The 139,286-nt window shown below is 41.8% G+C and overlaps 16 protein-coding genes, 1 long non-coding RNA gene and 1 pseudogene across 18 annotated transcripts; 8 read left to right on the top strand and 10 right to left on the bottom strand.

The window, feature by feature from the left end:
* The first annotated feature begins 10,403 nt into the window (after positions 1 to 10,403).
* On the top strand, positions 10,404 to 15,566 carry LOC4346658 (E3 ubiquitin-protein ligase WAV3). The gene is made up of 3 exons (XM_015755321.3): positions 10,404 to 10,822; positions 12,561 to 12,653; positions 13,873 to 15,566. The coding sequence occupies exons 1-3, from the start codon at positions 10,676 to 10,678 to the stop codon at positions 15,229 to 15,231; spliced, it is 1,599 nt and encodes a 532-aa protein (XP_015610807.1). The 5' UTR covers positions 10,404 to 10,675; the 3' UTR covers positions 15,232 to 15,566.
* A 323-nt stretch (positions 15,567 to 15,889) lies between these two features.
* On the bottom strand, positions 15,890 to 21,539 carry LOC4346657 (THO complex subunit 3). Its single transcript, XM_015755206.3, has 11 exons — positions 21,252 to 21,539; positions 20,503 to 20,598; positions 19,853 to 19,982; positions 19,399 to 19,487; positions 18,792 to 18,860; positions 18,338 to 18,395; positions 18,139 to 18,250; positions 17,059 to 17,145; positions 16,749 to 16,827; positions 16,524 to 16,656; positions 15,890 to 16,270 (listed from the first exon to the last, which is right to left on the bottom strand). Exons 1-11 carry the CDS (start codon positions 21,360 to 21,362, stop codon positions 16,236 to 16,238), a joined length of 999 nt encoding a protein of 332 aa, XP_015610692.1. The 5' UTR covers positions 21,363 to 21,539; the 3' UTR covers positions 15,890 to 16,235.
* A 7,600-nt stretch (positions 21,540 to 29,139) lies between these two features.
* On the bottom strand, positions 29,140 to 30,148 carry LOC112936375 (ethylene-responsive transcription factor 3-like; annotated as a pseudogene).
* A 12,940-nt stretch (positions 30,149 to 43,088) lies between these two features.
* Positions 43,089 to 47,406, top strand: LOC4346656 (glucose-1-phosphate adenylyltransferase small subunit 1, chloroplastic/amyloplastic-like). The gene is made up of 10 exons (XM_015756738.2): positions 43,089 to 43,341; positions 43,964 to 44,260; positions 44,744 to 45,013; positions 45,104 to 45,283; positions 45,463 to 45,566; positions 45,667 to 45,778; positions 45,958 to 46,056; positions 46,130 to 46,249; positions 46,745 to 46,888; positions 47,097 to 47,406. The coding sequence occupies exons 1-9, from the start codon at positions 43,138 to 43,140 to the stop codon at positions 46,859 to 46,861; spliced, it is 1,503 nt and encodes a 500-aa protein (XP_015612224.1). The 5' UTR covers positions 43,089 to 43,137; the 3' UTR covers positions 46,862 to 46,888; positions 47,097 to 47,406.
* Positions 47,407 to 47,903: 497 nt separating this feature from the next.
* Positions 47,904 to 52,515, bottom strand: LOC9271821 (pyrophosphate--fructose 6-phosphate 1-phosphotransferase subunit alpha). Its single transcript, XM_015756737.3, has 19 exons — positions 52,381 to 52,515; positions 52,052 to 52,218; positions 51,746 to 51,858; positions 51,491 to 51,565; positions 51,296 to 51,409; positions 51,012 to 51,079; positions 50,851 to 50,934; positions 50,605 to 50,658; positions 50,440 to 50,520; positions 50,252 to 50,345; positions 50,050 to 50,123; positions 49,858 to 49,968; positions 49,732 to 49,776; positions 49,592 to 49,648; positions 49,401 to 49,505; positions 49,136 to 49,252; positions 48,937 to 49,040; positions 48,438 to 48,603; positions 47,904 to 48,345 (listed from the first exon to the last, which is right to left on the bottom strand). Exons 1-19 carry the CDS (start codon positions 52,474 to 52,476, stop codon positions 48,208 to 48,210), a joined length of 1,863 nt encoding a protein of 620 aa, XP_015612223.1. The 5' UTR covers positions 52,477 to 52,515; the 3' UTR covers positions 47,904 to 48,207.
* LOC107278954 (uncharacterized) lies at positions 48,239 to 52,975 on the top strand. The gene is made up of 5 exons (XR_010734988.1): positions 48,239 to 48,378; positions 48,957 to 49,043; positions 51,025 to 51,143; positions 51,268 to 51,419; positions 52,345 to 52,975. It is a non-coding gene; the product is annotated as an uncharacterized lncRNA (long non-coding RNA).
* Positions 52,976 to 58,547: 5,572 nt separating this feature from the next.
* LOC4346655 (uncharacterized) lies at positions 58,548 to 59,412 on the top strand. Its single transcript, XM_015755960.3, has one exon. The coding sequence runs from the start codon at positions 58,603 to 58,605 to the stop codon at positions 59,290 to 59,292; it is 690 nt and encodes a 229-aa protein (XP_015611446.2). The 5' UTR covers positions 58,548 to 58,602; the 3' UTR covers positions 59,293 to 59,412.
* Positions 59,413 to 60,043: 631 nt separating this feature from the next.
* Positions 60,044 to 61,036, top strand: LOC4346654 (GPI-anchored protein LLG1). The gene is made up of 2 exons (XM_015756006.3): positions 60,044 to 60,406; positions 60,480 to 61,036. Exons 1-2 carry the CDS (start codon positions 60,325 to 60,327, stop codon positions 60,920 to 60,922), a joined length of 525 nt encoding a protein of 174 aa, XP_015611492.1. The 5' UTR covers positions 60,044 to 60,324; the 3' UTR covers positions 60,923 to 61,036.
* A 6,126-nt stretch (positions 61,037 to 67,162) lies between these two features.
* LOC4346653 (phosphoenolpyruvate/phosphate translocator 1, chloroplastic-like) lies at positions 67,163 to 70,632 on the top strand. Its single transcript, NM_001422722.1, has 9 exons — positions 67,163 to 67,658; positions 68,502 to 68,624; positions 68,718 to 68,870; positions 68,982 to 69,067; positions 69,192 to 69,276; positions 69,566 to 69,685; positions 69,771 to 69,839; positions 70,011 to 70,140; positions 70,224 to 70,632. Exons 1-9 carry the CDS (start codon positions 67,275 to 67,277, stop codon positions 70,298 to 70,300), a joined length of 1,227 nt encoding a protein of 408 aa, NP_001409651.1. The 5' UTR covers positions 67,163 to 67,274; the 3' UTR covers positions 70,301 to 70,632.
* Positions 70,633 to 72,087: 1,455 nt separating this feature from the next.
* On the bottom strand, positions 72,088 to 73,974 carry LOC107276138 (sugar transport protein MST6-like). Its single transcript, XM_015755914.3, has one exon. It carries the CDS (start codon positions 73,874 to 73,876, stop codon positions 72,305 to 72,307), a length of 1,572 nt encoding a protein of 523 aa, XP_015611400.1. The 5' UTR covers positions 73,877 to 73,974; the 3' UTR covers positions 72,088 to 72,304.
* A 5,091-nt stretch (positions 73,975 to 79,065) lies between these two features.
* Positions 79,066 to 83,659, top strand: LOC107278826 (uncharacterized). Its single transcript, XM_066303944.1, has 8 exons — positions 79,066 to 81,298; positions 81,330 to 81,600; positions 81,695 to 82,092; positions 82,169 to 82,360; positions 82,453 to 82,658; positions 82,753 to 83,047; positions 83,129 to 83,228; positions 83,337 to 83,659. The coding sequence occupies exons 1-8, from the start codon at positions 79,679 to 79,681 to the stop codon at positions 83,657 to 83,659; spliced, it is 3,405 nt and encodes a 1,134-aa protein (XP_066160041.1). The 5' UTR covers positions 79,066 to 79,678.
* A 1,020-nt stretch (positions 83,660 to 84,679) lies between these two features.
* LOC4346652 (ubiquitin-conjugating enzyme E2 variant 1C) lies at positions 84,680 to 87,666 on the top strand. Its single transcript, XM_015756494.3, has 4 exons — positions 84,680 to 84,772; positions 86,426 to 86,565; positions 86,976 to 87,101; positions 87,196 to 87,666. Exons 1-4 carry the CDS (start codon positions 84,733 to 84,735, stop codon positions 87,334 to 87,336), a joined length of 447 nt encoding a protein of 148 aa, XP_015611980.1. The 5' UTR covers positions 84,680 to 84,732; the 3' UTR covers positions 87,337 to 87,666.
* Positions 87,667 to 88,070: 404 nt separating this feature from the next.
* Positions 88,071 to 94,186, bottom strand: LOC4346651 (ferrochelatase-1, chloroplastic-like). The gene is made up of 10 exons (NM_001422720.1): positions 94,015 to 94,186; positions 93,808 to 93,902; positions 91,809 to 92,127; positions 91,324 to 91,467; positions 91,069 to 91,170; positions 90,662 to 90,765; positions 90,386 to 90,512; positions 89,542 to 89,694; positions 89,207 to 89,307; positions 88,071 to 88,721 (listed from the first exon to the last, which is right to left on the bottom strand). Exons 2-10 carry the CDS (start codon positions 93,888 to 93,890, stop codon positions 88,406 to 88,408), a joined length of 1,449 nt encoding a protein of 482 aa, NP_001409649.1. The 5' UTR covers positions 93,891 to 93,902; positions 94,015 to 94,186; the 3' UTR covers positions 88,071 to 88,405.
* A 1,931-nt stretch (positions 94,187 to 96,117) lies between these two features.
* LOC4346650 (uncharacterized) lies at positions 96,118 to 103,280 on the bottom strand. The gene is made up of 15 exons (NM_001422718.1): positions 103,033 to 103,280; positions 101,501 to 101,630; positions 101,258 to 101,407; positions 101,022 to 101,138; positions 100,866 to 100,950; positions 100,475 to 100,583; positions 100,314 to 100,381; positions 100,095 to 100,220; positions 98,896 to 99,983; positions 98,401 to 98,607; positions 98,237 to 98,297; positions 97,857 to 97,970; positions 97,327 to 97,440; positions 97,193 to 97,253; positions 96,118 to 96,654 (listed from the first exon to the last, which is right to left on the bottom strand). Exons 2-14 carry the CDS (start codon positions 101,614 to 101,616, stop codon positions 97,209 to 97,211), a joined length of 2,400 nt encoding a protein of 799 aa, NP_001409647.1. The 5' UTR covers positions 101,617 to 101,630; positions 103,033 to 103,280; the 3' UTR covers positions 96,118 to 96,654; positions 97,193 to 97,208.
* A 1,393-nt stretch (positions 103,281 to 104,673) lies between these two features.
* Positions 104,674 to 107,606, bottom strand: LOC4346649 (chlorophyll a-b binding protein 7, chloroplastic). Its single transcript, XM_015795658.3, has 5 exons — positions 107,307 to 107,606; positions 107,073 to 107,219; positions 105,922 to 106,054; positions 105,426 to 105,518; positions 104,674 to 105,212 (listed from the first exon to the last, which is right to left on the bottom strand). The coding sequence occupies exons 1-5, from the start codon at positions 107,600 to 107,602 to the stop codon at positions 104,916 to 104,918; spliced, it is 966 nt and encodes a 321-aa protein (XP_015651144.1). The 5' UTR covers positions 107,603 to 107,606; the 3' UTR covers positions 104,674 to 104,915.
* A 3,448-nt stretch (positions 107,607 to 111,054) lies between these two features.
* LOC4346648 (uncharacterized) lies at positions 111,055 to 112,884 on the bottom strand. Its single transcript, XM_015795657.3, has one exon. The coding sequence runs from the start codon at positions 112,876 to 112,878 to the stop codon at positions 111,235 to 111,237; it is 1,644 nt and encodes a 547-aa protein (XP_015651143.2). The 5' UTR covers positions 112,879 to 112,884; the 3' UTR covers positions 111,055 to 111,234.
* Positions 112,885 to 119,217: 6,333 nt separating this feature from the next.
* LOC4346647 (uncharacterized) lies at positions 119,218 to 120,328 on the bottom strand. The gene has a single exon (XM_015756012.3). It carries the CDS (start codon positions 120,249 to 120,251, stop codon positions 119,661 to 119,663), a length of 591 nt encoding a protein of 196 aa, XP_015611498.1. The 5' UTR covers positions 120,252 to 120,328; the 3' UTR covers positions 119,218 to 119,660.
* Positions 120,329 to 121,403: 1,075 nt separating this feature from the next.
* Positions 121,404 to 126,230, bottom strand: LOC4346646 (uncharacterized). 2 transcript variants are annotated; one of them, XM_015755128.2, is made up of 12 exons: positions 125,376 to 126,230; positions 125,132 to 125,292; positions 124,037 to 124,097; positions 123,890 to 123,955; positions 123,673 to 123,758; positions 123,164 to 123,221; positions 122,777 to 122,989; positions 122,496 to 122,561; positions 122,343 to 122,422; positions 122,136 to 122,252; positions 121,938 to 122,025; positions 121,404 to 121,836 (listed from the first exon to the last, which is right to left on the bottom strand). In XM_015755128.2, exons 1-10 carry the CDS (start codon positions 126,162 to 126,164, stop codon positions 122,138 to 122,140), a joined length of 1,695 nt encoding a protein of 564 aa, XP_015610614.1. In that variant the 5' UTR covers positions 126,165 to 126,230; the 3' UTR covers positions 121,404 to 121,836; positions 121,938 to 122,025; positions 122,136 to 122,137. The 2 variants fall into 2 exon arrangements, with proteins under 2 accessions (XP_015610614.1, XP_015610615.1); XM_015755129.2 differs by having other exon boundaries at positions 121,404 to 121,829.
* Between the last annotated feature and the right edge of the window lie 13,056 nt (positions 126,231 to 139,286).

Raw genomic sequence — 139,286 nt, 5'->3', positions numbered from 1 at the left:
GGGCAGTTATTATGAACTAGACTGTGAACAGAGCATCCCAAAAGATGTCCTCCGCAGGTAAGATTGAAGTGCAAGAAGAGGGAAATGCATATGCCATTCTACTGTCTACTGTACTGAAACAAGCTTACTGCTATGGAATTTGGAGTACTCCCTGGGATGCCTATCCTTCAGATTTTATTAAGGGGTTTCCCATGATGCAGGGGTGGGAGCTTTATTAACCTTTGTGTGCTGTAAATTCTTTCACTACTTTCAGTGCACACCAGCTTTATCTCTCTGCCATGTATGGTCTGTCTGCTAAAGTGCATAGCCTATATATTTGCTGTTACTGCAAACTTTAGCTTGTTAAAAGTGTTCATCTGTAGTATCAGAGTTCAGAGTTCCATGGAACAGCATTGCAGCAGCCAATCTTTCTCACTTTCCTTTTTTTTATGTACTATTGTTTTAAGTACTCTTGGTCTCAACCCAATGATGGCCCTATGTGTGGCTTCAGTGCTTTGAGATTTATTTAATTCTGCTTTGTTTGCTGAAAGCAAGGCAAATTCGTACGGGTGATTCAGGCGATTGTTGCCTGGTCCTTTTTTTTATGAGAGGATTTTTATTTATTTATTTCTTGGGTATGAGAGGAAACCTAGCAGCAAGCCAGAAGTTATGGATATAAGATTCTTGCAGAAATATAAAATTATGGAGGACATTTTTCGTCCTTCATATACTGTACAAAACCCTTAAAAAAAAACAAGGAGAACGAGTAGACGACACATCAACGAGAAGCTTTCTTGTACAAATTGTGCTGATAATGTTAGGCCGTTTGAAACCTAGGAATTTCATACGATGATAATGCAAGGAAATATAAGGAGTAGCTTTCTATCTTTACACCAACTATAAATACATACAGCCATTTAATTTTGCATATCATGATTTGAGCCAGTTATACACTTGCATAACTCAACGACGGAAATGGATTCTAATCCTCGAGGGATGTTCCATTGTCTTCCAAATAATTATGAAAAAAAATTAAAAAAATAAGATAGATTAATGTGTCGAGGGATGTTCACTGTTCTTGCATTGTCTTCCAAATATTGCATTGTCTTCCAAATAGTTATGAAAAAAATTAAAAAAAATATAAGATAGATTAATGTGTGATATATTACTTTACAAATATGCATTCAAATTCAATATTCACAAGTTGTAACAAAAATAATAAATTAAGCTCTAATTAGTATACGTGTGCTCACTATCATATTTGTTTTGCAGAAGTCAAATTTAGACGTGTACGTTGGCAGAGTGATATACCATATATTAATCTATTTATCAATTTTTTCTACTTTTATATAAATATTTGCATGGAGCATCAATTGGAATATCCATGCCACCCTTTCGAAACTACTACGATTTCTTCGTAAGATTATTTCTTAATCTACATTGGTTAGGTAACTTTTCCCAAGCTATTTGTTACTCTATCCATCCCATAATATAAGGGACCAGATTCATTTCACTATAATGCGTCACATCCACCCAAAATACCTTATATTATGGAACAGAGGAAGTGGCTTTGTAATATATAATTTTAATTTTAATTAATTTCTATAAGCAACTGTCCATATTTTCGATCTTAAAAACTGCATTGTAAGCTGAATTTCGCCCATCAATTTAAATTATATATTTGTCTATGATTTGCCTTTTTCAACTTTATATCTCACATTTTAGTGACATGTAATAAGTCGAAGATCCCAATCCAATTAGGCCATTAACAGCACACACATGTGGCATTCAGCCCAACCCATAACACGTAGGAGATTCACGTAGCCAAACGAGGTCCATGTAGCCAAAGCTGGGCGTGCATTCTTTTGATGAAAAGCTATCATGCATCGCGGGGGAGAACGATGCGGCCACGCTGTGGAAGTCGTCGCCTTGCACTTCGTGGCATGGTGCGACGCCCCCACCCCACACCCCGTGCGAGATGGTGGGGGTCGTTGTTGGCGAGGCCACCACCCTGAGCTCGATGGGACAACGTCGACGCCAGAGAGAGCTGTTGCTGTGCTGGAGAGGGAGCTCAGGGTGGTTGGATCCATGACGGAGATGGTTAGATCCATGCCGGAGAGTGAGCCTTGTTGTCGCCGTTGAGCTCTTTCTCACCATCGCCGACCTGCTGCCCGTCGCCCCGTCAGATCCGTTGGGGAGAGAGAGAGAGAGGAGAGAGGTGCGTGCAGCGGGGTGAGCGGCGTCGATAATGGGGAAAAGGAGAGTGGCACTGGTTGTGGGGGATAGGGGGGACGGCGCCGCCTCCTGCCACCGAGCTCCCGCTGTCCCCTGCTACCGAGCCACCGACCTCGCCGTCCCCCGCTACCGCGCCAGGCCCCGCCGCTGGTCAGAGGAGGAGAGGTGGATCCCCGATGGTGTTGTCGCTGCTCGGTCCACCGGTCGGAGGAGGAGGAGAGGTGGAGCCTAGCTGGCGCTGTTGTCGCTTGGGCCGCGTCGCTGCCATTCTGCTCAGCTCCGTCGCTAGGGAGATGCTTGGCGTTGCCGCCTTGCTTCCTCTCCACCAAGGAAAAGACGTTGAGAAAGGGGAGGAAAAGTGAAGGAGTGATAGTGGTGGGACCCACCACAAGTGATATGCATTGTGGAGCATGTAGCAAATACAGTTCTTAGGTGGTGTTCTTTTCTCCTGAAGATGAAGATGAAGATTAAGATTAAGTTTTTAACGCAAAACGAGGTGGTATTAGCGTATGATTGATTGAGTTTTAATTATTACAATCTTGAAAATAGATTAATATGATATTTTAGAGCAACTTTCATATAGAAAATTTTCACACAAAACGCACCGTTTAACAGTCTGAAAAGCGTACCATGAAAATCTTAATTTTTATCTAACTCTTATTGAAGAGAAGAACGGGACCTTAGTCTACGTGGTGTGCAAGGATCGGTAAAAATCTGTGGCAGACTGCTGTTGCTGAGAGAGGCCCCGCCGAGAGGAGGGCGTGGCCGCTTGTTGCCCTCCATATGCAGGTGGGCTGTCAATGTAGAGCTCCACGCGCGGGGAACATCACGCCATGTCACCACCCATGCGTGTGCATGCGGAAACCGGCGATGGAACGGCAGCATCTCATGCGGCGTGAACGCATGATGATGCCTCCTGTACTCCTGTGGCCCTGTGGGGGTGGCGATCCCAAACACTGTAACGTCTCCTGGTTGCCTACCAAGTGCCAACTACTATGTCCCCCCTTTGGCAGCTTTGTTTTGCCTTCTTTTTTTTAGAAGGGAAAAAAATACTCTTCACCTCCATGGTGGGCCCCACATGGATTTGCCATGAATATGATGAATTTTACAAAATACTCAAAAATCCCACATGAAGTAGTTCGATTTTCATGTGAATTCGCAAAAAATGTCATGCATGATATATGCTTGCTACTCCGTAGAACTCGCTCGCAAAAGTGTTATTGTTGAGGTTTCGTGCTGAATGGTTCGATGGCCGAATGATTTCTGATAATTATTTGAAGGTATTAATGAATAAATTAAATATTAGGAAAAATAAATTTAAAAAAATTCTCTAAAAACTTGAAAAAGCCGTATCATTTAGGAGCTAGAGAATTCATCTATCATTCTATTCCTTAAAAAAAACATGGCATAAGATTTATGCTTGTCGCAAACTAAACCCAGTTCTTCCAACATCAAATATTTTTGACATGAGGAAGAGATGCAACGTTAAATATTTACAGCACCAACGACCCTAGGGCACCGTTCATATTCATGGGTTATTGGGTTATGACATTGTTTAGCAACTAGGTGGCATTATCTTATACTCTCTCCGTTTTCTATTTCAAGTTGTTTGACTTTTTTCTAATCAAACTTATTTTAGTATAACTAAATTTGTAGAAAAATATAGTATTATTCTCAACACAAAACAAACATATTATCAAACTATACTCAATGTTAGATTTAATGAAACTAATTTCATATTTAAATGTTATTTTTTTCGATAAATTTGGTCAAACTTAATAAAGTTTGATTAGAAAAAAAAAGTCAAACAACTTATAATATGAAATGGAGGGATTACAATATTCGGTTATTATGGCTGCACATCTGCAGTGCAGCAGCAGTCCTGATAGAAAGTTTGTTGGGTCCTATAGCAGAAATACTCTTCCGAACACAACCATAAATTGTTTTGTTCTAGAAAAATCCGATATAACTCTTATTCTAGCTACTTCCCTTCAAGTCTGGAACATATTTTTGTTTGCCTAGAAATTTAAAATGCCCCAAAAAAGGAAATATAAACCGGGAATCCTTGGCGTCGGGCGCTCGACGCCAGCAGGAAAAATCGGGCATCTCGGTCGCGTCTCCTCCAGCTTACGCGTTGCCCCCACCACGCACCCTAGCACATACTCCATTGCAACAAATCATCCACATATTTTGGAAATCCTCTTTTAAGGAAATTTGTTTCATTTTTTGTTCCAAAAAAAATATTTCACCTAGTGTACTCACAATGTTTCACTATGTATAGATCTAATGTTGCAGTGAATTGAAATATTCTTTTGCAACAAATTACCCACATATTTTGAAAACCCTCTATTAATGGAATTTGTTTCATGTTTTGTTCCACAAAAAATGTTTCACCTAGTATACTTATAATGTTTCACTATGTATAGATCAAATGTTGCAGTGAACTGAAACATTCTTTCGCTATTTGTTGAAACATTGTTTTTATATAAGGTGAAACAACGCCCAATTTAAATGACCGAAAGATTTTCGATCTAACAATTCCGATATACTTGGTGGAACAGCGCGCAGCATATAAAAATAATTCAATAATAAGCTAAAAAAAATTTCGTCGGAATATATCCATGTGTGATCTTGTTTTAAAGATTTAATTGCAACGAATTTAATGGTGCAATCATATCATGATTTGGATAAATAATTTAAGAAAAAAAATAGTTTAATGTGGTTTTGCACGTATGCGTTATGCTGACATCAGCACCCGATTTTTCTCTCTCCTCATCGGGCGCCCGATCCTGAGTTGCCTCAAAAATAAACTCATGAAGTTATCTAAAGGGCTGTTTGGGAAACAGGGACTTATTCCAAATACCTGTCACATCGGATGTTTGGACACTAATTTGAAGTATTAAATATAGACTAATTATAAAACACATTCCATAACATTAGACTAATTCGCGCGACGAATTTTTTGAGCCTAAATACGCCATGATTTAATAATATGATACTACAATAAACTTTTGATAATTATGGATTAATTAGGTTTGAAAAATTCGTCTCGCAGATTAGCTTTTATTTATAAAATTAGTTTTTTATTAATCTATGCTTATTACTCTAAATTACGTCCAAATATCCGATGTAACATGTACTTAACAAGTTTTAGCCCCGTATAAACACTCTCGAAGGGTAGAGCATCGATTAACTTTCTTTCCTGTACTCCATCCAGCACCATTACAAACTAAAGTTGATCGAGTACTACTAGTCACTATAGTACACTACTTTGTTGATCCATTAGTGATTGATGTAATATTCAAGCAAATCATTAATTAGTACTGATGCATCTTATGTGTGTGCGTGAGAAATTAAATCTCTCAACGAATGTTTGTATATGCAGGCGCATGCTGAGCTACCTAGTACTGGAATCTGAACATGCTGCTCCTTTTCTTTCTTTGATTCTAGAATACTGCTCATCTAGTTGTAACAGAAAAGTTTGCAATAACTGAAATACAGTAAAAGTTGGTAGATATCATCGATAGTCAGCTGATCAATGAAGGGGATACTAAAATTTCCCAGATTTTTTTTTGAATTAATGGGTTTCTTTTGTGTGTGTGGTTAATTTCCCAGAGTACTGCTGGCTTAGTAGTACCAAATTTAATTTACTGACTACTCCAGAAAGATCAACACTTAACATACTCTAGATCAATTAGCTAGGTAGACATCAAACCATATTAACCATATAATAATACCACTACTTTAACAAAACTGGCATAAATACATTTTTTGTAAGGCAAACCAGACGTGCCTCAAATCACTTTTGCATGATACTAGGTGACAACCACAAAAAAAAATTCAGTGTTTGCTTGTGAAAACATTTTCACCTGTATAACAGGTATACACCTATATGGCACAGTGTATGTGTATGAACTGTTGTGTTTTTTTCTTCAAAAAGGAAAAAAGAACTGTTGTGCTTTGCTTTTCCATTTCATAAAAAAATCTAAAAAGAAAATACTCGTAGATAACCGTATTTAGGTATTCTTATATCGGTAACAACTACTCCCTCTGTTTTAGGCTATAAGACGTTTTGACTTTGGTAAAAGTCAAACGGTTTTAAGTTTGACCAAGTTTATAGAAAAAAGTAGTAACATTTTTAACCCAAGACAAATTTATTATGAAAATACATTCAATTATTGATTTGATGAAACTAATTTAGTATTATAAATATTATTATATTTATCTATAAACTTAGTTAATCTTGAAACAGTTTGATTTTGACCAAAGTCAAAACATCTTATAACCTGAAACGGAGGAAGTCGACAACATATTTTGCATTCAATATATATTACTCCATCCGTTCCAAACATAAGTAATTTTTGCATAGTGTCAAGTTAAATATTTTTAACTTTAAGTATTAATGACAAAAAAATAAAAAAGATCAATCATGTAAAATTGATATTACTAGATCTATCATTAAACAAACTATCATGTAACTCTTTTTATTTAAAACATTTTATTTTATAGACATTGTTGGTTAAAGTAGTATGTCCAAGTTAAAAATTACTTATATTTTGAGATGGAGTATTTTGAGATGGAGGGAGGAGGTCACTTCTATTTTCTTGTAGGCCTCAACATTCCAACGTCGCAAAGCATGCACGATGGGCAATCATCAAGGACAGGGACCTTGGATCCACCATGCAATGTGCCATGCACCTTTTGACCTTTAATTTGCATGCATGATTGCCAAGCAAATCCCCATATAGAGTTTCATCCGAAATAGTTTAACCAGTGGGTGAAATCATATACCTACGACTAATTAACATAAATAAAAAATAATTTAACATAGCTTGTAAAGTCATGTACCGATAATCCAATAGCTCTGACACCACGTCCAAGGTGATTATCCTCGGTTCCTCACAATAAGTGATTTTTGCAGAACTTTATAAGATTCAATTTAGTTTCTCTGGGAAATTGGAAAAAAAATATAAGAGAGTGTGTGTTTAGAGACATGCCTAATCTAGAAGAAAAAACAACAATGGCGTTATATGGGGCCTAATTGTTTTCCCAATTTGTGATCTCGGACTTGCTTCCACGCAAGCAGGGTATGGTTAGGTGGGTTTTTCCGTTTTCACGAAATTCTTCCAAAATTAAACTATGTAAGTTGGTTAGTAGTATACTAGATTATGTGAACTAAAGTCATTTTTATGGGAGACGCAGATCAGGGCCCTACTGATAAACTATTCTTGGAATATGTGTCCCCCCTGATTAATTATAAGAGCAAGTGAGATTATTTTAGTAGCAGGTGCAGCTAAGATTTAGCCAAATCTGCTTGAAAAAACCGTGCTTTCAGCAACCTTTCTGGTTCAACACATGATTAAAATAGAGAATGCATACTAATTTAACTTTTCTAGTAGGAAGATTTCTAAACATGACTTATTCTGTCATTAATGGAACGGATTAAATTGCTTCTTTTTCATGATGCTTACAAAGCAAAAGGTCAGGTAAAGACATTTATTGGTGCGTCACAAAATACAGAGTTAACTTACCAGTTACCAGCAAATTGCCATAAAGAACATTGAACACTGAATTGACCAGTTTTTTTACAGGTGAACATTTACTTAAAGCATGCCAAAAAGTGTACTACTTGTTTAACATAACACCTAACATAAACATGCAGCCCCATCGTTTAGCTTATTCGAGAAATAAGCGAAACAACATATTTGCAAACCAAAAATAATTTATTAATAAAATTTTTATATATGTGTTCTTAATGATCTAAAATTAAGGTTGAAAAATAAACTTCGATGAAAAAAAAATCCCAAAATCAACTCCAAATTTAAGTTTAAAAATTCAAATTTTGATTAAGCGAAAAGATAAGTCCGATTGTGACATTGTTTTCACTGAGGGTTATCAGCTCCAACAACTCTTATCTAAACTCCTCAGCAAAATCGGGGAAAGGCTGAAAGAACCACTTAAACTCAGACAGATTAACACATTTCTATCATCGTATTTCCAAACTAAAATCCAACTACTGCTCATAAGTTCCTATCACCTTTATTATTAGTGGTGGAGTTTGAGCTAACTTTTTAAAGGGACCAACAGTTAAAAGGAGAATGAAATACATAATATTTATGGGACCATTTTACAGTGTCTCCATAATCCTTTGTCCCGATTCAACTTGGCCTTTATACATTTTAATTTTTTTTCACAATGCACAATTGTTTCATATACTTGTAAAATGGTTGCAACTAATCCAACAACTTCACTTCAATGCCTGCACCATATCTTCTGCAACTTTTAAGCCACTTCTGCTGCCATTTGTCTCCTTCCCTGTGACTGAAGTTCTTGAACTGAAATAAAGAAAAAGAAAGTGTTAAAGATACAAACAAAAATACTCCTACTCCTAGGCTACTCCTCCAAGTTGTAGTAACAGTAAAAGTAGAAAAATAAAAAAAGAGAGGAAGAAGTTAAAGCTTGAGCTGAACATTTGGGGCATTGTGCCAACTCTGACTGCCTGCCTGAGACTGACTGACTGGTTAATTGCTCTCTGTGATGGTATGGGCGGCTGTGATTTTGCCAGGGTCGTTGATCAATCACCGTCCGATTGTATGGTGTGTGTGATTAGTCCAAGGTAGTCAAGCTGGGCAGGAGTGAGTTGAGGCTTGTAAAAAAAAAAAAAGGTTTTTAAATTGTTCCTCCCTTGTCCAAAGTGAAAAGGGGAGGGGGAGGGACCACTTTGAAAGAAAAAAAAGAGCAGCTCAGCAAGCAATGGCATTTTGCATAAAGGCCCCTGGAGGAATAATTGGGGATACACCCCCAAGTGTGTATTTATTTGGAAAGGACTCTACTTTGGATGAAATGTGCATAGGTTTAGCATACATTACATCTGTTTTTTTAATATATGACGCCGTTGAGTATTTATAAACGTTTGTCTTATTCAATTTTTTTTGTGCAAATATAAAAAACTTAAATCATGCTTAAAGAACATTTGATGACAAATCAAGTCACAATAAAATAAATACTTCCTCCGTTTCATATTATAAGATTTTCTAGCATTACCCACATTATTTTTTGTGTGCCTAGATTCATTAATATCTATATGAATGTGGACAATGCTAGAAAGTCTTATAACCTGAAACGGAGGAAGTAATACTTATATTATTTTTTGAATAAGATGAATTTTCAAACGTATCTTAAAAATCAACGACACCATATATTAAAAAGGGTGGGAGTATTGGTTATGCTCAACAGAACATGCGGAAATAACTTATAATTTATCCATTCTATTTGGGAATTTAAACTTTTGTTTCTATGAGAACCATATAAAATTATTGCAAGCTAAACAATGCTAAATTGCTCAGTTGATCAGGAGTTACCCATGGGCCATGAGTAAGTTATAATCCATATTTCATATCATGCAATGATCTAAGTTAATTAATAATATAACATAAATTGGGAGCTCGGTTGGAACACATGATTTCCAAAACATAAGGATTAAAAAAACATAAAATTTGCTTGACACCTCAAATTCTATGGATGAAAAATAGAGAAAAACCATGAATCAAAAGAGAGATAAATATTTTTTTCTAAGAGATTGGACCTCATGTTTAAAAAAATCCTCCAAAATCCCTATGCTTGAGGCAATCTTAAGGAATTTCATAGGATTTTGGAACAAGTATTCCATTGTTTCACATAAACATGTACGTAAAAAAATTCATAGAATTTGAACCCTATATAATTCATCCAAAATTGCTTTGCTCCAAATTAGCCCTAAAAGAAAAAAACACTAGCACATAACTACAGATAATGTTAGATAAAAGATTATGTTGGCGAGAAAAGTCACATTTACAGCTACTAGCAATATATTTGTACATCACAATGGACCATACAGCCGAGGATAAAGCCAATGCCCAGGAGTGTGAATCGAGCAAAAGGTTCCAATCCAACCGTTTGTTTTAACCAACTATTTCTATTTAGTTTTCTATCACTCAATAATTTTCATGGTTTTCTTCCGTGGAGACGTGTTACACACCTAAGGGAAGGAAGACGACTACGCTTTTTCAGCACGAGAGAAATGACCCTTGTGCTATCATAATTCCTTCCACTTGGATGGACCAGAAAATCCAAATGAGGAAAATGACAAGGGCTATACTGCAAATCTGCTCACCTCCTACCTAGAGAGACAGAGAGAGAGAGAGTCCCTCAGCTTTGCTGCGTTGTTCTTACTTCCTCCCATGGAGTACAAAAGGCAACAAGCAGAAAACGTTGCGTTCACACCACCACCACCAAGGAGGCCAGGACAGCAAGACCAGGCCTGGGCTGTAGCTAGCTAGCTAGCTTGTAGAGAAAGAGAGAGAAACACTGGAGCTTTAGAGAGAGAGAGAGAGAGCAAGAAGAGCTGAAGAGGAGGAGGAAGAGCTAGCTATCCTATGGTGCTAGCTGTAGCTAGCTCCGACGACTGAGGTGAGGAGACGCAATGGCGGGGAGATGCGCCGGCGGCGGCGACGGCGGCGGCGAGGGCATGCTGGCGCGGCTGCGGAGGGCGGCAGCCAGGCGGATCGGGCTCTCCTGCGCCTCCTTCTTCTCCCACGCCGCCACCTCCCCTTCCCCGCCTCCCAAGACCGTATGCATTCTCTCTCTACATTTCATAGATTTTCTTTTCTTTTCTAACGGTTCAGATATAATTTAGCAGCAATTTGTTCTTAAGAAAGAGTCCAGCTACCCAAAATGCCTCATTTTTTTTCTGCATTTTGGGGTGTTTCTTCCCAGTTGGTAGATGTTCAAGATACACTAAGAAGGGAAAAAAATGAGGCTGTTTTTTTTTCTTTTCTGTGGTTAATTAAGTTTTGGGATTTTGTTTTCACCATCAATGTATCGGTTTCTGGTTGTTCTTGGCTTTCAGTTTCTTGCTATGTTTTGGGACTGGGCATTTTTTGTCTCTCTACTACCATCTGCAGGTGATTTTCAAGTTCCTTTCCTTCTAGCAGTAAAACTCAATGAGCTGTCACTGCCTGTCCTTTTCACCTCCCACATTGCAACCCTGCTTGATTCTCTCCTTCCATTTCAGATGTTGTTTCATCAAAAGCAAAAAAGAAAAAAAAAGGTCTCCCATTGCCACATCTCCTTGCATTTTTTTCCAAAAGAGAAAAATCTCCTCCCCTAGTGGCCTGCTGCATTGCTGTTTTGCATTTTCCAACAGAAAGATATGTCCTGGTTTGTTTTGGTGATCTTGGCCTACAAAATTTTGTGGTTAAAGTTACATACGTTTGAACATTTAAACTTTGCTTCTCGTTTTTTATACTTTTCTTTTGGGCATTCTAGAAATGAGTATCTTGCATGCCCTTCTATTTTATCTGTATTCTGTACTGAAGTTCCAACCAGAATGAGGTGTGTACTCCTTTTGCATTTCCCCCCTTTTCTTGAGTTTGCGTTGTGAACAGTGTGCTAACAGTGGCTGTGTGTGGCCTACCTGGTTTATTTGATACTGATCATTCATTTATTGGAATTATTGTTCTAGGAGTAGCTCTCATCCATCCCATCTTGTACTAGTATCCTGAGAAAAAAGAATTGCAATAGGGGGGGGGGGGGGTACCATTCTTGTGGTTCGGTCCATGTTTATGGTCCCTTCATTTTTCTCCCAGAGATCTACTTTGGATCTACAATTCTAGACATATATAGTAGTAGTAGTAGTAGTTTGATGTTAAAAGCTGTGAACAAGTTGTATTTTGGGTTTATTTATACTTGAGATATTTTTTTTTTGTTGTTGTTTCAGTTGTTGGTGAAAGTTGTGCATTCTCTCTGGTCTTCGTACATTTTCCACGTAGACCGTCTGTTGATGGTTGTTGCGAATTGGGCACATATTTCCACGGAGCTTTTATGTCTTCCCTTTTCCTCAATTTTTTTTTTAAAAATGGGCATTTATATTTCTTTATCCTCCCGAAGTTGTGTTTTCTTGGAATTGGTTATCATCTTTACATATTGTCCACTTATCGGTGCATTGTACTACCTTGCTAACAAACTCTAGATTAATATCTTTCTTCAGTAACTTAACTGTTATTAGTGTTAATGTGTAGGCACTAGGCAGTACTGTTACTGTATGAGATCAGTGTGTGGGGACTGAATTGTGTGTCTAGATTTTCTCGCTTAACAGTTACCAAACATTGTCGATGCCCATGTGCATTTTATCATATCATTGATAGGTAAATAGGAGGGGAAAGTACCAAAATACACTGGAGGAGACAATCTTGTTTTTCATTTACTTTTTCTGATGTAGAAGCAGATTATTCTACTAGTCAAGAACAGTAGGTATTTTGCCTATTAGCTGTATTGCAATGTAGTAACAGATTGTGGTGTGTATGCAGATCTCATGCTCAGCACTGAATGCGCCTGCAGACAGCACTGATGAAGACCAGGAAAAGCTGGAGGAGCCCACTAGCACAAGAATGGCTGACAAGGTGCCATCCCTATGTCCATTTTCCTCCTTTTCATGTTCTGGACCACAACTGCATGGATCCACTATGGAGTTTTCTATATGTAAATGTGTTTCTCTAACCAAGTAGTATAATTATGTTTATATTTAACCTCCTATTAACTTGAGAATAAATCAGAGTTATGCTTGACTGCCATCAGGAATTAACAACTGAGCAAGAAGACAGGCTAAAAAGAAGAATTGGGTTAAGCGGTTGATTGCAATAGGAAATATTATTGTTTATATAGATTCCTCAGCGTTGAAGGTTGTTGATGCTCTAGATGATTACCTCTGAAATAACCTATTCTGGTTAGCCAAAGTGTATTGTCAAATGTTGAATCATGATGATCTAGCCAATGTGGTTAGCGTTTTGCCATTTCCACGACTACATGTTTTGTTTTGAAGAAAAAACAGTGACGCTATTGTAAGCATTTTCTTAAAAAAGTATGTACCAATTTATTTAGTGAAAATGATGGGTTGCATGGCCATCCACTAGCATCTACCATTGGGCCATATAAGCGTTATGTTTTTTTGTTAGTTTCAATAAGTTGGGAGCTTTAGTACTTTTTGGTGGCAATTGGTGAACAATTATGTGGTCTCCCAGATAACATGATAATTGTTTCCCTAGTGCCACATAAAGGTACAAACAATAACAGGTAAATACCTTACGACACATTGCAACCAACATGTCAATGCATCAGTATTACAGAAATCTTGAGGAAGACATGTTCTTTTTTTATTTGTCTAACAGAGAATTTGGAATGTCGGGGCTATTGGCCATGCATATTATGCATGATGCCTTCTGCATGAATTAATTCATATGTAAGTCATGATGCATATAAATATAATCAGCTTGTTTGTTTCAGTAGTACAAGAATAGTTCTGCAAAGATTGAAATGTAGTTTGTGAAGATTAGCTTCGATTGGATGCATGTTTTTGGAATTTTTTTTGTTTGCTAACAGACCATGAAAAATTCATACAATGAATAATTAAAAAACAAAATATGTCCGCGTCGTAATAATCGATGAATAGTTCTCTGTCCAGGAATTCGCTCTATAATGAGTAGTTTCCATTGTTTTATAATAAGTGTAGTGATTCTTTTATGGTAAGTTATTTGATATGCGATTTTACTTTATACTCTCATCTGATGTGTATTCTGATAAATAATACCATTAATTGTAATATTTTATTCAATTCATTTGCAGAATCTCTGTGCAATATGTCTGGAGCCCCTCAGCACCGGCAGCGTTGATATTGACAATGGTGACAGGCCAGCAATCTTCACATCACAATGCTCCCACTCCTTCCACTTCCTATGCATCGCCTCCAACATTCGGCACGGCAATGTTACATGTCCCATCTGCCGTGCACAGTGGTCTCAGCTGCCGCGTGACTTGAAGGTGCCACCATTGCTGCAGAACAACCAGTCTGACCCAATCCTCCGCATCCTTGATGACAACATCGCGACATCTCGTTTCAACAGAAGGTCATCCATCCGTGCTGCCCGGTACAACGACGATGATCCGGTTGAGCCTTACACCTTGACCGAGCATGTGGATCCATGCCTTCGCTTCGCTCTGATCCCATCCCCAGTGGCGGCTCACCATCATGCTCTCGGACATTACCCTTGTGGCCGTGTGATGCCACTGCAGCAGCATTGCCAGTACAGCAGCTCCTCCATGCTCTCACCGCCACAGATTGCTTCACCAAGTGGGCAGAGGCGCGCTTACCTCTCCGTCAGTCTCGCGCCACAGCCAGCCATGGACCTAGTTCTGGTTGCCAGCCCTAATGGGCCACATCTCAGGCTCCTGAAGCAGGCAATGGCGCTGGCTGTCTTCTCCATGCGCGCAATTGACCGGTTAGCCATTGTCACAAATGCCACCACTGCAACCCGCGCCTTCCCCTTGCGCCGAATGTCATCCCATGGAAAGCGAATGGCATTGCAGGTCATTGAACACCTCTGCTGTGTTGGTGGTACTGATCCTGTAGGGGCATTGCAGAAGGGCCTGAAGATACTAGAGGACCGGGCGCACCAGAACCCAAGCAGTTGCATTCTTCACCTGTCAGACCATCCAATCCGAAGCTGTTTCGGGGTCGACATGAACCGTTTCAACATCCCGGTTCACCAGTTCCATGTCGGCCTCGGTTTCGGGGTGCAGAATGGCTTTGTGATGCACGAGTTTGAGGAGCTCTTAGCGCGGTTGCTTGGCGGTGTCATAAGCGACACCCAGCTCAGGATTGGCGAGCACGGTGGAGTGGTGAGGCTAGGTGAGCTGAGGGGTGGCGAAGAGAGGAGGATCCCGCTTGACCTGGTGTCGGACTGCGGCTTCATACTTGTTGGCTATAGCTATCTGGAAGGTGGAAGGGAGGATCAGTTCAGGACAGGCGAAGTCGCTGTCGGTTTCGAAGAGAAAGGCGATAACCGGTACTGCGGGGTCAGGGATGCCGGTGGTCTGAGTATCGGCGGTGAGAGGAGGAGCAGCTGCTGCGCCGAGAGATGGGACTACCTTGATCCGTTCATGGCGCGGCGATGGGCGAAGCATTTCAATGTGTATAGGGCCTGAGTTAAAAAGAGGGGGAGCTTGGGGCTTTGAAGTGATCAGCTCAGCAAGTCTGGTTTACCAGTTTGACAGCATATGATTCTTGTTGGCTCTTTATTTTTTTTTTCCTCTCTTAACATTCCTGCAAGCATCTCATGATCATCAGAGGAAATGTTTGCTTTTTTGGCTTTTGTTGTGGATCAGGGATCCATTTGTAAGATGTCTGGTTTTGCATCAGATGTGTGCAATGTGCACAAGGCTTTCTGTTCTCAATCTGTATGTGTGAATCGGACTGTGAACAAAACTCAGCACAAAGAATGAAATATGGCTGCATTGGAGTGAGTTATTTTAAAAAGAAAGTGACATGCTGTTTTTCAAAGAAATTTAACAAATATGATGCGTTATACTAGCAATTTGCAGGTTTACTGGTCTCTGATATTTCATTGTAATTATTGAGCTGTCATTTCTTAAATTTGATTCATATTTTTTTAAGAGGTTTGGTTTCATATTTTCATGCTCCCTTGTACTCTTACAAAACATTGATGGGTTAATCAATCATCTTAATCGAGTTGCCCGGGCGATGGACGATCGACTCCTTTGGATTCCGGATTAGAAGGCAGTTATCATAATTTGAGGAATCAATTACTCAAAATTACATAGAGAATTGTGGCATGGAAAAAGGTTAAAAAAAAGAGGTGCCACGTTATATTATTTTGGATTTAAAAGAACGTATGGTCATAAAACTTTGCGCCCATAGCACCTGAGGCTCAGTGCCACATGATGCAAACATGCAGTTGTTTTTTCCCTACGTAGACAACAAAACATATAGGATTTCTGAAATTTACTCTAACAAAAATATGGGTCTCGACTCTCGAGTCACAAAGTACAATACAATTCAGTTCAAGCGGCCAGGACATTAATAAAATTGAAGTTACAATCAGGACCCAAACTGCTGTCAGAAATGCAGATCAGAACTCGGAAATCAATCTACAATGAATAGTTGGTGACGGTAATCTGCTAACCATCAGTTATGTGCTTTCAAAGCCAAATATTCGGAAAACACCTGCAAAAAAACAATAACCGGTAAGAGGGTTAATTGAAGCTATTTTTATAATTAATACCACTTCCATTTTGGTTTAACTTTCTCTCTTGTTGTGTACTGAGCAGTTGCAGAATTATATACTATAAATGAAACGCAAGTCTGAAACAAGTGTATCTGAAGAAAATGAATTCACTATCTTGTAGCAAGTCAAATGCCAAGCTAGACATTTCTTTCATTTGGCCGAACTAAAATGAGTGAGCAGCAGCAATTGTACCTTCATCAGCCTGGTACTTGTTCTTGTCGTCTCCTGCGTAAGCCAGGAGGTTGTACTTGGGGTTCCATTCAACACTATTCATAGCTGCCTTGCATGGAATCTGATGAATCGATCGTCCAGTTTGAACATTGGCCTGATCGAAGGATAGAAATGTAAAAGAATTATTATTTTTGGTAACAGCTAGCTTAGGATCATATTAGAATTACAGTATGTTGAACTACTCACAATGTCAATGAAGGGATCTTCGCTAGCATATGCAAGAAACTCTCCAGTATGATTGAAGCTAACTGTTCTTACAGGCCACCTGGAAAAAGAACAAAAAGAAAAGATGAAGAAAGTACATGTTTCTAAGCATCTTGCAACTGAAGGTATACTCTAATTAATCTTTGTTTCTTTGAATGACTATTTCCAATATGAGGTGTGGAGAAAATAGCAAAATTAGCTAAACATAACTTTTTGTCCAAATATTCATGGCAATATTTTAGATACATTGGAGAGAAAAAAAAAGGTATGGTTTAAAAGCAGCGAAACATACTCGAGTTTGGTAAAGGTTTTAATGCAAAGGAGCTCTTTGACATCCCAAAGACTGACAAGTGAATCTGCACTTCCAACAGCAAAATACCTGGCATCAACACATTCTGTAAGTATCCTTGTCAAAATCATTTTAAGCTCCATTTAGGGCTCAAAGAAACAAAATATTCACCAGATAATTGAGAACAAATGTACAATACTTTGGCATAGCTACACTAATGCATGAAACATGTTTGTATACCACTATATCCATGCGAACAAGAACATGATACTTTTCCACAATAAATTTTGTTGAGGTTCATGTAGCAGCTCAAATCTCCAAACATTAACATGAAGACTTGCAATGGTGTATAGCAAATAATCCATTCTTTTACATGGAGTAGAAGGCAACAAGTGGCAAACTATTTTGCACCCTTTCTTTTACATGCTAGTAAAGGTGCCTGTTAGTTGCAACGGGAGATGGGGGAAGGACGTGCTATTCAGTTTTTCTATCCCAGTTTTTTACCAGTGGGGCGTTTTTATATGTGGGTCCACTTCTTTTGGAGGGCTGTTTTTTTTTTTCTGCGGGTAAACAAAACTTCACTCCTGATAGGAAGCATGCACAGACGAACGAAACTTGCCTTTCAGAGTAGTAGAGAAACACTGAATTCAGTGTCCCATTTATATTTAGGCATGGGTCATCATAGAATCACTTATGGCTAGGTGCTATCACAGGTGAGATTCACTTAAAGGTAGCTTGGACAGAAAGTTCTTTTTTTTACATATACCAGTATCACTATCAACTGTCAAAAGACCGAGATAGAATACAACATTAGTAATACCCAAAATATAGTATGTCAAATAACTTCACTCATGCCTATGCTTTATATTACCTTGAAATAAAAAAAATCGTTAACTACATAAAACAACTAGCATCAGTATAAGGCATTAAGAGAATTAGAGTTCAAAGCGAAGTCAAACAGCATATAGAGAACCTAATGATTATAGCATAAAGTTCAAAAGATAATGTAGTTACAATGAAATGTCATTGGCTGAGATGTGAGTTGATGTTGAACAAATGAGCGAAGACAGAAAAAATCATCACCTATCAAGGGGATCCATTCCAATGCAATAACAACCCGCTGTATGAGCATTCAATTTGCCAACCACATGAAGGGTGTCATCAAGGGAAGGATCACCAAATACCTCAACATTTCCTACATAAACAGCAAACAATGTAATTACACTGATACCAACTGGTGTGATATTGAAACTTAAAACAACATATGGGTTTTGTATCTTACCAAGTCCAGTAGTGATGAAGAATAAATCTCCAGTTTTGTTCCATGCAATCTCATTTATCTGAGGAACAACAAATCAATAATTTACTTCAGAAAAGTTAACTGATCTGAGGAGCTATATGATTCATTTTTATCAGTAGCAGGTGTACGGGCATTTAGCTAGTTGAAATAGAAAATTTACAAAACTGCAACATAAGTAATGCAGCAAATGAAATTAAAGTACATCGAATAGTTAGGTAATTCACACTCAGTAGTCAGTACTAATTCAAATACCAGCAGGCAATTTTCCTGTTCCAGACAAAGATGCACATGCTGCCGACTTATGCCCACTCTACTTTTTCTCAAAAGGTATATGACTATATGTGCATGTTCATTCAGAGCAGCGAAAGATTCCAAAAGGAAGAAGAAAATTGCTAGAAGAATGTTTCAACAATTCAAACCTTCAAGTGGAAAGTACCTCATAATTAAACTTAAATTTGTGAAGGGCTTTTAGCTTCCGAACATCCACTATTGTCAACTCATCCTCCTGCAAATCATAGTGACAGCTGTTACTACACTTGTACAATTTTATAAAACTAGAACTCACAAAGTAAACACATTGGTGTACGCGGGACCTTGCGAACTAACTTGTAAACTTTATAAAAATAGGTTTACTACAATTATTATAAAATTTACACACCACTCCCCAGTCCCCATGCTCAATAACACTTTACTAACTTTGCATAGCAAAAAAAGTAAATAATTCCATCTAATTTAGGATCAATATGTATATATTCAAGTGTGTCCATACTGAGCTATGTTGTATTGATACTTATACAGAGAGCATGTCAAACACAAGAATGAACATTGCAATTTAGATGCTAATTTGCCAAATAACTCATCACTCAATCTAATATAAATCAGATTATAGTTACACATTTCTCTTTGGAAAGAATTTTATAAATTCCTTTCAAAATATTGTAACCCTCTTCTGGCATGATATATGCAAATCAAAACCAGTTCCTTAGTCATAAATGACTACCGTTCTTGAAGTTAACAGGGATAACAGCCTAGGCAATACATACCTTGTTTCCAACAGCTATTTGAGTACCACCATGTTTATAAGTGATATTGATGTTTTCTCCACTAAGTTCGACGACTTGACATTTTCCACCTGGAAAAGAACACGTCAAACAGTTTGAGAAATAGCGGGTCAAATAAATAATATAATTTTAAAAGGCAAACTGCAGGCCCAAATCTTGTAGAGTTATAAATAGAGAATCAAAAGTATGATGTACAATCCTATGAAAAAAATCGAAGTACAACTAAAAAAATTCTGAAACTAACTTTCAGGTAGAGTCACTACACAAAAGAATAAGACATCTTGTCTGGTAACAACAAGTTCATTGTAAATGGAACATAGGGATTGAACAAAGTGACAAAAAGGGATTCATCAATTTCAGAGAGAAGCTGAGAATGCTGAACACAACTGTGGATATCTTAGTTCTTTAACCTTCAAAGATGAAGGGAACCACTTACTCCGTGCATCCCAGAGGCGAATTGACTTGTCAGCAGCTGCTGTAGCAACTGTATCAGGATGCTTCGGATCCCAGCAGAGCTGATCTACACAATCTGTGTGGCCTTTCAATTCAATGTCTTTAACCTTGGACTGTGCAATATAAAAACCCTAATCAGCACAGTACTGACTTGGTACTTCCAGGGAAATAGAAACCATCTGGGGTTTTTTCCCCTCCTACGTTCCAACCAAAAATGTCTTAGTGTTCTCAAAACAATATAATTTAGCTTAGAATTTATTTTCCTCAAAACCGCAGGAGGGCTGCGCTTCCTTTCATTAAGAAGAAGAAATAAGTACAACTGAGGGATCCAAAAGAACCCCTAGCTAAGAAATCATTCACAATTTCACATTAAATAGCTCAAACATATGTCTCAGAGACACAGGCTATGGTATGCTTAAGTGTGATTACTGTCTGAGTTTCTATAATTTTAAATTATACAGCGGGAGATATTTCCAATTAATCATCATGCTTATCTTTCAAATTTATAGAAATGTTCATAAAAAAAGGGTGACAGTTATTCATAGTGAATGACAATAAATGCGTTTATCTAATAATTCCATAATAACAATGAAGGTTATTTTGTTTGCAATCAGGAAAGGAGAGAATGTTTACATGGCCATGGGGATCGATACTCCATACACGTGCAGTATGATCAATAGAGCCTGAAGCAAGCTTCATGCCTAGGCAGTTCCATGCTACAGAGTGCACCTAACAGTAAAACAAAAGATCAGAATTATACAAAATTTAAGGCTGATTATGTATGTAAGATAGATAAAAAAGAAGGCAAAAAGCGACAGAACCAGTTAAATGCTGCACCTCCATGTGTGGAAGGATTATTTAGAAAAACAAGAAACAGAATTCAAGAAAGAAACAGAGAAATATCGTTGTACTATGATTCTTTCTGCAAGTAAGATTTTTTTTTCCCTTTGAATTCTTCCCCTCAGAGGAGTAGCAACTTTACAAAGTCAGACAAGAAGTCCCTTTTCGTGAAACCAAATTCCTTCAAAAATTAGGAGTAATTATGACCAGGAATCATATTTGACAATGCGCTCATTCACCAGCTCCCAGAAGGAAAGCAACCAACCAAAGCTTCATTCAATCTCAACATGGCTTAGCCCTAGAGCAAAAGAATCAGCATATATACGGCATGAACGCGAGGAATCAATCACTATATCCTGCTCTAGAATTAGAAACAAAACCGTACGTGTGAACCAAAGATGGATGCATTTTCGTCCTAATTTTTGCTTGTAACATCCGGATTTTAGGGCTTCCCCCTCGCAGGACTTTTGAGGGTTTAGGACCTCATGAGAAAAAAACTTATCCCCGCGTAGGATTGGTGAGGGGGGAATCGAAAAGGTTACCTTCTTCTTGTGGCCGAAATACTCCCTCGACACCAGGTTCTTCAGGTTCATCCCCGGCGTCGAGCTTCCGCCACCGCCGCCCCGCCGTCTGTCGTCTTCTTTCCCCTCCATTGTCCCCGCGGACTGGGGCACGGGTCTGGTTTTGCTATTCCCCACTCACCGCGTCACGAGGCGCAAGGCGGCGGCGGCGGTGGCGGTGGCGGCGGCGGCGGGCGCGAGACGGAGGAGGGAGAGCCGGGGACGGCGTCGGCGGGGAAGAGGAGAGGGTTTTCGCAGAAACGTCCTTCTACTTTTTTGTTTATTCATGCCACAAGTTCATGCGTTATCCTTACCATGGAGCCATGGACACATCCTTTGGTTTTTGTTTAATTGAATCCATGCCATTGTAAATATACCGATAAATGTTATTACAATTCGTCTTTTTTAATTGTGACATTGAAATTTTATAAAATTAGAACCATGCCACTATAGTAATATTTTCCATCCATCTTCGTCTTCTTAGATTCATCTTTCCCCTCTTTTTTTTTCTCATCTCTCTCCACCACCTCTTTGGAGGGGACAGCCGCTGCGGCTGTTGGCAACTTTTTGTGACAAGTCGACAATTACGATCGCAGCACCTAAACGCCTTGCGGTGATATGGAGTCGCCAACCACCTCGATCTAGCCAAACGGCCAAATCAAGATGGGTTTTGTAGAAAAACAGCTAAACCGGCTAGCGGAGCCGATTTAGAGATCAAAAATCAGCCTCTAAGCCGATTTAGATCGATATGAGGATAACTAACCTGTCTCATAGGCAATACGGAAGGTTTTCAGGACAAATCTACAAAGAGGTGTCGCACTCTCGCAGCGGCGGCGGACGGTTTACGGCGCAAACCGACAAAGATGGATTAAAACTAGGGTAAAATAGAAAACATGGTAAAAGAACGATTCAAGTAAATTGTATTCGGGGGTTTTACAATGAACCGGCCTTGTCCCTTAAATAGGGGTTGGTCTTACCCTCTACAGGCCCTTCTCCATATCCAACTCGGGATAGAAACCAAAGGAAACACGAAACCTACCTTCCCAGGCAAGGAAACCCGAGACCCGACGAAAACAAACTCGGACTCGGACCCTGACGGTTTGACCGCCCACATACCTGCGGTCAGACCGGCCCTACTAGACGGTCAGACCGCCCACACACCTGTGGTCTAACCGGCCCTGTGAAGGAAACCCGTCACTTTCCAAACTTTGGCAATTTTCCTCTATTTCGTCCATAGGTGCCAAATTTGGGTGTAAACACATGCCCCCCTGCCTTTTTTGTAAACATACGTGAACCTAAAAGCATAGAACATGTTATGTCAGGGTGATAATCCAATTACCGCCCATAGGACTTCCTAAGCATCTTGCCAAATGCTCGGGAAATATTTCTTCAAGTATTTCCCATTAATTGCTCTCTGAAAACACCGTCTTGAAGTGTCTTCATCTCCTTCAAAGTCTTTAAACGCTTGTCGATGACGTCTTTAAAATTGTTTCCCATCAAGGTCTTGTAATCTTCAACCGACAAGTCGTCTTGCTTGAAATACCGAAGAGAGCCAAGATTTACCCCAACTGGCAAAACGACAATTTCAACAATGTTTTATTACTCAACTCGGCTTATCCATTAGCCTGAGCGTAGTAAAGAGAAGAACTCATCAACTTAATAGCATAAGATTCGGCAAAACTTCTCACTCCGTACAAGTAATATTCTCGAGCGGCACGGCTTCGGCCCACTTAGTGAAGTAATCCATTGCAACTAGCACGAACCAACGCCCTTTTGATGACGAAGGATAAATTTGACCAATGAAATCCAAAGCTCAACCTCAGAACGGCCATACTTTAATGATAGGATTCAACACAGCGGTAGGCGCTAATTGAACATTGCCGATCCGTTAACAAGCTTCACTCCCTCTATAACATTTGAAACAATCATCAATTATTTTCGGCCAATGAAACCACACTCTCCTAAGCAACCAATTTATCTTACGGGCCGATTGATGAATTTCACAAATCCCTTCATGTACTACTCTCCTAGCAACTTTAAACTGATCATTATCTAAGTAATACTCCATCTATTTTTCGGCGATATAATATTTGAGCGCTTGCCGCCGAATCTTCTGATCAACCTTAAGTGTAGGATCTTCAAATATCTAATCGAAGGAATTCTCCAAGCTATTTCTAACTCATGGGCACAAATGTCCGAATTCACAATTAATTCGGCCTTTTAATCAATTGTAACGTGCCCCCCAGCTCTCGGCCCGCTATCGGTCAGACCGGCCACGCAATGCCGGTCAGACCACCCTGTCTGTCCGGTCAGACCGGCCATGTAGAGCCGGTCAGACCGGCCGTGCAATGCCGGTTAGACCATCCTAGGTCTATGACTTTGCCAATTTCGTCCAAACTTTTGAAATCAAGCATCGGCCTTTAGTATATAATTTTTCTTCACATAATAGCCAAATGCTTGGTGTATCAAATTATTGGACCAAAATTCCTTCTCTCTAGATATATGAAAAATTATAACATTCAACTAATATGTCTAGATGAATACTAATTCAATTGGCTTTTGAAACAATAATCATCATGGCATCACAACACTTAGCCAATTGAAGTATGATCAATAATGAATCACCAAAGTCATATGTGCCACATGCATAGATTCCAATAAACTAAAAATGTAAGTAATCGGCTTGAGCATGTATGCAAAATATTAATAATGCCAATGTTCCTAAATACAATAACTCTAGAACAAATCATGACACTGACCATTGACATTAGCCGAATTACTAATAGGCAAAACTTTCATGGTGCAATAAATATGAAATCTATATCTTATATGGTGATCCATAAAAAGACATATGATTTGGCTTTAAATAAATATCAAAGAGTCATGAGCCAAGTCATACTTCAAACAAATTATATGCCAACCTACCAATTCTACTACCTAGAACTGGCATTCGCAACATGTATGTATAATATCAATTTGATAAGCAAAAACACACATGTGCTAGATAGCAAGCAATGTTCTAACATGGCATAGGCGTATAATATAACATTGAACACAATAAACCCATACCTTGCCTTAGCATCTAACAAACGGCGGCTCAAAGATGTGATGTTGTATCCATCGCCGTTCATCTTCTCTTGGTTCCCTCATAAACATAATAATGTCTTGCCCCCTAAGCAAAATCGGCTTTCTCGACTGCACGATTTCGAAGGCAAGACGAACACCGCACCAACATCCACAGCATCATGTGAAGGAGACTTATCTCTAATGACCGATGATTCTTCTCTCATGAAATTGGATTTATCACTACTATGGGAAATCACCGGTCTCTTAACTTTTACTTCTTTAGGTCTCCACACTCGCTTAGGTGTCGTTCGAGGATCTAAATTGTTATATGTTTTGTTCTCCACATCTTCGGCCTCCTTTTCCTTTTGACCTATGGCCTGGAGACGCTGTAGCCTCCTCTTTTGAGAGCGAGATAGGCCAGAAGGTATCCACTTCGGCTGTGGTTGTTTTCCAGGAGCTAAGCAATGATTCTTCATATTTTTGGTCGAAGTGGAAGATCCTATGTTGTTCTCAATTTTCCCACTCTTCTCCAATGCTCCCCGGTCAGACCGGCCACAAGCCGTCAGTCAGACCGGCCAGTAAGGTCGGTCAGACCGGCCGTAGACTGGCGGTTAGACCGGCCAGCTGTCTCGGTTAGACCACCAATGTTGATAGTCACGGCGTCGGCTTCGATCTCCTTTGCTTGCGTGGTTTCCACCGTATCTCCAGTAAGTACATGAACATCTTGAGACTCCTCTTTGACAGCAATGACCCCCGGAGCTTTGGCTTCTTTCCTCACCCACACCTTCTTCACCTTTTTCACCTTTGATCCACCGAACCGATTCTTTTGTGGGAAATAGTCTTGTCTTGAATTAGATGAATGATTTGGCACTGTCCTAGGTGATTCCTTCCATCCTTGACAATACGGCATAGGTGGTTGATGCATCCATGGCATATAATACAAAAAAGGATAACCATATAGTGACATTGGATATGGATACCATGGCATCACAACCGGAGGTTTATATGGAGTTGGTATGGTTGATGGCTCCGATTGCTTTGATGTTTGACCAAATCTCTTCCTATGAGATGATCTTGGTCTTTTCGAATCACTAGTTTAGTTATCAAATCGTTGACCAGCTAATCCTTTCTTGTATTTAGCCATAAGCATCTCAAAAGTGAGCTTCGGCTTTTTAGTCTTTTGGGAACTAGATGACTCATCTTTTGTAACCTTACGATCTTCAGCCTTTGCATTATTGATCCTATTCTTGGGCCGAGGATCCCCAATAGCAACACTTTTCCCTTTCTTTTTGTCAACACCAATAGGACTAGTAGGGAGAGAACTATTAACAATTCCGGTCTTAGGCATAGGTGTAACCGAAATAGTTTCACAAGTGACCGATGAAGTATCATTCGGTCTTTACTCCATCAAGCTTGCATCTCTGAAATAATCATGAAACTCATACTCCATTTGTGACCATGTAGAAATTGAACTAGGAGCAAGCAAACTATACCATGTAGATGCAAAGTTTGACAAAGAAAGGGGAAACAACTTCAACTTAAGCAAATCATCACTACCGGCCTTACCACATTGATCAATAAAGCGACCGATATGCTCCATTGTAGTCATAGCATTCTCATCTGTGAATTTCGTGAAGTTGGGCACCTCAAATCCTTGCAGGTATGGGACCGAATCTACGTGTTTAGGATACAGTCTTTGATATGTATGCATAGCTACTTTGGATTCTATTTCACCACTATCCCGCAAGACATTGTCATCATCTTTTCCAACATCCACATGACCGATTTGTGACTCGGTCTTAGGTGATAATGCTATTTCACTTTCGCTTGTGATATAACCTGAACCGTCACTTAGTTCGGCTATATTTTCAATGATGCTATTTTCTAAGCTAGCAACACAATCCGAACCATTACTTGGTTCGGCTATTCCATCGTTGTCTAAACTAGTAACACAATCCGAGCCAACACTTGGTTTGGCTATAATGGTTGTTGCATTATCATCCAAGCTAGTAAGACAATTCGGACCAACATTTGATTCGGCTATACTTGTCACGACATCATTGCACAAATTATTAACACAACCCGAACCATCGCTTGGTTCGGCTATACATGATATTACACTTTCATCTAAACTAGCTTGTAAGCTATTGTCATCCACTCGGCTTTCCTGAGCCAAAGCTTCATGCAACACATGATCAACATCAAGAAATATTTGGCCATTCAATCTCTTTTTAATAGAATCAAGCAATCCATCATATGCAATGTTGGCCAAATCTTTGTCAATTATTTTCAAACTAAAACATCGGCTTTTAATATCTCTGAACCTTTCAATATAATCAGCGATAGATTCATTGTATTTTTACCTAACCGATGTTAAATCAGACAACCTAAGCTCAGTGTTACCAGTGCAAAAATGATCATGAAATTTTTGTTCTAATTGAGCCCAAGTATAAATAGAATTTGCCGGTAAAGAAGTAAACCATGTAAAAGCAGTACCGGACAAAGATAAAGAAAACAAGCGCAATTTAAAAGTATCACTATTAGCCTCACCACATTGCGCTAAAAATTGACCTACATGCTCCCATATGGTCCAACTATCCTCAGCACTAAATTTGGTAAATTCGGGAACTCTATAACCACGAGGATATGGCACATTATCATAATAATTAGGATACGACTTTTGGTAAATCTTAGCATGATTCCTAATTTCAATCCCGAATTTCTCCCTAATAATCTCACTAATTATTTCCTCCATATTATCAGGCCTATATTGATTTGGTGGTGGATTTGGTGGCCTAATAGGTTGTGTTTGTGGCGCAATATGATTATATTGGTCTTGCCTAGTATCGGGAGGATATCCCCTATTAGTATCATTGTAGACATTAGGGATATGTGGAGTAGCATGGGTAACAGTATTAACAGGTGATGAATAATAATTAAAATCAATACTGCTAGTCGTGGTATGAAAACCTGGAGAAATTCCCAGGGAACCGGTCTGACCGGCTATAGATAGCCTGGTCTGACCGGCCAATCACCCGGTCTGACCGACCCATGGCCCGGTCTGATCGGTGGTCAATGGTGCGGTCAGACCGGCTACAGGAGGCCCGATCTGGCCAAAATAGGGCACGGTTTGACTGGCTATAGTAGATACGGTCTGACCGGCATAAGGTGCGGTTAGACCGGTGTCACGACCGGTCATACCATTAGCTAGGTTTTCCATATAGCCGATTCCTATTTAATCGGCTGTATAATCACCCATTGACCCCCATAGCATTATAAGCATATTGTATAGGAGCAAAACTAAAAGTAGCATATGCATCTACACAATGATTATTAACCTTTTGAATAGCAAAGTATGGGTTGGGTGAATCGGAGGTTACCTTTGGTGAAGCTACAACTTGAGGTAGCGGGACGTTTCCTTTCACGACGCCTTGATCGGTTCTAATGTATTGTGTAGTAATATTATTGAACCCGTTCCCTCTCGTTATAGTTGATGAAGAAATTCCTTGATTAAATCCGGCCATATAGCTCATAGCCAAAAATCGTTGACAGAATATATTAATATACAGTCTTAGTTTTCCTTGTAATGCTACTGTACTTAGCAAAAGATTGGAGAAATTGAACCTTCACAGAAATAACCGATACAGTAGGAATCGGCTTTGTTGTTGTTGTTTTTTTTTTTGTTGTTTTTATGTGAACAGAAGTAGATCGGCTTAGATAGCCTGATCTTTTTTTAGCACGTGCACAGTACCAGCTTTGATCAATCAAATCTTTCTGTTGCCGTGTGAAGCAAAAAGGAAACAATGTTGCTAATCCGGCCGCTGCTCCCTGTGTGAACACAGTTTAACGTCTAGCCGTGACCGAACAGAACAATTAAGCTTGAAGACAAAACCAATGTCGGCGACAATAATAATTACAGTGTAAGTTAATTCCGGCTGTTTAGCCGAAACTAATTCGATGATTCGACGAAAGAGTAATTATTAGATTAAACGAAATTCGGCCCTAGTATGGCCGATTAGATCGTTCCCCAGCGGAGTCGCCAAAAATTGTGTTGATAACTTTTTGTGACAAGTCGACAATTACGATCGCAGCACCTAAACGCCTTGCGGTGATATGGAGTCGCCAACCACCTCGATCTAGCCAAATGGCCAAATCAAGATAGGTTTTGTAGAAAAACAGCTAAACCGGTTAGCGGAGCCGATTTAGAGATCAAAAATCAGCCTCTAAGCCGATTTAGATCGATATGAGGATAACTAACCTGTCTCATAGGCAAAACGGAAGGTTTTCAGGACAAATCTACAAAGAGGTGTCGCACTCTCGCAGCGGCGGCGGACGGTTTACGGCGCAAACCGACAAAGATGGATTAAAACTAGGGTAAAATAAAAAACATAGTAAAAGAACGATTCAAGTGAATTGTATTTGGGGGTTTTACAATGAACCGGCCTTGTCCCTTAAATAGAGGTTGGTCTTGCCCTCTACAGGCCCTTCTCCACGTCCAACTCGGGATAGAAACCAAAGGAAACACAAAACCTACCTTCCCGGGCAAAGAAACCCGAGACCCGATGAAAACAAACTCGGACTCAGACCTTGACGGTCTGACCGCCCACATACTTGCGGTCAGACCGGCCCTACTAGCCGGTCAGACCGCCCACACACCTGTGGTCTGACCGGCCCTGTGAAGGAAACCCGTCAGTTTTCAAACTTTGATAATTTTCCTCTATTTCGTCCATAGGTGCTAAATTTGGGTGTAAACAGCGGCCATCTCCTCCTCCCCCCACAGCCACAGGGAGCTGCTGCGAGAAGCAACAATCATCATCTATCACCAGCAACAAGTTGGCAGATACGTAGATCAGGGCACATTAATCGTCACCAGATCAGGTAAACAAAAACAACAGAGAGGAGGGGTGAGGGATCATGTCGGCTACAAGAGAAGGGAAGAACCAAATATTTTTCTCCTTTTCCTCTTTCACCAACGACGGGATATGTTCTAGCCTTAGCTCGTCGTTGTCGTAGACACAACCAACGTCGCCGACGCCGACGCCGATAGGCGGCAGGTTGAGGTCAAACTGAAACGTGAGCTGACACGACAGTGAGGCGGTGGCGTCCGTGCAGTCCTCATCAACCATCGACGCCGACAACCCGCAATCATTGTGGCAGTCACCATCAAGGATCTACGATGGCGAAAGCCGTGGAAGGAGCACCGGTCGCGGCCTGGTGCCGAATGACTCAATGGTGGAGCTAAGGCTGGTGGTGGCTGGCCTAGCTAGCGATGGCAGCGGAGTAGGGTGGGTAGGTGAGGTGGTGGTGGTGGTGCTGATGGTGGTGGAGCTGGGGCTGGGCGTGAGGGAGGGAGAGAGTGAAGTTGGTCTTGGCCTTGGGACCCGGAGCGCCCGCGCTGCCACATCGTAGGCCCGCGCAGCGTCGTAGGCCTATGTGTCTTCCTCGGCGGAGTCATAGGTTTCCAGCCACACCCGCGCCTTCTTCACCGGGTCACAGATCACCGCCATGTACCGCCCCCATGGCCGCTTCTGCACCCCGCGAAACCGCGTGCACCTCCCGCCGGTGGTGGAGAGAGATGAGGAAAGAAAAAAAAAAGATGATGGAGAAAGAAGATGAATCTGATGAGTGGGTCCCATTTGCAGATGAGGAAGAAGCTGGAGGTGGATGGAAAATATGATGATAGTGGCACGGTTCTAATTTTGTAAAATTTTAATGACACAGCTACGAATAGATAAATTATAGTGGTATTTATTTAAATTTGTATATTTACAATGGCATGGATCATATTAACCCTTTGTTTTTTCAAAGCAAGAACCAAACATGAGAAATATCTGAAAATGGTTGGACCAAGAATTGTCATAGTCCACCTTAATTAGTACAGGTGGGGACTTTAAGTATTAGGCAAAAATAAAAGCCACAAACTATATACAACTCCATGATGTAGATACATGTACAAAACACTACAAGCACTGGACACTAGTACCTAAAAAACATGTTAATGCATTTTTTGAAATATTTTAACTAAGTTAAAGTTGTTTGGAGGTGTAGCCTTAATATGTTTCTTGGTGACATGCTGATACCTGGCATGCGTCATTACGATGTCTTTGCAAAGTCATCAAATCATCTTGACCATGACCTCATGTTCTACCAAACCACTATCAGGGACCTTCCAAAACTGAACTGCAAGTCCACAATAAGAGCTAGCTACGCCTCCCACAACTTTAACCATTTACTGAAAAAAAGAGATGGCATAGTAGAAACAGAAGCTAGGCTATGTTGGAACCTGTGGGTTCCTAACCCACCTCTCTTGCACGAAAAATGAGGTAGTTCATTAGTACATGATTAATTAAATACTAGTGATTTTTTTAAAAAAATAGATTAATATTTTTTTAAAAAAATCTTTCATATATAACATTGTTAAAAAGCACACCGTTTAGCGGTTCAGGAAACCGTGGAAAACGAAAAAGTAGAAGTTGGGAAATGGGATGTTCGAACACGGCCTAATCCAAGTTTGAGTTGCTCATGGTAAGGGCAATAGTAGTGCGCCATAGTTTTTTTTTTTTGCTGGTCCTCACATACCACGTAGACTAAGAACCATATTTGCTACATGCTCTACAGTGCAGGTCACTTGTGGTGGGTCTCAGCACTATCTCTCCTTCACTTTTCATCCCCTCTCCTTCACTTTTCATCACTTTGCATGTTTGCCTTTTCCAGTTTTCCCTAGCATAGAGGAAGCAAGGTGGTAGCGTCGGATTGTCTCTGGGGACAAAGCCAAGCAGAGCGGTGGCGGCATGGCCGAAGCAGCGACGGTGGCTCCACCTCTCCTCCTCCTCCGACCGGTGGCCCAAGCGGGGGACGGCGCGGCAGGAGCTCGCTGGCGCGAGGGGGGGATGGTGCAGCGGGAGCTCAGCGGGGTTAATCTGGCGGCACGGTCGAAGCTGTGATAGCGCCGGTGGGGCTCCACCTCTCCTCTTCCTCCTCCGACCGGCAGCCCAAGCAGGGGAGGGCGCGGCAGGAGCTCGCCGGCGCGTGAGGGGGGGACGGCGCGGTCCTCTCCGTCGAGCTGCCGTTGCTGTGGTACTCAGTGGCACGGAACGGCGACGACAACGAGGTTAGGTCATCAGATCCACCACCTCTTCTTCCTCCTCCGCCGCCGCCCCGACAAGCTCGCCAGATCTAGCCTCGGGTTCGCTGGATCTAGCGAGCGACACCACTTTGTGGGCAATGCACCTGCTCGGGGTGGTAGCCTCATCGGCAACCGGCGCCGCCTCGAATGAGATGTGGGGGCGCACATTAGGACACAGCATCTCTCAATGCGCCACGCCACCCGTGCCTGCAACTTCTGACGAAGAATGAGTGACTTGTTTTGACCCCGTAGTCTTGACTTGACAACGCCACGCACGTAGCTGGGGAGGAATCTCCTACGTGGACGGTTGGGGCAGAACGACACATCAGTACACTGTGAACGCCCTTACAGCTCAACCACCCCCCCCAAATAGGAAACTACTGCTTCCCCCTCTTATAGTTTTTTCTAATTAAGAAAATTTTTTTCTCGATTCCCGTTAGTACGCTTTTTAAACTGTTAAACGGTGTATTTTGTGTGAAAACTTTCTATATAGAAGTTGCTTTAAAAATATCAAACAAACTCATTTTTCAAATTTATAATAATTAAAAATAAATTAATCACACTTTAATGGTTTTCTCGTTTTGCATGTCCTAACTTAATATTCATCTTCATTAGATTCAAACAGGACTTGTCCTCTTTGCAACAGCTCGGATTTAGATTTTTCTTTAGGGCTGGGTATTTCTGTTTTTATATATCTATGGATTTAGATCTACCATCTACCATCACATTGATAATATTTGAATAAATTATTTTGTACCCATTTTATGTGTAATTTAAAATTTTATATTACTATAATCTAACCTATAAAATTCAAATTTACCGTGGATCCAAGATCTAGAGTTGTATCAAATAGGACCTTAAAGAAATAAAATGTAGGAATTTTAGGTATGGGAAATAAATCCTATGAAAGTCCTTTTGAAACAAATGGGTTGATCCCTACCCAAATCCTTAAAAATTTCTATGTAATTATATACTCTAGAGGAATGTTGAAGAAAAATAAATGTGGTTTTACCTCTTGTTTTCTTCTTATTGTGGCTAGAGTTCATGCATTTTTATGGAGAGAATCCCTTATACACCGCTCTAAATTGGCCAGTTCCTTTATATGCTACTCAAAATTGGCTTCTTACTTTTATGCCACTGGTTCAAGTTTTTCATCCTTTTATGTCACTCCCAGCACGGTAGCATTTGTTGACGGTAAGTTAGATGTTAGTTTTTTTCGTAAATGACCAATATGCCCTCTCAACTAAATAATATGTAAACTTCAAAAATTCATAACTAATTTATTTTAAATCCTTTTTGAGTGAACAAAATTTTGTCAGAACTAGTGAAAAATTTGCTTTGTATTAAAAATATTGTTGGAAAGCTGCATGTTTTATGCTTATATTGAAAATTCATTTGTGATGGTGATGACTAAAATTGTACTTGATAATAAAAAAATCAATTTTCATATGTTGTATCTAGTAGCTATCTTGGTACTAAAATGCTATACATATATCAACCAATTTCTCTATCAAATGAAAAATACCTATCATTGGTTGTATACCAATTCTCAAGGGCAAATGCATCTTTTTACTATGAAGTTAACGGTCAACTAGCGGTGGAGTGACAACAATGGTATAAAAGAGAGGACAAACTTGAAACGGTGGCATAGAAGGGAGGAGCCAATTTGAAGTGGCATATAAGTGATTCTCTCGTTTTTATGTGTCAATCAAATTACAATTATGAAAAATTATTTTGCTATGAAATTCCATGGAAATGCAACGGTCATGACATTTTATCCTCCATTCTTTTCTATCTATATGTTTCAATAATATTATGTTTCAAAGGAACCCCCCTAATCATTGCCTTTATGATGTGAGAAACTATAGGGTGTTATGAGAAATCTTTTGTTCTAATTTGAAGTTTTGAACGGGCACCAGAGTTTGCAACATTCAAATATTTATGAAGTAGAGTTTATTTTGTCACATAACTAAATTTTTAATTAAGTGTAGATAGGCCAACGACATCTAAATCAACATGATGCCTATTGTTTTTTTCTAATCCTTCGATAAAACTATCTTTATTTATATAAATATGCTATAGGACTATATAAAGTAGGCTCTTAGCTAAATTTAACTCTTATTGCGTAACCATCACCATTGACATGTCCGGGATCGATGATAGGGTTATTGGCATACTAAGAGTAGGATCAATGTTACCATCCATTGTATAACGCTCCGCTTTTCGTGAGACGTTAAAAACTAGTTTGAGAAAAATCCTATATGCGAAAATTCCGTTCACTGTGTGAGAGTCTAAGTCGTGCCGTGGATCTCAATTCAAATCCGTCCTTGTTCCCTGTCACCGCCATCAAAAATCATCCACCTCAAGATTTCAACTTCCGAAATCAAACATCGGAATTCAATCCCGTCCTTGAACTCCTTGCCAATATTTCTCCCGATTCCGAGAATGTCAAATCCGTCCTTGAAATCCTCCCTGTCCATCGATTGATCTATCCACTTATCTAACCTATCTATCCATCTATCCATCTACTTATCTGTCTACCTATCGATCTACCTACCCAGCTGTCTATCTATCTATTGATCTATCTAACTACCTTTGAATCCTTGCCAAATATTCGCCCTGACTCCAAAAATAACCAAATTCCCATTTTGAATTCATTCTCCAAATCCAAATCTCTCTAAATCAATCTTTCAGAAAAAGTCTATTTTGCCTCCCTCTGGTTTGTGGACCGTTTTCCTCCTCGGCCCATCCCCTCTCGGCTGCTCCTTCTCCTCCTCCCCTCGCTCGTGCGTTGCACACAGCCGAGCCGAGAGAGAGCGCCGCGCTCGCTCTCTTCACTTAGCTCGTCCTCTCTCTCTCCGTTTCTCTCTCCCGTCGAAGCTCCCCCACCGGCGCCGGTTCCCGCCGCCGCCTTTTCGAATTTCGCTGTGCCCTTGCATAGCGCGCGCGCTCGCTCGTGCATGGCCGACCGCCCGGTCGCCGCCGCGTCAGCCCTGGCCGCCTGCGCCGCGCAGCAGCCCATGCCGCCCTGCCACTCGCTCCACCTGTGCGCGCATGCGTCCAAGACATGGAGGCAGAGCCTCGGCTCCCCTCTCTCACGCGCTCTCCCTCCTCCCTCTGCTCGCCCAAATCGGTGGCTCCTTTCCCCTCCCCTTTTGCTTTTTCCCTCTCAGCCCGGCCGCCCGTGACCACCTCCTGCCGCTCCTTGACCGCAAGCGCCGCGCCAGCCGAGCTCCCTTGACCACCTAAGTCGGTTTCCTCCCCCAAAACCGACTTCCCGTGCCTATAAAACCGCAGCCGAGCTCCTCCTCTCAACCCCTCTCGCTTCACTCTCCACGCTGCCGCGCCATTGTCGCCCCTGCCTTGCAGTTGCCCTCGCCGTCCGTCGCCGAAGCACCAGGGAGACCGGTGCGTGCGAAGGACGCGAGAAGAGGACTCCGAGCGCCGTCATCTTCCCCTTCCCCGGCCCAAGGCCGGAGAGCTCGCTCCCGCACCGTCGGTCACCCATCACAGCGCCCATCTCGACTCGGTAGTGCCTCTCTCCGTTCTACTTTCTCGCTCGCCCTCTCCCTCTTTTGGCTCGCACGGTAGCTTGGTAGCCCTCCCGAACGCGCGTAGACAAAGCCCCAATTCCCGCCGCCGCCCGGAATGGCCTCGCCGCTATTGCCGCCCGTTCCGGGGAGCCGCCGCTCATCGCCGGCCTCCCTCGGGGCCCCTCCGTCCCATCCGGCACCGGAAATGAATTCCTTGCACCCCGGAGATACTCTCGCCACCTTGAATCGACCTCTCATCGCCCCGCCACGATTTCCCCTTTTGCTCGCCGCCGGCCGCCGCCGTCGCTATCCGCCGCCCTTGACCTCTCCCGGCGAAATCCGAGCCGTTGGCTCGCCTCCTCTCGCGTCTATCTTCGCTCCGGTGGTCTCCCCTCCTTCCGCCGTGCCTCGCGCCGCTCCGCCGACGCGCGCCGCCGCCCGCCGTCCATCCGGCCGGCCTTCGTCTTCCTCCTCTCGCCATTCGACGCAGCCGCCACGTAGGCACCACGTCGGCTAGGCCGAGTCAACCCGTCGGCCTCCCTCCCCCATCCCGGTGCGCGCGGTCCACGGTGCGCCAGCCGCCGACGCGTGGGCCCGCCTCTTCCCGGTCCATCCGGCGCATGCGGCATGAGCCGAGCCTACTAACCCTAGCACCGCACCCCACGTGCACTCCTCCCCCACCGTGAACCAGGTCGCCGCCAAGTGGCCCCCGTCCTAGGACCCCCACGCGGTGGATCCGGTCCACCAGACCGCCTCCCTCTCCCCACCCAAGCCCTAATGGGCCAATCTCCTTTGGGCCGTGCCTCACGCTCGGCCTAAAAAGTCTATATTTCCTCCCTCCACCAAATCAATTCTCATACACAAAAGTCCATCTTTCCCCCTTGTTGGCCCCACATATCAATGAGTAATTAAAGAATATTCTTGGGAATACTCTTTTCCATAAATTCAATAGATCATTTATTTATTCCAAAAATTCCATAAACCATTTCTCCTATTCCAGAAATTCCAATTAAGCTTCCGAAATTCATATCTTCTCAACCGTTCATTCGATTGACTCCGTTCCACTTCCCATAATTCCGTAAAATTGAGATCTATTTAATGGCACTATTATTTAGTCTAAATAGGGTCTTTTTCTTGGTCTTTTGTCTAGGTTTTTGATTGTTTGCGTATAGTTACGGTTACCGGATTTTCGTCGATCGTGGATTTCTCGAAGATTCGTGAAGATCAGTGAAGACCTTCAGCAAGGCAAGTCACCCTTTGATCAATTGCTCCTATAATTGAAAAATAATTATTATTTTGTTTGCAACTTGCATTATTAGAATCACACACTTAACTTGCTTGGCCTCGGTTTGCATGCTAAACCGACGGACCTACCAAGTAGTCGCACTACTTCCTGTAGGCTGACATACCTTGATCCCTTGTCGCTCCACCATTGTGGTACTTTGGTATCCGTGCTCTCTGAGCGCGTATACCAATTATCCCACATACACCGTTGTTTGTCAAAAATTTGGGAAATGGGTTTGAGAAGCCTTGAAAACCCGACATGTGGTGTCGGTGTGTTTGAAAATAAAATGAATTGTGAAAACTCGTGATGCGGGGGTTGTGCCTATGTGGCACTGTCCTGTATTCGCATATAAGGACCGATTCCTGTGGGAAACTCATCGAACATAATCAAAGTGCAACCACAAGGTGGAATGGGACACCCTGGCTAAGTAACTAGTCGGTTCAGGGAAACCTCGCATGCCAATAGTTGGGAACGCCAGGGCGGGGTCGGACAAACTGGGTTCCTGGTAAGGCAAGGACGAGAAGCTTGCTCACTTACCGATCAAGGTGGTTGGAGTTGATTTGTGAATGCCTAAAATGTCCTATATTTATGTGAGGATTTGATCCTTCTATGTGGCATGAGGTAACCCTGGGTCGGCTTGGGAAAGGCTTTGTCGCGAACTTCTGACACCGGCTAGTGTCTGGGGTAAGTTCGTGTCTTGTGGGTAAAGTGTACCCCTCTGCAGAGGTTAACTAACTGTTCGAACAGCCATGCCTACGGTCATGGGCAGATGTGAGGTGGTTCCCGTTGCGTAGATTTGATTACCTGTGCTTTGTGAAAAGTTTTTGTGGTGTGGGAATCGTTACCAGAATTAGCCTATGTGGCAGATGGATGACCTGAGTGGTTGGAAACGAATCTGTGTGATTCGGGATGTCTGCGGGCATCATAGACTAGGCTTCCTGAGTAGAAGCGGATTGTTGTGCTGCTGGGCAGCTGGACTCTGGGAGTCCGAGAAAATGAAAAAGGCTCTGGGAGCCGATTAATCAAGTGAAATGGCTTTGGGAGCCGATAAGTAATGATCTGACCCGGGAGGTCGGTACATTACCATTTGAATTGTTGATAAGTATCTCTTAAGTCAAATCGAGACGCAAGTCTCTTTTCGATCCAAACTCAAAAAGAAATAAATCACTTAGTGACTTCAAAAATGATTTCAAACAAAGGATTTGCAAAACAACCTTGCCTCTCTTCCAAGCTTGCATTAAACACCTAAATTCCCATGACTTGCTGAGTACGAAAGTACTCACCCTTGCTCTATATAAATATATATATAGTTCCTCTGTCTTGAAGTGAAGATGAAGTGAAGTGAAGATTAGGGTATCGTCCTGGTCCCCAGCCGTCGCCTGTGGTGTTGGGTGTTAGACCATTGGTTCCGCTGCTGCTGCTGTTGTTGGTGTTTCCTCGTCCGCGTCGTCGGTTGCATTCTCAGGCTGTTCTGAGTTGCAACCTAAGTTAAGGTAAATAAGTCCTCTATTTATTTTAAGGATTGCAATGATTCATATTTGTCACCGTGGGTACCAGCGCTGTGTCCTGGGACTGGTACTGAGATCGCGGTTTCGTAGGAAGCGGTTTGCGCCGTTTTCCCTATGACATGCTCCTGTCAGGTGCCGTTGTACGGCGGTACCAGATTGGGGTGTGACACATTGATGGCTGAAAAATTTGTCATATCATCTAGTGGGCTATGGTATGTAGTTGTAGCTTTTTGCTCCTTGGGCAGGCCAAAATTTGCATGCACAGACAGCTTGTTGTCCTCTCTGTTGGAAATTTGTTCATAATTCGGTATATTTTAATCCAAAATATTAAGACAATAAACATGACATTTATAATTTGAGTAGATCTAGTGACAGTGCTAGATGTGTACAACATGAGCGTACTTAATATAAAATAAGCACCAACATAGATAAGGCAACGCCCAATAACATTGCGACTGACAGTAGTAGAAAATTAAGAACGAACGGTAATAGTAAATTATTATACCCCGAGAATGGCCCTCCGCTGGAGTTTGAGGTAGTATTGCCTCCGTTGGTGTTGATGGGTGCCTCCTTCTCCTTGTCTCCAGTGTTATTGTTGTCGCTGATATTCGACATATTGGCGAAGACGATGCAGAGGAAGACGAACAAAAGCAGTCACGCATAGCGCTCCCTAAAAACTTGATCGCCCACCTACCCGTGCAGGTTCTCAAGCAGACGGAGTTCCGGAGGCACCTGCTTGTTCCGATCACCCGTGCGTGCGGGATGAACAGAACCGGGGAAATGGAGAGACAACGCAGGAACATAAGGAGAGTATCGCCTAGGAACAGCAGCAGGAGGAAGACTCGATCTTTGAGAGCCTCTGCCTTGCATTATATATAGAGAGAGATCTCCATTACCACACAAATAAATCTCATTTGTTGTGAAGATTACCACAAAATAAATCTCATTTGTTGCGAAGATTACCACACAATGAATCTCTCATTTGTTGTGGAGGTTACAACAAATAAATCTCTCATTTGTTGTGGATGTTACAACACAATGAATCTCTCATTTGTTGTGGAGGTTACAACAAATAAATCTCTCATTTGCTTTGGAGGTTACAACACAATGAATTTGATTTGTTAATAGTGACTTTATTCTCGTCTGTTACAAAATGAAAGAGCAACAAGCAGGCTCGGCTCGGCCGGCCGTCTCGCCTCGCCACGCCCACAGCCGAGGCCAACTTGGCACGCGCGCGTGTGTGGAAGTCCAACCATCACCTCAACCGGTCAATAGGGAATCTCCAATATCACCCTATTTAAGTTGAGGTTCTTCCACCTAAATTTTCAAGGCAGTATTATTGTCTCTAACATTACTTGTGGGCTCTTGAGATTTTAATTGAATTAAATTGGGCCTACCCCATTTATTCCAAGACTCTCACCATTCATCTTGAACATCTAGAACCCTAATCGTTGTGCGCAAGCAAGAGTCTAGCACAATTGCAACAACTTCATCTAGTCTTGGAGGTTGGGAAACAAATCCTCTATTGTAGAGCTAATACTGCACAGGTGCTGTAGCGATCAAATCAAGCCATCCGATTAGATTAAGCGGCTCTGATTCTGTCCTTAAACACCGAAAATATTTTTGATAATTTGGAAACTAACAAACTGATTTTAAGGAGGAAAAGTCAAGATAACCTTGATGGAGGGAAAATCACGAATCCTCCAGAGTACTTGGCGCCAAAATAATACAGGTTCTCCTTTTGCTTTCTTCCTCCTTGGGACTTGGTGCCAAAAGGAGATACAGAGGTTTCACTTTGCCTTGTTCTGTCCAGAAACTTTGATGATCAAATAAAGTAAGCCATCAGTCTCCAACGAACAGGTATGTATGCCATGTCTTGTACCCTTTTTGTGATCATGTCCTCACAAAAAAAACCAAAAGCATTGTTGTGGGATTCTTATGATTGGAGTGGATACACTCTACACTCGTGTAGTGCTAAACAGAGTATACATACAAATCTGAGGCCTTATGGCGAACGACTCAAACTCCAACCATCATAATTCAAATAGGTAAGATCAATTTCATTCAGGGGTCAACATAGTTTTATCATCTACATTTTTCTTTTCTCTGACTATGTTGTTGATCTCATTACTGAATAGGATCTTAATAATGACCACATAGCAATCCATATTTAACACTGTATTTCTTTGTTGTAAAAAAAAAGAGTTGATCCCTGTTTCTTTTTACAGCACAAATATGATTCCTAGTTGGATTCCTCAATTTGGCGTGAAATTTAAATCTACAAAAGAGGCATGGGAATTTTGGACTTATTATGGAGGTCATACTGGTTTTGATGTTAGGATAAATTATGAAAATAAGAGTAAAGTTGATGGAGTAATTACTTCTGCAAGATATGTTTGTTCCAATGAGGGATACCGGGCAATAGACAAAAGAGATCACAACACCAAGCGTCCTCGTGCTGAAACAAGAACAGGTTGCAAAGCTCGGATCGGAATCACAGTAGATAGAGAAGTGGGCGATTATTCAGTATATGATTTAGTTCTTGAACATAACCATGAACTTTAATTGCCTTCAACATGCCATTTGATGCCATCACAAAGAAAGATATCGTCATTGCAAGCATTTGAAATTGAAACAATGGATGATTCGGGCATTGGACCAAAAGCTGCACATGAGCTTGCTAGTCGGCAAGTTGGTGGTTCAGTAAACCTTGGTTATACACGTCGTGGTCTCAAGAACCATTTACAAACCAAGCGTCAAAGGGAGTTGATGTATGGCGAAGCCGGAAGTATGTTGAAGTACTTTCAGGACAAAGTTGCAGAGAACACTTCATTTCATTATGCCCTTCAGTTGGATTGTGAAGAACAAATAACAAATATTTTTTGGGCTGATGCTAAGATGATAATCGACTATGCTCAGTTTGGAGATGTTGTTACTTTTGACACAACATTTGGGACAAACAAAGAATACAGGTCCTTTGGTGTCTTTGTTGGATTCAACCATTTTAGAGAGAGTCATTTTTGGAGCCGCTCTTTTGTATGATGAAACATAGGGTGATGGCATGGAGCATAACATATTTGATACTACCTGGAATTTTGGGTTCAATGCAAATTTGGATGGGAGATAGCTAGATGCCTAGGTATCAAATTGAGATTAACAAATCAGGCCATTGAACATTTACTTTTGAGAACATCCATTCTTTTTTTTTTTTTGCAATGCCACAGAAAATTTATGCTATGCATTCTTCTGTCAGTTTCTGTCAGTGTTTAGTACTGAACTATTTGCACACATGAAGTTACCTTTGTACATGTTTCCATTAGAGCATTGTGTTTAATCTTCCTGAAACCTTTTCATCATAGCACTATTTTGTAGAAGGTGTAAATGAACGATGCAACATTTTTAGTGTTACACTTTGGAATAAGTGTAGGCTTCACAGTGAGGCGATGCTCTGCTTATGATATTTGTAGAAGATGTGAAATGGCAGGCATATCGTTTGATGAACAACACATGACATATGTATAAACAGAGTCCGAAGCTTTCATGGCCTTAGCCATGTAACTGTCAAGTAAGTGGTGGGCAGATTGAGCAGAATCAGAGCCATCCAATGTAATCTGATAGCTTGATTTGATCGCTACAGCACCTGTGCAGTATTAACTGTACAGTAGACGATCCGTTTCCTGGAGGTTGCGTACAACCGGGATTAGTATAGTCGCCCGCTCAAGATATCTCTCCTTAAGCTCTTTGTTTCAATATGGTACTTGCTCTAAGAGGCGTAATAATTTTAAGGATACCTAAATAGTTGCAATATCTATACTTAGTGAAATTAGTAACTTTCAATATATAATAATAATATAGATATAATCATTTTTATGCATTAATTCATGGCACATTAAGTTCTAACACCTAAAAAACAAGGAGGAATATATACTCCTATGTAATAAAATAATATAGTTATCATAGTCGAGTGTATCCATAGCATAGCGAAAATCCACCGTATTGCGGTTTTGGTGCTAGTGTCAACAGTGTACTCAGGACTATTATATTCTTGTAACTTTAAGTGATCTATAGACATGTCAGCATGATGGTGATAATAAGATAATCGATACATGCAACACGTTTAAAGATTACATATGGCTATGTCACTTATCTTATTTGGTTGATTTTGTAAAATAAGCTACAAAGAACATAAAATTTATATGGATGTTATATCTTGGAAAGGCTCTATCTAAGAATGGGTTTTCCGAGAAAGCATGTGACAATAGTTATAGTTAATTATCATTCATAACACGAGTTGGTAATGGTAAAGGATGTCGACTAAAGTTATATACTTAAATTTTAAACTTTTGGTTAGTTACCGACGAGTCTATTTCACAACTATGGAATCCAACAAACATGTTTGATTATGTTCAATCATTGCAAATCATGTCATCTGTCACACATTAGCTAATAACAAAAACAAATTGCACCTAACTCACAGCACAAAAATTCGCTAGCCGTGCAAGATCATTTCTACTTTTCCTTACTTTTATTTCTCGTTCAGGGCGACCGGCCGAAACGTGAAATTTGCATATCAATCATTTGTCATTGTCTATATATAGATCCAATTCTGATGACATTGTGTGGTCCACTCAAGCACGTTTCCATCTCCCTTGATGCAATTCACTAAACACAAAATTCTTTTCCTACTTGTGCTGGTAACAAACAAAGTTTACTAGTAACAAATAGCCAAACCAACGGTGAGGAGAGCACACCATCTCTCACTGCATAGACACCTGTCATCCATACATCCATCTAGCTAATTAACAGCTTAATCACTTGATAAACAACTCACTCTGTTTCAACATCTAGTGCTTCACGTGATATCAATGTGACATTACACCTGTCTATTCTCAGCCCTCCAACCTAATAAACCCCGAAATACCCCTACATGATTGATCCTTGATCCATAATCACTCGCTTAATATTCTAATAAACAGCTGGTCTAGATTCTAAAATTACAACATCTCAAGATCTAGATTGTTTAAAAGGGTTTTTAGCAACCGAAGATTCTAAGAGAAGTTGCAGCTGCGAAAAGCACCTCTAAACACACCCAAAGTTTTCCAAGAAAATTCTTAAGGGCATTATGGTCATTCGACACACACATAGTACCATCTCTGTGGAAGCCCAGAAAGTGCTCTATAAATTCAGACAAAAATCGTCCTCTGCACCTGCACACATCATCACTGGGACAACCAAAGAAAAAGAAAAAAAAAGAGAAAAAAAGAGGGAACTTTTCACGGCCGCTGAAGCCTCTGACACTCCACTGTAGTGTGTCAGTACTCCGGCCACCTCTCTCGGCCGTTGCTCTCCCATGGCGATGATGGCGATGGGCGCGGCGTCCTGGGCCCCGATCCCGGCGCCGGCGAGGGCGGCGGCCGCATTCTATCCCGGCCGCGATCTTGCGGCGGCGAGGCGGCGGCGTGGGGCGGCGGCGAGGAGGCCGTTCGTGTTCACGCCGCGTGCCGTGTCGGACTCCCGGAGCTCGCAGACGTGCCTCGATCCGGACGCCAGCACGGTACGCCGCGATCTCGCCGCCGGTGCCCAAAAAAATTCTACTCTTCCAGCGCTCGCTTTTTTCTTTGCGTTCACGAGGGAGAAAAGTTCGGATCCTTTTGGGTTGGGAAAATCGAAGGGTCGTTCTTGGGATTCGATGTGTTGCGGTTATTTTACTCGACACATTTGGATGAGCGAAATGTGTTTGATATGTTTCTTGTGGGGATTCCTGCGAGTGCGAAGTGTTTGTTTTTTTAGAGTGTTTTGGTGTCGATTTCTCGGTGATTCTATCAGCTGTTGCGTTCAGTACTCTCTGTGATTCAAGAAACGGTGGAAAGATGATGGTGACAGTATCTCTAGTTTAGTTGTTGGATGAAATATTGACATATCTTTAACGGTGGAAAGGTGATTGTTAGTGAGAACCCCATAATAATTAATTAGTGGAGGATCTATCGTGGTCCATGGCTTGAATTTAATAATTGGCTCCAGATCTGTTGTAGTACTTTTGAGTTTATAATTTATTAGATTCTGTGGTAGAACTAGAAGTACAGAACTTGGAACTCAAGAGCATTTCATCTGTTATCTATATATAGTCTGATGATGATTTGTATTATTATTTTTACATCCAATTTTTAATCCTGCAGAGTGTTCTTGGGATCATCCTTGGAGGTGGTGCTGGGACAAGGCTGTATCCGCTGACAAAGAAGAGGGCGAAGCCGGCGGTGCCGTTGGGTGCTAATTACAGGCTCATAGATATCCCGGTCAGCAACTGTCTGAACAGCAATGTGTCGAAGATCTATGTCCTGACACAGTTCAACTCCGCGTCGCTCAATCGTCACCTCTCGAGGGCCTATGGAAACAACATTGGTGGTTACAAGAACGAGGGGTTTGTTGAAGTTCTTGCTGCGCAGCAGAGCCCAGAGAATCCTAACTGGTTTCAGGTATCTTGGTTAATCTGTATTAACTTGCCAAATTTTTTATAGTAGTACTGTATTAGTTTGAATTGACTCGGTAAGTGGTAATTTTTGTACTATGCAGGTACTGGATGTTTCTGCTTCTGTGTATTATTGAATGGTCTCGTTTAGCTGCAAAGATGCATGAATGCCAGTTAAAGTTTATACTTTATAGGGTACAAAGAAAAGAAGGGGATACATAATTAATATGAACATACACCCTGTTTTACGGAACAAAAGAAATATTAGGGTTAATGTACTCCTGTTGATTCACTCTTCCATATTTTCTCACATTTATAGTTAAGTGAAACTGTTCACTAGTTTAGATGTTCCAATGATTTCTTTGGAATTGCAAACTAGAGTTAACATTGATAGATGAGCTCTTAGGTTACCAACTTTCATGTTATATGGTTTCTGTATGACAATACCTTAAGGACGCTGCCTAATTTATTTTGTTTCTTTCTGTCTCAGGGTACTGCAGATGCTGTGCGACAATACTTATGGCTATTTGAGGAACACAATGTTATGGAGTTTCTCATTTTGGCTGGAGATCACCTGTACCGTATGGACTACCAAAAGTTCATTCAGGCCCACAGAGAAACAAATGCTGATATAACCGTTGCTGCGCTGCCCATGGATGAAGAACGTGCTACAGCATTTGGCCTTATGAAGATTGATGATGAAGGGAGGATCATTGAATTTGCAGAAAAGCCAAAAGGAGAGAAGTTGAAATCAATGATGGTAATTGATGAGTCATCCGTTGAGACCATATGCAACCTGATCTGTTGAAGCATACATTTCAGTGATTGTCTGCATGTTTTGATCTTGCAGGTTGACACTACCATACTTGGCCTTGATACTGAGAGGGCAAAGGAATTGCCTTACATTGCTAGTATGGGAATCTATGTTTTTAGCAAAGATGTGATGCTTAAGCTTCTCCGTCAAAATTTCCCTGCTGCAAATGACTTTGGAAGCGAGGTTATTCCTGGAGCAACAGAAATTGGAATGAGGGTACGCTATGCTCTTGAAACTTGTAGCATGTAGGGAATTTTTATCCTTCTCTCAGTTCATGCTGTAGGTTTTGTGAAGTTTGGTATGTAAACTGCAGTTACATCATTTATTGTGAAATGTTACTTCTTTACTTAATTTTTACTTTGCATGTTTGCTTATGCTGCTAATGTATTTGATAGGTGCAAGCTTACTTATATGATGGTTACTGGGAAGATATTGGTACTATAGAGGCATTCTACAATGCCAACTTGGGGATAACCAAGAAACCTGTGCCAGATTTTAGGTAAGGTTTACATTTTGCATGGTGAAAACAAGTTACTTTTAAAAGGGTGCATTTCTGCTGAATTTTCTTCCTATTTTTGAGCAAACATTATTGTGTGCAGCTTCTATGACCGTTCTGCCGCAATTTATACGCAACCTCGATACTTGCCTCCATCAAAAGTTCTTGATGCTGATGTGACAGACAGTGTTATTGGTGAAGGTTGTGTTATTAGAGTAAGTATCCTTTTCAGATGAATTATCATAGCGCTTCCTTCTATGATCTGTGGATAGTATTAGATCATAACATATTAGGACCTTGAGTTATTACTTGTTAGTCGAACATTTCTTTTTCATTGCTTCAAAACAGAGACCCTAAATTTGTTGACATGCCTTTCCCCCTTTATTTTGGCTAGCATTGCACAATCAACCATTCTGTGGTTGGACTCCGGTCCTGTATATCTGAAGGCGCAGTGATAGAGGACTCTCTGCTAATGGGTGCAGACTATTATGAGGTAAAATAAAACAAAACTATACTATATTATGGTGTATTGGTGTTGTGGGAACTTAATTGTGCTTTTTGTTCAGACGGAGACGGACAAGAAAGCCCTTTCTGAGACTGGTGGCATTCCCATTGGTATTGGAAAGAATGCACACATCAGAAAAGCAATAATTGACAAGAATGCTCGTATTGGAGAAAATGTTAAGGTATTTCATATATATTTATACTTTTGGTTGTCAATCTGATGAAGTGTGCCTTCTGTATTAACTGATCAACTATTCATTACTTGAAAGAAAAGAGAGGGACAAGCATATTTGTTTGAATACAAACTTGGTACTTTCTCATGCTTTTTGTTAAAGGTGGCCTTTTGCAAATGTGCATCTTGCATCACTGGTTTGAAAGCCCTTTATCATTAAAAAATACTACTATGTCATCATACTTTTTCCCCCTAAATTATCTTTCTTTTCAAATGCTATATGTCTTTTCTTGCCATGGGTTTTTGCCTTGTTGAGTATGGATCTTTAATTATTTACTTACTAAGCACAAACTGAAAAAATCCAGGCAACCCATATGGATCGATTTACATATTGTTTCTCTCACTTTTCCAGAGATGACCAGTTGATACTGAACTGAACAAAATGATGTGCAATGTTTATTGCATTAATTAATGATCAATCTTATATGATCTGTTGCTTGTACAGATAATCAATGTCGACAATATCCAAGAAGCTTCAAGGGAGACTGATGGATACTTCATCAAAAGTGGCATTGTCACTGTGATCAAGGACGCCTTAATCCCTAGCGGAACAGTCATATAAAGGCAACCAATCACCACTGTACATAAGGTTCTCTCAAATTCTCATATTTATTCTATTTAGAGCGTTTGGACATCACCAATTCACCATGAAATGGGAAGCGTCTTTTATTTTCCCTCTTACAAACAATTTCTACCAAAATTGGATCGACTGCCTTGCTTAATGCTAGAATTTGCTTAGTAGCTGGTAAGCCTCATATTTATGCTTAAATAAGTGATTCTTTTGTTCTGTAATGCAGGTTGGGCCTTGCAGCATATGGTGATCTGATCTCCAGTGCACATCAAGCAATCAACTTTTAACGCTGTGGTTTATTCCATGCTGCCAGTTCACCAAGCTCTGCATCAACTTGCAAGGATATCATAAAAAAAATAAAAAATAAAAACAGGTGCCACTTAAAGGCACCATTTTACTGTTACTAGTATGAGCAACCGCTCTAGAGCTTAGAGGTGTTGTAAGTCCGAAAACCGTGTCTGAAATGTGGGTATTTTGATGTGTATAATCTTTGTCCTTTTGCATGATCAGATTTAAATATCCTGTGTTTATTTCTACCTCTTCTGCTTAGATGCCATTTCTTTTTAATGCTTGAATGTTCCATGCATTGCTGATGAAAGAGGAGCTAATTTGTGTCATGGATTTTGTCCTTGATATTCACATATATCAAACCAAAATGCTACATAAGCAACCTAGATCTAAGGGATCGCCTGAATATGATGGTGTGATTTAGAGGTTTAAGTGTGGCCTGCAGTCTCAGATTTTGGTATCTTGGTGCATGATGCTGTTGACCATTAGCATGCACTTCAGAAATCAGAATTTATATTTTCCAGTGTGTGATTTGATCTGGCAGGAACTATTCATGCCCATATTGAAAATAGAAACATCAAGATGGATATGCAAAATAACACAATACTGATTTTCTACAGTTGAGCTATCAGTCAAATGAACATTTGATTGTAAATCATTTTATAGTTTGTTTCGCTAAGCCCTCTCTTTGTTGGATCAAATTTACAGATGTTGAAAGCAGCTAACATGTAGGAATGACATGTCATGATTATTGGCTAGGAAGCCACTGCAATTTGTACTTATTCATATCCACTAGCTGGTCATATGCACGGCTGTGCAGTGTTTACTGACATGAATGGTAGGGTTCTTCCCCTCAAAACAAAATAAAAATGAATAGCTGGGTTCTGTTCATATCACAAACAGAACAGAACAGCAAACAAAACAGCCTACCTAAGATCAGTAACCACTACTCACTCATGATTCTGATCCAATTCTACTAGATGGACTGATGTCATATGATGAACCCAATGACTAACTGACAAAAATTTCTTGTCTGATGAAGGTAACTTTCAGTTCAGATTGAACAGAGGGAGCTCTGCATAGAAGGGAGCCGACATAACCTTCAGCACATCCTTCACTGATGACATCGAGCTTATCGCCGCCTTCAGGATCTCCCTCGAGCATCCGGGCTTCACAATGTTCCTCACCTGGGATATCAGTTTGACAAGCTTCAACTACAGGTACTGAATTTTTTTTTTAGCTCTTATGAAGTTAACAGGTTCAGATTTTGTTGACAAACCTTCTCCAAGTAGTCTTGCAGTAGCTCAATGTCACCCAGGTAGTCTTGGTCTTCGACAGTCAGTGTGATTGGCTTAACATTTGTTCCAGATCCATCAAATTGAATGCCCCCTGGAGTTCTGTAGAAATCATCTAATAGGAAGCTCGAGGCTTTCTCTCTCAGGAGCCTAGAGTAATGAGAGAAACAAGAATTAGTTTATAGTTTTCCTCTGCCTTATAATCTGAAGAGTCACTGTAAAAGATCAATGATATTAACACAAAAAATGATGCATTTATGTGTCTACATATTATGCAGAGTTAATCTAAACTAATTCTATATCATCTTACTGTTGCCTCATTAACTAAAAACTTTTGTGGCAATATTATTAACATTTTACCGGAGGAATCAACACATGATTTTTTTATGACAAGCCACTGAATGAGATTCATGGATGTCAGTGTTCAGTCTTTTGCCTGAAGCAGCAAATTAATAGTTTTAAGGCTGTTAACTATGGACTTACGCATAAGCCTTCCCTTGCAGGTCAACTGGAGAAGGATGGATAACTGGCTTTCCAGTAGGAACAGCTCCAGGACTGCGTGAGTGCCTCTTCACACTCATCATTGCCTGGTAAGATTTAGAAACAGTGTATCACGTCACAAACTCGAACATTTTAAATGAGCATAATTAATGAAAACAATACAGTCAACTAAAAAGCATACTGTTAGAGGAACGGCAGCGCATCGCCATTTGTTTGTTGGTTCCTTCAGATTTGTTGCAAAAGCCATGTAACCATTCAGCCCAGCTGCTAGTATGTGCATGCAGATATGACCAAGAACCTGCATTCTTCAAGGTTTAGAGCCTATAGCATGTGTGTGTGTGTGTGTGTGTGTGTGTGTGTATATATATATATATATATATATATATATATATATATATATATATATCTTTTATTTGTGACGAACATAGTTCAGGTTTACTACTTACATAGGCGTAATCACAATCGAAGTTTGATGGTAAGGATCCTCGCGCTTGATACCCGAAAAAGTGGCAAACGGAGCTGAATTTCCTTCCAATGTATTTCCCCTCTTTCTGAGAATCAAGCACAATCAAATTAAAAAAAAAAAGAACTGAATACTGAACTGGGCACATAAAGCTCAAGTTTTAACTGAACTTACCATTCGCTTGTTCATTTCTGCTTCTACTAAATGAGCTAAGAGTTGCTCAGTATCAATCTGAAAATTTCAATAAAAAGTTTGACATCAAAAATTGCATTTCCATGAATAACTGACTGCTGAGCATTCCAGAAAACACAAACCTGGGACAATTGTGCTGAGTTATCGGAGTCTTGATGTAGCAGCAACTATAACAGAAAGTTCCAAATCTTCAGACCACAATTTTTATTAATAAAATAAATTATGTTAGTAATTTAATACACCAATACCTCTCTTCTTATGAAAGGAGGCAAGTAATTATACAAGGCAGTAGCCCATGGAGAAAGTTGAGATGGAATGTTGTTCTCAGGAACTTTATTGCTGTGGAGAATATTAATTTCCTACAATACGCATAAAGGAAACCAATAAGATTTCATAGAAATGAGATGTCACTGCATTTTATTGTAGTAACAAGTATAAACCTGAATAAGTGCAAACATTTCTGGAATGCTTTCGATTAGTCCCTCCGAAATAAGTAATACACCATGGTACTTCTCTGAAAAATTATATCCAATATATTAGATTGTCACAAAGTTACCTCATGTTTCTATTTAATTGATATATGCACAATTCAGTCTTTAGTGAGAATTCATCAACTTAAGACAGCCAATGAATTGTAGAGACCTTGTGCTGCCCTTGCTTGCACTCCATCACATATCTTGCTTATAATTTCCTTCAAAGTGAGCTTGGAAAATGCCACTTCTTCCCCTAAAATAACCTGCATGTGAAAATGTACAATTATAAAAATAATTCTACAACTGTTCACTTATGCTAGATTTTACGATGCATTTGATCAAGGCGACAAGGCAGACCATATTTGGTTGTGATTGAAGTGCACACTCCAAGGCAACATGAGATGCTTTCCAACCCATCACACGGACAAAATGGTAGTACTGCAGGGAAATTATATAAATTAGATAAATAATAAGTGATCCTAATAAGTCCAATTTATTATGATAGACTATAATAGAGTGTACCTTCCCAGCTGAGATTGCATCGAGGCAAACATTACTTATAAGCTGGGAATTCACCTGAAAAGACATTTTCATAGAAGACATTTACATTAAAAAAACATGTCATGATGTAACACTTTGTATCCTTTATTTAATTTTTTTGGGGGAATCGTACACTTGTATCCTTCATTTAATTTTTTTTGGGGAACTGTAGATACTGTCTTAGCTTTAAATTGGAATTTTATTTGCTGCATAGCCTGCAAGACTCACCTTGCACACTGTATCAAACCCAACAGTTGTCTCAACAAACTGATTCTTGAGATCACCATTTAATGAAACAGGCACGCCTACAACCTGTCAAACAGGATAAAGATCTGAAAATGGGAGTTATATTCCAATGTGAGGATGTGGAATTAACAATGTGTATATACCTTTGTCTTGCAGTTGTGATTGGCAAATGTTTCTGCAAGCTGAGCAGCATCTGAATTGGAGGTCACCCCTGAAGACAAGATAACATCAAGAATTACACAAGTCCTTAAGGCAGAGAATGTTTTTGAAATAAGGTTGATTGCTTGGTCCTTATTTTCATGTAACCCCAATTTTTTCACAGCTCTTTATTCACTCTAGATTGAAATGGCATGGAAGTGCTCATGTAAAATCCATTGTGATGTTTTTTTTTTTCATCAGCAAATTTGCTGGTATAACCTATTAGTACCTCCAATGATGACGAGGCCATCCAAGTCAAGATCACAGCATGTTGACATTGCAGCATTCACTTGCTCAGTTGTGTGGATTTGATCAACAGTTCTGCCGAGAAAATCAAAACCACCTTCAAGAAGGTAAAGACTTTCTTGTTATATAGGCCATAATATATTTAGAAAGCTAGCAATCAAGATCAATAAATTTAAACCTTGGTTTCTATATGCTGAAAGAACATCATCTGTGATCTCCAATGTCTGATTTGCAAATAGGCCTTCTGTGCCACCTATTTAGAAATACAAAGTTCTTCATGAGACTTATTTTTATCATATCTTTTTGCAGGAAATCAATATATATATACTAAGCCAATAAATGTCACAACAAGCAATCCAATAATGTAAATATCACACTGCTTCTTGTTAGTCCATTTAAAATCTAGAAATTGAAAGTATGCTCAATTACTCACCAATAAATCCAAGCAAAACACTTTGTAGATTTTGAGTTTTCATAGCATCATAGATGCCCCATATCACATTGTGCCCCCCTGGCGATTGCCTCCCAGAGAACACCACACCAACCCTAGATTCAAGTAAATATCAAGCCTGAGAATTGTGTGTTGATAGATCAAATATCAAGTTTTCAATGATAAAGAATTGACACTAGTTGCTATCACACTAATTCGGTGTTCAAGCCAAACTTGATTTGTTCTGATTTTTTTTCTCAACTGAAAAATGGATGGGGTTTAGCACCATTCTGAAAAAGGAAAACGAACCTGATTGGTGGATGTTCATCGTTGGCTTGCGCATCCATCTTGTTCGGCTTCAGGAAATGTACCAGAGGCTGACCAAAGGTGTTGGGAAATTCCTGCACAACCATATTTGCGCATGTCGGGTCGATGGTCGTCGTCGAATCGCCAAACTCCACTCTGATGGCCTTTCCCTGAACATGTTGGTTGAAAAACTTTGAGAGAATACAAATACAAGGACCTAAATACAAAGTGAACATACTGTGTTCAAAACTTGCAACTTTTCATAATTAGTGATGAAAAAAAGTAGCTTGATGCAGCTTGCAAGTGGTGAGGATGAAGGAGAGCTTGCAAACCTCAAGGCATGGAGGCAGCTCCGGCTGATACAGAGCCCTCCTCTGCTGCAACCCGGTGAGCTCCCTCGGCTTGCCGAGGTCCGCGTTCATGGACATCTCCCTTCTTGCTCTTCTTGCTGCAAAGAAAGTACAAAGTACAAACTTACTTTGCAATTTGTTCTTGGTGCAGTTTTTTTTTTTTCTCCTTGTGTTCTTGCAGCCCTTTTTGTAGGGAGACAATGGAAGAAGAAGAAGAAAGTGAGACTTTTTGGTGCTCCTGCAGTTTCTTGGCCCTCTGATGACACCAACAGAAATTTGACCCCAGATTCCATTGTTGCATTTGTCTGTGTGTTTGATGTTCAAGGGTGCAACTGTGTGAATTGTGATTGGTCAAGTGGAGTGGCCTTCTAGGTTGCCAGGATGCAGGTGACCTTTTTATTTTTATTTTTTTTAAGAAAAATAAAATCAACCTGCCTACACAAAAAAATATTTGATACATCTGACCATAATAAGTATCACAACAGAAGTACAGAACCCTCTCTTGGGCTTTGTTTGTGAACATTTATCGAAATTCCACACAATTTTAGAGGAATTGGTCTATGTGTTGGACTGTTGATGCTCAAGAGTTTTGTGTAGAGCTGTGATTGGTCAGGTGGAGTGACCATCTAGAACCAGGTGGTGAGTGACATGTGCAGTCTGTGGGCCATCCTTGGAGAAATGTTCGGAGGAAAAAAAACAAAAGATTAAATCACAAACAAAATTAATCCCAGCAACATAAGTCCAAACATGCTATGTGCCATCAACCTTTTTTTAAAAAAATCAAATCCTAGGATCGATTTCACGCGTCAATTAAAGAACTGATTAAAGTGGGTGATCGATGCTAAATTCTTGTCTCCTTTTGCAAAAGCCAAATAATTGGGGCCATGGAGCCATCATCAAAGGCTAAAATTCTGTTCTCCCATTTAATTAAAATTTAAACAACCATTAATTCGATTCGTCGGCGCATTGCGTTGGTCAGCATCCACCTGTTGGAACCCTTTCACGTCGCCGGCCTCCTGGAAAGAAAGCAACAAAACCAAACCTTGTTTTTGCTCTCTCGCCGTTTCGTGCGTTCTCTGTGGGTGGTTTTTCACTCGTTTCGCCGGCGTATGTGAAGTCTTCTAACTCGGACTTTCGAAGGGACGGTTGATACAATAGTGATTCTTCTTTCTTCTTTTTTTTTCAATACACAGTACAGACACATGCGCTGATATAAATGCGTGAACACTCACTTTTATAAACGCGCACAAACACATTTTACCCCTATGATAACCTCCGAAGACTAGGCTGGCGCATCTTGATATCGACGAAGTTATCATGAATATCTTGCTGTTGAAGGGTATGTCTCTTACCACTTAAAACACAGCTAGCTGTAAACGAGAGTATCCATGTTAAGTTTATATCTTGGACCGAGATATATAAACACGTTGCATTACAAAAGACCTAACTACTCCCTCCGTTTCAGGTTATAAGATGTTTTAACTTTGGTCAAAGTCGACTAAGTTTAGATAAATATAGTACTCCACCCGTCCCAAAATATAACAACTTTTAGCCATCAAGATTTGTCCCAAAATATAACAGCTTCTCCACCAATATTCTCTTTCTAACCTATCACAACTCTCCACCATTTACTTTCCTCACCTACTTTCACTACTCAACCAATCACAACCCACCACCATTCACTTCTACCTACTTTCTTAATAACCGTGTCCAACTCTAAAAATACTTATATTCTGGGACGGATGGAGTAATATTTACATTACCAAATTAGTTTTATTAAATTAATAATTAAACATATTTATATAATAAATTTAACTTTGATACTAAAACAGTTTAACTGATCAAAGTCAAAACATCTTATAACCTGAAACAGAGGGAGTAGTTGATAGCTATGCTCACTTTGCTGATGATTTTTTTTTCTTCACGCTGAAGAATCTGTGTTGCCTGCATATGGTTAGATTTGAACAGGAAAGATGATCGCGCAGAATCTCTGAAAGCCTCCCATTCCGCCATTCGATTGATGAATCCAGGACATTCGTAGCTAGGATCCCACGGGTTTGGACGATCGAGGTTGATACGATCGATCGTCGTTGTCGCGGGAACATTTCGCATAGCTAGGCGCCGTCAGAATTGTCAGGCTACACGCCTACACATAGCCCACATAGGCTCAGCTCCACATTCCATCTGCAGACAGGCACAGAGGCTTGCTCAAAACTTGGCAGGCTGGAAACAATTTGCATTGCAAACAGTATTATGTTCCTCCTGAATCCTGATTAGTTACTGTGTTGCTTATTTTTCATGTAATGCAAAATTTGATGTGATGTCTGTTTTTTCATTTTGTTAGTATGTGAAAGCAATAGCCAACCCAGAAAAAAATCATCAGAAGTCACATACATATCATAACATATGGAGTATATTACTATAATTTTGAACTAATAATATGGTAATAGGCTAAAACAACTAAAAATTAAAATTCTACTCGGGATTCGGAGATCCAGGTAGAATAACGTAAGAACGCCCCTGCCTGAAAGTTCTTTCAACAATAAATACATTGGATTACATCTCTCGGCAAGACATTCCTTGGCCATCTTTCTTTTTCTCTTTTTTCTTTGTCACAACAAAGCAAATTGGCTTTGCCATCTCATTCTAATGTTCCTTTTCGTTTTCTGCAAATTAACTATCTGAGTTTCAGATTATGGCGTGTATCACGAGCTGGAAAATAATTTATGGCTAATGAATTTATATATATTAATTAGGAGTGCAGGAATGCTGGGTGTGTTTGGTTGCAAGCCACACTATGCCACAGTTTGCCACGCCTAAGGTTAGGCAAATTTAACAGGTATTTGGTTGTAGCCACAGTTGTGGCAAGATTCCCCTCCAACAAATTGGGTCCCACGTGTCAATGGCTCAAAAAAGTGTGGCAAGATTCCCTTAGGCTTAGTAAGTTGTGGCTAACAATTTGATCACCCCACCTTAGGCAAAGTGTGGCAACTTTTGTTGGCAAGTAATGGTAAAGTGTGGCTGGGAACCAAACAGCCCCAGGATTGAACAAGACCAAACAAAGCTACCGGGGGAGGGGGTGTTAATGGTAGGTAAACCAAAAACCCAAAATCTTTTGCGGAATAAAAGATTTTCCTCGAACATAGTAGATGACGAACCCCTGTTGCCATCGGTCGATCCGCTCCCAAGCCGCCGATCAGACTGCCGTAGCCTCGCCACTCAGACTGCGCGCACACCTGCAGTTAGATTAAAACCTTGGGGAGACTAAAATCAAGGAAAAGCAAAAGAAAACTGAAAAGAAAAACTCAGCCAGCTCACCCACAAGCCAACCACATGCCGACGGTACCACCACACATCACTAGGGAGAAAACCTTGCACCAAGCTAGCTACTGCTATGCGAGACCAGTCGCTGCTAGGCCTACAACATCGCGACACCGCTCAAAGCTGATAGAGCCAAACAACTGAAGGACACAAGCGCTCGCAAATGACATCCTGATATTAGATTGCATAGGGAGAGGGTGAGAGAGTAGAAAGATCTTCCCATCCCCCTATAGACCCACCCGTCAACATAGAGCCAAGAGCACCGCAAACCGCCCAACCAGCATAAGCCTTGCTAGGCAGCTAATCACCAAAAGTGAGGACTCCCGAACATCATCACAATTTAGAGCTTTGGAGGAAAAATGTGAGAGAGAAGAAAGATGCGCTCTTCCCCCACACAGACTCGCCACCATCATGACAACCAAGCACCGTTGCAGTTGAGGACCAACAATTCAAAGCGAAAAAGGCATAGGTATCTCCACGGACGACGCCTCCAAGGAGGTTGCGACACGGGAGCATCACCATCACCCGCCCAAGGACTCTTGAGCGAGGTTTTTCCTCGGGGAAACTCGTCAGAGAAGGAAAGAGGGCATACCTCAACACCGCCTCCAAGGAGGACTATGCATGGATGCATCTCTCCAAATATATTTTTAAAACAATTTTCTCTTCTAAATTATTTATCTGATATATGATCTGCTAACGAGTTCATTGTAATTAAATATTTACAATAAGATCTCATGTAATTATATTCCGATTGATAAATATATATGTTTTAACAAATAAAATTTGATGTTTCATACATCTATTGCACATTTTAAGTTTTGATTTTGTAATATTTTTGGATGAGTGTGGTTGGCGCTCAACATTTCATACAATGGTTTGTTGGTGTTGCAACCAATATTTATTAAATGTTGCATCCTTTAAAACAATTGATGAACTGAGCTGAAACATTTAATCCAGGGATGAAACAATTTTCTCCAACTTACGAAACAACGACTAACGCCTAGCTCTATCCAAAATTGTGCCAAAATATTTCTTTTCTATGAGTAATTTTATTTTATTTTTCCTTATTTTTGAAGTTTGAAATGTTGGTTATTACATAGGTAGGTCCGAATTTTTTTAACAAAGAAGTATGAGTGATTCTATATTCGTCAAAGGGTGTATTTGACACTCTCCTTTCTCATCTTCTACACTCTTATTTTCTACACACGTGTTTCCCCAACTGCTAAATGGTGTGGCATTTGTAAAAAAGAAATCGATAGAAAAATGTTTTAAAAATTTTATCAATTCATTTTTCAATTTTTTTAGCTAACTTAATTAATCATACGCTAATGGGCTACCTTGTTTTCCATGCGGGGAATGAGTTGCGAACCAATAGGTTCGAACCAAGCCTAAGAGTATCTCCAATAGCCTCTCCATCTCACTCTCCAAGTCAAAATTTAGCAACTTTATTTTGAAAGAAAATCGTACTCCAACAGCCTCTCCATTCCACTCTCTAAGCCATTCGGATGGCCAAACTCCTTCCCTCACTTGCCAAACTTGGCCAACCTATCCCACTTGCCATCCATGGGTCCCACAACCTTCTATTCACTTTTTCTCCGTTCGGGAGCAGAGTGGCCAAAAGGGAGAGGTAGTGGCTGACGGCGGAAGCTTGAGGATGGCGAGATCTCCGATGACCATACGGAGGCACGGGACCTGGTCCCCTCGGAGTGGCAAGCCAATGGCAAGATCTCCGTAGGCGGCGGCACCCTGCAGGAGAATCCGAAGAAGAAGCAACGCCCTACAGGACCACCGCCTTTGTTTGTTGGCCCAGTGCCGCTACCGCCCTTGCCGGTGCGAGCAAGAGGTCCTGCACCACCCATTTGGCTGAATCCACGTCGTCGCCGTTTGCCCAAATCTGCGTCACCGCTTCGTCATCATCACGCCCATGCACAACCTCACCGCTTATGCCCGAGACGACGAGGATGGTGGTGGCGACAGTGACCATTGCCACCGCCTACGGTCCCGCGGGGATTTGGCCAGTGGCACGACAGAGAAGAGGAGAGGGGGGAGAGAGAGAGGAGAGAGAGGGTGAAGAAGCGGTGAAATAGTAGAGAGGCTAATAGGTGAGACCCACATTTAGATTCGATAGTGTAATAGAGAGTCTGTTGAAGTGAAATGCAAATTAGACTTTCCATTTGGTTTGGCAAGTTGGACAAATAGTCATTTGAAGAGTGAGATTTGGAGTTTCTGTTGAAGATGCTCTAAGAGCTATGCTCTAAAACAGGCAACATTTATAATTAAAACTGTCAAATTCGTATGAAAGTTCAATATTTTTTCCCCAAAAGTTGATTCAAAATTTTGAAAATGGATCGAGATTGTGTTCCTCGGTTTCTAATATGCGAAAAAAATATTACTAGCACCCCGTACGGAATGCAAGAATTTCAGATAATCTTCGGTCAGAGTTAGAGGCAAAAACAGACCAACAGTTTAATATCAAATACTCCCTCATCTCAGGTTATAAGACGTTTTAACTTTGGTTAAAGTCAAACTGCTTTAAGTTTAACCAAGTATGTTGAAAAATAGTAACGTTGTCAACCCAGGACAAATTTATTATGAAAATATATTTAATTATTGATTTGATGTAACCAATTTAGTATTATAAATATTAATATATTTGTCTATAAAATTAGTCAAACTTAAAACAGATTGACTTTAACCAAACTCAAAACGTAAAATAACCTAAAACGAAGGTAGTAGCAAAAAAAAAAAAGAAAAAGTTCACATGTTTTCGATTGATGCCTAAACTAAACAGAGAGGGGTGAGTATCCTCTTCCATGCGGTTTCTTCCGTTGCAACGCACAGCACGTGCGAGCTAAGTTTGCATCTTAAAAAACGCGCGGAGGCATGGCCCACGCAACGCGCCAAGCCACCACATCACGTTCGCGCCCAAGCGAGGGCGGCGACCGATCGTCGACCATGGCGCGCCGCCGCCTCGCCGCGGCGACGACGACCGTGCCGGCGATCGGCGTCCTCATCCTCCTCCTCGCATTGGCGCCGTCGCCGGCGACGGCCACGGTGCCCGCCCGCCGCAGCGCCGTGTCCTACTACGCCTCGGTGGAGAACCGCCTCCCTGCCGCGGCCGGCATGGAGCTCGTCTGCCGCGCGCTCGGCCCGGGATTCGACGTCTACCCGGAGCTCAGCGTGGTGCCGCGCGGCCGCGTTCCCCGCGGCGGCGCGCGCGTCGCCGAGGTCCTCATCGAGCCGGGGCCCGAGCGGGTCGCTTGGGTGCTCTGCAGCTGGGGCTACGAGGGGAACTACCTCGCCAACCTGAAGCTGTTCGACACCGAGTGGCCGGAGGCGGCGGCGTGCCAGGACCCGGCGGCGAGCGGCGGCGAGCTGTGCCGCCTCGTGTTCGAGGACGACGCGGTGTCCGTCGTGGCGCCCGGCGGCGAGCGGCGCGTCGTCGGCGACCTGCCGGTGAAGCGCTGCCGGCGACACTGGCTGCTGTTCAGCACCGGGTGCACGTACCCCGACCACCCAAACCCGTACGCCGGCCGGCTCCTCCGCAACGCCTTGGAGTTCTTCGCCGTCTGAAGAATCTGACGGACTGATCAGATTTTTTTTTGTAATAAATTTCTGATTAGTTTTGTTAGGATTTAGATCAGAAGCATCCCAAGGTGTCGATGTTTGCGAGATAAATCAACCAATTTCGTATGGATTTTGGTGCCTTTTTTTTGCTGGCAAATCTGGCATTCTCCATGAATCTTGCAATCATGCGCGCACGCCGAAATCTTGCTACTTCCTCCGTTTCACAATGTAAGTCATTCTAATATTTCCCACATTCATACTAATGCTAATGAATCTAAATAAGTATATATGCGTAGATTCATTAGCATCAATATGAATGTGGGAAATGCTATAATGACTTACATTATGAAACGGAGGGAGTACCAATGAAACAAGAAACGAACAACCCGTTGAATTAATCCAATTGCCAATTCAAATTTGCTCAAAATTTTACTACACCGTCACAAAATTTCAAGCGAATAAAAATTCTATCAGAAATATTTTTACGATTCTCGCAAAAACCAGTTCAATTCTTCGAAGAACAACAAAAAAAATTCTCTACATTTCATAGGAAACCTGAACTGCAGTTCTTCATAAATCGGCCAAGATGGAGCAATAGAAACATAGGAGATCGAGGACACTCATGTTCAAAAATTCAAAATTCAAACACTCGACATGTCTCAAATTTCAAACTCTGAAACTGATGAAACTCATAATAACTCTATCATTAGATTACTGTGAGGTGTGGTCCTCGTGACCGTCCAAAAACCGTTGGCTATTTTGAGCGCTCTTCCCGCCAAATTTGGCTCGGCCGCGCGCGCCCGCCGCCGCCGCTTCCGCTCTCCTCTCCATCTCTCCCGCCACCGCCACCGCCTCCTCCCATTTCCCGCACGAGCCACCACCACCTCCACCTCCGCCGCCACCGCCGCCGCCGCCGAGCGATTAACTCCTCTCCTCCTCCTGCACGTCGTCGTCGTCGTCGTCTCTCTGCACGCGAGAAAACGGGAGAGGCGGCCGGCGCGGCGCGCGGCCACTAGTCATCCCGCCAGGGCGCGCGCCATGTCTCTGCACGCTCGCGTCGCGCTCTTCGCCGCCGCGCTCGCCGCCGTCCTCGCCGCCTCCACCGCCGGCTTCATCTCAAGTCCGTCCTCCTCACCGTCGTCAAACGCAACATCTGGAGATCTGACGAACACTATATGCATGTATGTGTGCAGATGAGGCGGTGGGCGCGTCGTCGGCGGCGAGCGGCGGCGCGGGGCGGAGCTTGCTGCAGGCGAAGAAGGATTGCCCGGTGAACTTCGAGGAGGCGAACTACACGGTGATCACGAGCAGGTGCAAGGGGCCGATGTACCCGCCGGCGCTGTGCTGCCAGGCGCTCAAGGACCTGGCGTGCCCCTTCACCGCCTACATCAACGACGCCCAGACCACCTGCGCCGCCTCCATGTTCAGCTACATCAACCTCTACGGCAAGTACCCGCCGGGCCTCTTCGCCAACACCTGCAAGGAGGGCGCCAATGGCCTCGAGTGCCCCGAGGACACCCCCCAGATGAAGCCCGGAGAGGACAAGGCCGCCTCCTCCGCCGCCGCCATTGTCGCCGCCGTCGCGCGGCCCGTGCTCGCCGCCGTGTCCGCGTTCTTGATGCTTATCGTGTCCTGAATGATCGACCCCATCGATCATATGTATATCTGAAATTAATTAATTTCTGCACTGCACAGGGTGGTACGACGTAATTAATCTAATTAATTAATTAATTAACCTGTTATTTCCGCTCTTGCAGTTGCTTGTGGATGTGGTAGTCAAATTCGGAGCTCCTGTAATCCGAATGCATGTGTTTATCATTATATGCTAGAGATCCCAGAAGATTGCCACCATTAACATGCATGTTTTAAAAATTCATTTCCAATTTCAATCCATATAAGAAACCATATCTATGTACCTATCTCTATCTCTATTCTCTCTATCTCTATTCTCTATCCTCTTAAAAAAATAAAAGATGCTTCCATCGTCCGTAAAAAAACCGGATGAAAAAAAACCAAATATGTCCGATAAAAAAACCGGGCGAAAAAACCGGAAAAAGAAAAGAAAAAAAAATCTGTCCGATCTAAAAAGGACAAAAAAAAAAGAAAAAGAAAAACGAATCCGACTCCGTCAACACGGTAAAAAAGGGCGAAAAAAATAAAATTAAAAAAAAAACAAATTGTCCGATCAAAAACCGGGCGAAAAACAAACCGTGCGAAAAAAACTGTGGAAAAAAATGCCGGCTGTAAAAGAAACTAAAAAGACGGAAAAAAAGTCTGATCTGATGCAACCGAAAAGAAAACAAACACCCTAAAAAAAGTCAAAATAAACGGAAAAAAACAGAAAAACGCTAAAGTCCGTTCAGGATGCAAAAAAGAAAAGAAAAAGAAACACCGTCCAAAAAAAGTCAAAAGAAAAGGAAAAAATACCATCTGATCTCTATTACCTATCTCTACTGTTATAAATTAAGGATGTTTTTACCGGAAGTTTGGTACGTCATCCGTATTTGAATCGGTTTCAATTTTATGTTTTGGTTTTAATCTATATATATATATATATATATATATATATATATATATATATATATATATATATATATATATATATATATATATATATATATATATATATATATCTATATATTTATATCTATATCTCTTCTCTATCTCTATCTCTATCTCTACTCTCTACTACTTAAAAAAATAAAAGATGATTCCTTCGTCTGTCAAAAAAAAATCGGGCGGAAAAAACCGAGCGAAAAATACCGGGTGAAACAAAAGTCCGATAAAAAAAAGGGAGCGAAAAAAACGGGAGAAAAAAGTCCGATCCAAAAAACCGAGCGAAAAAACAAATCAGTCCGATCAAAAAAAATACGGGGCAAAAAAAAGGAAAAAAACGAAACGAATCGGTAAAAAAAGGGCGAAAAAAATTTTAAAAAACTGTCCGATTCCAAAGAAAAAGAAATTATATATGACATGGTAAAAAAATCGACTGGACGAAAAAAACCGAACGAAAAAACCAAGCGAAAAAATAAAAAAAATCCGATAAAAAGAGGGGTGAAAAAAAAACAAATCTGTCCGATAAAAAAAAGGAAAAATAGAAACTAATCCGACTCCGTCGCCGCGGTAAAAAAAAGGGCGAAAAAATAAAAAATATCTGATTCCAAAGAAAAAGGAATTATATGTGACTCGATAAAAAAATCGAATCCTATGAAAGGTCCGACACTAATAAAGTGGCCAAAAAACCATTCGTAAAAAAAATACAAGAGAAAAAAAATAAAAAGGACGGAAAAAAGAGCGGCGGAAAAAAGTCTAATTTCTATTCGTCGTTTTAGTAGTTCTTTTATATATCTTCTTTATCTCTAATCTAATCTAATCTAAATATTTAAAAAGAGAAGTTTCTACCGTATATTAAAAAAGAAAAAAAATTGCGCGAGAAAATAAAAACGGTTTAAAAAACGCATGAGGAAAAAAATGCCAGAAAAAAGCGCAAAAGAAAACGCGCTAGAAAAAAAAGTTCCGTAGTCAGTAAAAAAACACGCGAGAAAAAAATATTTCCATCGTCTGTAAAAATAAAAAAAGCATATGAGGAAAAAACTGCTAGAATAAAAGACTAAATTGATGGATACTTGGTCGGATAGGCTCCATCGATTTTTTTTCCATCTCCTACACGACTTTTGTTTCGTCATCTATTCTCCCGTAGGGGTGGACAAAAAGCTCAGGCTCGCGAGCTCGGCTCGGGCTTGGCTTGAGCTCGCGAAGCTCGGCTCGGCTCGAAGACTAAACGAGCCAAGCCCGAGCTCCCTCCACAGCTCGTTTCCAAACCGAGCCGAGCCCGAGCTAGCTCGCAAGCTGCTCGGTAGGCTTGTCAAGCCTATGGAAAACTGAGTTCCCTAAGCGAGCCCAAGCCCATTAACAATTGTCTGGCCCATGAAAGAGAGAAACCCTAAGTCCTGAGCTGAGCCGAGCGCGAGCCGTGGCCCGTGAGCGCCTGACGCCCCAGATCCGATCCCTCCCCTAATCCCCTTCCTCCGTTCCTCAGCCACTGGCGCTGGCGGCGACTGGCAAGAGGAGTTGCCGGCCGCCGCATCCATCCCCTCCCCAGCGCCAGACCGCCAGCGGCAGGCCGGCAGCGCCGTTCGAACTTCGAAGCCCCCTCTATGCCGCCGCCGCCGGCCCGCCACCTCCCTTCCTGCCGCCTCGCTCCTTGCGCCGCCTACCTCCCCTACTGTGGGTCTGTGGCTGCGTCGGCTCCGTCCTCCCTCCCCGGCGACGCCCCCTGTGCCGTCGGCCCGCCGCGGCGCCGCCTCCCTTCCCTAGTTCCCTGCACCACCTCCGGCCTCCGTCCACCGTCCCCAGTGCCGCTCGAGCCGAGCTCGACGCCCCCTGCGTCGCCGGCGTCCCTGACTCGACGCCGTCCATCATGACCTCGCCGAGACGCCATGTCGCCAACCGATCGACGACAATTCATGCATCACGCCGCAACGACGAGCCTAGGATGAAGAGGTTCGTGATGTATTTTCTCATTTTTGTGATGCATGTACATGTAGGCATGTAGCTGTAGATTGTTGTGGTCAGTGGAGTAGCGTGTGTGTGTGTGTCAGTGTCAAACTGTCAATGATTCAATTACAGAAAGAATGAGGCAAATAAATCAAAAATGTTGTACCAATACTATAGTTTGAGGCTTTGAGCCATGTGTTTTGTGTAGTATATTATTCAATTACATGATGATTTATCATTTATGTAGGCAAATGGATGGCTCATGGCTGGAACATGTTGCTGTGGAGTGTGGAGAAAGTCTAGGAGTTGGAGATTTGGAGAGTTCCTTTTAATATTTTGCGAAATAATAATTAGATGTTCTATAATTATTTTGTGAATTTGAGAATGGAGACTTTGGACTTTTGGAATGTGGTCTACTCTAAGTTATGTACTCTCTATAAGACTATAACTATATTACTCTATGCTTCTATTATGGTGTGGTCATGACTATTAAGATTATGTGTGTCATGTTGGGGCATGTCCTGTGAGTGTGAGGCTGTGAATGAATGATGGAGATTGTGGAATTGTGGTCTTGTGAAGTTGTGATCTTGTCAGCTTGTGAAATGTATAATATGTTGTTGCTGTCTTGTTGATCGTACATGTTGATTTGGCTTGCTAATTGATTGCTCTATTGTTGAAGTATTTACTTGCTGCTGTACATCACAAGCTGGCTCGAGCCGGCTCGAGCTTTGAAACGAGCCGAGCCGAGCTGCACTTTTTGCTCGTTCAACTAATCAAGCCGAGCCAAGCCGAGCCTGTAGTTGAGCAAGCTTTCACGAGCTGAGCCGAGCCAACTCGGCTCGGCTCGTTTCCACCCCTATTCTCCCGTATTGGAGACCCTGCACATCTTTATAGGCAATTATCATACTATTTTGTGAAGTATAGCTATTATTCTTGATAACATATTATATGGAAATAATCTTAGAAAATAAACATATTTTAATTGTTATTTAGAGAAGAGTGCACAGTGATTAGGATTTGATTGGTTGCAATAATGAGATTAAAAGAATATTTTAGATTATATGCATGTTGTCACATGAATAATCTAATTATTTTAGGTAAAACAAACATCGTAAGGTTGCCATCATCGAGGTTGGGATATTACATTTAAGATGTTCCAATTTTCTGATTTTCTGATTGTCATATATGGTTATGCATGAAAAACATATATTATCATTATATTTTTTTCACCCGTTGCAACGCACGGGCATATTTGCTAGTATAATAAAAAAATACTACATAATAAGGATTCTGGTAGAGGATTTTCGTCCGTCTTAGTCCATCATCCACATCGCATACACCTCTTCAAATCCCAAACCATCACAAATCAAACTCAAAAACTAAATCCCAATCCAATCGAAATCATCACAAAATCATCCGGATAGATCACAGGATATGAGAATTCAATTGAAAATCACAAAATAAGTCACACAGAAGATGAGAGTAGAAGCAGAAATGACAAAATAAATCACAAAAGAGATGATAGGAGAGGGAGGGGTGAGTGGGAGGCCGTCGTTGCTCCTCGCTGCCTCACCGGCATGGAGGTCTCGAGATCAGGGCCAGATCCTAACTCGCCATTGTGTCAGGAAGCCACCGACTCGCTGCTGCGCCGGGGAGATGCCGAGAGGGAGAGGGAAGAGCTAGATCCCGAGCCACCGTGCGGCCACTGCACCAGGGAGATGTTGAGAGGGAAAGGGATGAGGAAGGCAATGACGACAAGGCCGAGGAGGCTGGCGGAGGTAGGTGGGGGGGTGGGGGGGAGGCGGATGCGGCAGGTGGTGGGGGTGGTGGTGAGGAAGTGGGCGTGCAACTGGGATCTGGTTCATGTGCAGTAGCTAGTGTGACTGCAAGTTAAGCAGTCACACAAGCACTACTGGGCTTGAAATGGATGACTGTAGCAAGTATTGTAGCGCTTTACTATAAAAAATATATATATTTCTGAATTCACTATAGCAAGCGATTTGGAACATTGGATCAAGAAATAGAGGGCTAATTATATGTAGTTGCTATTGTGCAGTCACAATAGCAACTGCACTGGACCTCAATCTGTGCAGTGGTGGTGGGGTGGGTGAGAGTGGGGCAGTGGGAGCAACTATGGAGGAGGAGGAGATGGTGGTGGAGGAGGTGTGGGGAATCGGAGATAAGGTTGATTGGCTTCGATCGGTTTTTTCATAGGCATTAGTTTTTAAAAAACCAGCACCTATAGTATAAATATAAGTGTTGGTTCTTAAAAAAATTGGGATCTTAATTATCGGTGTCAGTTCTTCTGAAAAGACCGACACTAATATTATAGGTGTCGGTTTTTATTTAGACACTAATATTATAGGTGTCACTAGTCCACGTAGCCAGCTCATTCGACGGGCGGGCTCACTTACACATACCATCACATTTACACTTTTTGTCATCGTTTCGTGTTAAAGGGTTAACTCAGGAATAATATGGTTGGAGGGAAGATGCCCTATAAGTTGGCTCCACTATTGCTAAACAATAAGGTGGTACTAAACATACACACAGCTCTCATGGACCACACATGCTATATCTTAATTAGGCCAGAATGTCACATAATGGGTTAGGTCGAGCGGAAGGAGGTAGGAAGCAACGGATTAGGCTAGGGGCCGGGGGTTGAAAAGGAATGAAGGAATGCTTTCGACCCAAAACCAATGAATGATTTTAGTTAATTTTTTCCAATTAAAGTGTATAGTGATACCAATGTTTTAATTCGTTGCTTAGCTCTTAATAGCTGTTATAGCATTGGAAAAAGTCTTGCTCATTTCAACGCACAGACATTTTTAGTTAAACTACAAAATTAGTGCATAGTACAACTTTAGAGCAGTGTAGCACATGAACTCAATAAAATTACAAAAGGGGATTAGTTTGGCTTATATACTAACAGGATTTCCAAATGAATAATTACTCAACCTTCATTTAAGATCTGTTATAGCATCGGCGTCAAGAATATTCTGCCCGAATCTGCATTCCACGATGAGCTAGCTGGTCATCGCCGTCGCCGCACCTATGCCAAACTTGGGCCCCACCTCACAGTCTCACCCTCGTACTCGTCGCTGAGCTTGCTCCACCACCCATCTGACAACCACACTGTCACCGACAAGTGGGCCCCGCAGCCATTACCTACAACTGCCCCTCGCTGGACCACCGTGCTCCCGGTCCACCCAGCAGCTGGCAAGCGCGGGCCCAGCCAACGTCACAGCCACCAACACACTGACATGTTGGTCCACAAAATCAGCGGGGCCCACGTGTCATTGAGCATGCAGACTCGGCCGGTGCCAGCTCAGCTCGGCCGCGTCGCTGCTTAAAACCTCTCTCCCACTCTCACGCTCTCGCCATCCTCGAGCACTCCGCCGCCGCCGCCGCCGCCGCCTCGACGCATCCGCTTCCCCCCACGCGAGCCGAAGCTTCTAGAACCTTCGAGGCCGCGGCTCCCACGGGCGGCAATGCAGAGCGCGGCGGCCGTCGGGCTCCTCCGGCCATGCGGCGCCACCACCGCCGCCGCCCCGCTCCAGCTCCGCAACCCTAGCCCCCGGGGCTTCGGCGTCGGAGTCGGGCAGCCGCTGCTCCCGCCGAGGGGGCTCCGCCTCTCCGCCGTGGCCCCGCGCGCGGGCATCTCCGCCCGGCGCATCGGGCTCGTGCCGGCCTCCCCGGAGCAGGAGGATGAGCGGCGGCGGGGCGCACGCGACGTGGCCGTGGCGGCGACAGCGGCGGCGGCGGGTGAGGCAGGGGCGGAGGAGGGTGGAGGGCTCGCGAAGACGCTGCAGCTCGGCGCGCTCTTCGGGCTGTGGTACCTCTTCAACATCTACTTCAACATCTACAACAAGCAGGTGAGGCGGCTTTAACTTTGATCCATTGCCGTCGCCAATTTGGCGGAGATTTGGGGGAGACTAGGATGTTTCATTTGGGATTTATTACATGTGATTCTGTTAGTGGTGAATGGTTCGCTGATGGCAATCTGATCTTGGATCGGGCATTCGCCTTTTAGATTCAGCAAAGATCTACTCGCTCCGTTGAGATTGTTGAGCAAAAGAGGGAACTATTTTGAAATTGATTTTATTTGTCTTGTGAATCACTTCTAATTATAACCTTTTTTGCCTCCATATGCTGGTATATGTCGTTTTCTGTAAATGTTTCTAACCCACTTACTGAATGGGTGCAAGAATTTGCTCAAGCTCGTCTAGATCTTGGATTAGTACAAACTCAAAATGTATATTGTGGAAAGAAGAGCGATTTAGTTTATTTCGTTGGGCTTTTAGAGATGTTCCCCCACGTTACACCTTTTCTATCAAACTTTTGTCACAACTTTCTAAAAGGTACATTTGTGGATAGTTTATGTTTGTATCTGGTATAAGATGTCGAACGGGTAATATTGCTAAAATCATGTCTTCTAGTGAGTGCAGTAGACAATTTCCCATGTCTTCTGGTAGAAATATAGAATATAGAAGGAAAAAGAACAAACATTTCTTCAAAGTTGTCCAGACTCATATGTATCCATGTCTTATAGTGAGTATATCCAATGTTCTACCAAAACAAATTGTGCTAGGGATGGAAGTTTGTTTTCGTTCATTATATATGGTGTCACTTATGGTTAATCTGTTGAAATTTCTTGATCTCCTCATTGGCTTCGTGTAGATAAAACAACTTTCCTTTATTGTTCCTATGTGTGACAGGTTTTGAAGGTTTTTCCATACCCCATAAACATCACAAATGTCCAGTTTGCTGTCGGCACTGTCATTGCTCTGTTCATGTGGATTACCGGTATCCTTAAAAGACCAAAGATCTCCGGTGCGCAGGTAATTATATTTCTCTATAAGATACATCGTGACAACATTCGATACACATGTATTGCACTATGAAGCCAACTATTGTAACTGTCCTTATTTCAGCTTGCTGCTATCCTTCCTCTCGCTATGGTCCACACCATGGGCAATCTTTTCACGAACATGAGCCTTGGAAAGGTTGCAGTGTCATTTACACATACTATCAAGGCTATGGAGCCTTTCTTTTCAGTTCTGCTTTCAGCACTTTTCCTCGGAGAGGTAATTTTTTAATGTTCTGCACTGGTGCCCAGTGATAACTATGCAACCGCATATAATCTTAGAAAAACCATCTGTTTCTTGGTTTGGTTCTCATACATAATCACTTTGCAGATGCCTACTCCTTTTGTTGTATTGTCTCTTGTTCCAATTGTTGGTGGTGTGGCATTGGCATCTCTTACTGAAGCTTCATTTAACTGGTAAGGGATATAGCTAGCTATTTTTGTCTTCGCTGTGGAAACTGCAAATATAACATAAGCCTGCTGATAGCAGAGCTAACAAAGTGCTATATGCTTGATTCGTCTGTAATTTATATGATATCAGGGCTGGATTTTGGAGTGCAATGGCCTCAAATGTCACCTTCCAGTCAAGGAATGTGTTGAGCAAGAAGCTTATGGTGAAGAAGGAGGTAACTGAATAATTAGAGTGCGGTCATCATAGATATTGGCAACTGAATTGCAGAATTAGTACAAGTGTGTGTTTCTCTTGAATAGTCTGCTTTAGTAATATTCATCAGTTATTTTAGGATGTGTCACTTCATAATGTTCTGTTTCAAGATAAAATTTGTATTTTAACAGAGCTTTTTATTTATGTCCACACTTGCCTATCTGTGGCTTTTTCCTTGAACCTCTATTGTTTGTCACCATGGCTCTTACATAACTTAATTCTAATGATCTTCTTTCCCAATTTCTGATCAGGAATCTCTGGACAACATTACCCTCTTCTCAATCATTACAGTGATGTCATTCTTCCTCTTGGCCCCAGTAACCTTGCTAACAGAGGGTGTCAAAGTCACTCCGACAGTTCTGCAGTCTGCTGTGAGCACCTTGATATTTAATTATAGACAAATTGCTCCTTACATATTGTTTGGTGCAATTTTTGACTATTTTCTTTCTTATGTAGGGTCTGAACTTAAAACAGATATACACAAGGTCACTGATTGCTGCGTTCTGTTTCCATGCATACCAACAGGTCAGCCATCTAATTGATTTTCTAAAAATAGCTTGGCCTTTTGAAATCTCTGGATGCGCTTGTTCATTTCAGATAGATTCTATGTGCTGAATACATTACAGTTGTTACATTGATGAATCATCATACATGTGCAAAGCCCATGTCTTGCTGATCTCACATAATTTCTTGAAGGTGTCGTACATGATCCTGGCAAGAGTGTCCCCTGTTACTCACTCGGTGGGTAACTGTGTCAAGCGAGTGGTGGTCATTGTGACATCCGTTCTGTTCTTCCGCACCCCTGTTTCGCCTATCAACTCTCTGGGTAAGAATCATTTTCTGTTCACTTCTGTATCAAATTGACTGCATCGCACCTCCTTTACATATCCAAATATTTGCGCCCTGCAGGAACCGGAGTCGCTCTTGCCGGAGTTTTCCTGTACTCACAATTGAAGCGGCTTAAACCCAAGCCCAAGACTGCCTGATTGTGTCTTGGTATCTATCGTGAAGAACCGTAGAAGCATTGCCACACGCCATCGGAATGAGTGCCTTAGCTTAGAATGATCCTTGGAGAAGCTCCATCCAGTGAACTGATGCTGCTGTGTGTATCGTTTGTAGTTGAGTTACTAGCGTGCTAATCGTGGCAAGGTTTTTGTGTCTTCTTTACCACCTTATGCTTGAACAGTCAATTATTTTGTTGTATCAATAAATTTCGTGCAATATAACGTTATATTATCTCTGTTTCTTTATGGAAGTATTACTATCCTTGTATTATAAATTAAAAAGTAAATTTCATAAAACTATAGATATCTTGATCAAACTATCATTTAAGATGTATGCAAACCCAAAACTACAGATTTAGTAATTTATCATAAAACCGCAGATAGATTTTATATTGAAATTATAGTCCCTAGTACTACCATTGTGTTGGAGCTATAAGTGTTGTGGTTTTGTGATTAAATTGGTGCTAAATTTGTAGCTTTGTGATAATTTTGTGACTGAACATGTAGATTTATGGTACTTCGTCTTATCTTAAATCTGTAGGATCATAATAAATTCAATGCTAAATCTATAGTTTTGTAAAATTTACTCTAAATTAAATTATTAGAGTTGGACCATTGTTGATGATGCGTTGGAAATGGGAAAAATCTTTTAGGTACACTGTTAGAGCCCTTTGTAATTGTTTGTGTAAGATCACTTAACAATTTGTCCATTGCAAAGTTTGGAGAAGGCAAAAATCACTTTTAAAGCAAAGTCTTTATGTGACTTATTTTTGAACCAGGGTGGGGACTGGGGAGGGTGTTTAAGTATAATTTTTTGAAAAATAGATGGAATGCAGACTTAGTGTATCGCTTCTGTCAACAACATGAGGGTGTTTTATTTGAATACGTGCCTTCCGTTTTTGTTTGTGTAGTTGGAATTCGGAACTGCTATTGGAGTAGGTTGCTGCCCGATTAATTTTGGTCAATATTTTGGTTGGATATGCATTTATCGGCCTAACTATAAGAAGGTTTATATAGTCGGCTCGATTGCAGTTTATTAGGCCATTTAGAACGTAAGAAAACTTGCTTTGAGTTAAAATTACCAATACTCTTACTGAAATTGTGTGTTTGTATTTGTTTGTTGTTCGATATTGGCCAGGGTTGCAGAGGCAGATTTGGAGAATGCAGTTAGGAAATACTATGCCAGCAACAGAGGTGCAATGAAGATGGAAGCATAAGTCAGCTCATAAACCGAGAATGAGATTTGAAGCCGAGAGATATCTCTCCAAATATTCTTTTAAAAAGAAATTATGAGCATGTTGGGGAAGCACCAGCGGTGTAGTGATGGAGTCGTGGGTGCATGAATTCACTCACTAGGATTTAAATCCTGGTGCCCACAAATACTACGCATATGCAAGTGGATTTTTAATAGGACTTTAGTGAGATTAGGAATGTGCTGTTAGTTTCCGTCTCTTAGAGCATGTGTTGGGATATGCATTTGTAGGGGTATGAGTGTGGTGTTACGTATGTAGTGGTGTGTGTGCGTATGCGTCTGCCGTGTAATTAAAAAAGGAAAATTATGAGCGTGTTGGAGATTTAACACGAGATATTGGAGTTGAAATCATACACTTCTTATCATTGCACGCATCTCGAGATCAAGTTAAAATGTTGGTGTATGTTAATGACAAACAAGAGAAGGAAAAAGAGTGTCGTAAAGGTTCTATTTCGGTGGTGGTTTCTTTCGGTCTTATTGTTTTCAAAAACTTAAATCAAAATTATTCCAAGAGATATTAATGGTTAAAGTTTAAACGTGTTAACTCGTTTATGATCCCATAACTTCATATGTACTTGGCATACTCAACTCAACACAAATATGTAATCCTTGTTACAACATCTTCACTCATTGAAATTTAGTAGTAATTAAAGAAAATCCGCATCTAATAATAGCTGAATAACAACAAAAGAAAAACATGAAGTGTAGTACGGTGCAGTGAGTAAATTCTACTACTACTTGTGTCCCATCTCAATGTCTCCCCGGCGTCGTGCGCCGTCGCCGTCGCCGTCGACGAAGCGCTTCCAGTACCAGTGGTCGCTCCAGACGGCGGCCATGTCCTCGATGGGGACGCCCTTGGTCTCCGGCACGAAGAGCGCGACGAAGGCGGTCATGGCGGCGACCCACCCGGCGAAGAAGAAGAAGAGCACGAACCTGAGGCGGCAGAGCAGCGGCAGGAAGGCCTGCGCGACGGCGAACGTCATGGCCATGTTCACCGCCACCGTGATGCTCTGCCCCGCCGGCCTCACCTCCAGCGGCATCACCTCGCTCGGCACCAGCCACGCCAATGGCCCCCATGACCACGCGAACGCCGCCACGTACACGCACATGGCCGCCACCACAGCCGCCGCGTACCCCGCCGGGATCGCCGCCGTCCCCGACCACCCCAGCCTCGCCCCGATCAGCGCCCCCACCGCCGCCTGGCTCGCTACCATCTGCGCGCCGCCCTCCAGGAACAGCGCCCGCCGCCCCACCCGGTCCACGGCGAGCACGGACACCAGCGTCGCCGCCATGTTCACGCCGCCGGTGATCACCGCCGACATCAGCGACGCGCCGCCGCCGAACCCCAGCGTCCTGAACAGCACCGGCGCGTAGAACATGATCACGTTGATGCCGGTCAGCTGCTGGAACAGCGGGATCGCCACCGCCATCACCAGCGGCGGCCGGTTGCGGCGGCGCAGGATGTCGCGCCACGGGCTCGCCACGGCGTGGGACGCCTCGCCGGCGGCGACCAGGTCGTTGTACTCGTCCTCCATGTCCACGCCCTCGCCGCGCACGCGCTGGAGCATCCGCCTGGCCTCGCCGCGCCTCCCGCGCTCCAGGAGGGAGTTGGGCGTCTCCGGGAGGAACAGCGCGCCGGCGGTCATGACGGCGGCCGGGACCGCCGCGAGCGCCAGGCTGAGGCGCCACCCCCACCCGCCGGCGATCCTCGCGGTGCCGTAGTTGATGAGGTTGGCGGCGAGCACGCCGGTGGTGATCATCATCTGGAACCCGTTGTTGAGCATCCCGCGCATCCTCGCCGGCGCCATCTCCGACAGGTACACCGGCACGCTCTGGTTGGCGAACCCGATGCCGACGCCGAGCAGGACGCGGCCGACGATGAGCATCGCCACGTTCGCCGCCGCGCCGTTGAGCGCGCACCCGGCGAGGAACACTAGCCCGCCGGCGAACATGGACCACTTGCGACCCGCCACGCGCGTCACCGTGGCGGCGCCGAGCGACGAGGCGAGCGCGGCGAGGTAGAGCGACGAGGTGAACATGGTCAGCAGCTGGCTGTCGAACCTGCAGTACTGGTTCCCGCCGGCCGCCGCAGCCGCCGCCGACTGCGCGCGGTACACCGACGGGAAGAACCTGCTGAGGAACGGGTCCATGGAGGTGACGCCGCCGGAGACGCCGATGTCGTAGCCGAAGATGAGGCCGCCGGTGGCCGCCACGAGGCACGCCATGGACACGAACATGGTGAGCCCGCCCGGGTACTCAGGCCGGCCGGCGCCGCTCGCCGCCACCATCGCGCCGCCGCCCGGCATGGCGAGCTACAAGCTAGCTAGCGAGGTTTTCTTGGTGTGAAGCGATCGAATTCGTAGGACGTGGTTGGTTTTGTGTTGAGGAGACGAGGCGCGGAAGAGCGTTGAATTTATAGCGATACGGTCACTTCGTCTACTTCGACTTGCACTACGTGTGTGCGTGTACAAGTCTGTCTCGGAGAAGGTATTCCGAGTCCATTTCGTCGTATTTCGTAATCGTATTCGTATTCGGAGACGCATTTGCAGACACTCCGGTGTCTCGATCGGGCTCGGCCTGAAAGGTGTGCAAGTGACCCGGTTTTTTCTCGCTCTGTTGCTGTATGACAGTATTCTAAAATGTAAAGGCCTTTTTTTTTAGAATTACACAGTACAATGCAGACACTCACAACGCACGCGCACTCACCCCTATGAATCCTATGAGTATCTTCGAAGACTGGATCGGCAAATCCTGGAGAGATTGACAAAGTCACCACATGCGCACGCGCACTCACCCCCATGAACCTTATGAGTATCTTCGAAGACTGGATCGGCAAATCCTGGAGAGATTGACAAAGTCACCACATGCGCCTCGCTTCGTCTACCACTGAAAGCACAGCGCCTCGTCTACCACTGAAAGCACAGCGCCGTTAAATCCTAGAAAATTCGCTCCCATGGGGAGTCAATTCGCTCCCATGGGGAGTCGAACCCAAGACCTCAGGTGCTACCGAGGCTCTTGTAACCACTAGGCTACAGGCCATTTCGCAAAATGTAAAGGCATTTGTTTGTTTTCTAAAATATATTTGTATGTAAAAATTGTCCACATACATCTATCTATTATATACTAAAAGTTCATTAAACTTCATATAAACACTCCTAAGCCGCCACATATCTTTCTACAAACGCTCTTGATTCAACACGTGGCACTTTTAAATAAGGTGGACCCACCAATTTTTTTATTTAACAAAGGACCCACTATTTTCCTTCATTGCATTTACTTTAATAATAAAAGAAAAGGCCCTGTACAGGTACATGTGCTGCAAACTGCACATACGTACACCCATAACCGGCCGGTGCATCTCCTCTTTTCTATTTTCATGCCTTATTAGATTGAAACATATTTTGTTGTAAATTTTTTCTTGAACAACTATAACATCTACATCATATATATAGCTAATTTTTTTTATCCATGTATACTATTAGATCATTTATAACAAAACTTATAATTCAAATCCCAAATTAACTGTATTTAACAAGTAAAAGAAATACATTGCTTTGGACCAGCTATTGGCCACTCAACACACATTTTGAATTGGAAAAACACATAGATTTTTAAACCATGTAATTAACAACACGTAGTTTACACTAGACAATATAAAACACATAAAACTAATTAATAAGATTAAAATAATAAGAACTTAATTAGAAAATACATATTCCCCCGTCCCAAAATATAAGATATTTTTGTTGGATGCATGGACATGGATTTAGATTCGTAGTAATAGGATATCCAATTCAACCAAAATCACTTATATTTTGTGCCACTACAAATATGCCATTTTAGAAAAATGCCACTACTATTCACGATATTGCGGATGGCGTCAAGGATGGTGGCGGCGACGGCACCCAAGACCTCCCATCGTGGATGCGATCGAGGACAGAGATGGCGGTGGCGGCTCCCGAGCCCTCCCACGCGGATGGCGTCAAGGATAGCGGCGGCTGCATGTTCCGAGCCCTCCCGCGTGGATGGCGTTGAGGACGGCTGCTCCCGAGCCTCCTGCTACAGATGGCAGCGGCGGCGACGGCTCCCAAGCCTCCTGCCGTGGATAGGGCCGATGATATCGGCGACGGCTGTGGCTCCCGAGGCCTTCACGGAGGTGGTCGATGACGGCGGCAGTGACAGTGGTGGTCGACGACAGTGGTGGAGAGAGAGGAAGAGGAAAGAGAAAAGATGGGAGGGAGGTGAAGATGAAACAGACACTTAGGTCCCACGTGCAGTTGGGGCTAACGGAGATTTTTGACAGATAATGTGATGGAGTGACATGGTTCTAATTTTCTCAAATTCCAGTGGCACGTAGCCAATATCGTGAATAGTAATGTTATTTTTCTAAAATGGCATATTTGTAGTGGCATGGATTCCATTAACCCTTATAAAATATCCTCATAATGCATGCACGCAACCGACCCTCCTCACCTTCTCTTCCTTTTCCTTTAATCTTTTTAATCTATTTTATAGTAGTTGAGATAATATTTGTTATTTATCATAATAAATTCTAAACAACTATAAATTCAAAATTACGCATACAATTTTTACATACATATAATGTAATAGTTGAGACATGATTAAACTGGTGCTGACATATTTTAAATTATAATAAATAAATAAATGTTTTTTGGGTCGTATATTGACCCTTTTCATCATATATGACAAACAAATGGCGACATATATTATTTTATCATATATCACTTTTACAAACATACATAACTAAATTTGCTCTACAATTGAAAATGAAGTTTAGACCATCATATTATTTACCATTAAATTATATTTTACTATCTGTTTTGAATATATTTCAACTTATAAAATAAAATTATATTTTAGGTCACATTTTGATTCTTTTCATGTAATCCAAACATACATGAAAATTATATAACAAATGACAGTAGAAAGTATATCATTATATATCTGTTATCAGTTGACAAATATTTACGACCAAATAGGATGACAAAATCCAAAAATGCTATTGACCAATGCCCAATTTCAACAAATGTCATCAACAATTTTATTTATAAATACTCTACACATACTAATTTTATTTATATAATTACTCTCTTATTTCAATTTTAAATTCATTTTTCCAAGAACATAGTAAGCATATGAAAAAAGGAGGTAGTAGAAGTAAATATAAATTTGTCATAATTGGATACAATTTTCCTCTTACCATATATCTTAATTGAACGTTTCTTCCATTAAAATATCCTAAATTCAATAAAGATATCTATAGTACACAAGAAAAGCTATTACTTAAAGTTTAGAAACTCCAAAAATAAGTTATACTAAATATTAAAAACACGTATAGTACAAATGATAGGTCCATGTGAATCAACTCCATTTCCACGATACGATATTTTCTCATAAACTCAACATTTTACGAATTCAAATAATTTTAGTGTAGAATTTATATGTTGATATGGTAGTTAGAAGAAAATCATGACCAGCATTCAAAGCAATCCTAAACAAATCATGGACAAAAACAGATTTAGAATATAATAAAAAAATATTACCAAAAAATGACCCACATGTTAATATTATTCATAAAAATTCAAGCAACATTAAACAAGGTGTCAGCAATGTGCCCGCGCATGTACGTGGGCTACCTTTCTAGTTTTTTTTTAAAAAATACGTGAATATATACATGTATTATGAAATGGAGATGATACATTTGAAACTTTCACTATCGACGATAACCGACGGTTATCGGACATATATATAGATGTGTTGCAATATGTGAAATAAACCGGCTAAGTTCAACCAAATTTCAATTTTTTATGGTAAAAATTGTTTGAATTTTTCCGCGATTTGTCGGGATCTTATATAGAGCGGATAGGTTTTGTCCACTCTTAGACATAAATGAATATAGATACAATTGAAGTGAACAATCTTCAAATAGTGTGAATACAAATTTGAATATGAATAATGTTTCCCGACTACAAATTTAAGTACGATGTATAAGTCATAAATAGATAAAAAAATATTTACATATATTTAGGAATTGTTGCTAGGCGAATCCCTGCCAAACAACTATACATCATTTATGCCCTCTTAAGTCTGTGCGTCCAGTCTACTTCTTCGGTCCTTTAATTATAGTCTGGCTTGCCAACAGTCCAACATTACTCAGTGCTATAAGCATATTTACTAATTAGAGTATAAAACAACATGCATTTATACAGGTCATATTGTATTGTTGGACTCAATGAACATAGTTTGATCCATTAAATGAGCTAATTATGTGTTAATCGTGATAGTGTTTGTCGCAGTGAGCGATTTCGATGTGAAAATGCTACTACCTACCAAATGTTCGCACATGGTATACTCGCGCAAACACCTACATTTTTTTTCTTTTTTACATTTGCATCTTTCCTTTTTTAAAAAAAAATACACCAAAGCTTTATATACCTAGAGTTCTAAAAGTTTGTACAACAACAAGCTAATATATATGTCGATTCGGATTTAAAGTTTATGTACGAAGTTTACATATATGAAGTCTTTTTTTATTTTAGAAAAGTGAATGGCTAGATCCACGTGTGATGGGTTGTGCCTCTTGTCACGCTTGAGCGGTGCTCATTAGACCTCCCCATTTAGGCTTATTCAATTCATATCTATGTTAAAATTAATTTATATTGGTTTCATATTGAATATACTTATTTACCTATATAAACAATAGAGCGAATTACAGCTTGGAACATATTTTATTGTTAAAGTTTCACTTTAAATCACCTTTAAACCAATCTTTTCACTTTGGACTGCATAACTTTGTCTCGGTTTTTTTTCCAGTTTAGACTATCCCAAATAACTTCTTTAGCACCCATCAACAACCCTAATTAAATCGGTTTTGGTACACCGTTAAACTTCTCCATCTACGTGCAAAGCCATATATTCACCAAAATCACCAAAATGAAGGGTAAACATGAATAATAAAGAGAGTTGGGTGATTCAAACCGAAAAAATAACCACAAGTTACCCAATCCAAAATAAAAAAAAAAGTTGATTTAACGGTGGCTCAAAGTAAAAACTTTGGCAATAAAAATGGGTCAAAACTGTAATACAATATTTTAAAAAGGAATATGAAAACAAATATAATATCGACATTATTTCATCCGTATATAGTGTCCGATTTAACCCGTTTTTTTTGACAAATTGACCCTTTTCAAAAACTTAATTCGAAACTAACCCCTGCCATAAACTTCAACCAAAACTAGGCCATCGGCTCAGCGCCAATCGCATTGGCGCTGAGGTTGGCCGTGTCAGCGCCAACGAGACTGGCGCTGACATTGTGCCACCGTGGCGGCCGGGCCGATCCCCTAGCTGACGTGGCAGCTACCTCAGCGCCAACCGCTTCGGCGCTGAGGTGCCCAACCTCAGTGCCAAGTAAGTTGGCGCTGACCTTGGCTACTTAGAGCCCGGCCGAGGTCGCCCCAGCCAGTTCTTCCTCCGTTTTTTCCCCAGCCGCCCGCCTAGGGTTCGGTCGCCACCGCGTTCTCCTCGCCCAATCTCCCCCAAAAACCTCTCTAATCGAAGGTGATTTGTGCGGCATTGAGTTTGGGATCGGAAGAGAAGGTAAACCCCTCTATAAACCCTAAGTTCCCCAAAGTTTTATTGGATATTTTGCATTGTTTTGGTTGTAGACGTGGTTTGATAATAGTTGGCTAAGGATGGATTATTAGATGGATAATATGGGTGGGGATGAAGTGTGGAAGTGGCATATCTTTATCCATTTGGTTGTTATTGATACATTTGACAAAATATATTTGGGATGGATGTTTGGTGATGCACTAGGGTTTGATGGGAGATGGATGTGTGGTGATGGCCTAGGATGTGGGATGGATTTGTGGTGATTGAGAGGGTTTGAAAGGGGTTGATGTGTGGTGAAGGGTAGGTAATTTGTAGGAGTAGAGTTTTTTTTTATCAATAATGTGTAGTATTTGAGTAATGTACTTATTTATTGGAAAAATTAGACATGTTGTTAGCTTTTGAAGTATTGGTATTGCAATGGTAATTACATATTATTTTCAAGTAATTAATGTTTATGCATGGGTTAAAAATTGTAGATGGATAGATTGGTCCGGCTTCATTATGGTGGTTGTGTGGTAGATGAAAGTACACATGGAAGCCAATTTGAGGGAATGACAGTTAGACAATTAGTGTTTTTTGCGAAGCCTACCTTTGAGGAGTTAATGTCTCGCATCAAGCATGAATTGGATTGGAATGATGAGTCGGTTGGTATGCAAGGGAGATACGATGTGGGCGGCGGTGTCATGTCACATAAATTTATGTTAGACTTGAATGGAGAGATCGAATGGCAAACATATATAGATATAGTATTGGGGTCACATTTCAAATCTCTTGAGGTGTTTGCATGGAAGAAATATGGTAGGATAGGGAAGAAAGAACTTATAGACCTTAATGAAAGTCCACTCATAGAATCACCCATTAGCTGTCACGAACTGTCGGAGAGGTGTAGTAGGAAGGAAGAATTGATTGAGGAAGACGTGGAGGGGGGCGAGGGAGTAAATGATATGGCGGATGTGGAGGTCAGGGAAGAGAATGACCCGGTAAGGGAGGAAGTACATGCAGAGGAGAATGTGCCGTTAAGGGAAGAAGTACATGCAGAGGACAATGTGCCGTTAAGGGAGGAAGTTAATGTGGAGGAGAATGTGCCGGTAAGAGAGGAAGGAGATGTTGAGGATGGTCGGGAGGTAGGAGATGATGTGGAGTTGCCTGAGGAAGAAGCGAATGCTAAGAATGTAAGTATGGGCCTAAGGGAGTTGGCTAGGCTGAAATTCTATACCCGAGAGGAGTGTGAGGAGGCTATGATACGCAGTGGATTGAACCCAGGCTGGTTGGAGTATGATACAGAGGATGAATTGGATGAGTCCGCTTCCGACTCCGATGATGATCGTCCAGTGCGTAAGATGTCAGAGCATGAAAGGACTGTGTTTGCGAAACTGGTGGGTAGAAACCCGGAAATAACACAATTCGAGGATCTTACCAGATCTGGGCTAGCAATTGCTGATGGGGATCCACAATATGACGGTGCCTTCGAACCAATGTGTGATGAACCAAGGAAGGGGTTGGAGTTTCGATCGATGGATGATCTAAAAATATGGCTACAGAGTTATTCTATCCGTGTCCACCGGCCGTACCATGTGAAGGAATCTAACGCGTCAGTAAAGTATACTGTGGCTTGTCTCGATCGCCATTGCAAATGGCAGATTAATGCAAGGAAGAGTGGAGGAGATAGGTGGCGGGTGACTAGGGTGGGCGAAGACCACACATGCTGTAGTGCGGAAGTAACCGGCAAGCATTTGCAACTTACTTCAAGGTTTATTGGAAACAGGTTACAGGCATTTGTGCGAGCTGAACCAACTTTATCTCCAGCAGCGATTGTCGAGGCAGTTGAGCAAATATGGCACTATCGGCCTACGTATGGCAAAGCATGGCGTGCTAAGCAAGTTGCTATGAAGGTCATTTGGGGAGATTGGGACGAGGCGTATGTTCGCTTGCCTACACTGATGCGTGCCATCAAAGCAAAGAACCCTACCATGCATTTCCGTGTTGAGGCTCATCCCGAGAAGTCCAGGATGGTGGATGGAGTACAGAGGCGAGTATTTGGACGTGCATATTGGATATTTGGCCAGTCCATAGAAGCATTCAAGCACTTGAGGCCGGTGCACATATTATGTTTGTCTATTGATGCAGCGCTTGAAGACCCTTCGAGTCAGAGGTCACACGGCGCACATACTGTTCGACGACCGGTACGTCCCGTACCTACGGCGGGCGAAGCTCTTGGCGTTCGTGACCATGGCGCAGCGACCGGTGCCTCTGTACAACGCCGCTGCTCTGACGGCCCTAGTGGACCGGTGGCGTCCAGAGACACACACCTTCCACCTACCGTGCGGGGAGCTGACGGTCACTCTGGAGGACGTCGCCATGATCCTGGGTCTTCCTATCCGGGGTCAGGCGGTCACAGGTGACACAGCGTCAGGGAATTACTAACGAGTCTTCGTATTCATTTGTTAATTTTTTTGCAATTACTAATGATTCCATTTAATTTCCGGTTACAGGTGACACAGCGTCGGGGAACTGGAGGGAGAGGGTCGAGGAGTACCTTGGTCTGGAGCCTCCAGTGGCACCTGATGGTCAGAGGCAGACGAAGACATCAGGGGTTCCTTTGAGTTGGTTGCGAGCCAACTTCGGTCAGTGTCCCGCTGAGGCAGACGAGGCTACAGTACAGCGATACTGCAGGGCGTACGTGCTGTACATCTTCGGCAGTATTCTGTTCCCTGACTCTGGTGGAGACATGGCTTCTTGGATGTGGCTGCCGTTGCTCGCGGACTGGGACGAGGCGGGTACCTTCAGCTGGGGGTCGGCTGCCCTAGCCTGGTTGTACCGGCAACTCTGTGATGCTTGCCGAAGGCAAGGCGGGGACGCGAACCTAGCAGGCTGTGTTTGGTTGCTACAGGTAAGTTCACGCATGTTATGTTTCATAACATTTCAATTTCTTGCTAACATGTTGGAAGCTAACGTATGTGACGCAGGTTTGGATGTGGATGATGCTTCCAGTTGGTCGGCCCATGTGGAGGACCCATCAGGCTTGGCCGCACCAGGATGCAGACCGACGTCCCACTGTAGCTCACCTGTGGGAATCGGTCCCATCTCCAGTAGTAGGCCGCAGGAATTTGGCGTACTACCACTACACAAACGAGATGGACTACCTACAGCCAGAACATGTAAGCTATTCGGGGTTCTATCACACATAAAGATGGTTTCTTACTATATAGTACTAAATGTGCTTCAATGTGTTTTATTTTTGTTGCTGCAGGTGGTGTGGATGCCATATCAGGCACAGGAAGTGCTCGAGCTAGAACTGAATCCCATGTGCCATATAGAGGATGCGTTGAAGACCCTACGGTGCCCACTGATCTGCTTCTATGCAGTGGAGTTCCAGATGTGCCACCGCGTGATGCGGCAATTCGGGAGGCTTCAAACAATCCCGCACCGTTTCTCCACGAGTATCGACCTACACAAGTTAGTAATTTCACTTAACAATTTATTTTGCTTGCCCAATCAGTCACTTCAACATTTACTACATATTTGAGTTGGACATTTTGCATACGTGCAGGGTGGACCGTCGGAAGAACAAGAAGGTGACTGATTGGGCTTACTACCATCAGGATCATATCACGCAATGGGAGAAGTTCGAGGAGAATGGAGTACCAGACCAGGGTCAGCACAACGGGACGGAGTTCGACTTGTACTTGGCGTGGCTCCACAGGACCTACCGTCTTGTCCTACGTCCGGCTTGGACACTAGCCGACATAGCGGATGACCCCGAGGATGTTGAGGAGCAGAACGAGTACGATACTCGTACCCGTCTAGGTACCACGGTCGAGACGGGACCTGTTCGCGACAGAGTGGTTAGTTTCTAGCATTAATGTTGTATATTATTTCATTTCAATGCCATATATGTTGTGACTTACTTCATTTCAATCCTACAGGCTCGAGAGCTCTTGCGGACCGTCAACGACGCGGGAGTGGCGCTAGGCACGGCTCCTGGCTCCGAAGGAGAGGGCGGCACCCTCCGCAAACGCCCTACAGGTAATCGTTGGAAAGAGATGAAACTACGGTGTTTTCTTCCAAAAGCGATAACTTAACATGGATTATTTTTTATGCAGAGACTACGGCAGCGATGTCGGAAGTTGGCAGCAAGGCTCGGCTGCAGGTCGACTGATGTGGTCGAACATGCTCATGCCCACCAAGAGGGGGATGAAGAAGGGGAGGTGGGTGACGAGGAGGGCGAGCAAGACAAAGAGGCGGAGGAAGGAGATGAGGAGGAAGAAGGGGATGAGGACAGAGAAGAGGAGGCGGATGAGCTCGGTCCCTCGCAGCTAGAGGACGCACCAGAGTCGTCACAGCCGGATATCTCGCAGCCCGGCCCGTCTCGACCACGACGCCGGCGGGCTCCTTCGCAGGACTGGAGGTACACCCCCGACGTGCCTCGTCCTCGCACTAGAGGTAGGAGGAGGTGAGTGCATGGTTCAATGGATGGATGGATAGATGGATGGACTTGATGCATGGTTCGATGGATGTATGGACTGGATGTATGGACTCGACTGGATGTATAGACGAGGATCGATGGGATGTTTTTATTTCTTATATATATGGACTTCATATATGGATGTATTGATGGATTCTATGGATGTATGGAATGATGTTGGGATTGATGGATGGATGTATGTTTTGTATGGTTCTCTGGATATATTACTGCCTGTAAATTTCTGTGATTTGATGTTTGCCTCTGTTGTGTGCAAAGTTTTGCTAAAGTTTAGCAGGGCTGGGACGTCAGCGCCATGCTAAATGGCGCTGACATGTCCAAACTCAGCGCCAGTGCACCTGGCGCTGAGGTCCCAGCCCAACCATCCAGAAGGCTTGCTGGGCTGGGCCACGGCCGAAACGGCCAAGTCCAACCTCAGCGCCAGGTGGGCTGGCGCTGAGTTTCCCACAGTCAGCGCCATTATGGCTGGCGCTGAGGTCCCAGCCCGCAAGCCATCCAGCAGGCTTGCTGGTCTGGGCCTTGGGGGTTGCGGCCAAGTCCCACCTCAGCGCCAGGTGGGCTGGCGCTGAGTGTCCCACGGTCAGCGCCATTATGGCTGGCGCAGAGGTCCCAGCCCGCAAGCCATCCAGAAGGCTTGCTGGTCTGGGCCTTGGGGGTTGCGGCCAAGTCCCACCTCAGCGCCAGTCCGGTTGGCGCTGAGGTAGCTGCCACGTCAGCTGGGGATCGGCCCGGCCGCCACGGTGGCACAATGTCAGCGCCAGTCCCGTTGGCGCTGACACGGCCAACGTCAGCGCCAATGTGTTTGGCGCTGAAGCGACGGCCTATTTTTGGTTGAAGTTTTTGGCAGGGGTTAGTTTCGAAATAAGTTTTCCAAAAGGGTCAATTTGTCAAAAAAAACGGCGATTTAACCGCAGTTGAGGCCACAGCCGCAAGGAATCCTCCTCCGACTTCGCCTGCCTTCCCCCCCCCCCCCCCCCCCCCCCCCCCTCCCCTCGTCAATCCCCAAACCCTCCTCCTCCTCTCCGGCGATCCACCCATCGATCGGCGATGACGCTGGGGAGCTCCGGCGCCGGATCGAGCGTCGTCGGTGAGCGATCGATCGAATCCCCCCTTCCCTTCTTCCCTTCCCCCCCTTTTCTCGCGAGTGCCTAGGGCCTTCGGATCGGAGGAGGCTGAGGAGGAGAATCCACGCGGGTTTCGCTCCGTTCCGCGCCTCGTAACTTTGGCGCTGTGTCCCGCCATGGCTGTGCTGTGCTCGATGTGGTTGGTGATCAGGCGAGACGCCGACGCGTTGGTTTGTTTGTTGGAATTAGCGATCTGCGGTTTTTGTACCATATGGGTTCCATCCATCTGGTGATTTAGCTTGGTTTGCATGCGTGCAGCGGTCATGGGATCTCTCTAGATGGCCTGGTTTGCTCGGTTTGCGAATTTATTTACGGCATGTTGATGATGGTTTGGCTTTGGCAGTAAATTTGTGGTATCCTTAGAGGATGAAATTGTTCCCTTTGCTAACAAGTGGTCCTTTAGCTGCTTGGGTGTTACAAGGGGAGAGCTGAGAAGTGCCTGGGACCATTAGCTCTAAGTGGACTATGAGGCATAATTATCAGCGGGATTATTAGTTGTATCACTTGACTTTAAGTGGAAATGTTTTTAATGAAGATAGATATGCTCTTCTGATCATGGTTTCCTTAGATAGCTGTTGTATAGGCCTCATCGCGGCTGGATGAGACTGTGTTGGTTTCTTTTTGCTGGATCTGTTTTTTCGTGTGGGCATGCAGGTTGTGTGCTTTATAAAAACCTGGGTATTGAATGCTATATTGCGTTTTTCTTGCAGTGTTAAGTTCGGTCTTCTCTTAATATTTTCTTTCCTAGATGGAATTAAATAGCTTTTAGCGTCTCCGGTTTGGAGGTTTGAACGTAATGCCTTTTTGTGTTCTAATCACAAGTTGGAACTTTGCACCATTCAAACAATTGTACTGAAATTGTTTCACCTCGGCGGCCTTGTGATTCAGACTACTTGCCAAAGATCATGTTATTTGTTCATTATATTCCACTGATGAACTTTGTGTGTGAAGTTACACTATTTCTGTCTACTATTCTGTTTTGAGATAATACATTGTATAATCAATCTCAAGTCAAAGTTCAGGCTTCAATCTGAGAAGTCAAAACCATGATTGCCCGTTTTAGAGCCACTGCACTCTGAGTGTCTGTGCACTAGATAAAACAATGACTTGCGTTTAACAAATGCCGACATATCTGTTCTGGGTGTATGGTATTCGAGTCACAAGATTCTTCATCGTCTTGCAAACAGAACAATACATTTTTTTTTTTTTGCATTGTTGTTAACCCCCCACGCCAATGGCAGATATATTCAATTTTGTTTTGCTTCACAAGAAAACAACAGCTGAGCTGCAGTGCTCTTGTCCCTCATTCGGGAGAATGATACATTGGTGTTATTCTTTTTTTTTCTTCAGAAAATAGTAATCATCTACAAATCCACTAAATTCTGAAACTGGGAATCGATATTGCCATTTTATTTATCTCGGTTGTAGCCGTCTTTGCTCTGTAATTCAGTACTTGATGCATGGGTATGAAAACTTCTCATGCTGTTTCTAGGTTGATTTTGTCTTCTTTTGTTCTGTGCAATGATATCACCATTATGCAATTTCTATATAAGTAGATTTAAGAGGGTAACTGCATTATATCCTGAGGAGTTGACTAATATGTAAAATGCCTGCAGTTCCGCGAAACTTCAGGTTGCTAGAAGAGCTTGAACGTGGTGAAAAGGGCATTGGAGATGGAACCGTGAGCTATGGAATGGATGATGCAGATGACATCTACATGCGGTCTTGGACTGGCACCATCATTGGTCCACATAATGTGAGATTATGGACTCTATCCTGATACACTCACAATATATCATATTACTCATATGGAAAATCTTCTCCTGTGGCTTTATATCTTTACCGTCGTACTGTGCTTCATCTTGGGTTTTTATTAGTGGAGAAGATGTCTTTATTAGTGGAAAAAGGCTATTTGAATGGCATTAAGATATGTGTGACAAGGTTATGGAATTATATTTCTGGGAAGAGGCACACTTGAGCTTTTCAACTTCCTTATGTTGACCATAAAGGCAGGAGAATCACTACTACAAGCTAAAACTTACATATATTAGCTCTAGATGCTTTCTCATGTTTGACAGTTTGAGAGTCCACCTAGCTCCTCTTGTACTGCTTATATAAAATATTATTAACTTTTACTAAGTGTCTGTTTCTTCCTCAATCTGGCAGAGTGTCCATGAAGGTCGCATCTACCAGCTGAAGCTGTTCTGTGACAAGGACTACCCAGAGAAGCCACCATCTGTCCGGTTTCATTCAAGAATCAATATGTCGTGTGTTAATCATGAGACTGGAGCGGTATTCTCTCCTCCCAAATGTAGATGCCAAGTTTATTTATTTTGTGCAGGCTACTCCCTCTGATTGATATTCATTTGGTGCTGTGATCCTATAGGTTGACTCGAGGAAGTTTGGTGTTCTAGCAAACTGGCAGCGCGAGTACACCATGGAGACTATCCTTACCCAGCTCAAGAAGGAGATGGCAACCCCGCAGAATCGCAAGTTGGTGCAACCTCCAGAAGGGACGTTCTTCTAGAGGAGTATTTACCTCCTGGCTCATCTCCAGAATTCAGATTCAACATCATCAACTTGTATTTATCTGGCTCCCGCGCTTAATTGTTTTCTAGTTCAATTTGATATATGCCCTGCTTTCTGTGTACCAACAACCGAGTCCAACTTTGCGCCTCGTGATTCGTCGGGTGGCTGTTGATTAAGGAGATGAGTCGGATGAAAAGGGTGATCTGGTTTGGCAAAATTGGCAGTATGAGGGATGTAAAATTGGAAACAGATGCTGTGTCAAGAAATGTGTAACTGCAGGTCCTTTATATTGCCTACATGAATATAGTCCGTGCATGCTTTTCTTTAAGCTGGCGGTATGAAATATCGCCTGAATTTACTTCATGCTTCTTATACTGTTATGCAGCGATCAACTTTTTAAACCAAAGCACAATGGCAGTACCAGGCGCTAGCATCCTAGAGCATAATAAGGTGAGGTTAATTAATATTGGGGCCTGCGTATAGTGCGAAAATTTGATCGTATACCCTTACGTCAGATTGAAATTGAGGATTTATAATCTAAATGGAGGTTATATGATCTATTCTCCCGCATGTACTGAGCCGGTCTCGGCAAACATTTGCATTTTTCTTGCGAATTAGAGAACCTTTTGCGAGTTTTCTCATCATACCGTACCGGTATCATCTCCTGGCTGTAACGATCTTTACATACGCAGAACGGCAGAAGTTGAATTGGAAAAAAGGGGGAAAACATGATTAAACGAGGAAAAATTATGGTGTTTATGCATTAGTAATATATCAATGATGTTTTATCAATGTGCTCATGTAACAAAAAGAAAAAAAAAGAAAAAAAAGGATAGGCTTGCCTTGTACCAGCACAAGAAAACTGGTACAGACTGGCAATTTACCCCTAGAGGCTCCTTGCTTAAAACCACCACTTAAGCTACCTTGCAATGACTTCATGCATATTACTTCTGTAAAAAAGGGGAACTTTAACCATCACTATTCACTATCATCCCACGAGCCTGCCTTTCTACTTACTCAAGCCAAACCCCTAGTGCAAAAAACCAAACAAAAGAAGCCACCATCACCTACAACAGGGTGTTCCGGAAAGCGGAAATCAGCCTTGGCGACAATAGGAGGACGAACGCCAAGATGGAGCCGAAGAACATCTTGCTCAGGTAGTGCATCAGGTCCATGTCGGAATCGCTCTCGTCCACCTTCTTCGTCACGAGAGCGGAAGCGGAGGGCAGGGCTTCGACCACTGCATCAGCAAGGTCGGAGATGAAGGATGAGGTGCATCCAAGAGCTGGAACCCTTCCCCAGTTCTCGATGCCCGATTCTAGAGCCAGCTCCTTGTACTCCATGTCGATTTCTTCCAAGGTCTCGATGTGCTCGCTCACAAAGCTGATTGATGATAAATTAGTTAGGACTAGAAGGTAATCACAAGGTGATGTAGGGAAGAAAAATGCAAACTGAACAAGCCATTCTTGAATGGTTAATGAGATGAACCTAAAGGGCAGTTTCCAGTTTTACGTTGTAAGTACTTGATGGATAAGCAAATTAACCATGCAGTAAATAGTGAACATGAGAAAAATTCAAAATAAAACACAACACACACACACACACACACACACACAAGCAATGGCATATGCCTTCCATCAACAAGAAACTTATGCCATATGAAACAAAATTTCTACGTTGATAATGATTTTATACCAGAAAATATTGCTGGGTTACAATAATATATGTGCATCAAGAGATAAGTGCAGGCAGAAGATTAAACTATCATAAAGAGATACAGGTTTAAGTTGCTGTTCTTAAGGAAATACCAAAGAAAAAAAAGAAAACGCTGAATCGCCAAAATATGAAATATGTGCAGTTATTATTACCTTACTGGAACAGCCAGGAGGCTCTTTACACCCTGTTGACCTAGTTCAACTAGAACTTCATCAGTATATGGTTTCAGCCACTGAACTGGCCCCACTCGACTCTGCCATGTGTGCACACAAAGGTTAATGATGTGTTAACCAGTAAAGCAAAGGAATAAAACACACTAGTACAAAATTTTCTAGATGGTGAAAGTTCAGTTGATACATTCAAAGTAAAAATAGCCATTTAAAAAGAGATGAAACGAACACTTTATATATCCTAGAAATATCCTAAGATGCTTTCCTCATTCTAAACAAGATGGCCTCATAAAAATAAGTATTAATTTGTCTTATACCTGGTAAGCCAGAGTATGGCTGTTTAAGATTCCTCTGGATTTTAACTCTCCCATGATCAAAGCAATGCAGTCCTCCATCTGATCTCTGTAAGGATCTCCAGCATCCGTAACATAGGTAAGTGGTACTCCATGTGCACTGAAGAATATCATAACCTAAAGATTACAAATTTGCAATCATGATTAGTATATCAGACTTATTCTATCTATTCAATTTCCAACTTTTTGTATAATTCTGGTCAGACTTACGTTTACGTGTATCATTCTAAAATGACATGTACCTATAACAGACTGAGTAAACAACAAAGTAACTAGATACTTGCACTGTCTATTGAATCACCCTGAATCATACATTAATACTCATTTACAAAATTATAGTGTTAATTTCCCTTCATCAATTGACGTAACTAGAGTGGATAACTGGATAGTCAAATATACAGTAGGCAGGTAAGCACTACAATGTAGCATTTCAGAAAATGCATTTTTGTGGTTCAAGTTTCATGGTATACTCCCTATATCCACAGTCTAGTACAAAAAGTTAGCTGAAAATGGACAGTGCATTTTCTTAAAAGTAGTTGGCATTAAATAATTTAGTTTCTCTGATGTGGTTGTCACAACGTACTCATACATAATTGAATAAACAGTGATACTGAAAATTAGTTGTAGACAAGATTAAGGATGTATCTAATGTCGAATTTTGTCCACAGGTAAATACAAGAACTATGTCAAACTGTATCCCTAAGGAAATTTCTACCAAAAAAGGTATACTATGATTGTGTTCACAGTCTGCAATCCAAAGGTGGGAAACTGTAGGGAGAAAAATAGAAGGAAAAGGGAATGGTCAAACCTCTTCAGGATTGGAAAAAATTGACAGTTCCTTTTCAATTAAGTCAGCCATTGATTTCACATAACCGTCACGTTGGTACCATGATTCGATAATGGAAATTGGCAATCCAGCAAAATATGAATCCTCCCTGCATGATGCCATCATATTAATATTTAATGATCTACAGCATCTGAAATATTATAATTTAATGATCTACAGCGTCTGAAAGATTAGAATTTAAAGATCTAGTAATATGGAAGATGACTAGATGAGAATTCAAATGAGAAAGCAGCCTACTTGACAATGTTTTGGAGAACACGGATGCTTGATCCACTTGTCGATATGGAGTATTGAGGGTACAGTGGAAGAACGACAAGCTTTGTAATCTTATCCTTCTTAATCTATGATCAACCAAAACTTAGAAGCAGTTATAATCAATTGGAAACTAACAACAAAAATCAGGGAACAACAGAAATATCTAAAGTTTACGATGCAGCATATGCTGTTGAGTGCTGAATACTCAACAACAGATGAAAAGAAGATACTTAAAATAACATTGAGTAGCAATATCTAAGTAAGTTAGAAGAAAAACAATAAAGTAATTACCATGGAAAACGAATTGAACAAAAATGGCAAGGCACTGTTTTTGAGACTTAACAAAGAAATGAAGGATTTAAAGGACTTCTAGAGACAGGAAGTTTCACCTGATCAATGGCTTCTTCTGTAAAAGGGTACCAGTATCGCATTCCAACATATATATTAGCATTCAAATTCTTCTTTTTCAGTGCCACCTTCAAAGCATTTGCCTGTAACACAGTTAACTGAGTTAGGAAACTCAACAATACATTTTTTTTTTCATATCACAAAACTTATGAGTAGGCAAAGCTAATATTTAACTAAGCTGATAAATTTGTTTTGACAAACCACACATGTTTGTGATTAGGATGGCAAGATTTTACCTGCTCATCAGTAATTTTCCGCAAAGGTGATCCTCCACCGATTGAAGCGTACCCCTCCTTACTCTTTGGAGCTCTAAAAGTGGAGATAAGCTTGGCCAATGGTCTTTGAAGAAACCTGAACAGCCTTGGCAAACGGATGATATCCTGAACAGTACAAATATAAGTAAATCATTATATACTAAATAAGGAACAGATAGGAGACAAATTCTGAATCCAGACATCATATCATAGTGGCATACACAATAAAATCAAATTGACATGTTTTTGTTTGGTTCAAATAGTATGATATAATAAACTGAACCATTTTTTAATGGTCAAGAATTACTAGACCATTTTAGTCAACGTTACGGGACTACATAATGATAAACTAAAAGGAACACACACATACCAATATACAAATAGTGAAAATTGCCGAATAGCATTGACAAATCGGCTACAAATAGTCAGTAATGAACAAGTATAAAGCATGTGGTATGATCACTTACTGGGTCAGCAAACAGGTTGAATAGAAATGGCTGAACATCATCCAGTGTCTCTGGGCCACCAAGGTTTAATAAGAGTACTCCAACCTTTTCTTCAGCAGCATGTGAAGATACAGCTCTGACATTTTCATCAAAAGTAGTATATACATCTGCAGAGGTAGACCTAGCAGAAAGATTCTGTCTCTGCTTAAGCACTGGACTTCTGTGAACAGAATAAGAGGATCCACTTGCTGCTAACTGTGAGGGTTTAACATTCCCATGCAAGTTTTGCTCGTGTTTGGTACAAATGGCAAGATTTGTAGAAGTGGCTTTACCACATGACCTGTCAATGGTAGCAGCTATCAAAATCAATAACAAGATGTATGGTTTGATGGTTAAAAAACCTAATGATATTCTCATAGAAACATATAACAAACCATGGTTGTCAAGTTGTAAAGTCGAGGTACCCCTGGACCTACTTATCGATTTGGTCGACTAGTCCATGACTTGGTCATGCAAAAACAGGATATACAATATATAGTCTTTACTACTATTATACTGCATTAAGCACTGTTTATAGTATAAACTGTGGACTATGAAGTAGCAAGCAAGACAATAAGTCAACAAGAAACAAAACTGAAGTACTAAACACAATAAGCCAATTGGCATAGTGAATTGGTGATTTGCTATGACTAATCACAACTAATCTACGAGTAACCACGACTAGTCATGCGACTTGCTATTTGGTTGAGTCATAGCCCTCTAGTCGACTAGCTTGACCGACTTTACGACTAGTTTACAACTAATCGTGACTAGTCGGGCAACTTAATAACAGTGGAATCAACACATATCAGAAAGCCTGGTTAACTTAGCAATAACAACATCAAATGTATTGTGAATTCGCGTCAAATCTCAACTGACAGAAAATTTGATTTATAACTTTATTGATATATATAACAGTAAAGTGCCTAGATTGAGCTTCACATCCTTCAGTGTTGTATACAGTCAATAAAAGATATGTCCCTTCTTCCAGACCATTTGTACCTTTGGCATTCCTCTCAACCATTTGACAGACAAAATCACTAACTCAATAACACATTTAGTTTTTTTGAGTTTTGTCTTTGCCAGATTTGTAAGGAATGGAACTGCTCGTTCAGGAGATCCAAATAGTTCATTAGTCCATGGATTCGTTACAATATTTTTTTCAACTAAAAGAAAAACATTATGCATCATGTTAACTACAGACTGGTAGATATCAAGGTGATATGCTATGGTACATGGCACACCAATTAAATTCTAGAATTAATTTTCGTTTTCTGAATATTTCCTACCAAATCATCACAAAAAGAGAACTAGTCATTGCAACGACGTCTGAATAAAACACCAGCCTCTACAGCACCTATCCCTCCGTTGAGATTACAAATCAACACTCCCAATAAAAAAAGGGGGGAAATCACATATGCAATTAACTTTCTTCAAGACAAATTGAACATTCAGTGTTCCTCCCACCCAACCATTTGATAGGCAAACCCATAGTACTATGTCTTACTGTCTCTAAATGGTATCAACTCAAAAAAAAAATACATTTTGATTTTGGAGCTGTAGACAGTAATCTTAGTCCAGTACAAATATACTAAGTTTTGTGTGCACCAGATGCTCAGAACTCACAAGGGAAAACTGTATTTGTTGAGAACAAAATTGAGCTAACATAATTGTTCGTTGAGGAGATCCAAATAACTGATTAGTCCACGGATTCATTGCAATGTTTTTGAACTAAAAAAAATCATTCTCCATCATACTGACTACAGACTGGTAGATATACTAATTTGCTTTCACTGAAAATTTAATCGTCACCCAAAAAAAAAGCAGTGATCTCAACAACACGCCTGAATAAATAAAAACCCCAGCAAGATCCAGTCCGCACCAAACCCCCCACCGAGAGATCACAGATCACCACCACTCACAAAGAAGGAAAGAAACAGGGGGAAAAGGCAGAGAGCGCTTGGGATCAAGAAGCACTCACGTGAGCGAACCACCCTTCTTCCCCAGGAACCGCGGAGAGCACCTGGGATCAAGAACCCCGGAGCCGGAGCGGACGCACTCCATTGATCCTCCTCCCTGCAAGAAAAAGAAAACAAGAAGAAGGGGAAAGTCAAATCAAATCAAATCACACGGCAGGAAACATCAAGAAACCCCTCAGAAGGAAAAAAAAAAGAAGAAAAACACGAACCAATCAATCAACGGGGGAAGGGGGAAGGCGGCGGCGCGAACGCGCGAGCGAGGAGAGATCCGAGGGAGGAAGAGGGAAGGGGGTTCCAGGAATGGCGGTGGTGGCGATGGCTAAAGTAAAAGCAGTATACTAGGAGAAGTAGGTTCGCATTCGTTGCCCAACCAACTGCCACGCCTCCGTTTCTTGGTTGGAAATAATAAATTAAAAGGAAAAAAACAAAATGGTCGCCTGCTTCGCTTCGTCTTGGGTCAACGACTGGGTTGGTCAAAAGACGCAGCGCACAGGCACACACCTACCTCCCACGATCTGGCACTAATCTCAAAGCATCCATGAAGAGCTTCGCAAAGAACGAAGCACGCAGATGGCTATGGCCACGGTTTTTCTTGACAAATTAGCCATTTTCAAAAAATTATTTCGAAAGACCGTGTAAAAAAAACTTCATCCAAAAATAAATCACGGACTCAGCGCCAATGTTCTTAGCGCTAATATAAGCCGTCTCGGAGCCAACCGCCTTGGCGCTGACACCCTATCGGCGCGGCGGCCGAGCCGTTCCCCCCGCCGACATGGCAAGGATGTCAGCGCCAATTACCCTCACGTTGAACCCTTATCAGCGCCTTTCCTTCCCACGCTGATCTTCAGCACTAAGCACTCGTGCCTGGGTCGCCCAACACTTCTCCTGTGTTAGGCAGCCTGCAAGCACTGAGCCGGCATAGGTCAATGCAAGATGGAATGGCGCTGAGGTCCGTACATAGCGATATCCAAGCGGTGAGGGTTCAGCGCTAGCGTAATGGCACTAAGGTCGTATAGCTCGGCACCATTTACGCTAGCGCTAAGGTTGTTCCCTAAGCGAGGTTATGGCCACTACCTCAATATCAACGCATGTAGCGCTGAGGTTAGTTGTCTTAGCACCAAGGCTGAGGTTAGTTGTTCCACGTTGACGGGGGATCGGCTCGGCCACCACACTGGTAGACGGCTAACCTCAGCGCCAACTGCTTTGGCGCTAAGCCCCCATCCTATTTTTGGATGAATTCTTTTGTATGGTTAGTTTCGAAATAAGTTTTTAAAATGGCCATTTTGACAAAAATAAAGGGGGTGGAATTTTGGAGTTTAATCCTATAATTTTTTTTACTATGCAGCCTTTTGGATTAAAAAGAATAGCTATCAAAAGTCCTATAATTTTCTTTTGATTGACTCAAAACATAAGAACTTTTAGAAAAATTATAACATAACCATCAACCTATTGGGAAAATGGGTCATTTGTGTCTACCTCTCTTCTTTCTCGTTGCACTCCATTCAAATTATCATTCTTACTTTTTTTTTCTTTTTACGTTTTTCTATCCATATGATTTAAGGGGCTAGAACACTATAATCCTGTACTCCCTCCATTCCTTAATATAGGGCGCAAATGCTCTGGACGGCAATACCAAGGAGGCTTAACTGATTTTCTCAGGGTGACGCCTGCGACGCTTCGCTTCTCCGTGTGCATCGGCCTTTGCTCATGCATGCAGCTCTTCGCATCCTTCCCCGCAAACAACCTGCTATTTGGTGGGTGAACGACCCCGCGAACGCAAGAAACGAAGAGCTAACTCCACGCATTGAAAGCCTTTGCATGCATGCGCACGGAAGTCGACCAGATTTCATACTTTTTGTTTTAATGCTGCTTGCTTGCATGTGTATGGATGCCTTATATTCTGGTACACTTAAAAAACCAGTTGCACCCTATACCAGTTGCACCCTATATCAAGGAACAGAGGGAGTATTTTTTTTTTCTTAAATTTCTTATATCCAAAGGAGCCTCAAATTCATCACTCGCTAATCATAGTCATTCACAAGTGAGGAATAAGACAACAAAATCCTCAAGGCCTGTTTGGCAAATGGTTATGAGATGTGGGATTGGGAAAGAAAAAAAAGGATGAATGACTAAGATTAAATGAGGTATAAAGAATGAATGGTTAGAATACAATATTACCCTTTAATGGATGGGATATTATTTCCCTATCCTATTTGTCAAACGAGCCTTTCTAATTAATCTTGAAGTGATATGCGATGACATCATGATACCCATTTTCTCGCATTTACTAATGTGGTTTTGGGATTCATTTGCCCAACATACACCAACCCCAGTCCATATACCGGCAGAAAAAAGATTTGCATAACAGCAAATCATGTTAATAAGAGCGTATGTGCTTCTGATTGCAGCAACATCCCATTGTTACAGTCCATTAGGACAACGTCATGCAGAGCAACATGACACATTGACATGTATGCCAATTGCTAGATTTCATCTGCTACCCCATTTTCTGGCTAAGGCAGCATCAATACACCAGCATCCTCCTGCTCTACCTCTAGCAATGAAATTAGTCAACCACTAACTTAGTCACATATGCTGCCACCGGGAGCGGTTTCCTTGACTGTTCTCTCACAGCTTGCTTCTTAGTTCTTACCCGCGTCACTGTTACCTAGGTGCAGAGCGAAGTCTTCATGATCGTCACAAAATGTTTTCCGGAGTCTCAGTGCAATCATGTTGTGGATTACTCAGGAAGGCGAACATCTGCATGTTGGTCCTTCAAAATTGACCACCATGATTTAGCTGGGATGGGATATGATTCATTGGGCATATGAATCTGTGGAGATAAGTTCCTGCGAAAAGAATTAGCATTGGGTTCACTCAGAAGTAGAACCAATCAAACTGGCCTAACTGGCTATACCAATCAAACAATAGATTAGAATCCTCGGCACAACATTTTCTTAAGCATTGAACCCTAGTGGATCCTAGCTCAGTATGAATTCATTACCAGTAATGGAAAAGTTGAATACCAGAACCTCACATTATACAGAAAAATGATTAATATAAAACACCATCTGTAGCCTTAGAATTATCTAGAATGAGCGAGACCCCCAGCAAAGGTAGATTGGAATTTGGACACAAGGAAGCTCAAGCCAAAAGGGTTGATCCTCTCTAAAAATCTGAAAGCCAGTCCATTTTCTATTAATACGATTGGCAGTGTGCTTCAAAAAATAAACGATGTTAAACGGTTCGATCAAGACCAAATGCACGGTATCTCAAACTTGTATTCAGGACAATACCAAAAAAAAAAAAATTCTGCTTATGCTTGGCAGACTAGGTACCAGTTTGAGCACATTAAAGACCTAAAAGTAAATAACGGGTAAGTAGTACCTCAAGAATATTTCCCCTAGTAGTCTGCAACATTGTGTTGAATTATCCTGAGCTTTCCTTCCTGTGATTCAACATAAGCATCAGATATACCAATATTCATTCCATCTTTGATATTGACCTAACTTGTCACTCACCTTAGTCCCATAAACAAGACCTGCACCAGGGGAAGGATGAAAACATGCGACATTGACTTCATCTTCAGCACTAGGGATAACTCTTACAAGCTCCATGTCTGAAACTCTATACACCTATGGAAGTGCAATAAAGAAATAGTATTAGCCCATAGCCTTATATCCTGAAAGTATGAGGTCATTAGTCATTACTGCACATAAATCGTAACCCCACAGTTTGGTTCCATTATAAACTATTTTAACGTCAACTAATAATATCTTTAGCAATGTTCAGATTAGATTTATAACACAATGGTAATACTTCGTTCATATGAAAAATATATTTTCACGATATTATAATTTTATTAAGTCCTACAAAAAGAATTACAATAGAAGCTAGTGGTCACAATTAAGCTTTGTCAAACTTATGTGTAGTAGAGTAAAAAACAAGAAGTATATTACATCCAATACAAAACACAGAAACAAGTATCATGAGAGCATCTGTATCAGCCTTCCTGTAAAATGTTTAATGTTAAGTTGTAAATCATATCTACCTCCAAGACAGTGTACACAGGGATTGTGGTCTTGCCATCCATGAAAATGCCCCTCAGAAGTGAGTTATGACGACGACCATATGCCAGTAGTATGTGCTCTGATGTAGGTGAAAACTGCAGCGAATAAAAATATCATCATGCAGAACAGATTTCATATCACATCAGTCCAAAATTAAATGATCAGAACTACAGAATTGTCCACCAAAAGGGTTAGAGAACACGTCTTCACTGAACACACTTAAGTTCGATACAAAGTGTTAATGCTCTCAGAATGGAAGTGACTGCGGAAACTCATATTTGCCGCCTCACACAAGCAAGTACACAACTACCTCAAAAGTATTAATGGTCACACCTACAAAAAAAATTGGAAAGAAAATAACCTGAATGGAAGTTAAGCAATGGGCTGCCCTTATTGCCCGGGACACAAGAACTGTCCCAAACCTACAAGGAAATCACAAAAGCAATAAATGACTTCACTAGTCAATTTACAGACACTGGCAGATAAAAATCAAATAATAAAAAAAATAGCATCGAGAAAACATACGTTTCCTCCTCAAGAGAATAAACACGAAGCTCATAAATAACTCGACGAGAGGGGAGAGGGTGGCGAGTTGGTGATGTTCCAGCCCCAGTTGAATCATACTGTACAGGCGATTGGCTTACATGCTCACCAACTTCTGTTTGAGGCAGTAAGCATGCAACACAAGCCACCAAAAAACGCCCACAGGGGGAAAAATGGGTGCCCATTTCACTGCAGCAATTAATAAGTTCAGAGTCTCAAATCTCAGCAGCAGCACAAAATTTATCAACCATGATAAAAGCGCAACTCAAATGCACCAATTCAGATAAATATACATTTGTGCATTAATTGTTTTATTAGTTACTGTCACATGGTTGTTGCTGCCTACCACTAGCACAAGAAAATAGCAACGATTTTTAGTTTAATACATCAAAATCATTAGCAAATAACAACAGGAAAAGATTGGCAATTTGTACTACACAATAAAGCAGAGGAAAGAGGAGGAATGCCAAAGTGTACCTGCAAAGAACAGCATGAGAGATTGTCAAGCAGCATGCCTCAGGTGCTAACACAGCACAAGGGTTGTCAATGTTATGCCGCCATATTCTAAGTTTCACTGTACAGGGTAATTCAGTACCGTCACCAGCAAACAGTGACGTAGCAAATTCTGACCCAACACCTAATGAGACAACATTAACATGAGCTTCACCATTTTGAGCACCTTGAAGCGAAGTCCCTGCTCCACCAGGTACAGAGGCCAGCATATGACGATGTTTACTTAGCCCTCTCAAACTGTCCGTAGTAATTGGAATTGATGATGAAGGCCCTACACGTTCAAAACTGTACATGTTTGATGATTCATTCATCACATTATCAGTCCCAGCAGTGCCACCGATAGGTAAGTCTCCTATAACCTCATTGTTAGGAAGTGTTGCACGCAATCCTGTACGGTTTTGTGCCATCAACCAACCCTGGAGAAAAGGCAGTTCCCAGCTATGTGATCCACCAGTGTAATTATTATGGTGATGTCCGGCCTCTACGTCTCTTAGGAACATTTGAACATCTATTGTATTTGAAAAGGCGAACAAATCCATTGGCATACTATTTGGAACATCAATTCTTGAATGTGCAGGCATTTCTGGATTTGGCGTATCACTGCTCAGGTCAGAAACTTGTCTTATATCAATCCTGTGAAGATCAGTAGCAGCACTACTGTTGTGAAATCTTGAGCTATTCTGCCAACTGGGAGTATGCATTTCTATTCTATTTGATAAAGATGCAGAATCTTCATCATCATAATTATTCACCCCAGGTTCTCCAGGGCATACATCCATAGGTGTAACCATATGGCCAGCCTGTTGAGTTTCAGAATCTGATGGCTGCTGCACATCGGATGAACCACTAACCCAGTCATTGCGAAGCAGACATATGCTTCCATCATCTCTGACATATGCAGGCCAGATCAAGCACGGTGATGAAAACCTAGACTCAGAGTATGGACAACATGCGGAGTTCATGATTGCAAAAAATACAGCCGAAGGCGAGTTTGAATAGCCAGAAGATGTTGCATGGGTCAGTTCTGAATCAGCAGAATCAAGATTGTTAACCTGCAAGTGAACCTTGGGGTGAGATTAAACATCAACACTAGGACAGGGAGACACGGAGAAAATTAGAAAACTAATATAAATAAATCATCAATTCAGAGAGACAAATTCTACCTCTGCAGTCAGTAGATACGGAGCCCCATTGGGATGAAATTGAACAGCTCTCAGTGAACGGCGAGTTCTTAATATCATTGGTGGGTCAGAAGCTTCATCTCGTTTATTGTAGTCCCATATGAACAGCTGAAATGTATTTCAAAATTTAAACTTTAACAGTTACTGATGAAGTACAGATCAGAACGATCCATAGAAAGTTCATTTGTTTAAACATCTCACTTTGTGCCCTGAAGCAACCGCCAGAAGCTCCCCCTTTGCATGAAATGCAATTGATGCAATTTGCTTATCTGCCAACATAATGTAAAAAATAATTACAATTGTTGCTTTAGAAATGCTCACGAATAGAGAAGAAAAACAATGAGTCCATTAAGAGATATTACAGAAGAAGTGTGATCCAATGCAACGGGAGGTTTTAGCATCCCATAGACAAACTTCATTATCCAAACTTCCGCTAGCAACGATATCAGGATGTAATGGATGATATCTAACCTACATTGCAACAATAATTTCTTATGGCAAGTAATAAAAAAGTGAAACAAAATTCAACATTGTTTTTTTTTGTAAAACATTTTTCTGAATTAACAGTTTGTACATAGGGGGAAAACAGCAAGGACACATAGATAACAAACTGTTGTTATTTAAGCAAGTGATCGTTAAGGAAACACTAAAAACCAAACTAGTATTAGTGTTAATTCTTTTAGAAGTGCTTAAAGAGCATCTCAGAAAATGAAGTACACTAGGAAAAACAATTGCCAGTTTTAATAGACATACCACCCATGGAGTGCGCCAATGTCCAAGCAACACTTTCAAACATTTCCCAGTTTGGCAATCGATTATTTTAACAGTATGGTCACCACTAGAGAAAAGTGTAGTTAGTCTAAGTTTTTTTCCGTTCAGAACATATATTCAGCATATCCTTTAGCTTACTGTGTGGATGCAAGTGTTCTCCCATCCGGACTGAATGCAGCTGCAATGGTTGACCTTGGAGCAGGCAGGAGAAGACAATACCTGGCAGACCACCGATGCAAGGATTGTGATTCAGCCCTGTAAAAAGGTAAGGTTTAGGATGCATGCTCAATCAGATAGTAGTAGTAAAATCAACGGTTCAAGTTTATCTTTAAATATAAAGTACTCATCTTGGTTAAAAAAGAAATCTGCCTTACCAAGAAAAAAGATCATGTCTAGCATCTGTAACCCAAAATGCTAACTCAATTGAACCAGTAGCACATTCTGGAGATCCAGACCAAATATTTTTAGCTTGGTGTTTTGTCCGAGGAGAGATCTCCCGTTGAGCTAATAGATGATAAATATTTCTGGGGATAGTAAAGAAAATAAAAGTCACACTCTACATCATGCCCCACAACCTAAAATAAATAAAAAATAATGGTACATTAGCATTTAATTACCTTTTCCCCAGTCTTCTTGGCGGTGATGATTCATATCTAGAAACTGAACAAGAAACTGATTCTGGAGCTGAAGTGTTTTTTGAGCCTTCTATCCAACTTTCAGTCATTTCAAGCATTAAAAATTCCTCACCTATTGTAAATTAACAAAATGAATTAAAAATAGATACAACTCTAATCTGTTAATTTTTTTAACGCGATGCCATATAAAATAAAGCAAATTTGATACAGTTGGATTGGACCATACATCGAATTTCCACAGTTACACCAAAAGTGTGCTTACAAAAGCATACAAACATTTCATAGTTCAAACAGAAGGCGTTAAATACTGTTCCATATGAGAACATATTGCAAGGAGTTCAGTAAATAGTTTCTAATTTCATGTGATTAAAAAAGCAAATAGCAATTGAATTTTCATTTTGCATTGCAGGCTTTTCAGAAGTACTTATGCTTTTAATAGCGGACATCTCAGATATACAGTTAGTTAGAAGGATACTCTTAGGGTGATAAGACTAAAATGTTTAATACATATTCTGCCAATGATTTGTTTACATAGCATATAGTCCCATAGTCTCACATCTATAAATGTGCCCCTCACATTGTACTAAGTTCATTTGATTCTGATACATTCAAACACTGATGCACCATGGCACATACAAATCATTAACATTTAAGAGATAAAACTATTTTATACACATCTACGATAAGATTGTAGCAAACAATATACAACAACTATTATCCTTGGTTATACACCGGTGAAGGAGTCCTTACATACATGGTAAGAGAGGAAGCTTTGAACAACAATGTAGAGTGAATGTCTGCAAAATTTTAGGAAGGCATAACACACGAACTTACTTTCACAAGTTTATAAGTCCTACAGATTACCATATATAGGAAAATAGCTCCGTCACATATACTGGTCCGCACATATGAGAGACGAACTAAAATGTGGAGAACCATTGATCAACAACACCGACGGAATCAGAATATTGATGGGGGTATGGGAAACCTATTGAGATCTGCATAGAACTCTATAGCAGGTCATAATGCTATGCCTATTTAGCTGCACGTGTAAGCAGGAATGACCTAACATGGGACATGGATGTTCAATTGAAAGGAACCTCCAAAATTTCTGAACAGCAAACGGCAGTTCACCGTGCAGAAACCAAACCGAATGGGGGTTGGAGCATCTTGTTCTCTCCCTATCAGATGCAGGATTTTGTCACCAGAAACGGCACCGAGCATATGTCCTCAACGAGAAACCCCACCTCCAAACTCAAAACGTTGGCATTCCTTTCCCCAACTTTACATGACATCTTCTCACCGAACCCAATTCTTGCCAAATACTACGACGCTAGGATGGTTCATGCATCAGACACCCATTGTCATAGCGCCATTCTACAGATGGCCAAATTCGATTCTAGAAAAACTGACAAAATCCAAATTCGAAACTACATGCGCAATCGACACCCAAGGATAGGCATGAATTCCCGAATCAACAAAAAAAAAAGAAGTTGCATAGGATTGAACCATACGTGGAGCCTGGAGTGGGTGGGGGCGTCGCGCCGCCGAGCCGAGGCCAAGGCAGCGCCGGCTGTTCTCTCACCCGCGCGGTCGTGCGAGCCGTGGCCGAGCAGCGGGGGCGCTGCGACGGGCGGTGGGCGCGGCGCCGTGGCCCTCGACGCAGGGCGAGGATGTAGCCGGCGGCGGCGCCGGGGACTCGGTTGGGAGCGGAGGAAGGGGGGCGGAATAGGGAAGCGGAAATGGCCGGTTTGGTGGCCGGCGGCTGTGATTCGGTGATTTGCCTGTTAATAATAATAAGGCTATTTTTGGTAACTGTTGCTCATGTGATGCACACTGTGTTTCTCTTTTGTTTTATGTTGCAAACCACTATTGAACTCTGTACCTGATATTTTAACCCTTTTTTTTTAGAAAAGTTCTGTCACACTTGTAAAACTTTGATAATAGAATAAGTTTATGATGTTATAATAAGTTTTTTTGAGAAATAAATTGTGCACATCATTTTTTTGTGTTTTTAAACTAATACTATCTCCGTTTCAGGTTATAAGACTTTCTAGCATTGTCCACATTCACATAGATGTTGTCTAGATTAATTAACATCTATGTGAATGTGGACAATGCTAGAAAGTCTTATAATATGAATCGAAGGGAGAGTATTTGAGAAATAACTGGTTATTGATAGTTAAAAGTTTTAAAAAATAAAATAAAATTCTGTTTTAAAACATTTTAGATACAACTATTTTATAAAAACTATCAAATTGTTGTAACTTTTAATTAAACATTTTAGAGAACTGCAACAACAATGTATATTTCTATTATAAAGCTGTAAGCCCGAGCCTACATGTCATATAAAGATGTAATAATCATGCCATTGCATATCGGACTCACATGTCACGCGTATACAGGGAGTTAAAGTTGTAATTTTCTGATAAGAAAATGTTTGTTGTTGTTGCGGTATTGTGAAATACTTAGTTTTTCTTTAAATAATGTTGTGAAATTAGGTAAAGCTTATAGCAACTGATAGTTTTGACCAAATAATCGCAGTTTTGTGAATTTACTCAAATATTAATGACCTGTAAGCTACAACCATCATAAGTTTTTAAGTTTCACCGTAAAAAATAAGCATGGCATAGCATAACAGAAACCTTGATTTGATATTGTAGAAGTACAATACAGATGCAATCTACGATATAGGTTGTAGGAAAATTTTGTTCTTCCTCTCTTTAGGTTCCTTTGTGACGCAAATACTCCCTCCGTTTTAGGTTATAAGATATTTTCGACTTTAGTCAAAGTCAAACTGCTTTAATTTTGACCAAGTTTATAGAGAAAAATAGTAACATTATCAATCCAAGATAAAAAATCATGCATTTTTTCTCCATTTCAAAGGAGGCCCTAGTTTTGGCTCTTTGAACGCCGTCTTGTTTCTTTAGGCGAATCAATTTTGTTTTGGCTCTCAATTGTACTAGTCCCTCTGTCAAGACAAAACAAAAATAACAAAAACAAAATTAAGTGTTGAAAAAGATTGCTTTCTAAATGTTTTAACAGTAAAACCACATATTACACCACTCTGGTATCTCAGCGTGTGGATACCTGATCTCAGTAATTTTGAGCTATGTAATTTCAGTTGAACAGATCCCAATATATCGAACAAAGTCTAAAAAAAGGAATCAATTTAGTCTTATTGACAATGTGGCCGATTTCTTGCGGCGTGTAAACTTTGTTTGAAGACATGCCATTTACAAACCCCACATAAATCTTCTTATCCAGTGTTACATATTTACATGTGTAAATAGCTAACTAGTGTTCAAAACCAGTAAATATAAACGCTAGCTGCACATAAGTCCTACTGTTCATGTGACCAAACAGGACACAGCTGCTATGTCCATTAAAAGAAGGCTCAAACAAAAGAGGACAAAATGTTGTTATGCAGCGGGTCCGACAAGTGTTCAACAAGGTTCTGAATAGGACCCTTGCCAGTTACAGCTGCCTGGATGTAGAAGCCGAGCCATGCAACCATTGCCAGGCGACCGTTCTTGATCTCCTTCACCTTTAGATCTTCGAACGCGACTGGATCTTTGGAGAGCCCCAAGGGATCGAAGAGTGCTCCTCCCGGGTAGTTTATGTCTCCCGGAAGATATAATCCCAAGGGTTCTAGAGCCTCAATCCCGCAGTACCTTGCATATTCTGGACCAACCTAACAAGTCATGGGGTGAAAAAACCGTTATCAAATGCGCTGAATAATTGGAAACAAAGAACTAACAAGAGAATGATGTAACAGCAGAATAATCCTACAATACTGATGAATATACGTGAGGTGACTGTTGACAACTCCAAAGTGTTTGAAGAAGTACACAAGGAAGAGAAAAAGAAAGTACATGATTAAAAGAAAAAAAAAACTTTATGTTACCATCAAAAGGGCTTGACAGATAGCGATGACAATGACACCCTGACCACCAGCGATTCGGAAACCAGGAATTCCAAGGTAATCAAGAGTGTCACCCTGTAAAATTAACTCATTGGTTGAATGAAACAAATTAACACAACTAAGAAATAATCAATTTCCTTATCCAGCTCGCCATTTTTGTTGGTAGAGCATGCAAATCTGTTCACTGGCAGCAAGAGTTACATATCTAGTTTGTTTCCAAGCTGAACTGTATGTCAAAGGAACAAACAGAAATTCCAACAAAAAAAGTCTGAAAGGTCCACATGCATGGCAAGTGAGAACAATTGGTGGGATGTTTAGTCCTATATTGCTAGTCTAGATGGAAGGGGTGCAATCTATAAGGATGGGCTATTAGACATGCAATTAGCACTGATCTGATGGTTTGTTTTGATCTGACGGTCAATTGTGTGCTAAATGAACTGAGGCATGGATATTTGAGTAGTACAACACTGAAACTTACCTGAAGTTTTGCGTAACCAACTTTCCACCAAACAGGCTCGACAAAATGGACTACTCCAAAAAGATCTAACAGTTCAGGAACAACAACACCAAGAGCAGCAAGCATGGCCCACCGACAATGCAAGATCTCAAAGCTGCAGGCAAGATCATCAGTGAAAATGAGGAGTTGAAATTGTGAATAGGAAGAAAGACACAAGCTACAACAAGAGAAGTTCAGATCACGATGTCACAAGAAACTTTGGGTTTACAGGAGCTACTGCAAACAACATTACAAAAAGACTTGATTCAGTTAACTCACTGTTACAATTTAGAAGGCATAATAATATTGCCACTTTCAATAGTCCTAGTACCCCAATTATCACGTAGGTGGTCCAGCCTGTCAATACCAGTTTCTGGTACACAAAGGAAATGATTTACTATTATAAGCTATATACGCACTGGAGCAGCTTAACCCTGAAAAAGAGGCATGGACGTCACCAAAAACAGAACCTTATCCATTATTGAACAGATGCATTCTATGTACATTCAACAGTACGAGTCTCTATTCTAACATAGAAGATCCTCGGGGAAAATGAAACTCAAAGACACAGATAGCATATTTTTATGCAACTATTTTAGTCTAAAGTATGAGGAGCAAAGTGGAGCACAAAGACATGAGTGTATAAAAATTAAATCATGTGAAACATGTTTTTATAATTTTTTTAAAAAATGATCTAGCTTCTACATAAAACAAACAAGTTTTATTTGTATATTGTACATCTGCATGAGCAACCTCACGCAAAGCTATCAAACAATCTTGTAGACAACGAGTTCTTTGTACACGTTAAAAATAAACCAGGATTGGTGCATGGAAAGCTATTTTGCAGTACTAAAGGAAGCGTGACAATTGTTGGCATTTAACAATTGAGTACATTTTACTTCCTGGAAGGAAATATACAAACACATAATCAGAAAGAACAGTGAACAGGAAGGTGCACACCTGATTACTTAGCATTTAGGACCGAATACAATGTGGAGCAGACAAACTAGATAGTTGCAATTTGCAAGCTGCCATCAGGCCCTAACCAGTACTCTTCTACTATCTTTTTTTATTTGCAAAGTAATATAAATTCTCAAATGTAAATGGATCAGAAAATTGCAACAGTGACATACTTGAAGTAGTTTGCGAAAGCAACGGGATCCCTGCCCAGGCCTGCAATATCGAACCCGTAATCGCCAGGGTACTCTCCGGTGAGATGCGCCGGGTACTCGTACGGCACGGGGCCTAGCCACCGCGGCCGTTCATCCCCATACCACGAGCTTCAAAAGCAATCGAAATGTTTAGCAGCTTGAGCTTATAGCTAGCTGATGCAAGGCCGGTAATCTCTGCGAGTGTAGTTGTACTACCTGGCGGTGCGGGCTTGGCGCGCGGCGGAGCGGAGGGCGTCGGCCTCGGCGGCGGCGGCGGCCTTCCGGTCGTCGAGGCGGCGGCGGAGGCGGGCGCCGAGGGGGCTGTTGGCGAGGGCCTTGACGGCCGTGAAGGGCACGGCGGAGAACACCAGCACCCCCGCAAGCTCCTGCCACGACGCTCGCACCGGCGCGAGGCCGGCCCTGCGCCGCCGCCGCCGCCGGGAGAGGGACCCGGCGGCGACGGCGGCGGGTGGCGCGGGTGAGCGGAGGCGCAGGAGGAGTGGTGGAGGCATTGGTGGGACCCACCTGTCGGCGTCGAGAAGGTTAATAGCGAAAGGAGAGCGAGAAGAGGTGGGACGGACACGTGGCGCGATGCTGATCACGAGCCGTTGCACGGTCTTGGCTCGCGGGATCTTCTGTGCTGGCGGCAGCACTGTTTAATGCACAAATTTGGATAATTTGACTCTTTGCAAAAACTAATTATACAAATGAAATGAACCGTGACTAAAACTTAATTAAAAAATGACCTTTTTGTTCAGCGTCAAATCTCATGGTGCTGAATTTAGACATCTCAGCACCAAATAGCACGGCGCTGAATGCACGTTGGCACGTCGACTCAGACTTATCCATGGTGACACGACATTTAGCGCCAGTTGATGTGGCGCTGAGGTGTCTTAAGTTCAGCGCTATGGGATTTAGCGATGAATAAAAGGGTCATTTTTAAAATAAGTTTTAGCCACGATTTATTTGTATAATTAGTTTTTGCAAAAGATCAAATTGTCAAAATTTGTGTGTTTACTTTGCCAATTCTATTGTAATACCCTGACTCATATTACAAGTCGTTTAATTTTTTTATTAAGTTTGAGTAAAATTTTGTAACATATAAAATATAGTTTTATTAATATAATATTAAATATATTTTATATTTTGTTTCTTTTTATTGAAAATACTACTATATTTTTCTATATTTTTGGTCAAATTCAAAAAAGTTCGATTAAGGGAAAGGTCAAATGACTTAATATGAAACAGATGGAGTAGTACTTATACTTATAGATACCACCTTACTTCGTCCCAAAATATTGGGTGTGTTTAGTTCACGCTAAAATTGGAAGTTTGGTTGAAATTGGAACGATGTGATGGAAAAGTTAGAAGTTTATGTATGTAGAAAAGTTTTGATGTCATGGAAAAGTTGGAAGTTTGAAGAAAAAGTTTGGAACTAAACAAGGCCATTGTTACCTACTCCCTCTGTCGCAATAAAAAACGAATCTATGATTGGATGTGACACATTCTAATACAACGAATCTGGACAGAAATATGTCCAAATTCATAGTAGTAGAATATGTCACATCCAGTACTATGTTAGTTTTTTATGAGACGGAGGGAGTACATGATATAAGCTACTTTTAGGCCCAGTTCGATACTTCGATCTCCCATTTTGGAGATTGATTTTTGTTGCTAACAAAACGATAAACCTTATTAGCACATGATTAATTAAGTTTTAGCTATTATAAATTTGAAAAGTTGATTTATTTTCTTTTTTAAACAACATCTATATAGAAACCATTTTATAAAAAAAAAGCATCATTTGACAGTTTGAAAAGCGTGCAAAGGGAAAACGAGGAAATTGAAGTTTGGAGTTGAAGAATAGAACGGAGCCTTAGAGTTTATTCAGATTCGTAATACTAAAATAAAATCACATCCTATACTATGCTGGTGTTTGAAACCTATGTTGATAAAGATGAAGATTAAGTGTTTTACGTAAAATGAGATGGTATTAACGTAGGATTAATTGATTTTTAATTATTATAAACGTGAAAAATATATTTATCTGATATTTTAGAGCGACTTTCATATAGAAAGTTTTTACACGAAATATACCATTTAGCGGTTTGAAAAGCATGTCACGAATATCTAAATTTTCATTCAACTTTTATGGGAGAAAAAAAGGGGCCTATGTAGCAATATTTAGAAACGGATGTAATAGCGTAGAAAATAGATCCCTTTATTTTCTGATGCGATACCTTGAAAGTTGAGGGAAATCACATTATGGGGCATTTGCATAATATCAATATATCAAAATAAAATACGCGCGACATGTGATTGCGTCTGTAAGCGGCTAAAGATTGGAACGTACCTCTCCGGCTCTCCGTACCAAGAAAAGCTAACTTGTGTCTATGTTTATAGCTTATAGCTAAAAGTTAGTTTTTTCTATAAGATAGATAGTGTATATCACTCCCAACCAAAGAAATGTCGATGCAATTGGATGAAGCTATGAGAGCAGAGAGCAGTATAACTAAAGTTACAAACTAGCATGCTATAAAGCAGCGTGGGAGATTATATTTTGCATCGGGCTTTAATTTTTGAGAGCAAATATCACACACAACATGCTGACGTAATTGCACATGGCATATTTTATTTTGATATATTGATTTATTCTACAAATGGCGCATTAATGTGACTTTCCTCACTATTTCAGCTTCTCTCTTAATTTCAACATAACATAAATCACGTAGCATTTCATCTTTGGATTCAAATGATAAAACTCTCATAGCTTCATGCGTTTGTCTCAACATTGCTTTGGTCAAGAATGTGTTGTGCCAATTTCCAGCCACCTGAGGAGACTGACATGGATACAGTTTATGTGTTGATTTATGTGTTGATTCCTATGGCTGCTACAGTTTCAACACTGTGCAGGTTGAAGCTATTCCAGACAATAACACAAAGAAGAGGCATCGGATCAACTCGGCATATACATGTAAGTCATTTGCATTTAGTAAAAACAAAGGATGCATATTTCACGCATGGATGTTTGAATATTTCATCCGACAAGTAAGAAAAAAACTCAAAACTAATTACAAACAAAAGAACAATAGGAATTTGCAATTTCACACCAGAGGAAAGTGTTGTGCATCTGAACAATGAACATATATGATGAAAGAGCAGGCATGCATACTGCATTCACTAGGCATGAAAATGAGAATATTGACATACCAATGCAAAGGTCACCAGTGTGGAAAATACCAATATACTATCCCCTCGGTCATTTGACATATGGTTCTCAGGCTCATATATAATGCATATATTGGATACAATTTTCTAGTCTTGAATAAATAATATTGTGCTGGAAACTCAAATTAGTATTTGCAGGCAGACATTGAACTGAACTTTAAACCGCTTAATTTGCTTACGGTGCACTAGAAGAGGCATACTCGAGCAATTAGTCTGTCTAGTCATGGCATTATGGAAAGAATAAATAAGGAAAATGCTGTGCAAAGTTGATCAAGTACAATGTCTTCCATGGTTTTCTATGACCTGACCGAAAACAACATATAACTTAACAAGCTGGATCAAGCAATAGTCAGATAATTCAAATGTCTGGATCAAGCAACGACCAGATAATACAACTGGCTGGTTCAAAACTACTCCCTGTGCTCTCAACTCTGTGATGATTTCAGCTGAACCAATGTACCATGTATATTTATGAAAAGGATACCTAAACCTTTTATGAGGGCCCAGCTGAAATTCAAAATGTAACAGACTCTCTAACAAATCTGTAGAAATACACCTAAAAGTGATTCATAAACTACAAGGACAAGTAGTAAAAATCATGCAAAGGCTGGGCTGAATAGCCTCATCCAACATTGAGTTCTTCTTGAGAGCATTAAATTAATTAAGACACTCACAAATCACAATGTGAAGCCATAACATGCTTTGAGAACATTTTACATTTCAACTCATGATGGCATAAAGGCAAAAATAAACACAGTCGCCACTCATCTCATTATTGCAAGAAACAGATATACATAAGTACGTAACTCCTATGAAAAAGCAGTGAGTAATGAGATTGTCATACGTACATGAGCGGTGCATGATATACATCCACTTTCTGGTTAGAGTTTGTAATCACATTTCAGTTATCCATCTACTAAGTACTGGCAAGCGCCTGTTGTATCTTATCAGCAACAATCGTTGCAACGATTGCTGGTGAAAACCTCTCAACCATATCCTCCCTTGCCTTCTTACCTTTTCTCCTCGCTTCTTCTCGATCACTGAATACATGTCTCATCAAAGTCCTCAGCCGATCGACAGATGGCTCAGCACAGAGATGACCCTTAAATGGCCCTTCTGTGACCTCAGTCAGCCTGTCAATGTCCAATGGGTACCCATTCTCCTCATTCAAGTACTCTGTTGGACCTGACCAATTCGTCACAATCACCGGCAGTTCCATGGACATGGCTTCGACCACCGGCCTGCCCCACCCCTCACCACGGGATGGTAGCACAAAGGCATCTGCAGCCTTGTACAACCTTGGAAGAGCAGACTGTGGGATATGCTCATCGATCAGCCGAACTTCTGCCCATCCATCCATAGGCTTCTCAATGCTGGAATCTTTGACGAAGCTACGGATTTTCCTATCGAAGTCTGTGTCAGAGTGGTAAGCATTGATCAGTAGGTAAAGCACAACATCATCGGCTCCAGAGAACTCCTGCAAGAAAGCTCTGAGCAGCACATCCCACCCCTTCCTCTGCTCCCATTTGAACACACTGAGGAACACAAAGCCTTTCCCTTTGGAGTTAACAGGGTCCAATCTTGAATCATCAGGCACCATCACAGGCACACCGATCGGCAAAGGAATGGCGGCGTGCTTCGCCGGATCGAAGAATCCTACATCCACAGCCTGCACAACCTTGACGACCTTGGAGGGATCCACCCCGCTCTTCACGAACGTCGACACATGGAATTCCGTCGGCACCCAGACGGCGTCCATCTGGTTGCACCGCCTGACGTGCTCCGGCGAGACGCGGTCAGTCTCAAACATTGTGCGTCCAATGACGAAAGCCGGCTCGTCGTAGCCGGTGGGCGGGCAAGGCAGGGACTCGTACATCGGCGGGTACCACGCGCCAGGCTCGCTGTGGCACACAACCACGGCGCGGGAGAGCTCGCACCGCGCGGTGGCGAGCCTGTAGGCCATGTTCTTGGACTCCTCGGGCAAGCCGAGCCAGAACTCCGGCGACTCCAGGTCGCCGTGGTGGGCGATAGCGAGCGTGAAGTTCGCGGCGGCAGCGTCCGCGGCGTGTTCCTCAAGCGAGGCGACGTAGGACCACGCCTCGGAGCAGTAGCCACCGCCGGAGGCGAAAGGGGCCATCCATAGAACACATGGTGGGCGTCGCGCGTCGGGCGAGGTGCCGGACGGGGGACCTCTCTCTTTCGAGCGGAGGAGGGAGGGATTTGGCCCGAGGAGGGAGCGGAGGAGGCGGGGGAGAGGATTGGGGGAGGTGGCGAGGAGGACGGCGACGGCGACGGCGAGGAGAGCCGGCACCGAGAGGAGGCGGCGGCGGCGGTGGGGTTTGGGTTCTGGAGGGGGCGTTTGGATCGGAGAGCCTGGCATGGCGAGTGGGAGGAGGAGGAGGAGGCGGCTGGGTTGGCCTGGGTCACCGGCGGCGAGCTCACTCCTCTCGTCGGCGGCGAGGCAGATCGGCAGGTGGCGAGACCCAGCACGAACAGTAGAATGCCATCCTATGAGACTGGATCCAAAATTGGGTTTCGTCAAATTTTGCATACGTGCCATCTTTTTTTTTTTAAAAAAAAAACTTGGCTGAAATACTAACACCGAAATTGGTTTCGATAAAATAGTACTCTCAGTTAGGACGTCTTCATCGGAATGCTATCCTACTTTCTCCTCCCTTAGAAACCGGAAAAGATTGTCGACCACCACCAAACGCCATGTCCATCGCCAACTGCTCACCTGCCCCCATCGTTTTCTTTTATGTGTCGTCTTACAACATCTCGGGAATTATCGATCACCACCACACTAAGCACCAATCCACATAATTGTATTCCCCTTGAAACGATGTTCTGGTCTCCTCCAGCTCGTCGCACATTGCAGCAGCGTTAGTGGTGTCCTCGTTGTCTGCGGAGGCATCCGCAAGTGAGGCCGGCGCCATTCCTCGCCTCGCAGCAGCCGCAATAGATGTTGATGCCGTCCCTCGCATCGCTGCCGCTGCTGCAGATCGTGTGTTGTCCTTCGCCTCGTCACCTCCGCTGCGGATCACGGCCTCGGCGCCATCCCCGCCTCGCCATTGCTACTGATCTCGGCATTGGTGTTGTTCCTAGAGATGGCAATGGGCCCCCGTTCCCCGTTTCACCACGGGGAATTCACCTATTAGCAGGAGGGGATGGTTAGAATTGGTTCTCCATGGGAAACTAAATGGGAGGAGACATGTCCCCGTCAGTTCTCGCCGCGGTGGGGACGGTCCTCTATTCCCCGTCCCTACCCCTTGAGGTGACCCGCAAGTTTAATTTTTTTCACTTATCTTATGTAATTATGTTACTTGATAATTGATAATCTCGTGTTTTTATCATAAATTAGTAGATATATTTATATAAAGTATGAATATATGTGTTACATTATAGATAATTTAACATGTATATATTGTTCTACGCGGGGATGAAGACCCCACGGGAATTAATTCCCCGTGCACGGGCGGGGATGGGAACCAAGTTTCCCCGTTGTATCTCGCGGGGACGGGGATGGGGAAAAATTTTCTCAGGGGGCGGGGCTGGGGATGTATTCCTCGGCGGTGAATTCCCTGTTGTCATCTCTAGCTGTTACTCGCGACTTCGTTGCTGCTGTGGATGGATCCCAACTCCGTCCCTCGTTGGTAGCCATCTAAAAAATGTTGTGTCTGCTGCAACGGGTGAATGCCATGGTCACCGATGAGTTGCTCTGATGCTGAAAGGAGGAAGTAGATATACTTAGAGGAAGGAAGAATCAGTCCAAGAGGGAACTTAGATGAGTCTGAACTTCCTTTTCTAGCTCAAGAAATCCTCTCAATAGGGATTGGGCAAGCAAGCTGTTTGTTTATTTGATCTTACCCGGTTGTGAGACGGGACGTGAAGTCAACCAAGTACATGTGTGTTCATAGTGTCCCCGGCACCTTCCTCCTAGCTGAGTATGGATGCTGAAGTTAGCTGGAGTGCGTGGTAGATGGAACTCCTATTTACCGCATTTCTTCTTGCACTTCCAACTTGAAGAGGAAGAAGCATCTCTCTTTGCATCTTCAATAGATAGGAAAAAGGATCTTGACCTGAAGCCTTCGACCAAAGAAAGGGAGAGTTGGTGAAGTCAGAGGTGTTCCCTAGATTCATGGAAGGACTTTTTGACTCTAAGGTTTAAAATTGATCGAGAAATGAATGATGAGTTGTTTAAGTTCCTGCTGAATCCACTATTATCGATGTAGGTAGAAAGGGCATAAAGCCACGGAATGCAGAAGGGAGCAGCAGGAAATAGATTTTGCAGGGAAGTGGGGCATAAAGTGTTTATCTGTGCCAAGAAAAGGCTATTGAAGCCGGCCCAGAGAGAAAAAATGGAAAAAGAGTGTCCTTTTATTCTCCCAAAAAAGGCGATCAAGTTTGAGAAGGAGATAGATAAGTTCCTTGTGGTCAAAGCTTCGGAAAACCTCATGGCGGCCGGCCGACGTGGAGTGGGAACTTTACTACTGTCAGGGTTATGGATACCGCATACCTAATAGTAGTTGACTAAATCTCGGCAGGACCCACCACATACCATGTCCTATACGGAAACAACCTTCGGATATAGGAGGAGTTCCGATAAGGAAAGACAACCAGAGTTCTACATGGAAACGACAAGGACTATTCGGATTGTATCCATATTGGTTTCCCTAGTTCTACTTGGACAAGGGGACACCTATGGGTATAAATACAATACCCCTAGGAGGGGAAGAGAGCAGACACCCACCAGGGAGAACCAACATAATCAACATGCACCCACCAGAAGCCACAACATACAAGCCAACATACGCCAAGACAAGCCGCCGGATATCGACATCAGAGATACGCCTGGATCGACCCTATCCGGTACCTTCAGAGGCCGGCCGTAGGGATCTAGCACTGTCTCTGATTCCGTCGGGCGCGAGCTCGAGGATGAAGGCTACCCTGTTGTCGACTACGAGTCAGACCTTCAGACCGCCATGTCGACAACAGTTAGATAGGCTACCCCATATATTGTACTGGTGTGATTATGGTGAATAAAAAGCAACATCGGCTCCGGCCAACAGGATGTAGGGCTATTACCTGATAGCTCAGGGGCCCGAACCTGTATAAAAATCCTCGTCCCTATCTCTTTTACCTCAGTCTCGCGTATATCCTAGCACCGACGATCCCCATACTATGCAAATACCAGAATTGCGACATCAAACGTCGACAGTGGCGCGCCAGGTAGGGGGATTTTGATACTTCAGGATTTCGACGAGATGGGTTTAAGAGATGGACTTCGGCAACAAGCTACTCGACGACTTCGGCTGTGGGGAGATCCAACCTGTCCAAGTACATCTTCCGACTAGATCGGAACCATCATCGTCATCGACAACTTGGTCTATCAAGATCATCCAAGCCTCAAGCTCCGCGGCGTACCAAAAGGTGTCAGATCGCCTGATATCGAACGAGTACGCAGCAAGGTAATTGGTAGATTGGTTTTTTAAATTGATCTACTAATTTCGTAGATATCCGGTATGTATCTACAAAGGTACGCAATATTTTATCTGCAATTTATCGTACCTATTCAGATCATACAGTATTGTCAGATCCATAATTTATTATGTTTACCCAGAGCATGCTTTTAATACAATAATATCTGTTGCGCGGGTGTCCCCGATGTTAAATCGACTACGATCTAACGCTGGGGGCTCGCTCCGTCTTCTTCTGTATAAGTCATGCTTGTTTACGGTTTACATAATGCTTGATATTTACATCTGCTCGTTATATCTTGATAATACTAGAAGATCCATGCAGTTTTTGAGTACATACTCGATATTATCTGCTATATGTCTTGCCTTCTAGAAAATAATTTTCAGGAACAACTGAGCACTCGAGTAGGTTGTGGTCGAGTATACTCCATTATCGAGAACACTCGACAAATACGGAGTTATCGCACCCAACCTACCAACGAAGACCGACGACCTATCTCATAGCACCGACCATCGCTGGACTACTCGAGAAAAGGTTGTTAACGGATAATTCCTCGCGAACGTCGTTGGCTTGATCACCTGACATGATTGCGAGCGGACATCCGGATATGCTATAAGTTGGGTATGTGAGTCATGCTGGCCACATGATATGCACATGTAATAAACCAACTTTAGCGCCCCTATAGGTGATTAAGAGACTCCTACTCCTGGTTCTCGAACCAGTAAAACGTAGTGATCTCTCTCGCCTCACTTTAAGTGGTCGAGTTACGACTACTGCCTGGTCCCCGACCAGCGATGTAGCGTTTCTCCCACTACTTCCACTTTAAGTGGTCGAGTTACGACTACTGCCTGGTCCTCGACCAGCGATGTAGCGTTTCTCCCACTACTTCCACTTTAAGTGGTCGAGTTATGACTACTGCCTGGTCCTCAACCAGCGATGTAGCGTTTCTCCCACTACTTCCACTTTAAGTGGTCGAGTTATGACTACTGCCTGGTCCTCGACCAGCGGTGTAGCGATTCTCCCACTATTTCTATTTCTAGTGATCGAGTTGCGACTACCACCTGGTCCTCGACCAGAGGTGTAGCGATTCTTCCATTACCTCTACTCCAACAAAGTTGACATCAGATACACAATATCGCCAAGTGTTTTACCCAGAGATCCCTTACCACAAAAGACACCTAGCGTTGAAACCTGTCCTAATGTCCCTTTACGCCGTCTTGACAAGGCCTCCGAGGAACCTAAGAGAACTTCGGCTGGGGACGCCTAGAGCCGATAAGACCTTGTCGGATCCTTCAGAGACGAAAGACCATGTAAGATCTGGTCGTGTAAGAGTTCTCACTGTGCGTATTAACCAAGCCGTGTAATCGGAAATTGAGTTTTCCAACTTCATGGCTGGGGGCTAGGATCAGTGCTTGTTCAACCGAGGCAGGTCAAAGGTCTAAGAGCCTTATCTTTCGAGAATGATTCTCCGACGATAAGGCTGGGGGCTAGGGAGAGTGTATGACTCTACAAACTGACTGATCAGAGTCGGTAAGAGAGAAGACGCTCATATACAAAACACTAGAAAATTCTATTCGACGTTGACGAAGGCTCCATGTCTCTATGGTTCTACACCAAAGTCGACTAAGGCGAGTACGACAAATGTTGACAAGGCTCCGTCGCAGACTCTACGCCTTCTCGATCACTCGAGAACGGTTTGGTGGATCTCGACAAGGAATACGGAATGAAGAAATGGTGTACCCGCCGAGATAAAATTTCTTGACTTCAATCCAAATTCTCGATTACAGCAAGACGAGAGACTTAGTCGTACGCTCTGTACTTTCTCGGTCGACATCAGAGATTGACTTAGACAAACCCTTTCGGTGCCCGCACGAGGCTGATAAAGGAAGTCTAACGTTATCTCTAAACTCACCGAGAACGGTCACGTGAGCTTGATAACAGTTCCTCCGAAGTCTGCGGTTGAGAATATGAACTCGTTCATTTGCATTGAAGTCGGGGGCTACTGTCAGGGTTATGGATACCACATACCTAATAGTAGTTGACTAAATCTCGGCAAGACCCACCACATACCATGTCCTATACGGAAACAACCTTCAGATATAGGAGGAGTTCCGATAAGGAAAGACAACCAGAGTTCTATATGGAAACGACAAGGACTACTCGGATTGTATCCATATTGGTTTCCCTAGTTCTACTTGGACAAGGGGACACCTATGGGTATAAATACAAGACCCCCTAGGAGGGGAAGAGAGCGGACACCCACCAGGGAGAACCAACATAATCAACATACACCCACCAGAAGCCACAACATATAAGCCAACATACGCCAAGACAAGCCGCCGGATATCGACATCAGAGATACGCCTGAATCGACCCTATCCGGTACCTTCAGAGGCCGGCCGTAGGGATCTAGCACTGTCTCTGATTCCGTCGGGCGCGAGCTCGAGGAGGAAGGCTACCCTGTTGTCGACTACGAGTCAGACCTTCAGACCGCCATGTCGACAACAGTTAGATAGGCTACCCCACATATTGTACTAGTGTGATTATGGTGAATAAAAAGCAACATCGGCTCCAGCCAACAGGATGTAGGGCTATTACCTGATAGCTCAGGGGCCCGAACCTGTATAAAAATCCTCGTCCCCATCTCTTTTACCTCAGTCTCGCGTATATCCTAGCACCGACGATCCCTATACTATGTAAATACCAGAATTGCGACATCAAACGTCGACAACTACTACTGGCGCGACGGATGGAGATGGCTGGCGAGGAGCATGGGGGAAAGTAGATTCTTGGTTGAATTTCAAAGCCCTAGGCTCTTGAGATGGGGTCCCTTGAAACGAATAGAAGGTTTCTTCACTTTGACCCCGGACCCCCGGAGATGGAGAACCCTAAGGATATGTTTGAGACATGGCTCAGGGTGAGAAGGTCCCCGTTCAGATGTTGGACGTGGAATCTCAATAAAGATGAGTATTCTGTTCTCAATTCCGATTGAATGGACATCTGTTTTATTTCAAGAAGATCCCCAAGTAAGGCACTAGTCTCATATTCTATGAATGCCCACAATCGCTTGTGAAAGAATCAGCTCTTCTTTGCATGTTCGCAACTGTCTTATTTAGTACTGTTTCAGATTTCCTGATTTTTTTAGTGCGAAAGAAATCGTTGTTACACAAGTATTCACCCTTGCTTGCTCTCGTAAGCGGTGCTACAGGTGGAATAAGAGCTGCTCGAGAAGAAGCTGTAGCTGTGGTTGAGCTAGCTTGCCATTGTTGGAAGAAGGATGACCGTCGTCGCCGCCGTTAAGTTACCCCTACCTCCTCTCTCTCTCCCTCATGCATCCCGATCCTGGAGGGAATGGGCAAAAACTTGAGAGTATTTTAGTTACCTGAAGGCTAGCAATCCCATGAAAGAAATCACCAAATCAAAAAATTTCACCACCTTTACAATTTAAATTAATTAATTCGTCAAAATTCAAAGTACATCGACCGTGATCACCTTCTAAGGCTTAATCCTCTAGAAATTAATTTGACAGGAATCAATCAACATACATACACATCATCGAAACCGTCCGCTGCCATATATACGTACGTACATGTGTAAGAATACACGTATACGTATTAGTTACTCCCTCCGTTTCATATTATATAAGATGCTTGATCTTTTTCCTAATTAATTTTTTAAAATTTTTTATTGAGTTTATAGAAAACAATAGCAACATCTAAAACATCAAATTAGTTTTGTTAAATCTAACCGTAAATATATTTTGATATGAAAAATGTTGCTATGTTTTTTCATAAATTTGATCAAAATTAAGATGGCTAGTTTGATATGAAACGGAGGGAGTAATTGTGTGTGCATGCATGGGTGCTACGCCATGAGGTAGTCGGTGAGGCCGTTCATGGCGCGGCCGACGTAGGGGTGGCGGTGCGACTTGAACCAGCAGCGGCGGTTGAACACCAGCAGCATCTTCTGGCACTCGTGCTGCGGCAGGTCGCCGAGCAGCCTCCTCCCGCCGCCGCCCGAGCGGCCGTCGACGAACATCTCGTGCCCGTCGAACACCATGTTGCAGCCGCCGCCGCGGCGGCGGCACTCGCCGGAGGTGGCCTCCCGCCACGACGAGCTGAAGAGGGTGACGCCCTTCAGGTAGTTCCCCGCGCACGCCCACTTGCAGACGAGGCGGGCGTTGGGCGCCGGCTGCAGGTACGGCAGCTGCACCTCCCTCCCGGGGTCGGCGCGGAAGCTGTGGTAGAACTCGCTCCGGCCGCCGCCCTGCACGGCGTAGCAGCTCAGGTGCATGTTGTCCGACATGCGGTTGTCCACGAAGATGTGGTAGTCCTCGTCGGAGTTGGACTCCCAGCTGGACACGGCGCCCTCCGCCGCCGTCGCGGCGAGGAGGAGGAGGGCGGCGGCGGCGATGACGGCGGCGTCGACGTGGGCGCTTCGCCGGCCGGCCATCATTGTGGCGTCGTCGTCGGCGCCGGGTTTATTTTTGGTCAAGCTAGCCAGCAGGTGGCCGGCGGTGGACGCCTTAAGTAAGTAATTATTAGCGAGTTTGGGTTAAGGCATGGGTTGACCTTTTTTAGGTTTTGCTTATAATAGGTCAAACCTTTTATTATTTCAGGGCTTTATGAAGGTTTACCACGTGTGTGATTTTCAGTTTTTGGCTTAATTATATTAATCTTAACTAGTGCTTTGCTTATAGAAATTAAAGTCTCACTATTAAAAGCTCATTTTATATCTCAAAATATTTATTCCATTATCTATGTAAAAAAAGAGTTTGTCGCAAGTAAGTTTAATTAAACCTCATATTTTATGGAATTCGTAATATGAGAGTTTAGCAAACTCCATGAAAATTGTCTAAAATGGACTTGATTGTCCAAGCACCTAACAATTTATGAGTCATAACCACACCTCATGGATTCAATTAGGAGGAATCTACGAATCAGGCTTCCAATTTCCTCCAAAAATCTTAGACCATCGATGAAACATTAAGTTATACGCGGTGAAAAAATGAGCGATTAAAACATTTAAATTTTTTTGAAACACTGTGAAAACACGTTAAAACATGTCGCTATTTCATATGAAACATTTATTTTTAATGGTTTTTTTATCAGAATATAATCATACGATATCTTATTATAAATATTTAATTATAACGAATGCAACAGTATAATCGAATCATAAATCGAATAAGTAAATATTTTATAGAAAATATATTTCATATGAAACTAGTTAAGACATGTTATTCTTTTATCATAATATAATTATGCAATATCGTATTGTAGAGATTTAATTATATTAATATATAATACATATAATCGTATAGTAGAATAAATAGTTTAAGAAAAAATATTTAAAGTGAGTAAAAAGGAATGAAGAAAGAAGCTACTAGCTTGCTGCAGCCACCATACCATGCATGCAGCACAGCAGCAGTAGTGAACGACCGATTTTTTTTCTTTGATCGGATACGCTAGCGTGAGTATTCTCCATTCAATCTACGTGTACAAACGGGCCATAAATCCGCACATTCGACGAATTGACAATTTGACATGCACTCAGGGGCCGAATCATGCGAATCACTGACCGAATTCAGACACAGACAGGCTGAAATAACGTGAACTGATCGGTCGAATTGACGGATAATTACGGGCAGAAATTATACAAGCATTCACAGGGCAAATTTTGTGCCTGATTAATGTCTCCCCATATGGGACGTTTCACCACGTCGGGCTAAATTAGAAGCATCGGATTTTTTTACACCATTATTTTTGTGAGCACCAAGAAATACAATGGAATTTCTACCTCCGTAAAAGCCATTTGGGTATTGGGTAAAGATATAAAAAACTGCCTCAATTTTTCTCTACCTTGATGATCATGCAACAAAAGCATAAAAAATTTCAACAGAAGACCTTCGATACAGAATGAACATTAGATGTACATCTCTAGGGACATGTGGATCCAGACCCTAGGGATGCCGACCAGTTGGATCTCCTGCTTCCACATTCGGTGAAAAATTGCACATTCAACACAAGATACCTGAAATCTATCCCATAGTCATATGGTTGGAAGAAAAATAGTCAATGATTACGCCAGTGAATAAACTTAAATGTGAACATGGAATCATAAATCATCGAGCATACTTACAGATGCAAAAGTCAGTCCGTCAAAATCATGTCAGTTGCATATGCAATGCCAAAATTGATAAAGGGCTCCTGTCCTGCTCCATTGAAATCTGTTGTTGATGGAACAGTATGCATCAGAAATGATCTAAACAGCAAATAAAGTAAAAGATCCTAAATCCTAATCCTATTGCAACAAGGCATGAGAAAAATTCTCATGTACCTCTACTTGTAGCCGACTTCTTTCATCAAGTGTCGATAGCTTCGCCCACGTATCGCACGTTGCCATAAGAATGCTATTGATTCTTGAAAGCTCAATTGTAACCTCTGCTGAACAAGCCTAGAGAAATCCATATAAAAGAATAATAATGACATCAGGTCACAAAATATATCTTACAGCATGCACAGTGCACAGAGTACAGGAACGAACCATCGAGCAAGGCAACGCTGAATTCCTCGAGTGATTGGCCGCATGAAGGATGGATCTCTTTGTTGATAAAGTAAACCAACCTAGTAAAATGCAATCATGTAAGGCATGCATCGTACCACTAGATCAATATTGAATAGCAAATAACCAAAATACCTCTGACATGGCGAGTGCAGCAGGATCATCAAATATTTCCAGGCTGTCATCTGCTAGATAATTCACCTGTAAAATACAAACATTAAAGCCACTGAAGTTCTGGAATTCCATAATAAATTGATAATGCAAAATGCCGTAAAATAGATTCTGTAAAAACTAAAAAACATATTATTTTCTCCATGCAACCGAAACAAGAGGAACTTGTAACTCTCAAATACTGTGCCATGCCTATGTCTACTGCTAATAATCAAGAAATGCAGTAGAAAGAAGAGTTTTATTACCCCGAACTCAGTGTTTACAAAAGATTGCACGAAATCCATTAGTTGAATCTTTGCCCACTTATAGGATGCATCAGGGTTACCCCCCTGAGGCGGATGTCTCCATGGTGCACCGAAAGACAATCTATTTTCTGGTACTTTTCCCTCACGGACATCAGATGCGAACTTCTGTACCATTCCTAATGCTGCCTCCATTGCAGGATTCACAACAGAAACCTGTTTGTAAAAAATGAAACGGTCATGTTTTTCTCGTTCCTCTTGTTTTATCTGAAGTTTAGTAATTCTGATATTCATACACAATGAGTCAACGACGATGAAAGATTATAAAACTGAAACTAACTACAGTTTCCAAATTGGAACTAACTCAGATTTGATTTAAACTTTACTTACTTGCAAGTGTGCCAGGTATATGTCGATAATTTCCTCGATATTTTGATCATGCAAAACCCTGTAATGCAATAGATATTAAATAATGATAACAGTAATATGCAACATGGTACAGTTCAAATAACTCAGATATATCATGGATCGTTTTATTATGAAAGTTTTAAAAACTAATATCTATGGTAAAGCTGCACTAACAGACTAATCTGAACAAAATCCGCGAACAAATATAAGTTTGGTAGAACAGAAAAGACAGACACTGTCGAGCTCATTGAGTTTGTTGCAAAGAATAGAAACATCCACATTTGGTCAGTTAGCCTTTCCTGTGACTCCATGAAAAAAGTACACCAGCTATATATCAAGCAAACAAGCATAAAAGATTTCATGTATAAATCAAAGGAGACCTTAAGAAGTAACCGCAATACCACCAGTGAATATCATAAATTAAGAACAGATAGTCTCAGCATGAAATAAAACACAAAAGAGAAATGGCAGATGAGGTGGATGTTGCTTACCCTGTGCTATCTGCATTCTGCTTCAACATGTAAATCTCAGATAATTGCCGTGGGTTTGTCCCAAGAACCTCATCCACAACTTTCCACTACAACTTCAATAAACATCATAAAGAAATTATGCATCAAGTTTGCAGATGATTAAAATAAAATAAAAGGAATGGATGAATATATCTTTAGCAGACAAAAGGAAACCTTAGTAGGCCTAAAATCTTACTACCTCCTTCTCACTGAAGAATTCAGGGACCATATGCAACTTAGCTTCCTGTGGTGTCCAACCAAATGTCTGTACCATCCAATTATCATTATGTAAGTAAATAAGGAAAATGAAAAACAAAACAGCAATACAAAGGTAAAATGAGCATACCTCACGAGAAATGAATATATTAGGAAAACCAAAATCAACAAATGCTTGTGAAGAATAGTAGCTGCAAGGATTATAAGATAAACATGAATCCATTAGTTTACATGTGGAATGTCCTCGGTGCTGTGCATCAAATTATTTAAAGAAAAAGTTTAACATCGCCCTTAAACTTTGATTGAAAGTCCATGTCCATCTAGCACCCTGAAGTTTGAAACAGGACATCCAACCCCCCAAACTATGCAATACCATTTATACAACACCCTAAGTTGGTTTTGCAAAGTGGTTTTTTTAATCTTATTTGTAATACATTGGACGAGTTTGATTACATGAATTATGCATTGGACATGTGTTAAAATCTCCACCAAAATATTTCGTTTTTACCATTTTTGCTCTCTCTTACAAATGAATGTTGATATAACATTTAGTATGACATCACTATAGAGCATAAATTGACGTCCAAATTATTGATGATATGTAAATATCTTATACTCCCTCCGTTTTTTAATAGATGATGCCGTTGACTTTTTTCTCACGTGTTTGACCATTCGTCTTATTCAAAAATTTTATTCAAATGTATAAGATATAAATCACACTTAAAGTACTATGAGTGATAAAACAACTCATAACAAAATAAATTATAATTACATAAATTTTTTGAATAAGACGAATGGTCAAACATGTGAGAAAAAGTTAACGGCGTCATCTATTAAAAAACGGAGGTAGTATTAGTTACTCAAAACCACTCTTTTAAGCTCCCAAATATGCAACCACTATCCAGGTGTTAGACGAACTTTTATCCAAAGTTTTGGTGGGTATACGGACCTTTTTCTTTATTTAACTTATAGACAAAAAAAGAACTCCATTAGACAACATGGCACAAGATGAAGAAACTATTCAAGTCAGGGACCAAAATGAAAACTATGATCATGTAGTTCTGGAATCTGGCTACCTTACTGTATTTATGGTACACTCACTTGTCCACGAAAAAGATCATTAATATACAAGCATATAGGTCGGAGTTCATGAGTTAAAAGAGTAACATCGACTGTTCTGTGCTGTGCTATATATGCGAATGGATAACTACAATCGGACACTCACCCATCTGAGGTAGACATAATGACCGGCAAGCACTGTTCGTTGGCACCGAGTGCGATCACCCTCCAAATCAAGCTATCATGATACATTGCCGCAGGCACCATCGTATCATCCTTGCAAGTCGCCTTCCTCAGCACATCCACATTGTTCAGCACCAGCTTTGGCTACAAATCACATCACCAATACAATACATATTAGGAAACAATAGTTAAACCACATTCACAACCAAAACAGATACCGAATTTACCTGAAAGAAATCCACCTCAGCCGCACCCGAGAGCACATCCAGCAACAGGCATGGCCAGTCGGTTGCGGAATTGGCCAGTGGCCTCGAGAACCGGCCAGTCCTATTCATCTCCCGCACCGCCTCCTTCCTCCACCCCTCTTGCATCCGGAGCACCTCCTTGGCCACACGCAGCGCCGCCATTGCCTCCTGCATGTACGCCTTCTCCTCCATGGAGCAGTTGGTCGCCTCCCCCTCACCAATGCAGAAGGTAGAGTCGTCGCCACGCGCCGAGGAGGACGCGGCGAGGACGGCCCTCGCCCACAGCGTCGGGACTGGGTAACCGCCGCCGCCACGACCGCCGCGGCGGGCGGCTGGTCCCGCGAGGCGTGTCAGCGCGGTGTGGAGGCCGTGGGAGCGGGAGAGCGCGGCGAGCACGTCCTTGGACCCGACGGCGCCGCGGAGCACGGCGTCGCGCGCGAGGCCCTCGAGCGCGGACTCGAGGCGGAGGCGGAGGTCGGGGAGCGACGGCGCCGCGCCCTCGGCGGCGGGGAGGAGGAGCGACCACGGCGCGTCGGGGCCGGGGCGGAGGAAGTCGACGAAGGCGGCGGCGTGCGGGGGCTCAGACCACTGCGGGAGGAGGCGGCGGAGGAGGAGGGTGGACTTGCCGACGCCGCGGGGCCCGTGGAGGATGAGCGGCTGCGGGACGCGCGGGCGGAGCGCGTGGTTGTGGAGGACCGTCTCGAGGACGGGGCGCGGGATCACACGCCACGCCCTGCGGCGGCCGGCCGCTCCGGCGGACGCGGCGGCCATGGGCGGCGGCGGCGGCGGGAGGTTGGTAGGGTTTTGTGGGGGGTTGCGGGCTTGCGGCGAAGGAATGGAAGAGAGGAGGAGACGAGCAGGAGTGGAGACGGACAAGGCCACATCGCGGTGTGTTCTTTGCAGGCTGGGCCGGGCTGGTCAGGGCCGGGCCGGGTGAGAATACGGTCTTTTGTTTGGTCCGTGATTATGGATGCAGGAATTAAATACTAAAGTGAAGAAGAAATGAGGTAGGCATGTAAAGAAACATACTTCCGACGAATCACGTGCGAGTACACGGATGGAGGGCCCCCACAAGTCAGCTCAAACAGACTTAAAGTGGGACCAACCACCTTAGGGGCTTAGAAGATAGTCACTGGAGAAAGGTGGTTGCAAGGAGGTGGGGCTAGGGGTTCGGCCGAACTGCCATTAGCTCCACTCATCCTCGCCCTTCACTTGGTGTTCCCTCATTGGCTCCCAATAGCGTTTATGGAAGATCGGTGGTGATAACCGTCATTATGAGACTATAAATTGAGTTCACTCTGATGAGGATGATAGGTCACGATATTCCGATATGTATTGATAACTCTTGATTTGGTGGAAACTTGACACACACAATCCAGCTTCCGATCAACACGATCCGAACCCTGTAATAGTAGCAGCACGTCTCCTCTGGTTATCAACCGTGCATTGCACGGTTGACCTCGCCGAGAAGGCTAATCCTTGCATGTGAATCGAAGAACACAAGCAAGAATAAGATAGATTGTAACACAATTGCATATAAATGATTAAGTACTTGAATTTGGGGTTCCACAAACCGATATAGCGGCGAAACTGCAATGGCAGAAATAATCTAAGTAAAACCCAACAGTAAACTATGATGGCTACTGAGTAAATATGATTTGGGACGTCCTAGGTTTGCCCTAGGGCACACACCCCCTTGGGCTAAGCCCACGACACAATTACAAGGCCCAAAACCCAAATCAGATTCGGACTGGATGATGTGCGTGCCTTGTTTTGCAGATTCCTGATAGTTCGGTGGGAATTTTGACTTGGGACTAAAACCATCTTAAAGTATACTACATAAGCTTTCCAACAAGTACTTATGGTCCTTGAAATTTCTTTTAGATCAGCGGCTAGGTCCGTTTGAAGTTGATGCTGTCAGGAGTTCCAAATTCAAATCTAAAACGTGCAGAACTTTATTTCTTGTCTTGTATGGACCAAAAGTGACATGGTGAGGTAGAAGTAGACTTAGAGAAGGTCTTGGTTTGATCCCCAATCAACTTCTTTGATCATACATGCATTCCTTACACTCGGTTTCTTTTTCTTCACCTAAGCAAGTACCTCTGCAAACGAAAAGATAAAAAACTCATAGTGTAACAACGTTTGTTCAAATATATAATAAGTAAATCTAAGATAGAACATATGCACATTTGGTTGATGAATACATAAGTTAGTCATGGTCATATCCGAGCTAGTTGTGTCATCATCACACTCCCTCACTTCACAACACACACTCAAGGAGCAAAATCCCTCTTGCATTTGTATTCTCTATAGTTTCTAGTAGGAATAAAGCTTAGTAGCTTTAGTCCTATAGTCTTCTTGGAGCTCTGGGTATTTCTTTCTTTGTGTAAGACTATAGTTGAATTAATAGAATTGTCTTCTTTATTTATTTATGTTCATAATTTTTATATATTTTTTATTAAGTATATGTTCTATGAGTGGTGTATATTTTCTATATATCTGCTTTATCCTAGTCTAGTCGATCCATGCTATGGTAACGGCCCAATGACCTTTATAAGTTGCTCTAGCTCCAACTTGTTCATCTGTAGGGTGAGAGACCCAGGGGAATTACTGATATTATTTACTGGCATAAGCATGGTGCTTAGGCTAGATAAACATTGTCGGATGCGGATGTGCCCCAAGGAAAGTGAGGTAGGCGGCAAGTAGTGATAGCCATATCCATCCTTTGTATCCCTCCACGTTCGAGTATGACGTAAGAGCGCATAAATGCCATAACCACGCTGGCAGATCAGCAGGGAGTGGTCTCTAGGTAGTACCTGGGTACTTGGAACTAAGTTCTATGTTGTAAGCATGTATATCTTAAGTGTATACTAGACATGATCAGTATAAAAGTACAGATGAATCATTGTTTCCTTAGGCTACCTCCTACTAGATGATCTTATAGAGGTGAATCTTCTATGAGTCCACTACCTTATCCTATTCATCTTAACCCCTGTTTAGACTATGGTGAATTAATTATAGGTTGATTAAAGATATATAAAACATATCTTCATACCACCGCCTTCCCTGTGGAAATATAAATACGATACCCTTGGGAATACTCATATGTGAAATGCTACAGCGGTATCCGTGTGCTTGCGGATTTATCTGTGATCGTAAGAAATACCAACACTAACTAGTCAATCTGCTTCTATAATCACCGATGATCCTCTTACTTGTGGAGAATGCACTTTCTAAAGCTACAGTAGAAGCAGGGGCTGCTACAAGTCACATGCTATGCAAGCAAGTATCGGATTAGTGGTGCAAGATATCAAAGTCAATAGTAGTAGGGACAATTTCTTCCTTCAAGTACATGTCAAGCTCATGAGCTTCGCTCCTTAGCTCCAAAGCAATATGTTGTCCCTAGTCTTCCCATAGTCATGGGTTATCCTCATCAACCTGAAACTGTACATTCTTATTTTTTTTATTATTTAGAGTACTTGAGTTCATATGTGAGGAATATTTAGAAACAACTCTCTCATTTTGGTGTGCACAATTGTTAGATAACTAGGGCAATATTCTCAAAACTGTTACTCAATCGAAACTCAAGAAATTTCAACTTAAACCATAGATCAAAGATAACAGGAATTCAAATTTGCAGGTATGACAAATTCTAATACTTTCTAATTTTTTTTCCCTCATGCCATGCACCAAAGAAAAAAAATGACAGAGGTTGTATCGGAGGATTCTCTCTCCAACACTTTTTGCACTTGCGAAAGCTGATTGAAGTACAAGTTAGTTGTAGGATACTTTGATCCTAAAACAAGTTAGTTGTAGGATACTTTGATCCTAAAACTTTCTTAGTTGCTCGATAAAATACCTTCAATATGCTGCAGAGCTTGTCAGCCATTTTCCATTATGCAAGGACATGCTCAAATACATATTGTTTGTCTACACGGGTTAGAGTTCTAAAAGCTCTCATATAAAACAAAGCCAAGACTAGCATATTAGTTCTATCTGGTGGAAACAGTTGAGTTCCACCTAGTGGAAACATTAAGCTTGGGAAGGTATCCCTATTTGCTTGATCATCTCCTCAAACCGTTGTTTCCAAGCTTGTGAACACTTGACATACTTTACGCTCTCTCTTATACGACTTGTTATAACAATCACAACCTTAAATTCTTCTTGAACAATAAGATTTAACACATGTGCGACACAACGATTATTAAAAAAAATCACCTCCGCACAGAGCAAACGCTTTTTTACAAGATTATCACTCAATAAATTGTTGAAAGTATCATTAAGTATTGATTATCCAATGAGAGTCCAAATAATTTGTCTTCAATATGTCACTTATGTAGGGCCTTCAATATTGCATTAAACATGTTCTTGTAATCATGTGGTGTTTCAACTATTAAAAATCTAATGATCCTCGTATACAATTTCCACTTGTGATCGATAAAATGATAAGCGATGCACAAATATTCTATGGTTTGGTTTGTGGTTATTGTTAATGAGGTAGAGTTGCTCGGAAACTCTCGCAGAGATAGCTTATGCACTAATGTAGTTACCCTTGATGGTAGTTCTAGAATGGGTATTTCTTAACTTCACAGATAAATTTCATAAGCACACGAAAGATACCGATGTAGCACCTCACACGGGAGTATTACAATGTATCGATTTCCGTAGGGAACGTGTGTGTTCAGCTCCTCTTCAGGTTCATACAAGCACACAAACTAAAAATAGGCAAAGGGTAGAGAGGATTTCAAACATTGTCTATGCAAAGCTCAATTTAATCATAACATGATACTTCGGGCACTGGCAAGCCCACTGCTTCTAGATATGGCTCTACTGCGTACCCGAACAGCGAGGACTTCAGTGTAATTGAGGGTCACCACCTCTACACCCACCTCAAACCTACTGTGGGATACGAAGCAATCACCGGAAATTAACTACTTAGACACCGCGTCTACGTAATTAATAACTACCCTAGTATCGGCCAAACACTAAAGCAATCACTATAAATTAATGGACTATAGTGAATAATGATCCTGCATTCTGATTAGGAACTAAACAATATATAATTCTCACTAAGCAAATCTTAATTACTCAAAATAATATTTCTATTGAACCAGAGTAATTAACAAAGTACAAGAATAGGGAGAGGATTACCGACAACTCCGGAATTCCCCCGACTTCTTCTACTTACTCTCTCCTATTCTAAGTATACTATAGAACATATAAAGCCTAAAGTATACTTATAGCCTCTTGTAATTCAGCTCTACATCTTGGTGTATGTGAGAATGAAGGATGAGAGGGGTATTTATAGGAGGAGGTGCACACTTTTCTCTCTGGGTTGATGCGGCCCTGAGGAGGAGGAATCTAGTCTGCTTTAGGTTTTATGGAGATTTTTTATACTGCCTCTAGCCCATTTTGGACTAGCCCCGACTTGTAATGGATGGGCTTGTTATTTGACGTTAGTGATATGGAACAAGTCTATTTTACTTCCCTCATTTCTTACCCTCGATTGAAACGTCTCCCTCAACTGCAAAACTAGGTATAAAGTATCTATAAAAACCAGTGAAGTTCACACAACTACATATACTTTGACCAAATTATCACAAAACTATATATTTAACATAATATATCATACAACTGTAGATTATCCCTATTCTATGTAAACTATAGAACATATAAAGAACCTAAAGTATACTATAGAACATATAAAGAGCCTCTTGTAATTCAACTCTATATCTTGGTGTGTGTGAGAATGAAGGATGAGAGGGGTATTTATAGGTGGAGGTGCCTTGGGAGGATAGAGTTTCTTCCAAGTATCCAATGAGCATTTTCATCCTCCTAGTGCCAAGTGTTCATTTTATGACGGTTTCCACCGGTGAAAACGGCCATAACCGTCATTGGGGAGCAGTTTGCTACCGAACGCAACCTGGGCCTGGGCCTAGGCCAGCGGCCTCTGTCAGGGTTCGTTGGCCCCGGTTTTTGGCCTGGACACTCATTTTAGGCCCCTCATTATATTGGTATGGATGTTTGGCCCATTTGGATGTGTTTAATTGGTTTTGTTTTTGTCCAAAACTCCATAAGTTTGGATATGAGTTTGATTCTCCTCCTCCTTCATGTATATGTCATCTCAACTTTGGTGATTTGCCTCCTGCATACAAATATATACTAACACTCATGGAAATTGTTAGAAATAAATCCTACCGCTATGTTGGATGTTTTACATTTATGGTTTTATGCAGGTATTGACAACGTTAATTTGGTACTTAACAGCCATCAACAACTGTAAAGCACTGATTCCAGTTAGGAACAAAGCTCTTAAACCTAGGGTATTCAACAAAGTAAGGGCAAGAACGAAAACCCTATGCAAAGTCAATATTGGACATCGAAGTAAGGGCAAGAACAAACTTGTCCCATTCAACAAAGCTAAAGGGTAGCTCATGCACAACAATCAATTTAACAAGGTCTTCTCTAGAGGCTTCTTGATCAAATTGTCAATCCTTGAGAGCAACATCATTTGAATGATTAGATGACTTAAATACTCCAACGGTGTGGTTATTTGGCGTCGCAGGGCGAGAGACGTTTTTCCAAGACGTGCACTCTTGCTGAATTTGTTTCACGCCACGTCTTCCGCTTGTGTCGAGAGTCTAACTTTGACTCAGTCGCATTAAAAAAGTCAAAGCAGAGCTCGAATTGGGCAAGGCCTTGGTTCAATGGCCCGGGTCCAAGCAGCCAGTCCGTCGGATCATGTATTGAACTGTTTTTCTACAAAATAATATGTAGAATGTATGTTTCTCTTGAAACACAAGGCAAGTGTTAGCTTAATAGTGGAGAAAGCTACTCTATGGCACGCCCACTAGGGGTAGAATCCCCATACATGCACCTTCCCATCAATTTTTGCACTAAATACTGTCATATGGGCCCTTTATTTGGCCCAATACGAAATGAGTAGCCCAACACATTTGGATAGTAGGTTCAACCGAAGACGGTATCTCCGGTCCCTTTTTTCAACTATGCTCAGCCATCTTTTGAAGTCTTCAAAACTTTTTTGTTCGACATAATTCATATAAAAAATCACAATTTTTCAATCTGAAAATATGAAACTTTCATCTCAAATTATAGAACATTTTAGTTTTGAGTCTAAATTTTGTTCTCAAAATCACAAACTTTTAATGAAGAAAAATATAAATTTCATCTCAAATAAAAAAAACTTTCGTTTCTAAGTCCAAAACTTTTATCTCAAATCACAAACTTTTAATTCAGAAAAATGAAGCTTCTATCTCATAAACAAAAGTTTCAATAGAACATATGAAACTGTCATCTAAAAAAAATAATTCAGATGTAAAACTTTTATTAAAAAAATTCAATTAAAAATCTATAAAATTCATCTAAAATACCAAGATCCCTATTCTTCTTTGGCCTCAATAATCAGCGCCCTCCCCCTGTCTCGTACTTCAGAGAGTCTGGCATGAGCCTGATCCGGCGAGTAGCGATGGTGGCGACAGCGATGATGAAGAGACCGAGTCCCATGGGTGGAGTAGCGGCTGATGATCGACATTGCTGCATGTAGTGTCGGTAGGATTTGAGGAGGTAGGGCATCACTGCATGGTGGGAGAAAGGACATAGGGAGGGATGGAAAGGTAGCCGAATACAGATATGGGACAAAGATTTCTAGGCGCTGGGAGACTGGGAGGGAGGGCGGAGGGAGACAAGATGAGGATTCTAGGCGTTGGTGCAACAGATCGATGGGGACGGGGATTCATTGGTCGAATATAATGGCAACAGGTAGAGAGAGGATAATGAGAGAAGAGGGGTGGTCTCTTTGACGAGGTGTTTCTCACAAGTCCTGATTGGTGCATACACGCTACCTGCATTGCTGACACATACTTCGGGTCACGAAGGGTCATACCTGTGTACTCTTTCATTGATTTGGAGTTCGGATGAGAGGCTGTGCACACGACGTGTGTAGTGGGGGCAGGAGAACATTGGTCGTGGACTCGTGGTCTTACGATCGATCTGTCAACTTGATGTTTTTTCTATGTATTCCATATATATTAGTGGCGAACCTAGCACTAAAATTTACCTATGGTGGATCGATTGATATGACTAACGTATTACACATTTAATTGATGAGTTAAATATAATTATACACAAACTATATACTATAACTGTCAGTAAAATATTAATTTGCCACTATAATTCTATATTTGTCATGTGATTTTTATAAACGAAAATTTAATTTTCTCATATTGAACTTTTTTTTTCTACATGCTGCTACCTTTTGTGCCTATGCTTTATAGCCTTGGATGGTCAGTCCAATCAACATTTCTTTATGAAAGTAGAGAAGTAGTAAACCATTGTTACACTTACCAAATCAGATAGCCAATTAATCATGTGATTATCATCTAAAATCAACATGCTAATGACCAATGGACAAACACCTACTTGCTTTGCCGGTGGCCTAGCTATGGCCAGACATGGCATGCCACAAGAGAAGGTCCGCCACTGATATATATGCTAGATTATAGGAATGTTTAACGAATTTTGTCGACTTACATTTGGAAAAACAAGGTAAACTTTCTTATGAGGAAATTAAAACTTTGACCTCATATTTTTCTTAAAAATAAAACAACCAAAATTTGAAACGTTCAACCCAAATTTCAAAACTTCCACTTCAATGTTTAAAACTTTCATCTCAAAATTTTAAACTTTCTACTCAAATTTGAAACTTCAAACTCAAACATTAAACTTTCAACCCAAAATTTGAAACTTTAAATCCAAAATTCTAAAACCTTTAACCTAAAAATTTAAACTTTTAACTTAAAATTTCAAAACTTTCAACTCAAATTTCAGAACTTTCAACTCTGATTGCAAAACTTTTATCTCGGATCTCAAAATTGAGTTGAATGTTTTAAAATTCTGAGTTAAAAGTTTTGCATTCTAAGTTGAAAGTTTTTGGATTTTGAGTCGAAGGTTTAAAATTTGGAGCCGAAAGTTTTAAATTTTAATATTTGAGTTGATTTTTTTGCAATTCCAATTTGTAATTGCTCATTTTATTGAAAATGTCATTAACAATGCTAACTAATGTGATTAACCTGAATTAAGTGGAGTAAGTGCGTACGTCGGGTTTCGCTCGTCGGCCCACATGGCGGGGTTGGGCTCTGCGCTAGTTTCGCTAGTAACTGCATGCATGCAAGTCTCGCGCGGGAAGGAAGGAGGCTCTCATAGGTGCGAGCACCTTCCAAAAACAACGTGTATGCCCCAATTAGTCACCCCCGATGTTTCTTGTCTCTGAGCCTTATGGGCCTGACAGGTAGGGCACATGCATCGTGGGCGCATATGCACAAGGAAAAAGTCTAATATGGCTCCCTCAAATATAGGTCGGATCTTGTTTGTATTTCTCAACCAAAAAACCAAATATAACGACTCATTTACTCCTAAAACCATATAAAACAACTCCCTTGATTGTTTTTAGGTTGTTTTTCGCTGACGCTGCATCTACATAACAACGCAGTCTATAAATAAATCAAAAGAGAGACATGGATCCCACATAAAAGCAACTACAACTTCTTCTTCCTCCCTCACTGCCATCTCTCCTCTGTCCTATGAGCACTCTAGTTGGGAGCCGTTGCCGCCCCACACTGGCCGCCCATAGCACGTCGCTGCTCGGAGGGTGCCCTCCACCTCCTACTCCTGTGCATGGGCATTTGCGCTGCCTCCGAGCCGGTGGCAAGGGCTCTGTGAGCATTGGTGATGGAAAGGCTACTTGCCTACCTTTTTAAAAAAATTAGCCCTAAATACAAGCATGGGTGTCAAGTTTAAAATTTGGATCCGAATGAACAAGTTTCATCACTAGAAGCCTAATCAGTTGCGCTGCATTTGTTTTGCAAACAGCAATAAACCTTGTGTGGGAGCGCTGACAAACACCTCGCTTTGATGCGCCCCCTCGGTTCCATTTGTGAGATTCCTTTACATTAGTACCCTTTTTTTTTACCAAGCCTTCACACTAGTACTTAGTCCCTGTTTAGATGGGACTAAAACTATTAAGTCCCTATCACATCGGATGTTTGGACACTAATTATAAATATTAAACGTAGACTATTAATAAAACTCATCCATAATCTTGGACTAATTCACGAGACGAATCTATTGAGCCTAATTAATCCATGATTAGCCTATGTGATGCTACAGTAAACATTCTCTAATTATGGATTAATTAGGCTTAAAAAAATTGTCTCGCAAATTAGCTTTCATTTATGTAATTAGCTTTGTAAGTAGTCTATATTTAATACTCTAAATTAGTGTCTATACAGAGACTAAAGTTAAGTCCTTAGATTCAAACACCACCTTAATTTAGGATCCTAAAGTTAAGTCCTTAGATTCAAACACCACCTTAATTTAGGATTCGGATCCTCTGCATTACCGCAGGCAGGCACAGTAGCTACAGTGATAAGTGGGGGAACAGTGTTTTATGTAAGATCAACGTGTGTTTTGATTTTTATTCTGTGATGAACAATTGGCATCTGTGATTATTGGTTTTGATATTTGGAGATTATCGTCGAAGTGGTTTTGGAGATAATCAATTTTCAGGAGATGAACAGGGTTTGCTGTTTTGTCGGGACCGGTCAGACCAGGCGGTGGTTGCCGGTCAGACCGGCTCATGTGTAACGGTCAGACCGGCTGGCCTGCGGTCTGACCGGCCGACGCTGTGTCGGTTTTGGTTTCAGGTTGTTTGTTTGGATATCCGTGATTGTTTCATGGTTATGGCTTCTAGATGGATACTATACATATGTAATACTGTTGTTTGCTAACAATGAGTCAAATTGGAGATAGCTTGGTCTCGGAATATGGTTTCTTTGATTGTTTCATGTGTAGGTGACTCGATGGCTCGGGAGAGAATTTGCGTTGATGGACCGGGAGCCGGCTTGGTGGTAAGACGATGTCCGTGGTGGTCAGATATCATGCGGGATACTAAGGCTAGAGTTGATGCACGTGGTTGATGGAGCTTCCATATGGCATACGATGGAGATATTGTGTGCATATGGGATACGGAGTCGAATTTGGAAGGAGTCCAAATTTGGTGCGATTGGTTATGTAAAGTTTCTTTCTTGTACTAGAGGGTTTCCTAAGGTGTTTAGTACTCTTAGTATGAGTTTGGTTCGTGGCTTTAAGCTGCCTACCTCATGTATAAATAGAGGGGGAGCGTGAGGCTTCCCGGTATCGCTTTTATATTGCTTTGAGAGCAATTGAGTTGCTAGTTTAGCTAGGGTTTCGAGTTTAGTCGAGATTTTTGTAAGGAGTGCTGTTGGTGCACTTTATAAACACAAAGAGAAGCAATAAAGTTGTCATCTACTTTGAGAGTTCTTTGATTTGTGTTTCACCGGGTTTCGGCGGTCTAACTGGCATCTCACCGGCGGTCAGACTGGCGGCATCGCGGCGGTCCGACCGGCGGTACTAGGGCGGTCAGACCGGCGGCGGCGACATGAGCTGGCGATTGATCTCGGCGGTTCGACTGGTGTTACAACCTCGGTCAGACTGACGATATCCAGGCGGTCAGACCGGCGCTACTACTTCGGTCAGACCGCTAAAAGTTTTTGGTTTTTGGGTATACCAACCATTCACCCCCCTCTGGTTGGTTTAGTTCTTGTGATTCGATCTTACAAGTGGTATCAGAGCCACGTTTGCTCTTTTCGATCTTTACCGATCTTGAGTTTTTGCCATGCCTACTTCTAATAAGTTTTCAACTAAGCCCCATGTTTTCGATGGAACGGATTTTTCTCATTGGTGTAATAGGATGCAATCTTATATTATGGCTGAGAATTAAGATATTTGGAGAAAAGTTTCTCATCCTTATGTGATTCCTGAAGTTATTAATACTACTGCTGCAAAAACTGAGTTTGAACTAAATTGCAAAGCTCGCAATATTCTTTTGAGTGGGATTTCTCGTTCGGATTATGATTGTGTTGCTCATCTTCAAACTGCTCATGAGATTTGGATTGCTTTGAGTAATTGTCATCAAGGTACAAATAACATTAAAGAACTTCATCGAGATCTTTGCAAAAAGGAATACATTAAATTTGAGATGAAACCTGGAGAAGCTTTGGATGACTATCTTTCGAGGTTTAATAAAATTTTGAGTGATCTTAGATCTGTTGATTCTTCTTATGATGCTAATTATCCACAATCTAAGATTTCTCGCCACTTTTTGAATGGTCTTGACATGTCTATTTGGGAGATGAAAGTTACATCTATTCAGGAGTCTGTGAACATGTCTACTTTGACTTTGGATTCACTTTACACAAAACTAAAAACTCATGAGATGAATATTCTTTCTCGAAAAGGTGATTCTAAGTCTAGTGCTTCGGTTTTGTCTTCAACTTCTTTGGATGTTGGTGCTTCTTCATCGAAGTCTTCTGTTCTTGCTTTATTTAATGCCATGTCCGATGATCAACTCGAACAGTTCAAGGAGGAGGACTTGGTTTTGTTATCTAATAAATTTTCTCGAGCTATGAAAAATGTTAGGAACAGGAAAAGAGGAGAACCGAATCGTTGTTTTGAGTGTGGTGCAATTGATCATCTTCGCTCGTATTGTCCTAAGCTTGGGAGAGGCAAGAAGGAAGATGATGATAAAGTCAAAGAGGATGACATCAACAAGAAGAAGAACACAAAGGAGAAGAAGAAACATTGCATGCAGTGGTTAATCCAAGAAATCATAGCAGCTTTTGATGAATCGGAAGGTGAAGATGAGAGCAAAGGTAAGCAAATTGTTGATCTAGCTTTTATTGCTCGTAATGCAAGTTGTGATGTTGATGAATCTGAAGATGATAATGAAGAAAAGCTTAGTTATAATCAATTAGAATATGCTGCTTACAGATTTGCTAAGAAAGTTCAAACATGTTCTATTGTGCTTGATGAGAAGGATAACACTATTGAGATTTTAAATGCTGAAATTGATAGATTAAAATCTTCGATTCGTGACGATGATAATTGTCAATCTTGTGAAGTTTTATTTTCTGAAATTAATGCTCTGCGAGATGTCAATTCTGTTAATTGCAAAAAATTGGAATTTGAGATTGAAAAATCTAAAAGGTTGGAATCTTCTTTTGCTATTGGATTTGCTTTACATGCTCGTGTTGTTGATGAGTTGATTTTGACAAAAAATGTGTTGAAAAAAATACAAAGTTGCTTTTTGTGCAAGTTCTTTGGTCAATGCTTCATGTGCAAATAAGGCAAAACAAGACAATGGTGTTTTGATTTCTGAAGATTGTTCAAAGTGTGTTTTGAATGAGATGAAGTTGAAAAATACTTTAGGGCATGTTAAACACATGGAAGAAATTGTTAAACAAGATGAGGTGTTTTCTTGCTCAACTTGTAGAAAGCAAAAAAGGTCTTTTGGATGCTTGCAAAAATTGTGTTACTCTTACTCAGGAGGTTTCTTATTTGAAAAGTTCTTTGCAAAGATTTTCTGATGGTAAAAAGAACCTTAACATGATTCTTGATCAATCTAAGTTTAGCACACACAATCGTGGTTTAGATTTTGATTCTTATGCTTATCATGCTAGACATCCTCCTACTGTTTTGGGTGTTGCTAGGAGAGGTGAAATTTTGATTGAATCTGAGCCTAAGAACACTGTGTTTAAATCTGCTGGCATCATGTCTTCTTTGAATGCATCTTCTTCGAAATCAAATGTTGTGAATGCAAAACCTTCTGTTATTGCAAAACCATCAATTTCAAAACCATCTACTTCACAAACTTGTCGTGAAAAGTACACTTGTTCTTTTTGTGGAAAAGATGGACATTTGGTTGGTTTTTGTTTTAGACTTGCCCATAAACACAAAAAGGAAAGCGAAATTGCTTTTGCAAAACGACGTTGGCAAAAATCGGGTTTTAATTCGAGG

The sequence above is a fragment of the Oryza sativa genome, chromosome 9 (assembly GCF_034140825.1).
Source record: "Oryza sativa Japonica Group chromosome 9, ASM3414082v1".
NCBI lineage: Eukaryota > Viridiplantae > Streptophyta > Magnoliopsida > Poales > Poaceae > Oryza > Oryza sativa.
The sequence above is the reverse complement of the archived record's forward strand: the minus strand, read 5'-3'. Positions and strand labels throughout refer to the sequence as shown.

Excerpts from the sequence above, each read along its gene's own strand:
- LOC4346658 (XM_015755321.3), top strand. The coding sequence starts at position 10,676 with ATGGCGGGGAGATGCGCCGGCGGCGGCGACGGCGGCGGCGAGGGCATG. Across the intron at positions 10,823-12,560 it reads CTTCCCCGCCTCCCAAGACC|ATCTCATGCTCAGCACTGAA; the intron begins GTATGCATTCTC and ends GTGTGTATGCAG. Across the intron at positions 12,654-13,872 it reads GCACAAGAATGGCTGACAAG|AATCTCTGTGCAATATGTCT; the intron begins GTGCCATCCCTA and ends ATTCATTTGCAG.
- LOC4346657 (XM_015755206.3), bottom strand. The coding sequence starts at position 21,362 with ATGGAGGGGAAAGAAGACGACAGACGGCGGGGCGGCGGTGGCGGAAGC. Across the intron at positions 18,396-18,791 it reads AATTTAAGTTTAATTATGAG|ATAAATGAGATTGCATGGAA; the intron begins GTACTTTCCACT and ends GTTGTTCCTCAG. Across the intron at positions 17,146-18,138 it reads GGAATGGATCCCCTTGATAG|GTATTTTGCTGTTGGAAGTG; the intron begins GTGATGATTTTT and ends TGTTGATGCCAG.
- LOC4346656 (XM_015756738.2), top strand. The coding sequence starts at position 43,138 with ATGGCGATGATGGCGATGGGCGCGGCGTCCTGGGCCCCGATCCCGGCG. Across the intron at positions 45,284-45,462 it reads CAACAGAAATTGGAATGAGG|GTGCAAGCTTACTTATATGA; the intron begins GTACGCTATGCT and ends TGTATTTGATAG. Across the intron at positions 45,779-45,957 it reads GTGAAGGTTGTGTTATTAGA|CATTGCACAATCAACCATTC; the intron begins GTAAGTATCCTT and ends TATTTTGGCTAG.
- LOC9271821 (XM_015756737.3), bottom strand. The coding sequence starts at position 52,476 with ATGTCCATGAACGCGGACCTCGGCAAGCCGAGGGAGCTCACCGGGTTG. Across the intron at positions 50,521-50,604 it reads ATGCAATCTCAGCTGGGAAG|TACTACCATTTTGTCCGTGT; the intron begins GTACACTCTATT and ends ATTTCCCTGCAG. Across the intron at positions 49,777-49,857 it reads CTCCTTTCATAAGAAGAGAG|TTGCTGCTACATCAAGACTC; the intron begins GTATTGGTGTAT and ends TTTCTGTTATAG.
- LOC4346655 (XM_015755960.3), top strand. The coding sequence starts at position 58,603 with ATGGCCCACGCAACGCGCCAAGCCACCACATCACGTTCGCGCCCAAGC.
- LOC4346654 (XM_015756006.3), top strand. The coding sequence starts at position 60,325 with ATGTCTCTGCACGCTCGCGTCGCGCTCTTCGCCGCCGCGCTCGCCGCC. Across the intron at positions 60,407-60,479 it reads CACCGCCGGCTTCATCTCAA|ATGAGGCGGTGGGCGCGTCG; the intron begins GTCCGTCCTCCT and ends GTATGTGTGCAG.
- LOC4346653 (NM_001422722.1), top strand. The coding sequence starts at position 67,275 with ATGCAGAGCGCGGCGGCCGTCGGGCTCCTCCGGCCATGCGGCGCCACC. Across the intron at positions 67,659-68,501 it reads TCAACATCTACAACAAGCAG|GTTTTGAAGGTTTTTCCATA; the intron begins GTGAGGCGGCTT and ends TATGTGTGACAG. Across the intron at positions 69,068-69,191 it reads ACTGAAGCTTCATTTAACTG|GGCTGGATTTTGGAGTGCAA; the intron begins GTAAGGGATATA and ends ATATGATATCAG.
- LOC107276138 (XM_015755914.3), bottom strand. The coding sequence starts at position 73,876 with ATGCCGGGCGGCGGCGCGATGGTGGCGGCGAGCGGCGCCGGCCGGCCT.
- LOC107278826 (XM_066303944.1), top strand. The coding sequence starts at position 79,679 with ATGGATAGATTGGTCCGGCTTCATTATGGTGGTTGTGTGGTAGATGAA. Across the intron at positions 82,093-82,168 it reads GCTGTGTTTGGTTGCTACAG|GTTTGGATGTGGATGATGCT; the intron begins GTAAGTTCACGC and ends TATGTGACGCAG. Across the intron at positions 83,229-83,336 it reads CCTCCGCAAACGCCCTACAG|CAAGGCTCGGCTGCAGGTCG; the intron begins GTAATCGTTGGA and ends GGAAGTTGGCAG.
- LOC4346652 (XM_015756494.3), top strand. The coding sequence starts at position 84,733 with ATGACGCTGGGGAGCTCCGGCGCCGGATCGAGCGTCGTCG. Across the intron at positions 86,566-86,975 it reads CCATCATTGGTCCACATAAT|AGTGTCCATGAAGGTCGCAT; the intron begins GTGAGATTATGG and ends TCAATCTGGCAG. Across the intron at positions 87,102-87,195 it reads TTAATCATGAGACTGGAGCG|GTTGACTCGAGGAAGTTTGG; the intron begins GTATTCTCTCCT and ends GTGATCCTATAG.
- LOC4346651 (NM_001422720.1), bottom strand. The coding sequence starts at position 93,890 with ATGGAGTGCGTCCGCTCCGGCTCCGGGGTTCTTGATCCCAGGTGCTCT. Across the intron at positions 90,513-90,661 it reads GTTCTCCAAAACATTGTCAA|GGAGGATTCATATTTTGCTG; the intron begins GTAGGCTGCTTT and ends GGCATCATGCAG. Across the intron at positions 89,695-90,385 it reads TTTTTTCCAATCCTGAAGAG|GTTATGATATTCTTCAGTGC; the intron begins GTTTGACCATTC and ends TGTAATCTTTAG.
- LOC4346650 (NM_001422718.1), bottom strand. The coding sequence starts at position 101,616 with ATGCTTGAAATGACTGAAAGTTGGATAGAAGGCTCAAAAAACACTTCA. Across the intron at positions 101,408-101,500 it reads CCAAGAAGACTGGGGAAAAG|AAATATTTATCATCTATTAG; the intron begins GTAATTAAATGC and ends TACTATCCCCAG. Across the intron at positions 97,441-97,856 it reads CTGTGTACACTGTCTTGGAG|GTGTATAGAGTTTCAGACAT; the intron begins GTAGATATGATT and ends GCACTTCCATAG.
- LOC4346649 (XM_015795658.3), bottom strand. The coding sequence starts at position 107,602 with ATGCCTCCACCACTCCTCCTGCGCCTCCGCTCACCCGCGCCACCCGCC. Across the intron at positions 107,220-107,306 it reads CGCCAAGCCCGCACCGCCAG|CTCGTGGTATGGGGATGAAC; the intron begins GTAGTACAACTA and ends TTGCTTTTGAAG. Across the intron at positions 105,213-105,425 it reads TCTGTCAAGCCCTTTTGATG|GTTGGTCCAGAATATGCAAG; the intron begins GTAACATAAAGT and ends ATGACTTGTTAG.
- LOC4346648 (XM_015795657.3), bottom strand. The coding sequence starts at position 112,878 with ATGGCACGTATGCAAAATTTGACGAAACCCAATTTTGGATCCAGTCTC.
- LOC4346647 (XM_015756012.3), bottom strand. The coding sequence starts at position 120,251 with ATGATGGCCGGCCGGCGAAGCGCCCACGTCGACGCCGCCGTCATCGCC.
- LOC4346646 (XM_015755128.2), bottom strand. The coding sequence starts at position 126,164 with ATGGCCGCCGCGTCCGCCGGAGCGGCCGGCCGCCGCAGGGCGTGGCGT. Across the intron at positions 124,098-125,131 it reads ATTATGTCTACCTCAGATGG|CTACTATTCTTCACAAGCAT; the intron begins GTGAGTGTCCGA and ends TAATCCTTGCAG. Across the intron at positions 123,759-123,889 it reads AATTCTTCAGTGAGAAGGAG|TGGAAAGTTGTGGATGAGGT; the intron begins GTAGTAAGATTT and ends TTGAAGTTGTAG.